Raw genomic sequence first — 144179 nt, 5'->3', positions numbered from 1 at the left:
AGAAACACAGATGTGACTTACACTGCCCTGAACAAATCCATGCACAGGCAGCTGTGGCCATGACTGCCCTGCCTGAGGGAGAAACTCATGGAAGAGAGTGAGAGCCACAGATTAATACGGCTTCTAAGACTGGGACACAGGACTGTTCATGTTACTGGGTACCTTTATAGCGCTGTCCTTGGAAGTGAAATGCATGGGTCTCAATTGCCAATCCTATTTGCTTGGGTTTTTCATTGCAATAGGCAGTCAAGTAGGGAAAAAATAAAACTTCAACCAAAAAAAAACCCCAACCCCCCCCCCCCCAAAAAAAAAAAACAAAACAACCAACCCCAAAACACCCAAACAAAAAACAAAAAGCAACATCATAGCTTAAAATTACAAGCCAAAGCTAGTAAATTTAATTTAGACAAACTCTTCACTTGATCCAGGCACTACTTGCCCCTTTATCTCAGCTGTCATCTTTATTCTCCTTTTCCTCTATTTCCACCAGCCTCCAGAGTCTTTTTCTTCTCCTGTCCCTGCAAGGCACAAGGTATTTTTTCTATTAACCCCTTCTCTGTAACTGGTAGCAACCTGAATACCAGTTATCGATTATCTTTGAATCCTCTCTGTTTGAAGAAGAAATAAAGTGACTTTCATGCTTCATGTTTGCAAACTCTAACCTAGAGGCAACTGCGCAAAATGAGTCAGACCTTTCTAGGTGGGCACCTCACTTCAGGAAGGTGTCTGTGAGCAAGACCTAAAGCATTTGCAACTGCTTGGGTAAGACAGCTGAAGGAGGAAAGGGATTGAGACTCACACCATGCTTAGCACATTCTGTGGTAGCTCTTTGTCAAGAACGTGAGATCCTTACTGGATCCCAATGCTCATCAGGGACTGCTGACAAGTACTAGACATTTAAAGTCAGTTGTAGGATCCTGCTGCACTCTAAAATTTAGCTACTGGGTCCAGAGGTGTACAGAATATGCACATGTCACCTGTGCATATAAGAAGAAAGAAGTATCACTGAGGAGAGAAAGACAAAAGCAGAAATATGAACTGGGGCCAGGAAAAGTAGAGGTGGAAACCTTCAGTTGATCCAGTGTGAGTGGAATAATGACTGGTATTGGTTGAAGGTGCAAATTAAAGTGAAAATACAAAGGTAAGAGAAGATATTTTCTTTAATGATAGCGATAGGGGATTTTGGACTTTGAAGGTAATTTTTTTTTTCTGAAAAGGGATGATTTTCAAATAAAGCTGGCTGAATGGCAAGGCTTTCTTGTAAGAGACTGGATGAACCACAGAGTTACAGGAGAACATGCAAAGAAAAAGCTTCTCATATGAAATCTTGTCCAATATAATCAAATCATGGGGAGTGAAAAACATATGCTCTCTGTAGCTGTGCAATCATCTGTTCTATTGTCTAAGGCCAAGAAGTTCTGCTATCTATAGGCCATTGGCAAACACCTATGTAATTACCTACAACCATCATCCAACTGAGAATCCACTCTTATAATTAACTCAGTGTGGTATTTCGGCTGCATCTGTTTATGTCCAAAAGAGATTCTCATTTGTTGTTAGTTGCTACAAAAATATTACTCTGCTGTAGGAAAATTATTGCACTTGAATGATTGTGTTCAGTTCTCTTCTAAGTGAGAAATACAAATTAGAGTTAAAATTTAAGGCATCTGAGGATGCGTAAGAGTAAACATAATGTTTTTCCTGATAAAAACAAACTGAGATTTGCCTCTTACTGTCTAAGTCCAAACTCCCAGGACCACTCATGCCTTAGAAGTATTCCTGAGAGGAGTAATTTTCACAAGCTTTTGCCAGATTTCTCTCAGTTGACAGCATGTTGAAAAGAGCTTTGTTAAGGAGTTCAGTAAGTAAAGCCCAAGGCATTTACAGTGCGATGCATTTAAGCAGGTGTAAAATTCTGGTATCTCCACCTGGGTTTGTTCAGTCTATTGTTGTTTTCAGCTGTGCACGTATGGAAATGTGCAGAAGGGACTGGTTCTGTTCTAGTTTGGCCTTTCTGTTATTGCAGAATTAAGCAGCTGGAAAACAAATCTTGAATGTGATGAGGTGTGGATGGCTCAGGGCTGTGGGGGCCAAAGAGGATTGAAAACGCTAGAAAGGCTGGAAAGTGACAGAAGCTGCTGGTGGGGAAGGTAAGTCTTGCCCAAGTCTTGCTCCTCCTGAGGTCAGGAAGACTGGATAGTACCTGTGACCTGTGGTAGGATCACCTCTGACTAATCACACTGACGTCTTTACAAACACCTACAGCCTTAGAAAAGCAGAAGTCACAAAAAGAAGTGAGTACTTAATTACAAAAACCAAATTGTATTTTCTTCCACCAAAGCTTCAGCCTGCTTTCTTTTTCACCTTGTTTATCCTTAGCACTGTCTGGCAGAGCAGAATATTTCTGCTGTCTCCAGAAACATCACCTTAGGGACAGTGCCAAGGAACAACCTTTCAAGCCTTATTTTATCCATATTACATATTGGTTTGAAAGCATTTCTTAATTTTACTGATAAAAACATTAGTGTATCCAATTATTATTGGCAACACAAATCACTCTGTTATGTAAAACTTACATCAATATTTATTATCAAGTTACCAACACTTCTATACTTATTATTACAATTTAACCTTGTATTCTAATTAATAAAAAAAAATTGCAGCAAAAAACCACAACCACTCTAGCTCAACATTTTTTTGTTTTCCTTTCTCATTAAGAAAAAAAAAAGTCAGTGTTCATCTTTTGGGTAACAAAACTGCATTTATATATCCATTACATCTGAAGTCCATTTTTCTATTTAAAGCAAACTTCTCAGACCTATATTTCTGCAAGGAATTGTTCAAATTAAACTGTTCAAAATTAATTGTCAAAACAGAATTTCCAAAGTTGGAAAACATCTTTGTGATTATACTGACAAGCACTGACAATGAAAATTTCTTTTAATTAATGCTAATATCATGTTCTGTTGACATTTTCTCATTCAGCTTGTTCCCCTTCTTGCGTGTAAAGTTCAATAATAAAATATATCCCTAAATCTGAATTACTTCTTAAGAAAGAAAGGAAAGGGGAAAGAGAGAAGGGGAAGGAGAAGGGGAGAAGGAGAAGGGGAGAAGGAGAAGGGGAGAAGGAGAAGGGGAAGGAGAAGGAGAAGGAGAAGGAGAAGGAGAAGGAGAAGGAGAAGGAGAAGGAGAAGGAGAAGGAGAAGGAGAAGGAGAAGGAGAAGGAGAAGGAGAAGGAGAAGGAGAAGGAGAAGGAGAAGGAAGGAGAAGGAGAGAAAAGAGAGGGAGAGAGAGAGAGAAAGAGAAAGAGAAAGAGAAAAAGAGAAAGAGAAAGAGAAAGAGAAAGAGAAAGAGAAAGAGAAAGAGAAAGAGAAAGGAGATTCTTGTAGTAAGAGGCCCAGAACTGGACACAGGATTTGAGATGTGCTGAGTACAGGGGACAATCCCTGCCCTGGTCCTTCTGGCCATACTATTTCTGACACAGGCCAGGGTGCCATTGGCATCTGGGCACACCCTGACTCATGTTCAGCCACTCTCAACCAACACCCCCAGGTGTCTTTCCACAGGGCAGCTTTCCAGACACTATTCCCCAAGCCTGGAGCATTGCCTGCAGTGCAAGATCCAGCACTTGGCCTTGTTGAATCCATGCCATTGGCCTCAGCCATCCATCCAGCCTGCCCAGATCCCTCTGTGGATCCTTCCTGCTGGCCAGCAGATCAACACTCCCTTCTTCCCAATTTGGTCTCAGCTGCAAACTGACTGAGGGTGCCCTCAACTCCCTCCTCCAGATCATTGATAAAGGTATGGAACAGGACTGGCCCCAACACAGAGCCCTGGGAAACATCACCTATGCCCAGCCACCAGCTGGATGTAACTCCAGTCACCACGACTCCCTGGACCTGGTCATCAGACAGTTTTTTATCCAGTGAACAGTACATCCATCTCAGCCATGAGCAGCCAGTTTCTGCAGGAAGCTGGAAAAAACCCCAGTCATTTAGAAGTTTCCGCTTGCATTGTTGGGCACTTAAGGTTTCTGAAAAGTTCCTTCATAGATCAAATTTGTATTTCATTTGGTGAATATCTGAGACTCAAAGAGTTTCATTCCACATTTACTATCTGCTATAATGGGTTTTAGCTTAGAGGATCTCATACTGTGCATGTAGCACTGACTAAATTTCAGTAGAATGGTAATCCCAGTATCCTGTGCTCCATAGATAAGAAAGACTATCAACGGATGGATATAATTAATTTACAGGATTACATATTTTCCTTTCTTGTTTAATTATTACATAATTACTCTTTATTTTACGTATTTTAAATAGCAAATAATAGCATTGTGCCAGTACTAAGATAACAATGTCTTAGCAGCTTTTTAATGTATGTCCAAAGCTTTGTGGCTTACTAGAGAGAAAATAAAAGAATATTAAAATTTTTCCTATGTCTATGAATAAAGAAACTAGATCCAGGATAGCTGTAATATACTCTGAATCACACTCCAGCTGGAATACAAGAACTGATTACTATTCCCCTTACTTGGTGTACAAGTTAAAAGTTTGGTCTTGTCTCTCCTTTTTCTTCTGCATTGTCTCCTTGTTGCTCCCCAGCTATACATTTTAAATTTATGTTTCTGAACTTTATTAAAATGCTCTGAAGTGGTCCTTACATAACTTGCATCTTAAAAATAAAATGCAAGAAAGGCAGAGTCATTGTGCCTGTAATTTAAATACATCTTTTGAGTTAGAATGATAGTATTTCATATTAGCATTTTAACAGAAATGGAAACATGTAAGGTAGTGAAGTGATATATCTAAATAAATTGATTTCTTTCCCTCATAAGAGAACATCAGTCACACATTAAATGCATCCATGTGGAGCAGGAACAGAGCACAAGGAAAAGCCAGTCATGCAGCATCCATTTCCAGATGACTGTGAGGGAGGGAAGCTGCCCCATGCTGGCAGCCCCCAAACTGCTGTGCTGCTGCTTCGCTGTCCTGAGAGGATGCTGTGGCTGGGGAAAGGAAGGGAGCAGCCAGGGCAGGGATGCAGCAACGAGAGGGTACCACAAACCCAGCAGAGCAAGCTGATAGCTTGGAAGAGCTTGTGCCCAATGTGATGTACCACTTTTGCTTATCCAGATTTGGAGGTTGCCTGGTCAGCTGGATCTTGGTGGGTAGGAAGGGCCTTGACAGGACCCCTGCATCTGTGAGACATGACAGGAAACTCTGGCTGAGACAATCACGTAGGAGAGAAATCTGTCCTTACAAACCTCCATGTGGAAAACCACAAATTACCTTGTGAGCAGGTAGGAGCACAGGCTGTTTTATATCAATAAGTGAGGTATGTATTCTCTAAATTCTATTCTCCTAAACACTGTTTTGCTCTAAGGAAGCTCTTCAGTCACCAATTACAACTTTTCTTGTAGCCAGAGAGAACAAAATTACCAAATGGGAACCTAAATCAGATTCAGCAAGATAACCATGTTTTACCCCAGGGAACAGCACACTCCATCCAGCCCTCAGAGTGGCAGAATCAAGTAATGCTGTTCTCAGAAAAAATGCAGTAGCTGAGGGGTGAAGACCAGCAGGATACGCCAGAGAAGAGGAAGCATCGGAAACAATCACCTGGTGATTATAACAATTGGGTTTGAGGATATGAAGAAAACCTACATTTGGGTTGTTTCCCTTGTAATTACAATTGCATTTTGGTGGCAGAAGATGGGCAAACGGCAGTGCCCAGCATTGCCCTGCTGCACGGAGCCCCAGGGGCCACAGCTGCGACTAACAGTTGGCAGAGGAGATTAAAAGGGCTGCTTCCCAAGGGAAAGGAGGTGCATCAGCTTTGCTCCTCCTGGCCAAACAACCACAGCAGCGTAAGGTTATTGGCTCAAATGGATGCCAAGGCTCAAATGAAAGCCTGTGTAGGTCCCTCCTTTTTAAGGCATTGCTAGAGCCTCCAAGTCTGACCAGCCAAAGTAATTGGGATAAACATTCAGCTCCTTTCACCCAAAGCAGGAGCAGGGAGGGTGTTGTGTTGGGAGTCTGCAGGATGTTACTCTCTGTCACTTCTTCCTGGATCTCCCTATTCCTAGCCCCAGTTTAGGCCTAAACACTGAACCATACATTAAAAATGCCTTTCCTCTCCCCCTCTCCCTCTTCAGCCTGCCTGTGAAAGAGCTGCAGATGCTATTTAAGTGCCTGTAATGTCATATTGCCAAGCCTCCAAACACTGCCAGGTTTCTCAGCGGGAAGCTGAGATGTGACATGGCATTTGGAATGATTAAGTTGCCTTTATGCACCACAAAGGGCACAAATGCCACTACGAACATGAGTGATGTGATGCATTTACAAACCGTTTTTTAAAGCAATATTCATGGAGCAGAGCGTTAACAGAGCTGCTTCAAAATGTGTGAAAATGAGTCAAAGTGAAAGTGTTGTGGGTGGATACAGTGTATGTTACCACTCAGAAGCTAAGCCCTTCTTAGGCCCATAAACAGCAGACAGGCTTAAGCAAAACAGTAATTTATCTTAGTTTTTATAGCCTTGGCACTTCATCTTAGCTGCTGATGTCCAGTGTGTCTGCAGCCCTTTCTGGGAGAGATTAATAGTCCTCATCAGATGCAAAGCATTAAATTTTTCTTTCAGGACCTAATTATTTTGTTTAATTGTAAGTTATTTATGGAAGTTACTCTTAAAATAATAGATAAATATATAAAGTTCAGAGCATAAGAATTACAGCTGGGGAAAGGAAAAAACAAAAGCAAGACTGCCATCCTGCAGATATGAAGAGCTCTTTCTTGGTGACATTCAACTGCAGGAAATATATGGTTCTGAAGCTTTAAAGGTACTTCTAAACCTCACACATTCAAGGGACACTGGTTTGCTCAGCAGTGCACGAAAGGTGCTCCCCAGCCAGCAGATGTGTTGCTCTTGAACATCCTGTTAATGAAGCCCTTTATGAATAAATCATAGAGAAGAAATCTCAAGCTAGAAGCAGGATAAGCAAACTGATCTAGCTCACTCCACACCTAAATTTATAGAACACCTAAATGATGTAGTCTTCCTACACACTGATAATCAATTTAAGTTTCCCTTGAGTTTTCTCTCTGGGATCATGGCTTTCCATTTGTATGCAAGATAAAGTTCCCTGCTGAAATGAATAGGGGTATTTTCAGAGCTTTTCTTTTTAAATGAAAAAACCCAAAGCAAACACTAAAAGTTTGCTAAAAATCATCAACCATTAAGAATTTGTTAAAAGCCCCGCTTGGTAGCAATGTGACCATGCCCAGTAAGAGGTCACTTAAGTAATTGCTGCTCTATGAACACCACTTGCTGCAGTGAAAGTAGAAAGGGTTAAAGCAATCTAGGAAGACAATCAATATTTCATTTCTTTGTAGCTAAGTAGCAGCAAAGATAAACACTTCTGGTGAAGATGTCTGTTAGACCAGTGCTTTCCAGTTTTACAAGGACATCCTGATGAATCCTCCCAAAATCCTATGGGAATGCTTAAATTTATTCTCATCATTTTATAGGAAGTAGCATTGAACCACAGGCAGAAAGGCTGATATTTCAAATGTGCCTACCTTAAATTAGGATTTAATTCATCTTTTGATATGGAAACAAAGGTCTGGATAGGGATTTTCTGAAGCCATTTAAGTTTTCAGTGAGTATTTGACCGGGTCAAAAATAATTTCAGATTGGTCATATGGCAAATGGGACATGCAAAATTCATAAACCTTATATGAAAACAGGCAGAGGCTTTGTAGAAATGCTGGAGTTAGAATTCAGATGTTTCTTGTTTATGTTTCCTATTTCGTATTTCTGGCATAGACAACACAATCAAATAATGCTTCTACACATTCACTTTTATTCTGAATAGCTACAGGAATTTGCAGCAAGCCCCAAACTGGTTTTGGAAGAGGGTCAATAATGTTAATTGCAAATTCCATTATGTTTGGTTAGAAATATTTATTTCTTCATTTATTTACTATTCAACCAGTTCTAAATGATTCACATTAAGGGAATTTCTGCAGAGAAAACTAACAAATTATTTTTCAAGACACATTTGCAGAAAAGAGTGCTGTGTTATTTAAACCCCTGAATTCTGACTACAGGGTTCTGCTGCCTCATCTGGTAAATCTGATCCTATTTCTACCAAACAGTGGAATTTAATTACAAAGGTTTGTGAGTACATCATACGTAATGATATACTCACAGATGTTGAGTCCATAAACAGCTTTCTCTAAAAATTAACAAGACATAGCAATGCACTCAGGGGAAAATAGCAGCCTCACCAGTTTAGTGATGTGTATTTGGGTTTTTCTAAGGCAACAAAAGGCTTTTTTATATTTTAAGCAGTAAAAAAAAAATTGAAGTCTGTGTAAATAATAATAGGTTATAATTTCTGATTTCACTTATCTAGTTGATCACATTTTCAAAGAGTTTTTGAGCACTTGAATGTATAACCTTCAGAAAAAATACTGAAAACCTTGTAATTAAAATGCCGTATAAGAATAAACTTCATGCATTTTTATAATATTTAACTGTACATAAACTGACAATTAATCTAGACAATCCTTTCTGAGATAGACAGATAGATAGATAGATAGATAGATATGAAGAAACACTGCTCCAGTATAAAGGCAAATAATAGAAAAGCTGAAGTGCTTATTTTTCCGCATTGTCATATGCACATTGGAGTTCAGTGATAGATTCTTGTGATAGTTTAATTCTATTGTTACAAGATACTTCAGAATCTGTATTTTGGAATAGTACCATCATCTCAAGGTAAAAAATCCTTCCTGATATAAGGACAGGAGGTAAAACTCCAGTTTTAGCATCTCAAGGAAGCCTTTGCAAATAAGCCCCATAAAGCATATTGTAAATAAAAATGTACCCTTCAAGCCCAGAAAAAAGAGAGTTCAACTGAGACATTATGAACTCCATAAAATCACAATGGTGTAGAGGAAGTGAAGAGGAAAATGACATAATTTAAGAACTAGCAAGAATTCTAAAACAATCAAACAAACAGAAACACTTACCCCAAGTCATGGAACATTAAACTGGAAAGTTTAATGATAGAGGTAACTTTGCAGGCAAAAAACTTCAGTGAATTCAAAAATTATTCAGATGAAGAAAGAAAAAAAATCTGTCATCAGTGTCTCAGCATGACAGTGCAGCTGGAACCTGTGCTTCAGGAGGACTTTGAACTGCTGTGAAGCTGGGAGATTATATCAAGGATATGTTGTTCCATTCTTAAAATGTAGCCCTTTTTTTCTGTTTCAGACCATTACACAAATAAGGCTAGAAGGACCACTGGTTTGACTCCACAGGGTGACTCATTATTACTGTTCAGCAAAAGTTGCACCACTGTTCAACAGAACAACTCCAGGTCACAGACCAGTATTTTGAGCAGTTCATCCCTGCTCTATTTTCTTGCTAGCAGTTTTGGAAGATCTACCTTCTCTGTTATAAATTGCACTTGCAGAGGTGTTTTTTTAGACAACAGAGCTAAACAAATGGACATACAACAAATCATTCCAAGGAGCAAGTCCGTCAGGGGCAGGAGGTCAAGTTATTATGTTGACTTACCCAGAGTGGCCACAGAAAGGGAATCCCTGGTGCAGCTCTAGGATCATCAGAAAGATCTCCAGAGCCTTCGGGCTGGGCAAAGACAAACCTTCATACATGGACTAGAGGGCTCCGAGGGTGCCCAGGCTGCAAGCTGAGGTGAATGATACCCTGGGGGACAGGATAGGGTGGGTATAAACACTCAGTTTTGTTTTCCATCTGAGGTCAATAGTTATATCATTCACCTGAGGGAGAAACTGATAACAATGTGGAACCACCTATGCTATTTCATATCAAGGGATAGAAGTGGGTGCAGTACAATAATAATAACAACAGCAGAAGACTGAAGCATTGCTTGAGGTTTGGCACAGCTCTCTGCCTCTTTTCCTGGTTGACACCTGTGGCATGGCACCTCCCACGGGAAAAGGTTGTAGTAAACCTGGAGCAAACAGCTGGAAAGTGGAGCTTAGTTGCATCGGACAGTGTAAAATCCTGATTCAAACACTGCAATACCTAAAGCAATACAGCTGTGGCTCAAACAACTGAGATCTTTCTTGATGAGCATCTACTTTTGTGTAATTTTCACCATGTTGAACCAAAGATACCAGCAGGGCATGGAAAGGAAAGTTTCCAAAGTAACAATGGATGTTCCAGATCACACTTATCTAAAAATGGGCATTGTGCAGAAGGACAGCAACAAAAAGGGACAGCTGTCTCATTTATGGAATTAACTGAAGTCTGACTGTAAAAGTGACTCACTGTTCCAAAAACTGTCTGAGAAGAAAATATTTCAAGGAGATTCACTGCTGACTTATGTCCAGGAAGGGCAATGGACAGAAAGAAATTACTGTACATATGTAGAGGGTACCTCAGAGATTGTTTGGCAGAGATTTCCTGTTTTTTCCTGTCCCTGCAAGTGTACCATGGTGCAAGGGGCAATGGGAATGGCTGTAGTGACTGACTGAAAAGACCTTGTGAAAGTTTCAGGTCCAACAACAGTAATCTCCCTTAGAAGTAAGTGATGGCAATTATCTTAACACTATGAAATGCACAATACAAAGAAACATTGACAAGGGAAATTACAGCACTTGAAGTGTAAATTAGGCACTATACCAGCAGATGTGTAAGAAGCCAGCCAAAAAAAAATCAGAAGTGGATTTTCATGCTCTTTGTTTCTGTCCACCTGCAGTGGCTTAAACACTCCCTGTATGTCAAAGCATGGAGGGGTGTCACTTGTTAATCTTTCTCCTGTTGCAAATCTCTGTGGTTACCTGTGTCTGCCAAAAATTTCTCACCTCTAGTAATGGGACCAGTCTTGGACTAGGGGGTCACCTTTCCCTTTCCCTTTCCCTTTCCCTTTCCCTTTCCCTTTCCCTTTCCCTTTCCCTTTCCCTTTCCCTTTCCCTTTCCCTTTCCCTTTCCCTTTCCCTTTCCCTTTCCCTTTCCCTTTCCCTTTCCCTTGACTTGCATAGATGGAGTTTGTAGCCATTCCTAGAGCTGAGGTAAATCTTTCCAAAAGGCTGTGGACCAGGTTCTCAACAGTCAAACAAACCCACCAGCAACTGCACTGGTTTAATTTAGTTTCTCTGTCAGCCTTTTCTAGGCAAAATATTTTGTTTCAAGGGAGAAGATTTGTTTTTAGAGCTCTAAAAGAACCCAAATATCTTACTCAGAAGCTATGAGGAGCAATCATTGCATAAAAACTAGGCTTGTAAAGCAGGGAAAGTTCTCAAGATACTTGAAAGGCATACTGCTGTTAAGATTGGTGTAAGTAATATTCAGTAAATACACTTAAACCCAAACCAATATTTTTTCTTATGTCACTTCTGTTTTCTCTCAGGTGTGAGATCATCCAATAAGCACAACTGTTTATTTGCCTGCACATGGACTTCTTTACATCTCTCTTCCTGCTTAAAACCGATAGCTGGAATTCTCTAGGTGCACTAATTCCCAAACAAGAGCGGGTACCAGGTACTTTGGGTCTCTGACCAGAATACTTTGTAATTTTTAATTGATTATGGGAAGTAAATATTAGACTGATGTTGTAGAGGTATTTTATTTTTTTTTTAATAGTACATCTTAAATATCATGAACTCATGCCTATGTCTCACAGGTAAAAGCCAGAATTTTTGAAGTATCATCTCAGTTAGTAATACTCTTAAGTTAGTAACACTCAGTACCAGGCAAATCCCTAAACAATTTGTGATTTTAATATGGTATGTGAATTTATAATACCAGGGTGGCAAAATACAGTGCTTATAAACACCACAATAGAATTCTACTTAAATAGAATGACAGGAAAATTATAATGAAATTTGCAACAAATAAATGCAAATATGGAATCATTGTTCTCATCTTGTGAACTCTAATTACATGTTTACACGAGAAAACATGAGCAAACAATATTGAATTCCATTCGTGGAGGTGGTTAAATCAACCTTTAGCTGAAGCTGTGGCCTATAGAACATTTTTTGATTCTGCTTAGTCCGTGGCTACAAAAAAGGAAGAAAGGCTACCTTTGTTATTAAACCCAATGTATTTTTAAAACTATATTTAAAATTATTAACAGCATTGAAATGCTGAGAAATGCATGAAGAACATTACTCTGCAGCCAAATTTGTTGATTTTAGATGAAAAAAAATACACTACATGTTTTTAATAGGTCTGTGGGTATTTAAAATCTGATTTAAAGGTATCTTAATGTATTACTTATTTTATTATTGCAAAATTTTAATAAGAAATCTGAGAAATACACAATTCCCTGAAAGTGCATAAAACCAAATTCAGACAAAAGAGTCCAGAAGGCAAACTGTCATTTTCCAGACTTCATCCAAAGCCAGCCTAAACATTTCACTTGATCTGTTCTCATTATGTTACCTTTCCTGGGAAAATACCATAATTTATTCTCTCTTGGAAGAAGATGTTCCAGGAACACAGGAAACAGCTCCTCAGGCAGGTCTGAGATCAGCATCTGCTGGCACCTTTCTGATGCTACTGATTGCACTGCGGTCAGCCAGTGACCATCCACCTGCCTTCACATCAAGTGTGAGGCTGATAAGACCCAAAATGTCTGGTTTTTACCCTTCTTTCTCCTTCCTGTCCTTTATGTAATTATCTCCTTATCTGATTCCAAATTATTATTGAATGTAGCAGGCTTGCCATTCCTGCAGAAGTGGCGTTGGCAGTGAGCTCTAGGACACACTTGGCAAGCATAGCTAGTGATCTGACTGCTGTCCATAGCAATATGTGGTTGTTAGACTTGTTTTGATTTATTGTTGACAACATAAAAATGTATTATGACTGTTATGTGTTGCAGAGGAATTTTTGATACAAGTTGTTTCGAAATGAACAGTGAAAATGCATCAATCTTTGCAGACTTGGGGTAAAATCATCATCATTCACTTTCAGTTTTTGAGACAAATTGATAACAGATATAGGCCTTGTCCATTAAGCCCTCACCCTGCAAACACTGATGTGACACACGATTCAGTGGAAGTTTAGGTGACTACTTCCATGTGCACAAGGACTCTCAGGATGGGCATCCAGAGGTGAAGAAAGGAAACAAATAGTATTACTTCACCTCTTCTTGCTCAGTATACCCCTCCAAGGCAGGTATTTTTGCTTGGTTCATGCCAAAAGCTCATTTTATTTGCAAAATAGGGCTCAGCAAAAGCAGATATCTCCTTGCTGTACATGTATTCCAGTAATTTTAGGTGACTGCTGCAGTGTCAAGACTGCAGTGAGTAGAACCATTTCACTGTCTTAACTTCTCTTTCCCTACATGCTGCTGAACAGCCCCCCTTTCAAACTCTGTCCTTGACTTAAGGGCACAAGCGCTTGTAACCCATCTGTGGTTCCCCAGCTAAGTTGAAAAGTGTTGAAAGCAGTGCCAAGAGTTATTTGTGTTGTTGATACCTAAAGAGGCATCAGTCCCATATCTTTCTCAACATAACTACTAACACCAAAAAAAACCCTCCCTGTCCTAAGACAGCTCACAGTCAGTGTAAGGTCGTGTGGGCAAAACCTGATTACACTAAACTCTGAGTGTGGTGCTGGGCAGGGGTGGTCCTCTCATACAAACATCCTGATGCAGTGCTGGCCTTTAATTGCATACATATCTTCTAACAGACACTTCATGAAAAGTTTTCATGGTTGTTTTGATGTAACTAAGGTACTCAAGAGGTCCTGGTGTATGCATTTTGTTTTCTCAAAGTGTTCTCACAGTCAAATAAAACGATCTGTTTGAAAGAAGAAGCCTTGTTCCATTCCTTTATGTTCTTTCAATTGGTAATATTTTCCTTGACTTATACCATGGAAAAGTAAAAACAGTTCTGAGTTGTTCTTGCAGCCCTTACCACACTATTTTTCAATCTCAGTAATTAGTACCTCTGAGAGATTTCATTTTTATTTTTCAAGCTTAGGACTTTAGATACTCACATTTTATTTCCAGAGTTGTAGTGCTTTTGTTCATCAATAATGCATTAGACACACAGAAGCACAATAAAGCATATTTAAAGTATATAAGTTGGGGGCAAAAAAAAAAATTGACAATTACTTTTTTGAGATAATATGAATTTTGTTCTCCAAATCATCATGCTTTCATTGCTCATGAGTGACATACTCTGAAGGCAGAAATATTTCTAAAGGCATCAGAGGTAACAGTGAGTTAAAATTTTGCAATGCTGAGGGTCAGCAAACTTATTAGGGAAATACTCCTCAAACTCAGGAGAAAATATATTTGGTAGTGAGTTTTATCATGGGTTTCTAGTCAATCAAGAAAGAATTGGATATACTGAGTGGATAAAGACTTAAGAAAAAATTTCCATTCAATTCTATTTGTAATCAGTGTAAAACTTCCTCTCACTTTAAATAAAGCTGGGTAGAGCATTAGAAAATATGGCAAGGGAAATGCACTAGTGAAGCAGCTTCATTTTAAAGTCCCTAAACCAGCAGAAATTTGATTATAGTTTCAAAGATATACACCAAGAAAGGACTGAGCACAGGTTTGATAAGAACAACAGAAAAAATATCAGAGAATTTAAAATGAGATGAATGGTAAATTTATGCATAAATACACGTAATTTTCCTCCGTGAATGTATTTACTCCACAGGATCTTCAGTTCTTTATATTATAATCCTGATATTTTTTTCAATGACTCTAAATTAATCTCTGAAACTATGAAAAGGTATTAAACTTCAGTTGTCAGGCATTAAAACTTAGTGTGCTGAATACAAATCTTTCTCACTAAAGGAGTGAGGCAAAAAGAGCCCACCTTAGTTAATCAGAAATTTAATGTATTAAAGTATCATTAACATTCTGGACTCCACCTCAAGGTAATTAAAATGCATGAAGACTTAGAGTGGAGGTCATTTGGAAAAACACCCATACAGGGGCATGAAGAAGGAGGCTGGCAAGAAAAGAGAAGCAAGACATTTTAAGGAGGAAGACAAATGTTGACTCAGAGACCCAAAAACACCCCCAGAGAGCCTTGATTGAGGAGACATACAACATCTACACAGTTTTATAAAGCATATTTTATTTGAGTTCTTTGGACATAAGCTCCTTGACACATGACCAGCACTTGGAGGCCAGTTTTCAGTAAAGTGGTTTTTATACAAACACTTCTGCTGAGTTCTCTTGTGCTTTGTTTAAACGTTAACTGTGCTTAAGAAAGCTGTGCATCCAGTGCAGTCCACAAGCAATTCAGTATCAGGGCCTTCTGAAAGGGAAGTTGGCCGGTCAGTCTGGTTGAAAACTGGAACAAGTTTGCTTCTGCAGCAGTTAAAAAACACATGCCGTCTCCTTCCTTCCTTCAAATGATGACCATTTTTAATTTTTTTTTTTTAATACCTGGATCTCAAATTCAGTTTACTCAGGTCTAAAATTTTCATTTATGTCCCTCTGACTCTCATCACTTGAAATCAATACTTAGATAAATGAGAAATTATTTTCCTGCAGGACTATTTCCCTGAGATTAGAATAATTAAAATTTCTTTGGCTAAAAAAAATTAAGTACCTTATGAGACAGTGGCAGATTTCACAGGCACATTTGACTCAGTGATGTAGTGGGCCATCTGAAGGAACAACAATAACCAACATGGTCAGTAAGTGAAAAGGACAGTGATGACAGTCCTACATAATCTTCTGTAGTTTTTCTTCTACACTCAGCTTGTTTTTTTCAAAAAAGCATTGAAATTGTTTAAGTCCTGAGTATGAATATAAAGGCCAGCCTTGTGATTAAGACAATTAACTTGCATTTCAATTTGAGTCCTGTTTCTGTCTCTTTCTGGCATCCCAATGCCCTCCTTAATTTGCTTGCATCTCATTTTTCTCTTCCAGAAAGTAAAAATCTTGGTATTGCCTATTTAGACTGGGTGTCCTTGGGTTTGCTTATTTATACTTGGTGTTTCTGAAGCAGAAACATGAACTGGAGGCTCGTAGGACTTTTTGTTCTGAAAATCACCACAGAACCTCAGCTGCTGAAAAGTGAAGTTTTCCTGTTCAGCCATCAGAGCCTCCACAGTTTTGGGGCTAATTGTTTCTTCATTTTTCAAACCCATCTATACATTTTGCTATTCAAAGAGTTGAAGTAAACTAAATAACAGCGTTGGGTTTAAGTGTTATGCTCTGCATTTGTTGCACGAGATCAGGGGAGAAAACACTTGAAATAAACTTTATTGGTTTAATTCAGGTGTAGGAGAAGTTGCAGATTTGGGTAGCAGGATGTAGATTGCCAGGTAAAATGAAGTGCAGTGACAGAAACTGTTTCAAGTTGCTGAAGAGAGTTTTAAGTACTAGAATTGGAAAAGACAGGGTGCTGGTGACTGAAGGACTACCCAAGCAGGGGAATGATTTATAGTTCAGAGATTAGCCCCAAAGCATTCCTGAGAGGCAGAAATTTGCCCATGCCACCATCATGGAGCTGCTAGGGAGAATACTTCTTCCATCCTCCCACAGGAGAGATGGAACCACAGATTCCTCAGAGCCCAGAGAGCTCCTGAGTTACTGTGCACCAGCAGAGCAGATCTAAGCTGTGGTGTTGTTAAGGCTTCCTGGGTGCCAAAGAGGAATGTCCTCTATTTGCAGCTTATATTCAGGCCATGGCCACCCAAAACCACGTGATGGCAAATTTACACCACTTGGGAGTGTGTGTGTGATCCAAGGGCAGATCTGGCGATGATGGTAGCTAATCTGGGGTCCCAGAGGGAGCATGCCTTTCAGAGAGCTGGCATCTGCCTATCCATGTTCTTCTGGACTTTTTTTTTTTTTTTTTTTTTTTGCCACTGTCAGCATTTCATAGTAAGGTATTCACTAAGCCTGTATTTTCTAGATAAAATGCCAAAATAAGATACAAAGGTAAACTGCACCACCATCCCTGGTCTGCTTGCTCTCTTGGAACGTCACAGGGACATGATGGCTTTCTGCTATTTTGTCACTGTCTGTACTTGAACTGTAAATTCAAATGGTCATAAAACATTGACTCCAGTACTAGACTAAGTGTGAAGTACAGATTTCATATCAGCACATACAGAAGCAACACACACCTCTCCCTTTCCTTTCCTTTCAGCACCACTGGCTCTGAAGAGATTGAGCTCACAGAAGACAATCAACTGTTCTACACAAATGGGCAAAACTGAGGTGATGCTCTTCACTCCAGGACTTGTAGTCATGTGGACATAAAGCTTGTCTAATCTAATAAATCCCAAATAATAACCCATACAGCAACCTGTCTTAGAGGACAGGGCTTCATGGCACCACTGGTTTCATGTACCATAAAAACTCATCACATAACAATCACTGTGCACAGATCTCTAATCTCACCACATCCAGGCAGTTCCCCAGGTGTTGCATTGCTCTGTTCAGGGTACCTTCTTGGACACTGAAGCAACACATCTGGAAATTGCTGGGCAGGTTTCTCTGGCTCAGCCCAGCAGTGCAGCACAGCTGTACTGCTTCTGGCACCAGCTGGCTCCCTGCAGGAGCAGTTCAAGGTGCTCCTGCACTGTGTGTTGCCAGTGCTCCACTTTTCAAGTTTACCTCATCTGGTATTTGGAGAAGTATTTGCCGCTACTTTGTTTTCTGTTACTGTGATGTTAAGCATGGTTCAAAAAACATTTAGAATAGAATCCAAAATAATTGCTTTTCAGACATCAGTAATCTTAAGTATCTAAACCCTGTGAAATGTTTGCGCTGGTTATTTTAGGTTTATGTTCTTTCCTAAAGTCCTTCACAATTCTGTGCAGGAAAAGCCTTTTTGCTAGCAACTTCTTTTGCCAACTCTACTGCAAGCAGGAACACGACCTTTACAAAAGATAAACAGAAGTGGAGCAAGACCTGCTGAGCAGTCCAAGAGTGTTAATACCTCTCTCTAAAAACCAAACTGTAATGCTAATTTACAGAGTTGAAGAGGAAAAGGAGATGCATCCACACTTAGACCATTCAAGTCTAAGCAATTACCTTCAGATCTTAAAAGTGGGGCTTTCTCTTGAAGCAGCTATCTCTTCTCCCCCACTGTGAGAAAGCTTTGGCTTGTTTTTCAGAAAATGCGTACTTTTAGAAAGTGAAATCTGAGTTTAAATCTCATATTCCTGCATACAGGGACTAATATTTCATTTTAGAGGTGGCTTCATAACTGATTGAGGTCACTGGAAGTGTGCCAGCCACTGTTGTTAATAATAGTATTATTGTATTTGGTGGGAGACCAGTTCTGCACATCAGAGTATGCTGCAAAGGTACACAAGTTACCAGAAGTCATCTTTGTGGCAAACAGTAGGAAACATTACTAGGTGTGTATCAGCTTTGGAATAAATTGTGTGGTTTCCTCTGGGTCCATGGCAGCTAAAAGATCTGCTTTCTAATGCCAGCATTAAGAGTCTAATACTTTTCCTTTCTCACATAAAAGTGGACGGTTATTTCAGTGGGGAGCATGATGAATTTCACTATCTCTCTGGCTGTTATAACTGTTTTACATTTCCAACATCCACACCACAGGGCAATCAAATTGATTAGTGATTGTAAAGTTCCTTACAATAGAAACAGCTAAATGCAAGCTATTAGTGCATTCTTATTATAATTTTGCTATCATTAATCATTATGCTTTTTAGGGGGAGGACAGCTGACAACCTCTGTAAAATCTGAATAATTTGTATTAATCAGAATTATTATCTAAACCTTTCCTGGAGCAAATACATTAAATACTGCCAAAACCTAGTTTTTACACTATTCATATTATTATTCCTTTTTGACCTGGTTGGTTAACAGGAGTTTGGAGTCTTCTAGGTTATTTCTTGTCAGCAAAGCCATGGATGGTGGAATCACAAGCCCCAGAAGCAGTGTGTACACTGTTCTCTTGCCCACAAGGGCAGCCCTTACCACTAAGAGAAGATGGCTATTTACTATCATGCTCTTTCCTCCTCCACACTGTTCCGGTCTGTGGTTTAGTTCAGGCCCATGCCTGGTTTTCACCTGTGGTCCATACTTGGCTTGTATTGCATTAATGCTAGTTGGACAAGAGCAGAGACTGCTGAGGGGCAGAGAAAGCAGACAGGTCTCTCATATGGAATAGTAAGAAGACTCTTGGTAAGGACTCAAATGACACTGTCTGACTTTTATTACTGGAAGATGCTGGACTAACAACACAAATATGTGATCAGACCCCCCTTTTCAAGAATGGAGCAGAAAGGCAAAAATTGTTGACAAGTCCTTTTACTTCTGGTTTTCTAAGTTTTTGCCTTTTTGTTTGTTTAAGGGTTTTGTTTTCATAAATTTAGTTTTCCCATTTGATTTCTTCCCCTCCTCCCAGAGTTCTTTACTTTAGGGAAAAGATTCGCGCAGATCCACATCAAAGTTCTGGGTTGTCTCACCACAGGGGAGTATTTATAGTGTGGTCTGGGGATTAATTTTGCAAGAAATTTGTATTCAGAAAAATAGAGCAGGCACAGCACAAGAGTTGGCCAGGATTTAATAACTTTTCACTGTAATTAGCTTAATGTCTGTGCTCAATTGCCCTAGATGACTGACTCTGAAAGGACTTCCATGAAAGAAATGAAACCGCCCTTTCTGGCAAAGCAGGCTATAAACAGAAGCTGATGGAAAGGTAGGAGTGAGCTTTTGGTGTGGGAGAAAAATGGATGTTCTTGCCGTTTTTGCAGACTGCATCCAAAACTTTCCTGTCAGCCTGCCAGCTTGTCTGTCATCTGTCACTTTTCCAATTTGCCTGTCAGAAACACAGAAGGGAATTGCTTTGGATGAAAGTTATTGACTGTGTCTTGAGAAATCTGAATTCAATCCACAGCTCTGTCCCAGGATCTCAGGATAATGCCCTGATAATTTTAAAATAGCTCCTGTAAAGGCATCTCAGGCTGCCCTCTGCCAGCCCACTCACTGAAAGGAAAGAGAACATCACTTTTGTTGCTGCTTTCATCTGCTGTCACTTCAGAGAACACAGTTCATGCTGTGCAGTCACCTCTTAACAAATGGAGCAGAACCTAATATCCATAGGAGACTTTAGGTGTTTCTGTATTGCAAATAATTGTGTCACAAAGCTATGGAAAGTATATATTTTCTCTCCATTTTACATGTGGACTCTGGATGGGGAATCTTTAATCTGGAGGTTTTGGCAGCATGGTCTAAGAGTGTTGAAAAGTTTGGACGTGTGCTGCATGCGACCCCACAGCCATGGAGGCAACCTGTCCCATCTGTGAGGGAGAATATCTCTTGTCCGGGGGTGTAGTCAACCCCAGAGGTGTAAACGGAGATTTAAAATGAAAAAAAATCAAAACATATGAAAGCATTAGTAGTGTCATAAAAAAAGCTACAGTAGGACTCAGAAAGCACTCGCTACATTCATGGTCCTGAAACTAAAGCCATGTGTGCCAAGTGTTCAGGAGCTCTGTGAGCCAGGGCACCTGTCCATGCAGGGGTGAGTTAAGATGGTGGCAAGCATAAATTTAAATGGTCATTTCAGCCTTTGTAGCAGTCAGGGTAAAGCCTGACACCAACATATAATTAATTGTGACTGGAAAGAGGTAGGTTTCCCTCTATCTCTTCACTTTCTCAAGATTAGAAAAAAGTCCTGTTGTTGAACTAGTAGGACAGATGGATGCCAGTATCAGTCTGCCTTGCACCATATTAAACGTGGTGCTACCAAACAGCATTAAAGATAGACTCGTGGCAATGCCTGTCATTCCTGAACCTCTTGGAGACATAACATCTTTGGGGACTTCAGCTTACCAGGTGTCTACTGAAAGTATAACACAGCAGAGACAAAACAGTCCAGGAGGTTCCTGGACTGTGTGAAAGATGAACTTCTGGCATAGCTGGTGAGGGAACCAACCAGAGGAGGTGCCCTGTAGTGCTGCTGTTTGTGAACAGAGGACTGCTAGTGTTGCCTTTTTCTGAACCTGGAAATGAAACTCGAGGCAATTTTAGTGAGGTAATATAAAAGAGGATCTTCATTTGAAGGCCTTCAGAGGCAGTTATGGAAAGATATCCACAAAATCCCTCCCCTCCCCCCGCCCCCCATGGATGAGTAGATTTTTAGAGGTTTTATGAAATTAGCATAATTGATAAAAAGCACCAATTAGGAGGACAAGTGGTGATGCAATTCCCTCTCAGGTCAAGCCCCTTCTCTGGAGCCCCCCCTTCAGCACTGGCTGTACTTGATCCATGAAAATGTATCTCGAGGAACTGTTCTCAACCTTGGTAGCCTGGAAAAACAAGATAGCCCTGGGGCCTTGTACCCCTTGGGGCTGGGAGCTCTGGAATTTGTTTTGTCTTTCTGCTTAAGGAAGGGCCACAGAAAATTACTGGGAAAACTGGCTACCAATACAGTAGGCTACAGAGCTACAACTATACATGTGACAAATGCAGAGAACATATAAAAGAAAAAAAGGCAAAACCTAAATGGCATCAGTAACAAAGAACAAAACAACAAAACAACAGAGCTTTCAATTCTCAGAGAAGTAAGGAGGGGGGTCAGCAGAGCTGCCACCTTGTAATTCCAGAGGGTAGACTTTGCCCTGTTTAGGAGGCTTGTTGACAGTAACAGGAGGCTTGTTGACATCCCTTTGGAAGGAGTCCTAAAGGGCAAAGAGGTCCAGGAAGGATGGACTGTTTTAAGACGGAAGTCTTAAAGGTGTAGGAGCAGGCCATGCCCATGTGCCAAATTATTAGCTGGTGAGGAAGAACACTGGCCTGGCTGAACAGAGAGCCTTGTCAGGAGAAAAAGAGAGTTTATCACCTCTGGAAAAAGGGGCAGACATCTCATGAGGGCTACAAGGATGTTGTGAGGCTATGCAGGGAGAAAATTAGAAGGGATGAGGCCCAGCTACATTTTATCTGGCCACTGCTGTAAAACACAAGAGAAAGTGTTTCTACAAATACACATTTCCTACCTCCTCTTCATACGCAGAATAATAACGTTCTGACTCACTGTTATTATATTCCAATCTCCAAAATCATATTGTCAGGCTAGATGATCTGTCTGCACATTTTCTTTAGTCTCACAAAACTTTGTTTCTTAACACATAAAAGAAAAAATTGAAGAGCTCTGAAAATTCCTTCCATTAGCTTTTTTCCCCCCCCTGGTTTCAATTATGACAATCTTATTCTAGTGGCTTTCCTGACTGCACATTATTGCAGTGCTTATTGTAAGTACGTAAGTGCATATATAATTTTAAAGTAAAGTGGCACCTTTAGATCACTAATTTCTTTTGATTGAGTCAAAAGATGCAACTTTGTGAGTTCTTAGCTTCTTTCTGGACTATCTGAACAGTATCTGAGTGATAAGATACTGCTACATACAATACCTGAAAATCCCTAGATCCCAGGTCTGTGAAAGATGAGGTTATGGATGACGAGAGGACTGTGCCAGGAGGAGGGGAAGGAAGCATTTTAATATCCTCTTCTTTGTCTTTCATGAACTGCCTGGGTTCTTGTGGGAGACAGCTGGTGCAGCCCACCTTTGATACAACCGCTGACCATGGTTCCAGTCTGATTACAGTGTGGCAGGTTGTGTCTATATATCTGTATAGCCCTTGTTGAAATGGTATCAAAATATTTCATGGGCAAATTAGGTCTATAGTGTTTCCTGGTGGACATCAGGATCTTTTGAGGCTTTTCTGGAGAAGAGAACATTATTTGGCACATTGTTTTCTCCTGTTCCCTTTCCACTGCATTAACCTACAGTAACACATATCTCTTAGTAAAGAGAATGGTTTTGCAAGATGGTCTGAAAAGAAGGTTAACGCAGTGCCTGAAACATCCTTGAAAAGTTTAGCTTGTGGGTCAAGAACAGTGCCTATAAGCCACACTCCTTGTACTGGGCTGTGGGAACTGGCCTGGTAAAGTCATGAACAACTCATGAAAGACAATGAGACCAGTAATGCAACTATACCCAGAAAAGTGACCAACAGTCTTGAAAACTGGAATGAGGATTTTGAAATTACTGTGAGCATGGATGAGAAAAATTGAGTCCAAGAATAAAGCAATAAGAGAAGGCCATGCCACTGGGAAGGTAAACTACTACATTCTCCTTTATAGTGCAATAATTACCTATAGTTGAACTTCTTGCCTGTATACGTAGTATCTGTCCTATGGACCATCCTATCTTATTAGTATGAAAGGAATTTTGGCACTTGAAAGGCCTAATAAAGTAAGGCCTTGTTAGGGTATGCAGTGGGAAGAGACACTTATACTTGATGTGGATAGTGTTTATTTTTTTCCTGATTTGGAGATGAGGCAATAAGCCTTGTGATGTTAATTTTTAGAGCTGGCATGTGGTTATTTGACTAAGTGGAAAAGAAAAGTAGCTTAATTCTTAAAATGGGTAAGACACATAATGAGAAAAGTTTCATTTTAAAATACTTGATGTATGTCTGTAATATGTTGTCATGAGATAAATGCAAATGAAATGAAACCAAAACAAGACAGGACACTAAGTTCATTGCCAGGTGATATATATCATCTTTAGCTGATAAGCATGTCAATTAGCAGGCTGAGGATAAAGAATTTGTCAAATAATCACTTTTTTGGAAAGATTTCTCAAGATGACGTCATCATGGCAACCATTTATCTTGTTTCTACCCTACTGGGTGAAAGTATGGAGAAAAGCCTCTGGTTTGATAACATTATTTCAGATTATAGCAGTAAATATGGTTATTTCAGACATCATTTCACTGCTAAAGAAGCAAATCTCACACAAGCTGCAAATATCAGAAGTCAGAAACTTCACTAAACAACAGGATTGGTATATGGGAACCTCAAAGAAGATATACCAAATGCAGGAGTAAAATATTAGAAGCAGTATTTTTTACATCTGAGTCATAAGTTAAATGCAGTGCTCACCATATTGAGAAAGAAGCAGCAAGTGAAGCTGTCTTCTTGTGGGAGAAAATAGCAGTCCCCCAAAATATTGCTCCCTGCTTATCAGATTTATCTCAGTGCTTCTGGAACTGAGGGTGTCCACATTTCAGTGCCAGTCTCCCCTCAGAATGAGAATGAATTTGTACAGTAACACACTAAAATGGAAACAGTGCTTCCAGTGATAGAACCGTCACTATCTGCTCAACCATTTGAGTAGTCTCATAGGGACACTGAGGTGCCAGGGTTCAAGGTGTGGATGGGCGGGCTCTCTGAGTAGCTTTTCCTGCATTTGAGACCCCAAATTCGAGATTTTCCTGCTTTTTCTGCATTTATGACCCCACCTGCACAAGCCCACCTTGACTAAGGCAAGGCTTTCAGCAGAGATTTTTCACCAGGGATCTCTTTATGAGGGGCTTGCCCAAGGAAAACCCTGTGTAAGGCACATGGTTATGGACCCTCAGTAGCTCAGTTCTGCTCTGCCTCAGCACTGACCTGGCATGACTGGTGTGGGAGCAGCATGGAAAAGAGACCAAATATGTTTATTAACGTGATTGCTGGATAAAAATAATAGCAGCTCTCCAACTCAGTAATATGAGAAGGCACTGAGAGGGCATTATGTGTACCTGTGAGCATGAAGAGAAGCATGAAAGCCTGAGACTCTCCACTTGTTAGAGTGGAGTGCAACACATACCTACCAACTCCAGCCAGCTCACAAAGAAACACTAGATCCATACTTATCCTGCCGGTGCTTAAAATTAGGTTAGAGGAGCATGTGCCCATGTGGGCTGCCCACACTCCTTAAGAAGGGCTGCAGCACTGCAGGCTGCCTGTGCTTGTGCCAGGCACATCCACCCTTTACCACGTGTGGAAACACCTTGCAGCGCTTGTGTGAGGCATGAACCTCCCCTAAGTGCCCTACATAAGCAGCCTTTCAGCAGGTAGTGATTTATCTCCTACTCGGTCCTTTTAAAGGATTTTTCTCTCACTTAGGGCATGTTCAGCATTCAGGATAGACTGGAATAGGTAGTTCCTTTGCTAACCTGTCTTAATCCTAATTGAGAAAAACTTGTTAGCAAAGGGGCTACCTATGGCTGGGCTACCTGCTCTAATGGAGCAGGAGGTACGGGCTGCGTCCACTTGGTCGCAGGGACATCTGGAGTTGACATGAGGGAACCTATGGCTTGTGGGACATTTATCAGAGAGAGGCTGCCAAGAGGAAAGGCAAGGATTCCCTGCACTTTTTATGGCATTTTCCATGACCTTTTTTTAAATTATTATTTTTAATTCTGTTTCCTAAACTTAACATCTGCAGCAGATGTTAAGGAACGTCTCTCTTCTATCCCTCTGTTCCATGGCAACGTGAAACTGTTCCGCTGCGGTCAGGCGCCTACGAACTCCGACACCTTTGCATTTAAGCTTTTACAGAGCTTGTTTGGCAGGAGAGCAGGGCGCGGTGGCACTGCCAGGGCTGGGTGGCCCTCTCCTGGCCACACCTGGCCCGTGCGCTTGTCACACACCCGGCCGCAGCCCCCACCCAGCCCCGGCCCTGCGCCTCGCCTGGCAGTGGCTCACAGTGCACATATAGTATATAAAGCAAGAAGTTCCATCTATTTGCCTTGGATTAAACAGGACGCCTTCGTGTTTTATGTAAAAGCATTTTGTCTAGCGGCACGCTAAATACAACCTGGAAGGTGAGGCACTCTTTGTCACAAATCAATTTATAGAAGTATGTTGAACATCACAAGTAAGATCCAACACACGTAACTTTGGTCCCTCAGGAATTTTAACACCTGTTCGATGTCAGCATCCCTTATAGTCATTCACTTGGCCTCCTTCAGGTTGATATGCTTTCTAAGGGTGACTGTCTCAGCATCAGAATATAGTCAGGTGACTTCACTCCTTCCTTGTGAAAGCCTGGTTGTCCTCTGATTTTCCACAAAACAGCTATTCCAGAGAAGGTCACACTGCTTTAGTGTGGAAAAATGGTGTAGGTAATAGCAGAAGTAGGCCTCAAATCTATTTAAGGATAAAAGAGATTTTCCCCACTGTTAGAATTCTTTCCCTTCCTTCCTCTCTCCCTTTTCTCCTCCTGTCCTTCCACCATCTCACTGAGTCTGAACTCAGGGCTTGTAAGCTTTCTCTCTTTTCTGGAAGCATAGCAAATTCTTCCTGCCTTAATTTTAAATATTTAAGATGAAAATACTTTTAAGATGAAAATAAATACAGTACTCTGTCACCATAACTTTCATAAAGCCTGATGAATCACATAGCAGAAAAAAAGAAATCAAACCACTCATCAGTGATAAATTGCTGATAGAGTTTGGAGGTAACAGAAAAGATTGTGCAGTGCTAAATAATGGAAAGTGTAGGTCACTATAGTGGTATAATCAAGATTGGTTGGTGAAATGATGAAATTCAGAGGTTTCTGTTTTTATAGCACTATATGTCGTGTGTGTAAAAACACAGGAATTGTCACAGCATCAGGAGCTGAGAAATTGTGACTGTTCCCTGTGTATCTTCTTTAACCAGGTGCACTTATTCAGTGCAACTGTAGAGCCAAAAGCACCAACATGGCCCCAGGAGAAACAAACCACCAACTATGAGATGAAACCATTGTCCCTTCTCTGGCCTGAGAAGGGGTCTTTGTCCAATTCCACACCCAGTCTTGCTGCCCCTGTCTCCATAGGTGGCTGGAAAAACAGAACAGTTATTAAAAAGGAAAAAAAAAAAAATCAGAGAAGTGGAAAGTGTGCTTTCCTCATGAAAAAGAGATATCAGTTCATATCTTTTCTACAACAGAGGGTTAAGGTTGTGAACAAAATTTCTAAGAACCTATATGAGAACAAAACTTTAGGAGATCTCAGACCCATAGGATATAATAAGCTGCAAGGATTGGAAGGGGAAGTTAAAAACATTCATATTAAAATAAAAAGATAAATGACATGCCTGGAAAAAAGAGGAGCTATGAAGGTATACAGTAACACCCTACCATGAGATCATTAAAGGCTGGTTGATACCTAGGAGCAAGAAGCAGCCTTTCTTGAGCATTTCAGAAGTGTGTGATGCCAAGCTCTCACTAATTTGTCACTGACATTTTTACACTTGAAGTTAACTATGAATACGCAGCACAAACGTATCCGTATGCTGATGTGAACCTTTGTTAGCATTGCAATTGCTTGGAAAGCCTAGGACAGAAAGAGCTTTGGGAGCACTAATGAGCTGAATGTATCACTCTTATTCTCAGCAAGGTGATTACTTCCCACAGAGTCGGCTCACGGTATGAAAAGACTGACAGTATAAACAGACTAGACTTGATCTTGATCAAGAGCCAAGCCCTTAATCCTGGTTTAAAAAACACATGTATATGCTCCCTATGAAAGGCAATTCCAGACTGCCTTGGCAGCAGCCACCACTACTCAGCTGCAGGGCTGCCCCAGGCTGTGCCATCACATCTCCGTAGCTGCTCGCTGGCTGCTACAGCTCTTGGCTGTAACAGGGCACCCCTGAGAAGAACCACATCAGCTAACAGCATGTTAAAATGACTCCACAGCCCTCTGCAGCCTTGGAAAAACAGGCTGGCTGGTGGTGGCTAGGGCCTGGCAGAGGAATATGATTACATTTTCAAGTTAGAACAATATTCTGCTGTAAATATTTAATCGTGCTGGATTCTAATAGCCACTGCTACAATGAGAAACAAATTATAAAACTTGAATATTTATCACAATGCTTTTCTTGAAAAATGTGCTAGTATCTGTGGAATTCTTTTGAGATTAGTACAGGTATAAGAGGTTCCTTTATACTTCTTCATAGTTACCTTCAGGAGAGGGCCACGAAACTCCCAAGATGAGGAGACCTTCCCAATACTGCCTCGTGTTCCTTACATGTTGGTTTGCTCCAGATTGAATCAGTTTCACCCAGGCAGAGCTATCCTGCTGCTGACTTCTCTAGACTCCTGCTGCTGGAGGAAAAGCAAATTCCTACACATCCTAAATTTTGGAAGTCCTGAATTCTCTACTCAGTGAAAGACCTGTAGTTGCTTCACAGACTCTCTTGTTTTTCTGCTTCTCCCATCACCTCTTCAGTAAAACAAAGCTTTGTTTCTCTCTGGGAAAAAGAATGAAGAGAGCTGTCAAACGCCAAACCATAAGAAATCTTTGGATTGTGAGGACAAAGAAAGAAGCTGCCAAAATATGCATTACCTACCTATAGGCAAAGAATCTGAGGCCCAAGAAGAATGAAAAAAAAATCATTTAATTGCCATGGTAATCATTTTAGCCATTTCAAAATTACATTTTGGTGAAATCTAAAACAAAACTCCTCCTTAAAATAAAAAATCAGTATTTTGTTAAGGGTTCAAAAGTGTTTATAGTGTTTCTAGTTTTCATTTTTCCAATACTCTGAATGATTTTGTCAAGTTGACTAGAACTCAGAAGTAATTTCAGCCAGTTATCAAATGTCCTTTTTTGTTTGATTTTTTTTTTTTGGTTGGTTTTGTGGCTTTGGGTTATTTTGCAAGTGATGTGGCTTCTTTTTCTCTTTAAAGCAAGAGCTGAAATAGTTCTATCTTGGTGAGACCTCATTCCCTGCATGTGTATGTGCATGATCCTTTGGAGAGGGAAGGCCAATACTTCCTTCATCTTCAGAAAGAGAGAGATGAATACTAATAAGCTGCTAGGACATTCTTTCCCTGACTCTCTCACTTCTTGTAACCCATTGGGATGTATACAAACTTGGTTGCTACGAAGAAAATAACTTTCCTACTTCACCCTAAGCAACTGTTTTTGTTACAGGTAAATCTATCATACTCTGTATTTTTAGACATAGAGAGAATTAGTTGGCTATTTCTAGCTTGAAAACACTGGATTAGACAGACTAAGGGTTCAACTGGATACAACCCCTCTGCTACAGTACTTAGTAATAACTTTGGCAAAACATGAATCCCACTGCTAGTGCTAACAAAGAGAACTGCAGATTATTTTTTCCTAACATACACACATCTTTAATTTCCCACAGTCTGACTCCCTATGGAATTTCATTTCACCGTCAAAAGAAGATTCAATAAAGCTGTTCAGACACAGCTGCTGGATCTATAGGTACTGTCAGAATACAGATTTTTGAAATAAAATGCATAATGAAAACATCAGTTTTAGGATGACAATAGAGAAAGGATGAGGTGTAATGGGTAGAAGTGCTCCCGGGGAGATTCCAATTGCACCCAAGATGAAAATTTTTCACAACACAGTCACTGAAATAATCTCCCCAGGAAAGTCATGGATTCCCCAAAAGTTTCCCCATTGGAAACTTTTAGGATCCACCTGGACAAGGTACTAGGCATCTGGACTGGTTTTTTGCCAAGAAAAGTTGGACCAGATGTTCCTTGAGGTCACTTCCAACCCAGAATTCTATGATTTTCATGAGGTACACTTACAGCAGAATTATTTTGCTGTAACTTCACATCTTTAAATACCAGCCTTGGGTCTGATTTGCATTATGTGAGTTGGAATTAGCCACAGGGGTTGCATGGACCAGAGTGTTTGCAAGGCTTCCTAGATTAACAAATCTGCCTTAAAATATCCTTAAAACAGAAAAATTAGAGCATCCCCTTTGATGGTGGATGAAACATTTGGTCTTAACTATCTTTAAATAATTTTAAGCGGTGAAAAGTTTGGTGATGCTGAGTAGGCCTAAAGCACTTGATTATGTAAATAAGATTCCAAGGGAACTCCAATAGTGTTTTCTGCCTCATTAGGATAGAAATGTGATTTTCTTCTATTTCAGCAAACGCCTCCTCGACAACGAATAAAATGTGCAAGCTGGAAGTTAAAGACTGGTTAATGGTCCCTTGACATGATCCTACTAAAGTAAAAGCGTAAAACCAGCATATACTGTGTACACAAAAGAAATATTTCAGCTTAGAAGTTTTATTTTAAAGAAAACATACTGAAGGCCACAAAAAGCTCTGTATGTCCATGGATGGAAATTACAAAATTTTTTTCAGCATCCATTTTTTGTTTGTGATGGAGTTTCTAAAACTGTATTTCCTATCATTGAAAGGCAAAGGAGATGCTGTAAATCAAATTAATACAAAGCTTTTCTTGAGCTGTAGATGAAACACATTACTGCATATGCACATACCAGCTGCATGAATTTCTTCACCCAAGCATGCCATGGTTCATGGTTCCAGTTATTCACTATTGTTTATAGTCTTTATTATGGCTGGTTAAGAAAACTTACCAAGCACTTTTTTAAAAAAGACTGTGGAACAACTAAACAGACTTTGTAAAGGAATGTCTCTTTTGACTTTTGTTTTTTAATTTATTGAAAGTATCTAAGATTGCTCTCCAGAAATGGTGGACACCAGGTCTTGAGTTCCCAGCCTCCACATTGCAGGAGAGCTGGGTACCAGGGACAGTGTCTATTTATTGCCCTCTGCTGGTATCATCCCTAAATTTGATGTTTCAAAACTGACTTCTCTACCATTTGTCTCATTAATTATTTCCAATTTGCTGTCAGTGCAAACAGTATTCTATAGGAAAGATCATTATTGGTAGGATGAAATGCAATGTGCTTAATTGTAAACAAACGAGGATTTTCACAAATGAAGTCCTGAAAACCCGAATCTCCCAGGATGTTTCTTTAAAAATGTCTTGAAACATGAGAAAGAATATGAAGATAAGGCAAGGGGGACCTTATCGTTCTCTACAACTCCCTGAAAGGAGCTTGTAGCAAGGTGGGAGTCTGCCTCTTCTCCCAGCTACCAAGTGACAGGACATGAGGCAATGGCCTCAAGTTGCACCAGAGGAGGTTTAAATTGGCTATTAGGGAAAATTTTTCACTGAAATCATTGTCAAGCATCAGAACAGACTGCCCAGGAGAGTGGTGCATTCACCACCCCTGGAGATATTTAAATAACATAGATGTGGCACTTAGGGATACAGTTTAGTGGTGGAATGGACAGGCAGTGCTGGGTTAATGATAGAACTCGATGATCTTAACAACATTTTCCAAACTAAACTGAGTCTATGAAAACATCTTCACAGAAATAGACGCCTGAGAAAGGGATTCATAATTTGAAGAAACTGAAGAAACTCCTGCTGATTTTCTTTTACTAGAAAGCTTGAAGTAGTAAAACTGAAGTCAAGGTTCATTATTTTTAAGTATTTATTGCTTCACTACATCATAAAAAGAATGTTTTAGATAAGAGAAAAACTTAGCAAATGGACTGAAAATGTAACATTTGCTTTATCATTTGTGCAGATGATATTTCTGTTCTTTTTTACATCACATAAATAAGCTTATGTAGTGATGATTTCTGGGAAATCCTAAAGCATGCAGTCTACCTGGGTCCTCTCTGGTTCATGATCTAATAATTGAACTGCACAGCTGAGATCCAGGTACCTCTTTCCCATATTGTTCTTGTCCTTCATCGTTCATCTCCTTCATACATTCCTTTTTCTCCTCATCCTTTCCTCTTTCTCAGCGCATATCTTCATCTGTCCCTATCACTTCTCCACTTGGTACATTCGAAGGCTTCAAGAATAAAAGGCACCTATTCTTAATGTATAAAACTAGCTCTAGGCTGTCACCTGAAAAAATACAGGAAGACCAAGATACTGTAGTGATTTCACATCCTTTCTCAACATCTCTGCCTAATTTCTTATTTGAATCCAGTTTTATCATATGTTGTTATAGTACACCACTGAATCTTTCTCTCAAGAAACAAAGACTGCTTTATTACCTAGTATTTTCCTCTTGTTAAAATAATCAGAGAAATCACATCACCCACGAACTTGTTTTTAGATAAGATAAACAGGTTGACTTAAGCTTCTCATTATACCACATTTTCTCCAGACCATCTTTTTACCCTTCTCTTCTGTCCTCCAGCCTCTTTTACTACATATTCTTGCTCCTAAATTTCTTTTTCTATTGGGTGAATTGAGGATGACTGCCCCTGTGACACCAGGCCATTTTCAGCTCTGAGAGGCAGGAACACACTTGAGCTGGATAGATCTCAGATGGTACAGCTGAAAAATCTTCAGCATTTGCAAATTTATACCAGTTTAAATGTTGCAATTCCACAATTGTAGGTGATTTTTCAATGAAAGAAAAAGGTATGCCACCACTTCCAGGGTGAGTTCTCTGCTCTTGGAAAAGTCCAAGTTCCTGCTCCGAAGCAGAAAGATGCCTGCTGACAGTGCTGAAAGCAACCACTTCTAAAACCTTTTTGACTCAGTAAACAATCCATTCTTTTCTAATTTCAGCACTGAAAACGGCCAGACTACTTTTCTTGAAACTCTCTCCTGGAGTCGCCAGCCTGCCACTCCCCCAAAATGCCAAGCCTGAACACCTAAATGGCCTGCAAACATTCAGCAAGTACACTGAAATAACATGTAAAGAGCAGCAGGGTAGCAACATAATATCCATGCCAGTCCTAAAGATGGGTTAGACCCTGCTTTTGGCACCATCCATTTCCCTTTTTCTAGAACTACTCTTCCACCAGACTTCTGTATGTTTCCTTTTATTTCAATACTGAACATCTCAGTATTAGTGAGTGAAGTTAAGGTGATGTACTTAAAAAACCAAACAACAACCCATCTTGTATTTCTTTAAATATGAGCCCCAGTTTGCATGATCTATCTGTGCAGGTGTTCTTCTGTCACAATTAGGCAGTTCCCTTCAGTCCTTGCTTTTCACAAGTATCAGTAACTCAAAAACTGTACAGAGAAATACCTTTGATGGTATCTTAAAGGTATTTCTAAAAAAATCATAAAAATTCTTGCAAAAAACATTATGTGTATTACTACAATCTTATATTTCAATGGTTCTTGTAAAATCTTTTTACATCAGTGAATATTGCATAGCACTGAATAACAAGAAATTGCTGAGCGCAGTGGAAATTCTCTATGACTTCCTTTGTTGTTCTAAAGCTCCTCTTTTGCTTGGCAATGGCAGCAAGTTATTGAGGTCTGCAAGCAGATGGTTCACTTTGTGCCGCAGAGGAATACATTAGTCCTGACTGGCAAAGCAGAAGATGGACTGTGCTGGATAAGGAAGGCTGGAATTGAGCTAAGTCATGTTAAATTAATGGATAAAGCTTTCAGAAATACCATCTTATACATGGAGCACTGCTACTTTCACAAGTTGCCCAAAGCAAAACTCCTTAGTTGAATTATTTACTGAGGGCAGAGTGAACTTTTTCTCCCCTGAGAATGGATTTCTAACTTCCATCAAGGATGCACAATCTTCAGCTATGGCACTCTATGGTGTATGAGATTGCATTGATGCTCTGCAGCCACTCTGCTCCCTGATAAATTTTGCCAGGACAATTCTGACAGCAATGAGGCCAACTATATTTTTTAGCTGCTTGGTTGATCTTGATTTTCCAGGAGATACCAGATTTGCACAGCCTGTCAGCTTTTCACAGGCTGGTGCTAGACACAGCATCATTTCCTGCCCATTAATCTTTGTCAACCAAACAAATTCAAACAGGAAGCAGGTGCCAACCTCTCCCAGAGCATCAGTTAGCACAGAACACAAGAAATATGGATGATGCCCAGTGACACAGTGAGAAAGACTCAAGGCACCTAGCATGTGTTGGCTGTAAGCTCTAACCTGAATGAACAAGATCCATAGCCCCACTTATGTTTACCATAATGACACCTCTAGTATTCAAGAAGCCCCCAGGAACTCTGTTGGCTAGCCTGACTTCTTGGAAGTGTCATGGAGCAAAACTGGTCAAAAAGGCTCTGCTTCTCATGGCAGCAGGATATCACCAGCATAAGAATCCCTGGTACCTCGTCTCTGTTTGAGTTTGGGTCTTGCACAGAGCTCTGCAAGGTGCAAAACCTCCCCACACAGGGCCACGATTAATAGCAGGATTTGGCCTGGGAAGGTGCATGAATCTTTCCCCCAGAACCAGCAGGACTTGACATCTGCAGGATTTGGCATTCCTGACTCCCTGCTCTTGTGAAGCTCTTGCCTGGAATCACCACACCCCCCCTTCCCACAACTCTGTACCTTCAAGAAGCGGCTGCTCAGAAGCCGTTTTGCCAGCAATATCAGTGCCTAAACAGATCTCCAGTCCTCCAGAGCCTGAGTCCTGCTCTGTGCAGCCACTGAAGCTGAGCTGGCATTGTCCAATTACAAAACATAAGAAGAATTTTTAAAACCAGTAAAAGGTGAAGAGAGAAAAGGGACATGCTGGAAAAGCTGGACAGTTCCATTTGAGTTCTGAGTCCATAGCCCCAGTAACTAATTTTTCAACTGTACCCTTGGCAATGTGTTAGCACTGAGCCAACAGTTGTGGAAAGAATCAGGCATCAGCACTGTGAAATAGCACTTTTCTCATAGCACAGGCTTCATAAAGTGCTGTACCAATCCTGAAAATTATATGAGAAGCAGAGAGGCTCTTTAAGCAGAAATGATCTGCTGGGTAATGGCTGCAGCATCAGTGCAAGTGCAGAGGAGCTGCCAGGATTGGAACATATCCCATTTAAAGCCTTTGTAACTTGAGTATCCAAACCCAATTCCAGGGCAGGGGAGAGGATGAGTCTCTCTGCTCAGGAAGGAAGATCTATAAAAGATCACAGGCAGGTGGGATAGAAGGGCTCAGTGATGTTAAAATTGTGTTGAAGAATGGAAGAAAAGGTAGGAAGGGCATCCTGCAGGCTGACAAGATGGGTAGGGAGAAGACTGTGTGTTGAACAAAGACAGAAAATCCAGTCACAAAGGACACTCCTTGGTGTGAGGGTAGACAAGAGCCAGGCCCTCACATTACCTGAGATGTGGGAGCAGCTCAATTTGATAAACATTTCTGCACTTCTTTTTCATTTTCATGCATTTTAATACCAATTTCTGTAATTAAATGTCATAACACTTTTATGGCATAAATTCCCTTTTTCTTCTGAAGTTTATCTCTTATCAAGGTGAAGTCCCTCTTGACATAGATTAGTTAGTGACCAACCAGTAAGCTATGGGACAGGAACCCCAGATGGTATAAAGGGAGTTATACCAAAACTAAAAAAAAAAAACCCACCAAAAACCCCTTCATTCTGTTCCTTAGGGGAAGAGGCAGAAATACAACTGCACATGTATCTACAGAGGAGCAGAGCTCTTAGAAGCTTTGATGACCTCTAACTATAATTGCTGCCATTTACAGTAAGACTTCTACACAAATATAATTTGATCAATAGGCCTTTATCTGTACAAAACCTTTCTAGAAAATCCTTTACTTGTGTCATTTTTCATATCATCCCAATTTTAGTTCCAGCTGTGCTGACAAGATGTAAGCTTGCCTGATTTTCAGGAAGTCGATGGGGAAATATTTCAAGCCTGATTTCCACATCAAACAGATTTAATAATAATAAAAAAAATAAAGGAAATAAATAGCTTTAGTCAACTAGGCAAGTTCATCACTGTAACAGACACCTTTTCTTTTACCTCAGTTCGTAATTATAGCATGTGGAATTGTCCATTGGGAGATACTTTAAAATAACTGGATTTTATGCCTTCAACAATTTCACTGAGTAACTCAGGAAGATGCCACGCAGAGGGTATCCTTTGAGAAACAGTAATTATTTCCTGAGGTCTCTCTGATAACCTTTAAAGCTTCATCCAGGGGTTTAGAAGCATACAGAAAAGCCCCAAGAAAAAAATAGTTCAGACTTGGCAAGATTTCCCCAACAGCAGCTTGTGGAAGAACCTATTACAGAATTCCAAGATGATGAACAAGAGTTCATCAACCACAAATTATATCAATCCAAAAGCTGGCAGAGGTTCCACTTAATCTATTAAAATACTTTTACCCTCATGAATGGATCATGGGGCCAGGCCACAGAAGAAAAATGAGGAATATAATACCTACTCTTACTGAGCAACCTTTGCACAGCTATTGAGCTTCAAGAGTCAGTTGCCAATAGTGTTTGTATTTTTCCTAAATTGACTGACTTGACCTCAAAAAACTCCTAATAATTGGACTAAATGAGAGAAAGGAGGCTGATGTGAAAAGGTGTCTTGGAAGTACATTACAGCTTCTTGTCAGGCTGACAGGAAAAAGCTGTTTCTGCAAACTCAGTAACACTAAGGTGATGATTGCCCTTCCCCAGTATTGAGCCGTTCTTTCCCGTGTTCAGGGCAACATGCTGCACGCTCAGTCCTGCCAGACAAGCAGTTCAGCTCAAGACAAAATATAACCCATGTTCTCAGCCTCAACCCAGGCTCTCTCAGTGATCCAGTCAAAGTTCAGACCTTGACTGGCAGGGACAGCAAGGGCTGGGGTGGCAGGCAGGAGGCCGAGGCACTCTTCCATTAGGTTTTTGTATCAGTATTGTGGATCAGTGGGCACAGGTGTCTAGATTGAAATATTTATGCTGAGGACCTGGTGCCTATACTACATCCATCATGCCATATTTCCAGCCCTAGCCCACCTTTGTAAACTGAAAGCACACCTATGGCTGTGACACATTTACTCACTCCTGAAGCAGCACCAACCTTCCAGTTTTTCCAAGGAAATCCAGACTCTGCAACCCAAAAGTACTTTGTGATCTCAGAAGTGCTGTGCTGAAGGGGTGTCTGGGCTGGGATATTTGCCGTCACATCTCCCCCCTGAGCTGAAGTAATGCAGGTGCACGCTGCAGTGCAGCTACAGCCCTGTCCAGCCTCAGCTGCTGCCAGCAGGGTGAACGTCCTCGCTGACGGAGACTCTCAGCCCAGTTGCAACACTCCTGATCCACACTAGTGACCTCCTGGGCATGGGTCCAGGGCCACCAGTGGCCTCTAAGACTCCCTTAGCTGCACCAGCAGTAGAACAAGGTAGACATTGATCAATTTATACTTTTCACTACCATTTTCCTCTCCTTGATTTTATCACACACCTTCCAGAGGGCTCCTCAGACCTCCCCCGTCTTCCTTGGTCAAACGCAGTCAGCCCTCCAACCCAATCTCCAAGTGAGACAGGGCTGCCTATGGCAGCATCTGGCAGCAGTGAGGAGGAGTGGGCCAGGAAGGCTCCACAAATGAAGCTATCCAAGGCACCTTTTTCTCTTCCCCAAACATCCTACAGTGGGAACTCCACTTCTCCCATCTAGACATCACATGGGGTCCATAAACTGTGGGTGGAAGAAAGAAGGATACATCACTACTCTTTGTCCTCCACCACAAGGGCTAGAGTGAAAACTCATCCCCCCCACTAGCAGCAGGGAGGTAAATGCACCTTTGTTTGTCCTATTACTTTTAGGCAATAACCTGTTCACATCATTCACTTCCAAGAGCAGAGAAAGAGAAAGGACAAAGAAAAAGAAAGGACATATTCAGGGACTGGATTTCCCAGCTGCAGGTTCCATAAAAAGCCTGAAGACAGATGTTTGGCAGTTTGGCATAGGTAATTTGCCTTTTTTTTTTTTTTTTTTTTTTTTTTTTTTTTTTTTTTTTTTTTGGACACATAAATGGCAACTAGATAAACTGAAATGCCTTTTGTTTTTGTGAAAATGCCATGAAGAATAGAGGGATTCTCTTTTCACTGTCATTTTGGATGCTGTGCAATTCCTATGATACAGCTACTTGGGAGCTTCTGCAGTATTACCAAGCAAATTTACTGAGATTATAATTTTTACAATAGAAAACCAAAGAATGCATTTAAATTATGAGCCTGAAATGAATATAGTATTGAAGTATATTTAAAATTGGAAAAGTAGTCTGAGACTCTCTTTACCTCAGTTTTAGTTCTATTGCAAGAAATAAATTCTAATGTTTAACTATTATTTAAAGTCCTAATGGGGTTACTTGCCATTAATTGTTGAATACAGATAATATTTTATTTATAGATAAAAATGTCTTATGTTTGTTCAGGAGTGGTAGAAAATAATAATTAAAAAAACAAAATATTCAAATAAAAGTAAAATAAATAAATTAATAATAACTGAATAATAAAATTATGTCTATATTAGTAGAAGAATTATTTGTGAATAAATTCTGCCAATAAAATATTAGTACTGTCTTCATATTTTACACTGCAAAATTAACTTGCCACTTCTGCAGTAATTCTTTACGAAAGATGTATTAAAGTCATGACAGAGTTTCTAACTAATCAAAAATATTTCACAATGGCAATGATTAAGCATTAGAAACTAAAAAAAAAATCCACCTACAGGATGACTTTACAAGAGCCAGTTTTGGTCATTGAATACACAGTGTTGGAGCCTGTAAAATATTAATAGACAACTGCTATGAAAGGATTAGCTCAGACTGTGAGCAGGTACAGTGAGAGACAAGCCCTTCATGGTGGGTCTGGGTACAACTGACAGTGTTTGTTATACTTCTGAGGTGAAATCAGAGAAGTGGTTGCCTATTTGACATTCAAAATGGTCAGGCTTTTTGTCAGAACATAAAATAAGTGGGAATAACAGGAAATTTTCCAGTTTGTAAACAGTGTCCCACATTTGACACTTTTAACACTGTAGACAAACATTATTGAATAATTCTTTTAAAATATACTTTAAAAAAAAGTAATAAAAAATCTGAAAACTAGTTTGTGATGCCTTTTTTACCCAAGAAATCTAACTAGTGTGAACAAAAAGTCTGTTCCAGCATGTGGGAGGATGGTAATAGCTTCATGAGTTTTCAATTAATGGTTGTCTGTTTTGATCTTTCCAGAGTGTCACTTCAGACAGAGTTACTGAGATGCAACAGTGGTGTCTTGTTAGTGTCGTCTTGTTATCATGCTGTTAGAGTTGCAAAATAATCCTGACCAGCTTCTACGAACTAAACTGTAAGGAGGGAAGCAGGGCTGGGTCTTGTACAAACTCTGTGACTATACTCACACAGGTTATTTTGCCACAGGAATCTCCCCTGAGAGCTGTGGTGGGTGTCTGGGTGCAAGAGGCTGTGGGTTCTCCAGGCTGCTGTGTGCTGGTGGCACGCAGATGAAGTATTTCTCTCCATTTTTGGACTGCAAAAAGTTTCTTAGGTCACTTAATATGGCTCATGCAACTTTTCATACGTCATAGAATCCGAGAATGGTTTGGGCTGGAAGGGATCTTTAAAGGTCATCTAATCCAACCCTCTTGCCCTTGGTAATAACAACTTTCACTAAATCAGGTTACTCCCAGCTCCATCCAGCCTGGCCTTGAACACTTCCAGGGATGGGGCATCCACAGCCTTTCTGAACAGCTTGTTCTAGTGCCTTACCACCCTCACAGTTAAGAATTTCTTCCTAATATCAATGTGTAAGTGTGAACTCATAATCAGTGACCTCGTATTGGGATTCAGAGAGAAGCAGAAATGCAAACTTCAGCAGAAACATCTGAGAGGCTTAACCTGCTAGAGACCACCAGGGACCAAGGCCTGCACTCACAGCTCTGCATGACCAGCCAGGGAAGGACTGAAGATGTCACGGTATGAGGAGAACTCCAGGCCTGGCCTGGGGACAACGACCCTGCTGCAAGGCAGCTCTGTCTTTGGAGAGACTTTGCATCCACCCTGTTAGAGATATGTCCATGTATCTGTGTCAGCTGAGGGAAAAGACTGCTTCTCACAAAAAGCAGTGAGTTGGGGAAGGGCTTGGTGCTGGCTGTAACACAGAAAAATCAACATGAAACGAAATGTCAGGCTAGGGCTGGAAGGTAATATTGGTTCTGTATGTGGCAATTGTAAGACTGCTGCTAGAATAGTGTGCTGCCAAGGAGGATGTTGGAGAGGGGAGATTCAAAGAAAGGACACAAAAAAAGGATCCAGAATGAGGAAGGGATTCATAGAACTGAGTTATTCAGCTTGTTTGACAAAGGGTAAGAGATCTTACAATCTTTTTAGAATGATATCTACATGTGAAAAAGTGATGGTTTGGGGGTTACTTTTACAGGCATGAATTAATGGGAAAAAGAGAGAAGGAAAACTTTAATAAGGTTTCAGTCTGCTATCAGCACTGTCTGGTGTTGCCCATTTGCTTTTTTAGTGATACAGGAGCAACACCCACACATTTCCCCTTCTTCCCTGGGAAAACGGCACAGCTCCTCCAGCCTGGCTCTTCAATTCTGCAGACAGCAGGTTACCAGGATTAAGTAGCTAGAAGCTGAACTCTGCCAGTTAAACTCAGACTTGAAATAGGACAGAATTTCCCTGAAATAAGGTAATTAACAGCTGGAATGATTTGTCAGGGGAAATGCACAGGCTCCTAAAATGAAATTAAGTGTCTTTCGAAACAGGCTGTAATCCAGTTGGAGAGAACAGCTTTATGCCCTGTTTATGCAGGAGACCAGAGTGAAAAAATACTGAAGGTGCTTTCACCTCTACAGTCTATGAAAAATACACCTGATGTTTATAGACACTTCAGTTCCTGATCATGCTGACTTAGCAGTAGTGCGCGTTCCCGAGCTGACTCGAGGCAGGATGTGGTGCTTCTCTATTTGCTACTTGTCAAATTTGACAGTTATAGGGAGGAGGGGAATGGATCACTTGCAAAAAAAAAAAAACTAAAAATGCATTTAATGCATTTCTTCACTTCTCTTTTCTAATACCAATCAGTGTAGCAGCTAGTTAAAAAAAAAAAAACAAAAAACAAAAAAAACCAACAACAACAACAAAAAACCAGCATCCAGTACAAAATTACATGCCTGTTTGGTAAAATTTTTCAAATATATGTGTGGATGTAGAGAAATTCTACAGAAGAAAGAGGTCAGTCAGATCTCAAAAACCCAGCTCTGGCAGTTTGCATTTCCTTTGGTTTCATCCCTTCTCATGTGGTGTATATGAGCAAAGCCCAGAGATCTGATGTCTGTGCCTTGGCTGACAACATGGATGAGGATGCACCCAGGAGAAATGGAACTGACATCGTGTCCTCCACTTTCTTCTCTGATCCTGATGCCTGCTGACTATGAAATGGTGCTGTAGCACTTCTGCTTTACACGTACACTGGCCAAGCCTTAATGTGCATTCAGAGCAAGCTGTTTTCCTTGGTCATGCCAGCTGCAATGCAGAGTAAAAGGAAAGGCAAACAGGCACTTAAATGGGCTTTGAAGCCCTCATTGCAATGCAGTGAGAATAAAAGCCTCTTTGCTGCCAAAAAAAAAATATATATTTTGCAGTACTATAGAGGCTCTTTCTTCACTGTATCCTCAGCTTACACTCACACTTTTACTTGTTATGTTCCCCCACAAACTGATACCAGTTAAGATGTGGCAGCATGTGTTGTCTGGTACTATTTATTACATGTCTGGCCTGGGAGAGCATCCCACTCCTCCACTCTCCTAACTCGCCTTGATCACCCATCTTCCAGCATGGAGATGGATATGACATCGAAGTGGCAAGACCTTCCTGCATCCCTCTGCTCAGCTGGGGCATGAGGCCAGATGCTGATTGGGTCAGGGGCACCAGCAGGAGCTGACTGCAGGTTCCACTTTGCACAGGTGGGTTTTGGTCACAGCACTGGCAAAGGCTGTCTCAGCAGCTTTGGCCAGGCATTTCCATCACTGGGCCTTTGCCTTTCTCCCCTCATCCTGTAAGCTCCTCAGGTGTGGGGGTCTTTTCCTGTGCAATGCACAGAATTACACCAAATAACAAATAAACAGTCTATAACAATCCATGTTGCTCTATTCGTCCCCTGGCTGCACACATAGCTCCTCTACTACTTGATGTTTGTCCACGTAGTCAATCCAAGCAGGTTCCTGAGCACAGGACCACAGATGTCTACCCTAACCTGCCTGGCTCCCATTGCAGCTGAGTGAGCGCTCCCCAGAGCTGCTTCAGTTAGTCTGGCAGTGAAAGCAGCAGGGTGGCCCTGGCTAGCAGGCAGTGTGCCTACAGCCACCTCCATCTGCCAGCCAGATGGTGAACTGGCACAAACATGGGCTGTCCCACAGCAGGCAGCCCTGTCTCCCAGGGAAGTTCCTGGGCATGCTTCATTTTTGAGTAGAGACATGTGTCCATGGTCAGCATGCCCCTGAATCCATAGCTCCAACACAGGCAGTGTCTGTCCACAGACTGTGCATAGCTGCACCCAGGTCCAAATGATGTAAACTGTTTTTTAGAACCAAGCTGGGTTGAACTTGAAGCCCAAAAGGAGTGGGAGGTAAAGCAGCATCATATCCATGTTATTGCTTTCACTCCTCAGCTGTTCCAGAGACCAGAGTTGTTTCTGACATAATTAGGGCTCTACTGCTCTGCCTACAGAGCTCGTGGTACAGTCCTTGTGAAGAAACCTTGACAGCAGTTATCCTCTATTGCCAGTAGATTTCTGCAATCATACCCTTGGCTTTTCCTTCATTTACTGAAGAGGATGGAATAAGAAAGTGGATCTTTATACTGCACAAAATATATCAGAGCACTGGGAGTAGCAGCTCAAAAGCAATCGATTTTAACTTTATGGGCAACATTTGAATAACCAACTGGACAAAAATCTGTATTTAAGTAAGTATTCCCAAAGTCTATAAGCTTTATATTCCTGGAAGATTTTGCTTTTTGGAATTCTTATTACTCAGCTTTGTACCTGAGGCTGAGAAGCTAGATGGAAAATATAAGGTAGTCCTAACTTTTTTTTATATAATTCTAAATTATGGAAAACATAAGCTTTCTCTTGAATAATGCTTGCACCACCTTTTTCCAAGCAGCTGCACAAAATCATTAGACTTCCCAAAATTAATATGTTTGCTCAACTTTGGAAAAAAAAAGAATTTGCCCATATCAGCATTTTGTTGCAGTAACTTAAAAATTATCTCCAAATGTCAGATTCTACATGTTGATTAATAGCAAGCAATTTTACCTCGAAACTGTCCAGTTTTTATTGTAAAAGTACGTAGGTCTTAGTGGAGGACTTGAGTTCATAATGAAATCCAAAAATGCAGATTTAGTTATTTTGCATTCTCAAGCTGTCTAGGCAGTTGAACTAGTTTCTCGGAAAAGCAAGCTCAGGTTTGGGAGATGAAAATCCAACCACAAGATGGCATCTCGTTCTCACAGGAACACCCAGCAATGGACAGGAATATTGCTGAAAACAAAATGAAGCAGTGAAAGGCATTTCAATAATACAAAACCATTTTAGACAGAACATTTGCTCATAGTGCTGCCCAGAATAGGGCTGGCATGAGAATGGAGTAAAATATGGAGCAACAAGCATATCTTCCTCTCACCCCACCCAAACTGTAGTTGTGATCTAATGTTTTTAATTGCTGTAATTGAAACAGAAAAAAAGAGTCTGAATCCACCATGAACATAATGCAGGCACTTCGGGGCTTTTAAAGGGAAGGTGGATAACTAAAACTGGTTTGAGAACCTTTTGAGTGTGAATTACTCCAAAAGATAGTCTGTGGTTGATGTTCTTAAGAGGAAAAACTTTGTCTCTCTCATGGATGAGACAACCCTTTCCTATAAATCTTCATTTCCAGTACATGCATAATATCTGTGGTTTGTTTCCAGTTATCAAAGAGTGATGAGACACAAAGCTATGGGCTCAGCTGAGAATTACTTCTGTAATATCACCACAGGGAAAATGTGACTGGCTCTGGAATTGATATAGTATGAAAGCTAAATTTAAAAACACACACATTGTAGCTGACACTGCAGTTTAAAACAGAAGGCTCTAAAACATAAATGTCTTTTATTTCTTATGTGTCCTATTAAGTAGAACCTTTGCAGTCTCAAAGCACTGTATTAATTAAAGACGTGTGTGGGTCCTCTCTGGCCTCAGACATTTGTTTTTCCCTGAGTTTTTCCATCTGCACCAGAAGCTGTACCCCAGGGACACCGGAGCCTTGAGGAATGTGCCCCCAAGAGCAGAGGGAGAGAAAAGGCAGCAAGGTTCCCTCCAGACTGCCCTCTGCTTCAAGGCAGCAGCAGCAGCACATTCACCACCATCTGGTTTCAACTAGGGTTTAAACAGGAGCCATGAGATGAGGGGCATGGTAGAGAAGAAGCACTTGCCTGCTTAGCCAGAAGCTGCCTGAAATCTCCCTCTTGGCCTGGGTCATGCCTCTGTGTGCTGGTGGTGGATGAGGTTACAGGTAGCCCCAAGAGCAGGGGAGTGGGGCTAAGCGGACAAAAAGCAGATGAGCTGAGAGGTGGATGGAGTGACCTGTGATATCCCCAAAACCAGCAGCCTCGGGCAAGAGAGCGTCTTGTAAATCATGGTCCTTCCAAAGGCAGTTCCTCTAAGGGTGCATGTATATAAGACCTTGCTCAGGCATGCTGCCCTACTTGCTGCTGCTGTTCTGCTTGCTGTGAAGTGAAATATCTTGCAAATGTCCTGTAAATCATAATCTAAGTCAATACTGCATCTGGCTGAAACTGCAGTGAGAGTTTCAAGAGTCAGGCTGCTGTCATGCGTATTGGATTGACAGCACCTCTTCACAAAATTTTACATGGGCCCTCTAATGACCATGAGAGGTCACGAACCCACCACAATGGCTCATCAGGCAGACAGCACCATGCTCCCCAGTAAAATACTGAGACTTCAGCTCATCTGCTCAACCGTGAATATTGACTGCTGAAGCACATTTGTCCTGCTGAAGGCTTTCACTAATGCATTGGACAAGTATCCTGCTGCAATTTTCTGGATCTAAGAATCCAAAAGTCTGAAATCTAAGAAATAAAAGTGCAGTCTCTTCAGCTGTGGCGTGGAGAAATGCCTCATCAAAGTTCTCCCAAGCTCTGCCCCTTCTGTAGCTGTGTATGGGACAAAATATTAAATGAATGATTGTGTATTTTTCCCATGTTTATTAATGGGAGGAAACAGTTTCCAAAGCTTTGCCTGTTCTTGAATAGAAAGAACCATGCAATAAAAAAATTTAAAAACAATTATGACAAGAGTTCAGGAAATATCAGGCAAAATATAATTGAAATTGTCCTTTTTTTTCCCCCCACATGGTATTCTGTGTCATTTTTATCCAGCCTGTTTAAAAATGGATCTGTTCTGTTTGCAGTGGGAAAACAATAGCGTAGACAATTTACTCAGAACAATCACTTATTTGAGATCTGTTATACTCAGAGAGCTCCAACAAAACCTGTGTCATCACAGAAGCTAATGAATGCTATAACAGATCTTCACACACAGAATGTGACCTTACTGACACTCCACTGCCATCTGAATAGATGAAAAAATACTTTAGGACACACTTCAGAGCTGAGAGCATCTTGCAAGAGCTTCCACAACTTAAAACACCGAATCAAAGGGGATTTTTTATTAATTATGAAAATTGTACTCAGAATTATTAATATTTTTGTTTCTGGTACTGTGGCTTAATTTCAGCTTTCTCCTCAGCACTGCTTTCTCCCAGGAGAGTTATGTTCCATCTTGTGCTGCACCAAACCCCTGACATTTGGAGAAAAGCCCACACTGAATGCCACTATGCTGGCAGAGCTCCCCAGAACTGAATCTTGCGCAGGTAGACATGGCTGTTTTGCCTACATACCATGAGTCTGAGCTTCCCAAGCCAGAGAGGAAGCAAAAATGAGCCAGATTTGAAATCCTTGCACATGGTCTTGCCAGCAGCTCCTCCATTTACTAACACTTGAGAGCTGGGACTTCTCAATAAAACTGTTTAGCCCTGAAGATTACCCCTGCTTCCACCTCTGTTACCAAATCTGGGAGCACACTGGAGTTCTGGTGACTGATCTAGAGCAAGCACCAGCAATGAATTGGAGTCCCTTCTCCACCCTAATTCCCACTGACAGAATGTTCCAATAACAGCTGCAATATGTCTGCAGGTAAATACAGGTGCAACTTCAGCTTACATAGCTTACATGGAATGTTTTCCCAGATGTTCAGTATGAGCCCATGTTCTAAAAGACATGTTACATACATAGAATATAATATATGCAGGCTTCTCAGACTCCAAAATGAGTGGATCTTCACTAAGTTTATCCAAATAATTCAAAGAGATGAATTAAATAAGAAACACAACCTTAGTAGGTCTTCAAGTTTAAACTGGGTCATCTAAGATAATTCACACAAGTCCCAATGCTCCTTTTCTGACCATTATGCTTTTGCTATTGAACATCAGCCTTCCTGGTGAGTTCTGTGGTTAAAAGATCTTCCCATTCATCATAAGTCCTGTCAAGAGAGCCCTCTTGACTTTCCCGTTATGCCCAAATTCTCATGTGGCTCCACATGCTGCAATATTCCACAGACTTGTGACAAGCACACAACCAATACTATGCACAGTGAGAATTCCCAGGGCCCAATGCAGTCATGACATCCAGCCTTTACCTTGGGCTAGAGTTAGGTGTGATTTAGAAGTTGTCAGAGGGGAGGGGAGGGGAGGGGAAGGGAGGGGAAGGGAGGGGAAGGGAGGGGAAGGGAGGGGAAGGGAAGGGAGGGGAGGGATGCACAGTACAATCTTGGTAATTCTGCCTGTTTAACTCCACATTTCATATTGGTATCACATCAGTATGTTACAGATTATAGTGAAAATCTGAGAAGCTCCAGACCAGAAGACCACATTTCCTGCCCATGGCAGTAGCCTGTAAACATATACTTATTTAATGGGACCTCAGCTTCTCACCTAAAAAGCCACCCTCCAGACACATTTTCCTTTACAGATGTTTTATCCAGACACTTCTTCCTAGAGAGAGCTTGTATTTTCCCCTCCTTATGCATCTGTCCATTTGTCGTACAAGACTTGCAAAGGTTTTAATATTTGTTCTGTTTTTACATGGTCCATAAGCACATTATTGTGACATAGAATAAGTGTTTCAGTTCCAATTGCGTATAGCCTGGGGACAGATCTGGACACAGATGCATCTCAGAAATATTCCAGAGGCTGACAACACTTACTGTGTAGTTAGCAAGAAAATTTTCTACTTACAGTAGATCCTTCCCAACTTAGCTGCAAAAATTATTAGAAGAATGGGATTTAGGAGATGGTACAAATGCTATTGTAATGATCAAAGAACATTTTAAGCCGTAAGGTGCTTGAGGATTGCTCTGGTTCCACAATGAGTGGATCTAATTAATTAGTAAAATCAGTAACATCTCTTCAAAAGGATGTAAGGAACCCTTATCAAATGAGTACTGGTGGCATCAGACTGTACTACAGATCAATTGGCCTTCTTAATCTTCTGTTTTTTCCTACGGAACAAGGAAAGGGAGCACCACACTGCCAGTAACAGAAAAATAAATCCAGTGCTGAGACTGTTTTGCCACATCCACAACAAACAGTTAAGGAGATAAAATTATGTCAAAAGACCACTGTAGATGGAAAAGAAGAGAGCTTCTCTCTGTTTCATTTCCAGCTGCCACTCCTATGAATTCATTTCAGTGTTCAGAATGCAGTTTTCAGTGCAAGGTGCAGGTGCTGCACCGAAGTGGTGGTGAGGATCTCCTGTATGATGCCCAAGGGATGGATGCATGGACAGCTAACTGTGCAGACATCTGCACTCACAAAACCAGCCTGGGTCTACTGAACACCACTGGACACAAAAGGAAGAAGGAGACCAAGAAGCCCAGTGCTCTCATATCTGAAAACAAAGTATGAAGTAATTTCATTGAAACCCTGATTCAGCCTCTAAGCATCCAGATTGTATTTGCACAGTGCCTAACACACCAGGTTTTGGAAGGTTTAGGGACCAGAAAATAACACTATTTTTTTTTCTAGGTAGGATTTAAATAAGCATTATAGAACTCTTTAGCAAATTAATTTATTTATTTACTCAGCATTAATATGCTGGGTAGCTTCCTTGACTAAATTAATATGACCTAATAAAAACATCCAAATGTTTCAGATGACTCTGTGAGCCTTAAAAGAGGATTATCATGTGACCATACTATTTAAGCATTTTTCAGGCACAATTAAGAAAACAGTGATTGGAAAAGCATCCCACTTGGGACAGATAACATTTATATGGTGTGTGGGCTGATGGAAGATTTAAAAGTGCTGTTTGTTATGCTACAGACAGTTATGAAACAAATGATCTGGCTCTACCATAAACTGTTAAACTGAAAACATGCCAGAGGGAGACAGCTGCCAGTACATTAAAAAGTCATTTTCTCAGACAACAAAGACTTAAACCAATCATTTTATAAACATATTTCTTTACCCAACCAGATTTTGGTAATTCTAATGGTTCGCCTACTGCATGGAGAAATAAAGTAAGCCTTTCCTCAGATGATTTGTCAGGAATTTCCAATTCGGAAGAACAGATGGTTTTAAAAAACTCAGCAAGGATAACAGAATTATCAGGCTTTCAACTACAAAATCCATTCTTTCTACACATGTTTAAAATGGAAGCAATGCATATCACAAACCTCTGACCACAGCCAATCCACAGTTTGCATTTACATGATAACAATTCCCAGTGTTGAGGATCAAACTTTGGAGTAATTTTCTCCAGATTTGTGACAAAGATTTTGGATTATAAATTAAAGACATGGCCAAACTTGCCATTGGTTCAAATTTGGACAACCCTATTAAACTGCTGAATGTAGGGATTTACATAGCATAAGGACTCAAAGCCACACTTTCCAAACAATCTGTGACATATTTCATCCTGACTCTGGTGACTGCCTGGACAAGTCTTAGGGAAATTGGGCATCCAGACAAAGGTGAGAGCACTGTCTTTTCCCAAAAAATTTTTGTACTTTCATACCATCACCCAAACAATTATTCCTGGATTCCCCACTTCACTTCTGATATCACGTCTGTGACCCTCAGCCAGCTAGGGAAACCAGAGATCCTGAACAACTCTGTCCTTCTGCAGACGCATGTTCAGTAGCCAAGAAAGTAAAAGTAGAACTTAAGTGTAAAAATCTGAATTCCCAGCTCTCATTTCATTTCATTTCATAAAATAAAATAAAATAAAATAAATTCAACACCAATGTGACCCATTACCTAGACTGCTGTGAGTCCCAAGAATCATGAGTACTGAGGAGACAAGAAATCTCAAGTTCACTAATTCAAGCCATGGAATTAATGACAAGAGAATGTGATGGCTCTACAACCCTGTTAATGTCCATAATTCGCTAGATAACATATATTCATTCACTTTGCCTTTCACATTTGTTCAGTGAGCCATGTTCTGACAGAACTATTGTCTCTGGTTTTGTGCGAAAATTATTTTGCCAGTTACTTTTCTAAAAGGTACAGTTCCCGGCATTGTTTTATAGAAATTATTTTTCTTTTCTTTTTCTTTCTTGCTGTTCTTCTCTTTCTCTCTTTCCTTCTCATCTTCTTTCCCTTCTTCCATCCTTTTTTTAATTTCTTCTATTTTTTCCCCCCCTTCTTCTCCCCTTCCTTCCCTTCTCCCTGTAACTAAAATCTTAGCCTACTGTGGAAAAAAAATGAAAAATTGCCTGCATGGATTATAAAGACCTAGAAGCCAAACCATAAGGCAAAACTCTTTTGTATTTATTTCTAAATATCATAATTTGGGTCCAGGTTTCTGTGGGTTTTGAAAACATGGAACTGATAACAAGGTCACCACTAGGATTTAAATCCATGGCTCTCTTTACAGCACAGAACTGAGAGTGGCAGGTGGCAGCCATGCACAGACACAATCTGTTAAAGCAATAATAATGATCACCACTCAGCATTCCTCTCTCTCTGGAAGTTGCAACACTAATGAAAATGTAATCTGATGTATTTTAAATATGTCATTACTAGGAATTTCTAAGACAAGTCTAACAGCAGTGGCTGCATCCACCAGCAGCAAGGCCCACAGCTTCTGCTTCCCAAGAGATGGCAAGGCACTGGCTCCACTCTGCAGCAAAGGGAGAAGAGGGAAACCACATTCTGCCTGCCTGGTGAATCTGCCTTTTTCTGATATGGACCCTGCATGTCTGGCTCTGCCTAGTTCTGGAGGCATCAGCCCTGCACAGGTGGGAGAGTGTCTGTGCTCCCATCCAGGAACAAAGAGTGTCCCAAACCCCAAAATTCACCCTGAACCTCAAAGCTCACCCTGAGCCCCAGTCAGGCACAGCCCCTTAGCACAGTGGTGTCCCTGACATTCCTCCCCTAGCCAGGTGCTGCTCATCCCAGCTGAGCAGGATGATTCAGCACTCAGTAGAAGGTAAGTGGAGATGCTGCCAAAGTCTCCAAAGTGCCAATATCTACACTGGAGAGTTATTCAGGGCTCCCAGCCAGTTTTAAGCCTGCACACATCCATCATCCCCTCCTCAGTCCGGCAATTTCAGTCTGGAGCTGCTTTAAGATCCAAAACTAACGTAGTGCCTGTCTGTACCTAGGACTGGCTGGATCTGCAGTGAGGGTTCAGGCAAGTCAGTGTCAGTAGTCCTGCATCCCTGACCTACAGCCCTGTCATTCCCAGGCATGCCAGGGCTCCCATGGGTGGCACAATGGCAGGTCCTGGCACACAGAGAGCTACTGGCTCAATGCTCCAGTACACACAAATGAGTACAGCAATAACGAGTCAATGGGAGCATCAGTCACACTGTGACATGGAAATGTTCCCACGTTGGGCTAATGTGTAAGCTCAGAGCTCCTCAGCTCTAAGGGGGGACCTCAGCAAAGTGTACAGTGGGGAAGCATCAGATCTAAACATGCACACCTTGGTCTTAAATGAAACTTGCTGTGGAATGTGCCAAGTCACACAGAAAGGATCTTTTAAAGCACGTCAATCTTAAATTAGGAGATTTTCTCATGAAAGTTGTTTTGAGCACACATATAAATGAAAGATAGGAAAGGAAAAAAATCTTTTATTCTCAGTTTCTTAGTAATTTCAACCTAATCAATTAAATCAGCATAAATTACAACAATTTCCAGTTCAGACTCCACCTGGTTTGTGTGATGTTGTACATTGTCAGTGTAGATAGAATTTTCCCAGGAAGGAACAAATGAGTGCACTGTACAGTCAATAACAATCTCTCAGACACTGATGTGTGCACACACTTTAAGCTCTTGCTGAGCATGGGTTTGTGACACCAGGCAGCCCCTGAGGCCAAGTCAGACAGTGAAATGATGGTTGCACACGCTACTCTGAGCCATCTGCAGTGGCATTCTCCTCAACCAGTGACTACCCTTTTCCTGACGACTTTCTAGAAAAGAAACAGGAAGGTTAGCCTCACAATAAATGTTTACAAAGCAAGCATTCCTGTTCTCATTTTTAAATCACTGTTTACTCATACTGTCCATCCTTCTCATGGTGATAAAATTGATGTTTTTCTTCTATCTGCACTGGCATCACAAGTAGTTTCATCCAGCTGCCTATGAAGAGATAATCTTTATTCTTGATTGTGAACAAATAAGGTATCTAAGAGAGAGCAGCCCAGCTCTCTGTTTCCTTCGGAGGTATACAAAACTGTATATTCTGTATGACAGTTCTAAATGCAATATTCTTAGGTGCAAGGCCTTCTTTGGGGAAAATTAAGCTGAGACCTTCATTTCCATCTCTTTTCTTCAGACAGTATTTTTTAACCAATATATATAATAGACACCCATTTGAGTAGCCACCTTCACCTGTCAGCCATCACCTCATCCAAGCCACCTCGGCTGCTGTATGAAATGAGGGCAATGTGGGGAAAGAGCAGACTAGCTTAGTTCATCTGTTAAATGTGCTCTCTTAAAGAGAAAATGGTGAGGCAAATTATACCTAAATAGCACCTAAGGTAGTCTCTGCAAGCCACAGTAACCCAGGTACACTGTGCACATAGGAGAGTGAGAAATCTTCTGAAAACTTGTGCACAGAAGTATCTCTCAAAGCAGGCATCTGTGATGGGGAAACCACTGATCTCTAGCTTTGGACAACCATGCTGCTTTCCTGGTTTTGCACTATTTGCATTTTCAGCTACTTAGCTGTGATGAATTGTAATGGGAGCCATTCTGGGTAACGCAAGTGAGAGTGGGCTGAAGCAGGCAAGCTGCTACATAAATTGGGCTGTTTGTTACAGCTTTTAAGTTTCTTAAACAGCCACACTGATGAAATGTTGGTAACCATCTGCTACAAACATTCCTAAATAAATAAAAACCAGCCTAAATATTTCCTGGCTTGTTGCTCTGTTTCAGGCATGGGTCTCTTGTCTGAGGAACCTTTTTAAATTTACCTGTAGTTTATGCACAGGCCTGATTTTTTCAGACTGTTTAGCTACCTGGAGGTGATTTCACTACACTGTTCTTTGGTACCCGTCCATGCAAATTACTCATGACTGAATGGAGAGGGAATATGCGTAATTCTGAAGATGATGATGATTATTGATATTATTTATCAGTGTCAAAGCAAACTGTTAAACTTTGAATTCTTCATGGAAGACCGGTTAGAGAGATTAATTTTAAGCTTTCTTTACATCAATTTATTCTGCAAATCTGAGCAAGTGGGACAAACTTGATCTCCTTACAGAAGGAAGAGATTTTAAAGCATTTAGAAGCTCTGTCCAAATTTCAGCTGTGTTTGGCTTTATAGAAATAAGAGACAGAATTTTGAAAGTCTGAATCTTTAGTTTTGGCCTTACATCAAGATAGACTGTGTTTTACACAACACTTCTCATTTCAATGCATCCTATTTAATGCTTCCTCTCTGGCTTGTGATCACATAATATCTCTTTCATTTCTATAACAGATGTGTGATGGAAAAAATATTATTATGAAAACTGTACTAGAAATAAGCTATTGGATACTTCTTCAAGCATCTACCACAATAAATGTTACTTGTTGACTGTCACTATCATTTTGCACCAGACTGCCCCAAGGAAAAATACTGCTCACTTTCAGATCCACTTTCCTTTCTGATACCTCTGTCTCTGCAACAAAAACTGCGTCCAAGCTAAGAGTGCTCTAAGCAAAAGCCACAATTTGGGGAGAGTGTTTGAAGATATGAAGAAGATATTATGAAGATATTCATATTATGAAGATATGAAAGGACTTCTTGAAAGCTAGATTTTTCTGTTAGAACATTACTTTCTGGCAAGGGGTAGTTAAGGTTTCAACATGATTTTATAACTCCTCCAACACACCAAAAACCGTGCTTTTTTCAGACATCTTTTCTCTTTTATTGATGATCTATATTGAGTTATCTCTTATGTGAACAAGACTTCTAAATCAACTGGTGAGATGTAATGTAGTAGAAATGTCTTTTAATTCTTTTTTTTAGATTTCAGTTATTCCTTTTCCACTAGAAAACTAGATCAAATATGAGCATAGCTGTACTCTTTTGCACAAACATCTTTTTATTTCTTTTCTTACTTCCACATGATTGCAATGCTTCTGAAAGCTGCCAGGATGCATTAAAATCATTTATGAATTTGTAATAAGGGTCTTGGGCTCCACACAGCAAGTATTTTGCAGTAGAAAGGATACATTGCCAAAGGATTCATCCTTGTTAATAGCATACTCTGTACTTGTGAAACACTGGCCTTTCAGACTTGAGCAAATAATTGAATGTCCTTTTGGCTCAGTTCCACTAATGACCCTCTGGAATAGCACAGAATCCTAAAGTCAGAGTAAATGGGGTCCTTTCTTACTGGGACAGTCTTCTAAGGGCATTTGATATCCTGCTGCATTAAATAAATCCTGATTAAATAAAAAGTGAGGCTTGCACTTGAACAAAGTGTTCAGGGAGGCAGGAGAAGATACACGTTTCTTTTACAGTGATTTGAAAAAAGTATTAAGATTGGCATTAACGGAGTGAGAGTGGAAGTGTCTCTGTCTGTGTGTGAAAGTACCGGAAGAAGCAGTTGGATGTGTTAAAAAGTTATGTGGAGAGAGAGGAAGAACAAACTTACCTAAAGATAAGGCATCAAACAAGACAAAGAACAAGTCCAGGGACAAAAAATACACAAAGGCAACACACATTAATGAAATTCATTGATTTGTGAAGAGTGAAACAATATAGTGAGGCAAAGTATCCCAAACACCACTCCCTCCTAGAGAATATAAAAATCAAGTTCAAAATTAGTTCACTTGCCAACCAAGAAACCCAGAGGCACAATGAAGAATAACAGACAGCATCCTTAACACATGATCTTGGCCAGACCAATTAAACACACACATTTTGGTATTTTCCAGTATGTGGATGTGAAAGCATGAAAAGAAAACAGTCAACAGTTTACAGAGATTTTGTTTATAAAATCACATTCCCGTTCCATGAGACACTATGCTGAGCTTTATCACACTCATTCCATATGCACTCTAGTTCTTCAAAATCTGTCAAAACCTTGAGTTCCTGGGTAAATGATGCACATATTCCCCTGGCAGAGATGTTTTCTATCACTGCTGTTCTGCAGCTTTGTGGAAGGCCGAGGGTTGCACTGCAAAGATTGGCTTCAAAAAGCCATGGCAATACAGGTGGTCTAGGCAGCTTGAATGAGAATTCACATGGATAAAATTGTCGCAAGTGGACACAGCCAGCACAATATCTACTCATCATTTAAATCCTTCTTGAGCCTTTAAAACTAGACAGTAAATGGATTACAGGCCTTGACTGTTCTAGTTTCATCATCTTAAAACACTTCAGCCAAAGAAGAAAATGGCAGTAAATGAAGACCTTACAGATTGTGTAATCCCTTTATGGTGGCAGAACATGCAGTACATTTTGTTTAAAACAACAGAGGAAGTTATACTGAGTCTTCCACAATGATTTGAAATGAAAGCTTAGTGTAATACTATAGAATCAGTGTGGAAGTTTCGGAGATATAGGAGTTTGACTGTAACACAAAAAATTCTGGTTTCAGGTTGCCATCTCAGAGTCAGAGCAGTTTCCAAATCTTCATGAAAAGTTTCTGTGTGCTGAAAATTAAGACTCTTGCTATGGAAGTCCATATCTCTTGGCTACACAAAGCAATGTGCCAGTTTGGGAAAGTCAGAAGTTTGAAACTGGATTATCTCCTTGGTGCAAAAGGCAGTACTTCCTAAGATATGTTAGACCAGTCTCCACACACAGATCAAGAGGTCTTACAGATCACCAGTTGGGCCTGTCTCAAAGCAAGGATAGAAGTAGACATAGATTCCCAAACAAGAACTTCAGTGGATTTGGGATGACCAAACCGTGTACCAGAAAACCCGTTGCAGTGTCTTCCTCTGAATGTGTCTGACTTCCCAGGTGTCCTATCCAAAGTCATGCCCCAGTATATCTAAAAAAAATTCTTCATCCTGGGAAATATTGAGTAGTTCTGCACAAGTCTGTCCAGATACTCCTTGATGTGAGGGGATGGATACAGCAAGCACATTAACCTGCAGCATCAGCCCCTTCAGAAACGGCAGTGGGAGCAGCTGCTTTCTTAGGATTGCCAAAGGATGAGCAAGATATACGTGAGATGTGGTACTGAACAACTCTTTAAAGCATTGATGCAGTCTCAGAAATCTCAGCCTCCTCTCCTTTCCTCTCTCCATTTCTCCCAGCCACTTTTTTGTGAGGCTAAAAATTCAGGTTTCCTCACACACTTCCTTCAGAAACTGTTCAGTTCTTTGCTGCACTACAGCAGAGTTTGTAGCAGTGGACCTGGAAGAAGCATTAGCAGTCATAACAACTTCTTCATAAATGTCTGCAGTGCAGTTTTTTTCTTCACTTCTGGGGCCTCTGAGCACTACTCCAATACAAACATGGAAAAGCAAAAGATAAGAACATGACCTAAATAAGAGAGAAATCTGCTCACTAGCCCAACACAGCCAATGCTGCCAGCTGGTTCGTGCATGTCCTATTCAAATGGCTCCTGTGTCTTGCACCAGGCTGAGGCCAATAAATACAGTAGCTAAGAGGAAGCCCCCACTGACTGGCATGTATCATACTCCCTTGCCTCATTTCTACATATCCAGATACTTTCAAAAGCATGTTTCTATTTTCCAAAGCAAAGGAGATGTGTAAGGCATGGTTTAGACTGTAATTCTCATAATCAGGCTGCACACTTCAGCCTCAAACTATTCCTTCAACTCTGAAAACTCAGCTTCAGGGATAAACCTCCATGATGATCATTTTGGAGCTGTGCCTATCACACATGTGACCTGACATCTGTGTTCCTGAGAGCCATATGTGCCTGTTGAGAACCAACTGTGTTTAAAGGAAGAAGACAGGCAAACCTGTAACCCCTACAAAGAAAAGACAGAGGAGTAAGGATATCAGCCATGATCTGATGATTCAATAGCACCTAGCAATTAGGCTACTAGATTGCACATAACAGTATTTCATCAAGAAGGATTGCTCTGTGTTAAAGAAAAAAGGAGCATAGCAATGAAAACTGTCATTTGTGGTCTCATTTATGCTTCCATTGGTTCCACTGGGATCAGTGCTCTGCGTGAATCATAATGGGACACTGATAGCTTGGCCAATGCTCAGACAGCACATCAGGGAAGGGAATTGCATACAGTAACGTAACATCCTGTTTGGAGGCTTAAGAGGCAAAAATCCAGCAGTAATCACTTCCAAGGGTAGTAACTCAGTTCTTATTGCCTTCATAATGACTCCACAGTTATTCAGTCAATGAAAATGTAGCCTGATATTGAGCATCAAGAAGATAAATTAACAGTAAAACGAGTCCTACTCACACATCCATGCCCTACTTGAGTAGAGGACTGCAAAAACACAGCATATACTCTTAAAGTATGTTGCCCTCCTCTGCAGGGTGCTGAGGTGGCTGAAAAGGAAGCAGCAGCAAACCCTTTCTTTACTAAATACAGTGTGAAGAAAAAAAACCTGCTAAAATTTAGTAAGCAAAATTTCCATTGGAATTAATGAATAGTTCATGTTATAAAGTTCATGTTACCCATCATTTTGGCTGAGAGTGAAAACACAACAAAATTATTTTAAGAGCTTCAGATTTGGCAATAACAACATGCATGAAGTGCCAAATGCCAAGAGGTTGGTCTTATTAATTTTTGTATAAGACCCAATATTCCAGACAAAACAACTATAATCTGATTAACTAAAAGCAAACAAACAAACACATTAAAATCAACACAAACCATACCAGTCAAACCCAAGAATATTTAATCTTGTTTGATGTAAGCTTCCTTCCTGCCTCTCTCCCCAGCTCCAGGCAGTTCTCTTCTGTGTCTCAAGTCATGTTGGAAATAACTTACAAAGCAAACTCTTGGCTGAGGACCCCAAATGTCTTATGGTCAATGAACATATCCCCCAAAGACCTGCCTTACATCTAAAATGGAATACAAAGGATTCTACAGCTACACAAAGGATTCTACTACTATAGCAGCTAAAAAAAAAAAAAAAATCCATCCAAAATAAATCAGGGGATTATCATCAAGCTGGACATAAGACAATGAACAAAAGCTAATGAACAGAAGACTCACTGTGTCATGTCTAATATTAGACTGCATTGGCATTTGCACTGTCATGGGTTTTTGGAATACTCAAAGACATATTATTGTTGCGAGCAGCATATATATCTTTATCAATTTGATAATTAGAGCTAGTTTAGTACGTTGCTAATTCAATGGGTAAGTGACAGAATAATTTCATACAGGAACAAACGATGGAGTCGGTATTAAGAGGAACAATTAGTGCAAATTGTAACCCTGAAAAAAAAAGGGAACAGCAAGCCTTCTGAAGTTCCTGAAAGAAACAGCACAAACAGAAGGGACAGCGTTACCTGTGTCACTGTCCCCCAACACAGGTGCTCAGTCCTGAAGCCAACTCCCTCAGTCACCCGTACAGCCACAACCAGCCTTGTTGGCAATATGAGATGCAGCAAAGCGCCAGCCTTGGAAAAGAGATGGGAACACAGAAACCACAGAATGGAAGGAGAGGGTGGGAGAAGTTGGTGTTTAGATTATCTGGAACTGAGATGGAATCATGCCTTAAACTGCTTAAAATAAGCAGGGTCATTTTGAGAGAAATGTGTTAAGGAATGATTATATGAGTGACAATCCTGGCAGGCTTGAGAACATTGCATCCTCAGTCTGAAACAGGGATGAGGAGGCAGGCTGTGGAAGACAGAGAGCTCCTGCCAAGTTGGACCTGGCTAGAGTTTCCACCAGTGCTTCCACCATGTACCACCGGTCTCACACACCTTATCACCTGAAACTGCACATAGCAGAATGATTCTGCCCAGGAGACATAAGGAAGAAACTTTAGGTTACAGTCTGAAGAAATCCAGACAAGTAAAAGAGAGAAGGGAGAAAAGTAGTGGAACAATTGCCCTTGTATCACTGTATGAAATTATACACTGTAAATGAGCAGTAAAATCTGGCAAAAAAAAAAAAAAAAAAGAAAAGAAAAAAAAAAGAAAAGAAAAAAAAAAGAAATACAGAATTGAAAAAAGAAAAAAAGCTGAAGCTTCAAGACATTAAGCCACCAAAACACAGAAATTTCTTGAACCATCTGGGTAGTTTGATTTCAATCAATTATGTCTTTGCAAAATGGGTGGTTTGATCCATGTGCAGAAATATTTCACTGAGCTGGGAAGTGACAAATCATAACACAGGTCTGATGTAACTCCTTCAGAAATTCATTTTGGAGCTCCCATTACCATAATGATGCTAATAAACTGGAAGTTGCACAGAGGAAGAGAAATAAAAGTTGGTTGTTGGCTTAAATTATGATTTAGAAGGTCTCAAAGCCCCTGAAGTGTACATGCACTCAGAGAATCATCAAATCCATGAGACTGAATTCAAAGATGAGCAAAACGCTGATTAGGAGAGAGATTGTTTATGAAAGTTTTCTGAAAAACAGGTTTTTTTAGTCCATGGAACAACCTCACAGAAAACAAGCAGAAATGCAAAGCCTGGCAACTGCTGAGGACAAAGTAACACCCAGGTGTAAGGGTAGACTCTCTGAGACAACAGATACACCCACAACTGTTCCCGTGCTTGATGAAAGGCAGGTTAACATGAGAACGGGACAGCTGCTCAACGAACATTAAATGTGACAGGAACAAGCCCCTACAACAGCAGCCCTCATTTTCTACATGACCTCTAATACTGCAATTGCCTGATCCATTCAACTTGGCTTCACACATGCCTCCTTGTCCTCATGCCACTTCACTCGTAAAATTATAACCTCTTCTATAAAATCAGGAATATATCTGCCGTTTTCTCAAGTACAATTGACTATAGCATTCCTTGAAACGCCAGAAAATTGGCTTTTCTTTCAGACCATGAACATTTTTACACAAAAGCATTTCCAGACCCCGTTTTAGCTGCCATAGCCGTTTCGTTGCCAGAAGAATGAGCGCTTATTTAAAGTGTCAATAATAGAAAGTAATAAAAGCGTGACACATCCTGAGGCGCAGTGAGCTGCTCCTGACGGAGAGCTGCTTTGGGAGCACGACCCTTTCCCGGGTTCTGTCGGTCATTGTCACACCATTATCGGATCAGAGTGGTCAGGGCAGCTTTGCTGTTCATTCAGTGCTGGGGGGTGGTGGTGAGCAGCGACGATTCTGAGAGCTTTAGGGTGTTTGAAACACTTTTTTTTTTTTTTTTTTTTTTTTTTTTTTTTTTTTAAACAATAAGGTGCTTCGGCTTCGGCTTGCAGAGACACTGCTCTGTTTCTTCCAACTAATATGTTTTCAGTCTATGAGAATTTTGACAGCAAACCAATCCACACCACCAAAACCAGCCAACAAACCAACCCCCCCAAACTGAGCTGTTTCAGCAGGCAGAGCCTCTGTATATACACATGAACGATAATTTTAAAACCAAGTATTAATGAAACACAACACCGCTAAACCCATGTCGGCGGCTGGTCCTGCCAATCTAATTGCGGCTCGCAATCAAGGTGACTTTAGGGGAAAAACTTCCCCTTGCAGGGAGAATTCCCCCTCGCAGGGTCGGTCCCCTCAGAAGGCCAACCCCCTCACAGGGTCCGTTCCCTCCGAAGGACAATCCCCTCACAGGGTCCGTCCCCTGACAACGACAAACCCCACACAGGCTCGGTCCCCTCAGGAGGACAATCACCTCACAAACACAACCCCCGCACGAGCAGCCCCGCCCACCCCGCCCGGCGCGCGCCCCTTCAGCCTCCGCCCCCTCCCTCCCCGCCCCCCGGGCGCGCACGTGCTGGAAGCAAACACCGAGCGGCGCATGCGCGACTCGGCCGCCCCTCCCTTGCCCCCCCTCCGTCTCGGGGCTGGCGGGGCTGGGGGAGGAGCCTCAGTCTCCGGGCGCCTGATTGACTGATGTCATTTCCCCGGCTCCGTGCCGCGCCAGCCCATTGGCTGCTCAGGGACCGCTATCTGCACCGCGCCACCTGGTTGGCTGTTGCCGCGTCGGCCGTTGCCCTATCGCAATTCGGGCCACGCGGATTAGGGCATCTAAACCCCGCCTCGCCCCTCCTTGCTCCAGCCCCTCCTGCCGCCAGGAGCAGCTCCGCCTTCCCCGCCCTTCCCTGGCTCTCATTGGTCCAGAACTGCGTCGCTCCTCCTTCCCGCCCGCGCGCTGAGCTCTCCGATTGGGTGACGGCCGAGCTCGCTCCGGTCCCCCCTCCGCGGCATCTGATAAAGTTTTGTTCGGAGGCGCTCGGGCCCCGCCCCCTTCCATCCAGGCCCCGCCCCCTGCGATCCCGGCCCCGCCCCTGACCTGCCCGAGGGGGGCGGCCGTTGAGGCGCGCGCGCGTTCGCGGCGGCGGCATCTCCCGTCCCTTCCCGACCCTTCCCTCAGTCCCGCTCGGCGGCCGCGGCGGCAGCACCGGGGGTGCCGGTCTGGGCAGAGGTTCCTCCTTCTCCTCCGCCTCAGCTCCGCTATCCCCTGGGCACGGTGAGCACAGCCGCTCGGAGCCGGGCTCGCCTCCCGAGCCGCCCGCTCCGCTAGGGGGGAGCCGGGGCGGTGCTGGGGCTGGCGGGGAGGCGAGGCGGGATGTTGGGAGGCTGCGGGGGCTGCGGGGCTCTGCCCCCGCCCTGGCACCGCGGAGCCGCTGCGGGCGCGGCCGCCGCTCGTCGCGGCTGGCGCTGCTCATGCTTGTCACCCGGGACCAGGCTGGGCTTTCGCATCGTATTTCATGTTTGTCATATTGCCTGGGAAACTTCCCCAGCCCGATACAACTTCGAGCAAATAGGTAAAAGAAAAAAGCCCAAGCCATTTCATTTAATGTTACGGCTGGTGGAAAACACAGCCCGGCAAGTTCCTCTTAAAATATAATTGCAACATCACTCCTGTAGAGGAAGCGAGACCTGGAACATAGGACCGCAGGGAAAGCACTTAATCTCTCCTTTTGTGTAACGAGGGAAAAGACTGGGCTTTTCTGTGCCATAGGACTCTCCGCTGGGAGGTTTGATGTCTTTTAAAGTATTCCGAGGCTTTTCAGGAAGATTTTAAGTGCAAATTGCTCCTGTAAGGCTCTGATCCGGTGAATTGGAAATGAGGTTGGGTATTGGAAGAGTCTGCCGTGCTGTTTTTCTGTCGTTTTGGGTAGAAAACGTAAATGAAACGATGCTGGTGCTGGACGTGGCTGGTCTGAAATTGGGGTATATTCACTCGCCAGCCGATGGTTCTGACACCCCTTTCTGAGACTTGTGTGCGCTTTGGCTTGTCTGACCTTGTTCAGCAGAATCCTTTGTATCATTGCTACTACCAAATCTTGTATAACATCTGCCAGCGCTATAGAAATACATAATGTAATTAGGGTTTTGGATGTCCGTCTTGCTTCCTGTTTGGTTTTTCTCAGGGAGATCTTTCCGAAACTCGGACACTGAGATTAATGTTTTTCTTTTTTCCCCTCCTTCCAATTCAACAGATGCAGTTTATGTTGCTTTTCAGTCGCCAGGGGAAACTGAGACTCCAGAAGTGGTATGTCCCATTATCTGACAAAGAAAAGAAGAAAATCACCAGAGAACTTGTTCAAACTGTATTAGCCCGCAAACCGAAAATGTGCAGCTTTCTGGAATGGAGAGACCTGAAGATTGTCTACAAAAGGTGGTTTTGTCTCACTAACCTCGTAATTGCCATACATTACAAACTGTGTATTAAGTAGCAAGAAAATAATGAAGGTTGTTTTTGTTTTGTTGTTTGGTTTTTTTTTCTTCCCTCTGCTGGTTACAGAGAAGACTGACTTTTCCCTTGAATCTAATTTGATAACCAAGCAGGAATCATTCATGTGTGGAAAATCACTCATGCATTTAGAAATGTACTGAAGAAATGAGCTTTCCTCTTGTTTTCATGAGGAGTGGCAGTTCTTCTTGGTACTTTGTTTAGGTTCACACAGTACATACGTGCTTCATATTTGTACACATTTCAGATTTAATAAGTGATAAAAATTTTATAAATATTTACCTCAAGCAGTGGCTTCATAAGTCACCTGAAAATGCAACTTGCTTTTAAAGGCTCATAGAAATAAGGAAATAATTTTTCAAAGTACTTGTTGGTTTTGTGGGTTGTTGTTGTTGTTTTTTCCTTTTTCCTCTAAGTACAAAAAGGGATTTTTCATAATTGAAAAAATCATGGCTAGCTTTCTTTTGGTGGAAGTACTGTATAATTTTCTTTGCAATAATTTCATTTTTCAGTTGTTCCCTAACCTTTCTAGGAGTATTTGGAAAACATATTTTAGCTGTGTGTTGATCTTCAGAATGTATCACAGTGTAGTGATGTGACCATAATTTTTCTCTGGAAATAATAGTAATCCTCCTCCTGATGTTGTAGGCTGTGTCTCTTCCAGCTAAAGATAGTGCTACAAAGCCTTGAGTTATCTCTCTTCCCTAGTTAGTTGTAAACCTGAGAAGGTTTATGCATTACTGTTTTCTCATGGAGATGATAGATATTTTGTGCCCCACAGTAAATATTGTTGTATTCCCTGTAGATAGGACAGAAAGGACTGGACCAGAAATGAGGAGTTTGTAACTCTTTTCCAGGATAACAAATGGGTAGTATCAAATATGTTTAGATGTTGTAAGTGCTGCTCTCATATATACCTGGGTTTGTGTAAAGACATGCGTGTGAGTATTGGTGATCTGCCTAATGCCCGTATTTCTTCACCATGAGGAGGAGTGAGGAGAAACAATGCATGAGGCTGTGCTGATAGCATCCACAGTTTCTTCTGCCCCTTGATTCCTCACAAAACTCCTTGAACATGTATGTAGGCGAGCTTGCTCAAACACTTGCTGTGCTTCCTTGCGTATTAATGCCTGCACGTGCCTTTTCAGCTGGGCATTCGTGGGACTAAATCAGAAAAACGAGGCTTTAGTAGGCCCATCTGTTTCGTTTCTTGCCCAGCCTTGAACAACCATGGCTGTTCTGGGGATGATTCCACACAGCTGCTTGCCCTCCCTGTTTGTTGCTGTTAACAGCTACTTGCCATGTCCTTCTGTGCCTAGGGAGCTGGTGGAAATTTGGGTCGGATTGTTTGAGTATCTCAGTGGTGTGTTATGGGTCCCATGGTCAAGGAGAATGAAGAAATTTGCTGGGAGATGTCTATGTCTGGCTAAAAATGGTCTAAATACTGCAGTCTGCTGGACTGCTGGTGTGCACAGCTGACTGCAGTAGCTTATTTCACTCTCTGCAGACCAGTCTGGCACAGGGAGTCTATAAAACTGCTAAAGATGAGCTTGTACCAAGCCGTTGAAATCTCAACTCTGTTTTTTTTGATTGAAACATCACCAGAAGGACTAGGTATAACAGGTGATAGTTTAAATGTCTGTATCAGGTAACACTAACAGCTCTTAGGTTTGTGGGACTTGTTCCCATTACTGCACCATAATTAAAGTACCAGCCAGTATGATTTCTTTGTAAAGGGTGACTTTTTGTAGCTGAAAAGGTGGTGTCTAAAAGAGAAACACACCAGAAGGAACTTTGGCTTGTGAAATTGCAAAAGCTGCTCTCAGTTCCTCTTGAGCATCTCTGGAGGATCTCTGCTAAGATTTGTTCTTGTCTAATCTATTGCTGGGAAGGCTCTGAACCTGCTGGTGCAAATGTTTTTCAATACAAGTTATGAAAGTATGTGCTTATTTCTATTTTGACTCTTAAATTATTGAGAATTTAATGAGTGCTCTTTTTGTTTTTAGAGTGTGTTTATTGTTCACATGTAGGAGAATTGAACCTAGATATTGTAGCTCGAAGAATGATTGGCAGTATCAGAAGTTTATTCAAGGGTCTTATCACACCTTTTTGCAGGAACAAAATGAACTCAAATGCAGAAGTTGGTGAGACAGTAGCTTTAGCTTCCTTATGATAGTTAACATTTATTGACTGCTGGACTGTTTTGATTAGCCTCCTGTAGCATTTCATCGTTATAGGATGTTTTCTGAATCTTCAAGGAAATAAATCTTAAAATTCATCTAAATGTAAGTGATGCAGCTTTTATTTCCCTCTGGTTTCATACTTGTAGCATATGTTTATAATGGTTTCAACACAGGCTCAGTCATTGCCTTAAATTTTTTTCCTTCAGCACTACAAAACAGACAGAAAGGTGCCTAGGTTTTGTCATGGTGTGTGAATTGGCTTATATGTATTCTGTAGCTGGTTTGGAAGATAGTTTTTCAGGCTGATAGACACCAGAAGATTAAAAAGAGGATGTGAGCTTCTAACTTCAAGAAGCGTAGAGATTTGAAGTGACTTGCTGGGAGAACAAAAAATTAAATATGGCAAGCCAACAACAATTACACTTTATGAAAATAGAGAGGGAGTCATCTGCAGACAGCTGATTAGAAACTTAACAAACACAACTGATGTGTTTGCTCTTCTCATTTTGTCATTTAAAAAGTAACATAGTGGTTTTGGAGCATATGGGGCAGAAGTTCATGCAGCTTTCCCCCTGCGGCAGAAAAAATGTGTTAAATGTTAAAATTTCTAATTTTGGTAAAGAAGGAACTTAAGATGTGAATTTTTTTTTTCTTTGAAGACTTCTGTTCACTGTTTTAGCTTCTGGCAATATGAGTTATTTTCATTGTGTAGTATATTGCAGTCAAAATTTTAACTTGGAGAAAAACTTATTTTATGTAAATTTTGCTTTGTTAGCATTTGGTTAACTGCATTCATGAGACTTAGTTATTGTTGATTAGTTATTTGATTAAAGATTGTGGCTTTGCATTTATGTGTCAGTTTGGAACTGTATTTGGAATATGATAGTATGAAACTACCATAGCTTTTGCTGTTCTTGATGTGGCAGTTGTCTTTTACTTTTGCACAACGTAACCATAATCAGAGGTTATGTTAAAAACTTTGAATAAGTTTTAAAACTTTCTCTCTACCCTCCCTCCACTGAAAGGAGCCATTGTGCCTCTTAAAGTATTGTAAACTGAAGGTATAACAGTCATGTCGCCACTGGTATGGGCTCTGCTTGGTGTGATCCCTCTTGTTCCTTACATACAATTTAGCAGCCAGTTGTACCTCTTAAAAGTATTACTGTGGTGTTGATTAGGTAGCCTTGTAAAACTGGTAGAATGCAATGATTATTGTGAATTAGATACTTGGGCTTGATAACTTTAATTAGATGAGGTCTTCTTTGTACAGGGTTCTGGTTTGTGTGGCACTGGGAGGACCTCAGTATCAAGAAGCAACAACTTTTTCATAGAGAATTAGCAGTATCAAATTCTTGTTCATTTTGAAACTGCTGGGGGCTATAGCCTTGCTGAAATAAGAAACTGGAAAAGGGCTTCACTTCAGTGGACTCTGTCCTGGAGCCTTGGAAGTTCATGTTTTATTAAAGAAATGTGTCAAGTTGTGGGGCAAGAAAAAAACTTTTGTCAAGCACAGCTTATTAGTGGTCCCAATTTTCATTGGGTCAGCTATCAGCAAACCACAGATTCTTGGACTCATTAGGCACTTGTCTGCCTTCTCCTTGTCATTTAGAGTTCTGTTCTGTTCCTACCAAACTTGGTAAGCTTTAAACTGACACAGTTAGGATCTACATGCAGTGACTTAGATGCTGACAGACTTACCTGGTGACAAACTTCCAGGGGTGACTTCAAGCAGGTGTTTTCTCATCTAGAAGGAGCACCCCGCTGAGCTGGTAGGATTTGCAAGTTGTGCTCTGCCCACATTGACCTCAGCAGAGTTACTGAACCTGGCTGGGAGGACAGAAGAAGAGAACTCTGCTGGAACATTGCCTGCCTGTTTTGAGGCTTCCTACTGCTGAATTATTGCAGCTGTTGAGGAGAAGATGCCTGAATTTGTTTCCTATTTAAAAAAAAAAAAAAAATCCTGAGGCCATCTGTCTGAAGGCAGGAATTTGCATGAGTATTTATACCCACTGTGTTACCTTCTTGTTCTTTAATCCTGTATTACGTTTTCAGGTGATTTTGTCCAAACAGTTTTTGGTCTCTCTAGTTTTGGTCCCCTTTCTGATAAGTGGAGGGTATTTATCATAAAATATTTTCCTAAGTGAGGGTAAGCAGCTGGGTTGACTCTGAAGATTATTTTAATAATGTTTAGTGAGATAAAAAAAGGCCAGAACTGCAATAGGAATAGAAAAGGCAGAATGTTTCTTACAGACTGTACTTTATTTACTTCTGGCTATGTACTTTTCTATCAGGGTTTGCCTTTTCATTGGGTGCATATGAAAGGTTTCTGTCAGGCTCATTAGGAAGAAGCTGTTTCTGCAGAGCAGAAATCTTTTTGAGCCCGAGTAATCTACTTGTCTTTGTGAGGATACTGTCCATGTAAACCTCTGCACTTGCTGAAACTTCCAGTGTCTGCTATGGATTATAAGGGAACACTTTTTTTCTGAAGACCTTCCTGCACCGGAAAAACATTAAAATAATGTCTCTGAGAATTTGTATCTGAAGCATTCCTTTGTAGTATGGTCATGCACTTTGGTATGACTTGTTTATACCCTTCTGCCATTTGCCATTCAGGCTTATTAAATTTGCATTTGTTTTCTTTTGTTGAGTAGTGATCCATTTGTCACGGTTGCTTCTCAAAAAATAAATACCAAAATATTCTCTGCATATAATAATAGATACCCAGGCCACCATTTTATGTTGATACCCACTGAGTGGTTTTTGTTTCTTGGTCTTAGTTTTCCAGAACTGCAGTTGGCAGAGCTTGAATGTGCAGTCTACTCACTAGCTGCCAAATATGGTCTTTAGAAAGTATGTTATGTTCTCTTTTAAATGAGGACACTGAGAGCAGGCCATTTTCTGTGAAAGTATTTTATGTTGGTCTCCCTCTCTCCCCTTCCCCCCCTTCTTTTTCCATAAAATAGTTCTGTGCATTAAGAGAGACTCTAAAGTACTAAGGGAGCAGAGAGGGACTGTCCCATGTAGATAAACTTAAAATATTTGAGAAAAATTTGATTTGATAAGGTCTGCTGGTACATGATTCAACTTGTGTTTAAGCACTGTAAGGGAGCAGTTTAACTGTACTTCATCATAATCAGTGCTGCTCATCTGAAGGTGATGAAAGGCTTTGTTTAGATGGACTTGGCCTGAGTGTTGGTGATTAGTGTAAATGTCAGATAATGTGTTGATGTTCTTTTTCCTACAATGAAATATGATAACGTGGAGCCTGACTTACAAATTCCTCAGTAGGTTTGAAAGCATGTTTTTTCTTTATAATATTTCTTTCCAAACTTTTTAAAATAGTTTAGGTTCCTTATACATCTTGAATATTGCAAGCTACTACAATGAGTGTAAATGTCCTTGAAAAATTAGTGAGGCATAAGCCGAACAATGTAACATCAAAAGAACTGTGCTCAGATAGGACTTCTGATGAGCTGGTGAATCCCTGTGGTGAAGAGATGAGAGACAGGGAATGAAGGTGTCCTTCAATGGAGGTGTCTTCCTCTCTTCTCCCATCGTGTTTTGTGGTAGGATAGGCAGTAATATTTTATAGTATATATAGTATAGTTTAAAGATTTTGTATAAAACCTTGTATAAAAGCTATTCTGATTAATTTTTCGTGTTGAAGCCATAGCAATTTGATTTGGAGCAGGGCGGGAGAAGGGGGGACATTTTCAGACCATAAATGGTACTGGATAGGTGTCTAGGAGACAAATTTCAACATAACTGAAAATACAGTGGGGTTTTTTCAGAACTTCTAGCCTGTCAAGTCCCAGCTGATAGAATATGTAGTGTTTAAAAGAAGCATGGATTTCTCTCTATGGGAAACAACTATGCACCTTAAACTAGGCATTCACATCTGAATGACTTCTTTTTCAGTAGGGCTGTCTACTTGAGAGTGCTTAGTGTGGCCAGTTGTCCCCCCTAAAGAGGCAAACAAAAGCTGTTTGTGGTTTATGTAAATTAGAACAGGTGGTACTTGAAATCTGGTTTGTGCCATGTGTTACTGAAAGGCATATGGTTTTGGCATGTTTGAAAAGACTAGATGGGGTTTTCAGCTTCCATTCCTGCTTTTTTTTTATCAGTTTTCTTTAAACATGACTTGAACACATGTATGGTAGAGCAGTAGAATTGGATGGTCTTTTTTGTTAAAGTGGAACTCAGTCGTATTTGAAGTTAGGACTTCCCTGTCTTCCAAGATGGAAGTGGATTGCTTGAAACTATTTGATGGCCTCTCATGCCAGTCTCATCAGTCTGATGCCAGGACAGTTAGTAGGGTTTGTGTTGTTGACTGAGTAGTAATTGGGGTAGATGACATTGGTGTTGGTTTTGGAGTTTTTTGAAATTTCTAAATTTTCTATAAAGACCAAAACCTAATTGGTAATTCAGTTTATCTGTCTTGAGGCATTTTCTATGGTTTTTAATATCTGTGTATGGCTTAATGATGGAAGTTTAACATTGGATCAGTTAGTATACTGGTGTATGGATGTTACAGAGAGAAGAGAAAGTATCTCACCTCAGAACCCTTCCATGATACCACAAAATCAAATCTGTTTAGTTTTCTAGCCACCTCTTTGGCTATTTTAGTTCTGTCCGCTAAAGGATGGCGAAGAGTGAAGTCAGGCTCGACTCAGAGACATACTTCCCTTGTACATCTGTGTGTGTTCTGGTCTATCAGCCATTTTTTGGTAGGACTTGGTTGTGATTTGGAGTACCAATATGCTGAACTTGAGTATGAAGGACTGCTGAGAATGTGATACTCCTCAAGTGCATTCATTTTGCTTATGCTGTTACGCTAACATCAGGATTATTTTGTTGTTACAGATATGCAAGCCTCTATTTCTGCTGTGCTATTGAAGATCAGGACAATGAACTAATAACTCTGGAAATAATTCATCGCTACGTAGAACTTCTTGACAAGTATTTTGGCAGTGTGAGTTAGTTTCTTTATATTTTGTCATTTTGTTTCATGCCCACAGCACTTTTATAAGAATGTAACCAAGTAGTAATTGGAAAGGTGTATTTAATACATTTTGTGTGGCTTGCTTGGCCAAACTAAACAAATGGTTGCCTCTGTTGAATACAAAATTAAATTATTGATTTGGAGAGGAACTGTTATTAATCTGATGTTAATTGCCTGTATTTGTTTCATTTCATAGTAGTCTCACTTGGGGTCAGATAAAATCTTAGTCCTAGCAGGAAGCTTTTCTTCTCCCTGGCACTGCTCTCTTGTGAGCACTTCTTACATCTGCTTCCAAAGGAGGCAGTTGGTTGTGAAGTGGCAGGAATGGTAAGGAAGGATGAGAGAGACATCTGCTTACCCAGACAGCAAACACAAACACTGTAGTAATGTACATGAGCACTCCTGGGAAAACTGGTGCTCATTCTGCCTTCCTTCCTAGTCCTGACTATGAAATGCACAGACTGAGCAAGAAATTTGAGATATTTGTTATCATATCTTTCTGTAAGATTGCACGAGCTGCCTTTACGTACTGCAGGCAACAGGAGCACTTTTCTAGGCAATATTCTCTTGCGTCTTGAAGAGCTGTGTCTTACAGACTGCTGTGAATTGAAGCCTTTTTACAGTGAAGCTTTTTTCAGAGGTTGCTGTAGCTGTTTTTAACTCAAGCAAAAAATATGGTGGGTTTTTCTTTTCCTTCAGGGTGTGATTTTTTTATTGTTACCTCAGTCCTTACAAGGTTACAGCCTTGGGCTAACGACTTGGTTTGGGAAAGTTTGGTGAAGCTGTGAATAAGTTAAGTTTTGTGAGAGGATGTATCTCAAGTGAGAATATCCTCCCACTTTGCAATAATGCTTGATGTTCTTTTTAGGTATGTGAACTTGATATCATCTTCAATTTTGAAAAAGCCTATTTCATTCTGGATGAGTTCCTTTTAGGAGGGGAAGTTCAGGAGACTTCCAAGAAAAATGTTCTTAAAGCCATTGAACAAGCAGATCTTTTACAGGAGGTAAGCAAATCCAGCTTCTCTGGCCAAAGTGTCAGCATGGTAGGCTCAAAAACCTACTGTTCCTGTAACCTTCTAGAAGGTATTTTTTAGCATGCTTAGCATGTAGTTTTAGCTAGTTGTCCTAAGTGTGCAATAGGATGATGTTAGCTGCTCTTTTCATTTGGTTTGGCATGTATACCTGTTGTAACGTACTGTGACTTTTGTGTTCTGCTAGTAAATGCAAGTGGCTGTTTTGTGTTTTATACCTAGATAATTGTAGATCATACTGATTTAACTTAGTGTTGTTCATGTGTCGTTCATTCCTTCTTTTTATTTATTAACCATTAGTTTTTTTGTCATACCTGATGCATGTTCACTTCTTTACTGTTTCGTTGCTGAAATCCAGAAGCTAGACTCTCTTCTTTGAGACTCGTTCAGGTATAGTTCTAATTAGTTCTTAGACCTGCTTTTCTGCTGTAGCCTGCTTACTGTGGAACATTTCCAAGCTGACAAAGCAGTAATAGTAGTGCCATAGAAACATAAAGAATAAAGTATAAGAGCATTGTTTTGTCACTTTGAATGCTTTTGTTATTTGCTGTTATCACTGAAGAGTGACGGATTGCACATCTACCACTTTTTTAAAAAAACATTTGATGTGAAGGGGTTCACTGGTATAGAAAAACTTAATATCATTTCTCCATTTTTCTCCATCCTTTGCTGGTTATTTTGGGTTTATTTGATTTTGTTTGGCTTTTTTTCTTGCTGAAATGTACACTGTTAAGGTCCTTGAATGTCTAAATGGGAATGAAAAATTCTGGTGTACTGGGGGAATCATCAGTCTTGTGTGCAAGTCAGTGGAACGTACAGTTTAAGAGAGGGATGGTTCACCTTTATTTTTTAAAGTTACTGCCCAGATTCCATATAGATCCAAGTTGCTTTATTTTCCCCCCTGTATGAACCTTCAATTTGTTATTTTCTCCTATGAATTAATTGCTTTATTCTCTTAAAAGCCTTCTGTCTTCCACTTGGTAGTCTTCTGTTGGACATAGTATTAGTAGGATGGGGAAACACATGGTGTTCTTTACCCTGGAAGCTGTTTGTAATCTCTTCAGAGTACAGGCAGATCCACTGCACATTAAAGTTCTTGTCATGAACAAGGCCAGCCATTACACACAGATTTGCTACCCTATTTTTCTAGAAAGGAAATATATGCACTTACTTACTTCTTGTGTTCTGATTCAATTTAAGTCATTCTTTACTCTTTGTAGGAATTATCTTAACCAGAAGTTTGGAGTTTACAAAGAGGGGAGAAAAATAATCTGTTTATTCTGTTAAAATCATTTGCTCTTTATATGAAAGCAGATATAACAGATTAGTTATATATTCCATATTGTCTCCTGCAGTTGCAGTTAATTGTACGTGTGAAGTAGAATAACTGTATTCTTTCTCATTATTACTGTTTTTGAACTTTATTTTCACTATTTTTGTAGGGCTGTTCTAAGGAAAAAATGTATTCTATTTCTAGGAATTCCTTACTATTTTTCTTTCCAAGCAACAAACATTCTCTTTCTACAGAGAATATAATTTCATATTAATATAACTTCAAGTTAAAAATCTTACGCGAAGGGAGATACCACTTTTTCAGTGTGAGACTTTTCCCTAACCCTGGTGGCTTTACTCTGATTACCCTTCCTTTCTTTCAGTTGTCAGTGTTTATTAAATAATTCTGATTAACTCGAAATGTAGCAGTTTATCACAGCACCACTGGAGGCTTATGTTTGGCCTCTCTGTTTTTCACTCTTTGTTATATTGACTGTTGGTTAAGTATAAAACTACTCCCTCTATCTGCATTTTAGTTTATAAACCCTGTAAAAGTCTAAGTTCGTATTTAAATTGAGCTTCCAATAAATTTGGACTCTCTTCAGTAGAAGTTTGGTTTTGTATCAGCTGCTGCTATGTAAATGGTGGGTTTGATGAAGAGAGCTGTTAAAATAACAGTTTCTCACATATGGAGATTTTTTTATACTTTGAGTTAATATCTGTTTCCCAGAATACTTCAAAACTACCAGCCTGAAGCATGGTGTGATTCCAAATGCAAAACATATCTAGCAGGGTTGTCATGTGATTGTTTTTGACCGTGTCAGATTTTAATTATGTGCAACAAAGTGATTTTTATTTGGCCCTGAATACTCATATTGCCAAACATATATATGTACATACACACATACATATATATAGTTGAATGCACTATATTATTAACTGAATACACAACATTATTAATAATGCTACATGTATTGCTATTTTAAGTGCCTTAAAGATGAAGAGCTGTATGGAATACTTACACAAAAGAAAATCATTACAGATACATTAAGTGACTGTTTGTGTAATGTTAAGAGGAAATATGCTAAGGCACAAATTGCTGAGTAGTGAATTAGTTCTTAATAGCCTTGCCTACTTGTATTTTCTGTGGAAGATTTCCAGGATGTACTTCTGTGTCTGAGCACTTCAGTTTGTCCTAAAGTTCTTACTGCCGTGAGGTCCCTCTACTAACTGCTACAGTTTGTGTGATTGAAACACGCCAACTTGTTAAAACTTCACATTCTTGTTAGTTCTTCAGGAATGTACTTAGTTCAAGTATTCATTCCCTACCCCCTCCCCCATTTTTATTGCCACCTGATAACTTATCAACAGTCATCAATACTGGCAGTGGTACCCAGACGAACAGTAGTAAAAGGTAATTAACTCCAGTGCTTCCATTCTTCCTTGTCACATTTGTAGAAATGCTTCTGTTGAAAAGAATGCTGTTACATGTTGCTGATAATTTTATATCTTGTTTGCTAGAGAGATTTTAATCCTTAACTAGTGATTACAAAGGCATGCAGTGCTGAAAAGGTGGTTTTTGCTTGTGTGAACAGCTCAGTTATACTGAAAGAAATTGGTAGATGATTGTGTTGTTGCATGAATTAAATATATCCATGAGACATGTGGAACAGCTAAGAGATAAGCCTGTGCATCATTTTGTGACACTTGAGTTTTTTAAGGCATGATGCTACCAATGATAGATGCTCTATACAAAAGAGAGGTTTTGATTTATTTCTCTCAAAAGTCTAATTGCTCTGGGGTTTTTTTTGATGGCTTGAGAAATTCAGTATGGTGCTTGGAAGTTTGTGGTCATTCACTGTGCTAAAATGCTAAAATCAAGAAGTTAATAATTCTAATATTTAAACTGAGCAGTTGTATATATTTTAAAGCAAATCAGTACAGATTTGCTTATCTTCATTTGAAGTAGGAAAAATTTTCTAAACATTGGCTATGAATGAAAATGAGTTCTGTTGATTATCTTATGTAAATTTTAGAAAAGTAGTGTGGAATTTATCTCCATTTTGTCCATCAGTATTCTTTTGTAGGATTTTTGTGTATATTTTTTTAGTATTTGATTGCAGAACACCTAAATACTTAAAAATATACACATTTTTAAGAGGTATCTAAATAAAAAGGCCAATGAGTCTGTTCACAAATCACTTGTGTTCCTACTTCAGAATGATCAAAAACCTAAAAGTTATGTGAATGTTTTATTTAGACTCTTGCAATTTGGCCTCAGGCAGTATTTACTAGTCCTTCCATCTGATGAATAAGAGATAAGCAATCAATTAACCTTATTTTCTTTGCTGTTTCAAACCCTTGCCTCATCCTGTATTCAGAAGGGTGCTGGCAGTGTTCATGTTGGCTGACTTGCCTTAGATGCTTAGGGTTGCTGCATAGATTTAAGCGTTTGGTTTTAGAATGAGCGTCTTTGGAAATGAAACTCTGGTGAATTTCCTGCATATGCCATGAGAATTTTCTTACTGGAGATGAAATGTGCCTATTGGAAACCGTATGTTTGAATGTCTGCATAGCAGCAGGTATTAGGTTTTTCTTGAGATATGCCAAAACTCCTTCATTTTGTCATTAGCACCGGCAAAAGAAAATTCTTATATTTAAGTCTCCAGTGGGTGGGAGTTTAAGGAATTTTGTCTGGTTCAGGAAACAGCCTTTGTAAGCACCTTTTTATTACCATTTGCCTGAGAAGCTTGCCACAATGAGTGCAATTAATTCAGTCTTCACCTAATGTTCTTTCTTAAATATGGACTGTTGAAATAGACTGCCTTCCTAAGTTGGCAGTGGCATTATTTGCCTTGGCTGTACCTGTGTTCCCCTGAATGTGAAACAAGAATGAATAATGGAGTCTTCATTATGATGTAGATCCAGCTGCCTTGAGTGCCATCTGCTCTTCACATATAACTTCCATCTCAGTTTCAGGTGGTCAGCTTTGTTGGTCACGGCAGTTTTAAGTCATGTATCTGCTTGATTTTAGGCACAGATAATGATCTACAATTACATTTTAGAAGATACGTATATGGGGACTTATGAGAGTTACTGTGAATGAGAAATGATAGATTGTTCATTATTTAGGGATTAGGAAATAGCTATGATTTTTATGGATTTGGAATCCCTCTCAACTCACAAAAAAAAAAGTTGTAGTGTGTTGGTAGCTGATGCTTTTGTAAAAGGTGTTTCAGAACTCAGTCTCTGGAGATGTATTTATAGAGGAAAGGGGTTATAGTGATATTAGAGTGTTTGCCACTCTCCATGATACTCAAAAAGTCATGGCAGTCAGATGCAGTCCCAGGTGACTGGGAAGAGGGAAGTTTTTACCCATTTTTAAAAAGGGTAGAAAGGAGGACCCTGGAAACTACCAACTTGTCATCCTGACTGCTATCTGTACCTGGAAAGACCATGGAACAGATTCTCCTAGTAGCTGTGCTAGGGCATGTGGAGGACAGGGAGGTGATTTGGGACAGCCAGCATGGCTCCACCAAGGGCAAGTCCTGCCAGCCCCTTCAATGGGATGGCCTTTTATAATGGAGCAACTACATCAGTGTGTCAGGGGAGGGCTACAGATGTCATTTATCTGGGCACAGTTCCCCATAACATTGCTCTCTCTAAATTCAAGAGGGGTGGATTTGATGGGTGGGCAGTTACATAGTTACATAGTGGTCAATGGCTTGGTGTCCCTATGAATTTCAGTGGTGTTCCTCAGGGGTCAGTAATGGGACCAGTGCTAGCTAATGTCTTAGTTAATGACATAGAGGGATGGAGTGCACCCTCAATAAATTCGCACGTGACACCAGGCTGAATGGCGCACTTGACACTCATGAAGGATGGGATGCCATCCAGAGGGACCAGGACAAAGCTGGAAAAGTGGGCGCATAGGAATCTCACAAAGTTCCACAAGATCAAGTACAAGGTGCTGCACCTGGGTCAAGGCAATCCCTGGTGTCTGTACAGGCTGGAGGGTGAACAGGTCAGGAGCAGCTGAGAAGGACTTGCGGGTGCTGGTGGATGAGAGGCTGGATGTGACCTGACAATGTCTGTCTGCAGCCCAGAAAGCCAGTTCTACCCAGGGCTGCATCCTTAAGCAGTGTCCCAGCAGGTCAGGGGAGGGGATACTGCCCTTCTACCCTGCTCTGGCGAGACTCCACCTGGAGTGCTGCATGCAGATCTTAGGAACAAGCCTCTAAAGATTGTGAATTTAATTGTAGCAGACAGCTCTGTAAACCTTGATATTTCTGTTTTTTTAATAGCTAATTTTAAACTGTCCTTCTTGCACTGAGGAGTAGGCTTTCCTGCAAATACTTAGCAAATCATACTGTCATGTTTAAAGCAATAGGATGTATTCCAGAAAATGAATAGTAGAACCTGCATCTCTTTTTCCCAAGTAGTAATGGAGGAAGAGGAGGTTAACACTTGCAGATTTAAATATCTTCTTGAAAAAGTGGCATTGAGTATCCAGGAAGTTAGCATATCAGGCTTTGACCTCTTTCCATGCTCAGTCTGATTTTTTTAGTTGTTGTTTCTTTGTTTAAGTCTGTATGCTTGTAAGATGTGATTAACTCTATTACATCAAAGAAATCAAAATTAGAAGATCTTAAGACTCAACAAGTTGAGGAAGGAGTCTTTCATAGAAGTTTTAAATATGCATTCATTAATCTGCATTTTAATAGAACAAATTCCCTGGATGTGGCAGAATGTCTAAAAGAGCAATGTTAATGTTTTGATATTGAGATTGTGAGGAGAAAATTCCATTTTTCCTGTGTTGTCTGAGATGGTGTGTCGTATTGCAGTGCTACTACCCTTTCCTAGAATTTTCAGTACTATGAAATGGTCTTAGAGTGCCTGAAAGTATTAGGTGAAAAGAATATGAATGTCCCCAGGAGGCATCCTGTTGTGTTTGGTTTTAGATTTTCATTTCTTTGTCGTCTTCTCTGTGTATTGTACAGATGTTGGGGCACATTGCTGGTATGTGTTTTAGGGCTTTTATTTATTTTTAAGGGAAATGCTATGTTTTTTGTTGCCAAGCTGTCTAGCAACAGTAGTAGTTCTAGTGATGGATATCACAATACAATAAAAGTCTGTATATTAAATTTTATAAAGGCTGAAAATTTGATATTAAAAGGCAAAAAAAAATTTGAGAAGACCTATTGTTCACAAGTCTTTGAGAATTCTAAGTATGTTTGATTAACAGATGGATTGATTAAAGTGAAAATGTTGAATTTTATGCACTAAGCAATATGACAGGGAAGTGGCTACTCAGCAAGTAAAAATGGTGACTTAATAAATATGAATTTTGAATTAAATTTTTAGAATTACTTCAAGGATGATAGGTTGAATGAAACTTACTTTTCTTCATGAAACAAGTCTTTATATTAATGTTTATAGTAATACTGTCTGACAGTGAATCACTGAATGAAATATATGTAAATTTGGTATCATCCTATTCTGTTCCACTCTCAATCTGTTCCAATAATGAACAACTTCTAAATCTCTTTAAAAAACGTAAAATCTTTGAATTAAAATTCCTTCATGAACAACTGAAGCTTTCTAAAGAACTCTGTACAACTTACTCTTTTAAGGTACCAATATCCTTTACCTGGTTAAGAAATTAAAAATAAACTTCGGGTTTTTTTTCATGCATCTACTTTAGGTCTTTGAACAGATGTTTTCTTCTGATGCATTTCTATTTGCCTTCTTAACAGTGCACTTTCAGGAAAACCTATTAAAATTGTATTAACCTAAAGAATAACAATAGCTGAAACAGATTTAAGTGCAATAACTGAATTTACTTTTGTATATAGTTTAGATTATTTTAAGTCTTATTTTAAATGTAAATAAACTGTACATGATTGGGGGGATGTTGGGTTTTTATTTGCTTTTCTTTATTTTAATTTAGTAGTTGATATTACATTTTCACTGGTGCTTGATTTTGTTTGTAGAGCCAGAATGAAGACTGGGGAGGTTTGTCTGAGGATATCTTATGATTAAGAGCAATCTAAGGCATTTGCCCTTTTGACCCCATCTAAATGATTGGTAACTACCAAGTTTACCATTTTGGTGGCATGGATTAAATGGGTGCTATGCAAAGAGTGCTGCACGTGTAATTAAGTCCTTGCAAGGGTAAACAGAAAATGGGTGACGGGCTTAACTTTCTGCAACACTTGCATGATGATCTTTGAAGAGTGCTTTGAGTGTTTCCTTTTATTTTCCTTTTATGTACTAACCGCATCAACTTAAAATGTCTGACTTCTATTGGCTTTCTTTGGTGTTGATAATTAAGTGAGATAATGCAAGTTAGAGAAATGGATACCAAAGCTAATAACTAAACAGATGTTTGGCTTTGTTTACTTACAATCAGCCTATATAAACATGTATTTATTGGAAAATGAGCTGTTTACATCTGCTATGCAAAGAAAATGGGCCCTAAAAAGACTGGGTGCTGCTGCAATTGACTGTATATCAAAATGCCGGATGCTGCATGACAGAACAAAGCTTATTTGCATATATAGTGCATTGCAACATATTTTTGTCCAAAGCATAAGTGGAATACGTTGTGGCAGTCCTACTAATAAAGGTAAGATTTTAATTTGCATAAAGCAAGTTTAAACCATACATGAAAATGATTTGCTGGAGAAAACTTAATTAGTCTGCTGCTTACTTGATGTAATGATAAATAAGTAGTTCAGGAAACAAATTGGCTTTTGTAATGTGGAACTGTGGTAACAGATCTAATTTCATATGCAGCTTTATAAATACCAGGATTTAGTTTCCAGATAAAAGAAAATAATTATAGTAGTCAAAAATATTTGTAACATGTTCAAAACCAAATTCATAGTTGGCGTATGGGTATTTTTACCATTTCAGAGTCTCCTAGGATATGATACAGCCATTGATCTGTGTTGGGAAGAGGGGAGCAGCCAATGATCTGCTTGCATATTAGACCTGAAGGACTAGGGCAGCCAACAAGTCATTTGTTGAAAGCATTTTTTTTATGAGCTTGGACATACTCTAAAACAACTGTAAGAAAAACCTAAGTGCTCAAGCTTGATACTTTCCACATTTCCCACCCCCCCCCAATTTTATTGCTTTTTCTATGCTCTTCGTGGTAACAAGTGCATGTACAAAGAGTGTGATTCTCATGGTGAGGTTAGAGTTGAAACTGTGCCTGTAAAACTTTCCTTGCAGTTAGAACTTTAAAAAGCTACCTATAGTGTTTGGGACCTATGCTATGAACAGAGCTTAGGAGTCCTAATCTTTGTTGTTGTTGTTGGTTGTGTCTCAGATGGCTACAACGACCAATTCTGGCAGCTACAAGCTCAGGCTTAGATAATTCTGTGTAACTCCAATTTATTTGCGTACAGTATGTCCCTGGGTGAATTCTGTGTATGGCCCTGGGTGAATTCTGTGTATGGCCGTAGCTTTAGTTGAAGAAACATGCTTTGTCCCCATTAAATTAAACACAATGGCATTGTCTGATGCCCATGGAATGCTCCTTCTTGGCCTGTACTGTTCTCTGGAAGGAGTGAAGGAATACGTGCTGTGTTCAGACCCTAATTTACAAGGTTGTCATGGTTCCTCAGAATATGGAGAAATAGAAATGGCAGCTGCTGGGCTGAGTGGAGAGGGACAGATAGATGGTTGCACATAATAAGAGATGGGGAATAGTTTGCCTGCCTAAGGAGCTGCAGCTTGTTTATAGGAGTGAGGATCATCTGGGTTAAAGAAAGATCTCCTGAGGTAAAGGAGGTTGCCTTCGGGCAAGGGGAGGAGTTTGACTCATAGCTTTAGTGTTTGGATTAACCTGATGTTTAACTAATTGGTTATACAACTTTAAATTACTTTAATCCTTGTTACTCTTTGAGGCATAACCAAGCCCAGAATGAGTAGAACTTGGTTTTTTGTTGGCTGTTTTAGAGAGATTTTCTTGCAAAAGAGGCTGCTGAGTACTACTTGTTCCATGTGGCAATTTTAATAAGCCACATATGCAGAACTAGTTGGTTCCATAGAGAATGTGGTGAAATTTATGGTAAGGCTTGCATGATGCTGAAAAACCAGGTGAAATCTTTATATGCATTCAAATTGTACTGTGTAGAAATTCTTCTTTCTACTGAGAGCGTTTTACAGTGGTAAAGACACGGCCTTGAGTCAGGACGCAGTTTGCTCATCACCCAAACTCCTGCTGACAGTGACTTTTGTTGAGAAAGCTGGATCCATTCCTACTGCCACCTTTATTGTGTTGGTCCGCTTGCCCTGTGGTTCTGGAGCTCCTAGTTTGTTAGCAAGAACTTGAGCTCATGCAGAGCTAGCACGAGGGAAGTGCCAGGAGGAAGAAAGTAGGGACATTGAAAATGGAAGTGAAAAGCAGCTGCTTTTGGCAAGCCACGACTTTTGCTAAAGCTGATAGTGCAGCTTAAATTGCATCCTGTTTTTAAAAAAGTCACTGTATCTAAGTGCTTTAAAAAGCTGGTGTTCCACACATCTTGTCCTGACTCACTGTCTGCTGTGAACCCCATAGTCAGCTTGCATAGCTAGGTTCTAATTTACTTGTCATGTGCTGCACCCCTGCTGTTGGCCTGAGTCATAGAAGTGTAGCAAGGAGCTTCAGCAGCAGTATTCACTTTGAGTTTTCAGCTGTCCTTTTTCTTCCTCTTTCCTTTGTGCCAGAAAAACTATACGACCATTCTGGAACTGTATTTCAGATCCATTTAAACCGATCCAATTCCAATTGCTCATTTTTAAAACCTATAGTCAGCAGCTTTTCTTTTCCATGTTTACAACTTATCCCGGCAAACATTTGTCCAAACAGCTGTAAGAACGCAGAGCGCTGCAGGACCAGGAAAGAAGGGGGATGCTTAAATGCCATTGCCATGGAAGCTGAATAATACTGGAAGTGACATGGCTTGATGCAGCAGTATATTCTGGTCATCCCTTCAAAGATAACAGCTCTGCAGTTTGAGAAATGCTTCCTTAAGCAAAGGAGAATAAGCAATGCAAATCTGCAGTGCTGGAAGAAAACATTAATGAATCCTTATGTGCATAGTTTGGCAGTTTTCCAAACATACAGACACTGTCGGATTATCTGATGGGGAACTCAGTGCTTTTTAATAATTTTGTCTCTAACTTCACCATACAAAGTATTCAGCTGTAATATATGCTTAAATCATTTGCGTTTTTGTGGTGGTGAGGTGGAGCCTCTGATGGATTCTTAGGACCATCCCTACTGCTGCTGAAGGCTGGGCTCTCGATTGTTCCTGGCTCGCTGCTGTAGCAACTGACTGGCACATGTGAAGCAGAGCCTCCCAGAGCGATTATCACCTCTGAGCTGGCAGATCAGAGCAGCAGCTAAGAGGCGAGAAGCACCTGCTATTATCCGGTTATAGTACACAAAGCTTCAGCTGATCTTTGTACTGCTTTTGGGAGAGAGGCAGGCAGGCCACTGCTCTCTTACCCTTCTGCTCTGGGCTGTTGAGGCGACGTTTTAGAGCCGAAGTCTATGCATATGCTCAGATGTTTTGGTGAATCGCATTTGCAGGACAACTTGCTGTTTCGTACTCTAGTTGAGAATTCTGCTGACTGGTTTGCATCGATTTTCAAGACTTTTTGTTTGTTTTCTCTACACTGAAAGCTGCAGACAAGATCTTGACTAGGAGTTGGCATTGATGAAGCATTCTTTTTTTTTGTTTGATTGTTGATTTTTGTTCTTTGTTTGTAAGAGCATTATAGTTAATACTTGTCTTCGAAGATGTTCAGGACCTTGTAAGTGTTTCTAGGTTCTCTGAGACAATACTTGGCTCTTCTTTGAAAGTACAAATAGAATTTTGTAATAAAAATACCCTAGTGGGAAATACCAAGACCAGGCTAGATGGGCCCTGAGCAACCTGCCCTTTGGAAGGTGTCTCTGCTCATGGCACAAGGGCTGGAACCAAATGACCTAAAATATCCCTTCCAACCCAAACTCATCTGTCTAAAAGGAGTTTCTGAACAGTTAGCTAACCAAAGATTGGGGAACAGTTTTGAAATCCTTGAAAAGGCAAGTGAACAGCAGCAATTTTCTAAAGCAGCCGTTCTTAAGAAATATTTCCTAATAACGATTCAGAAGTAGAGAGTGTAAAAGTAATTGCTTTTGAAGCATTGCTAAGGAAGTGCTTGTTAAATGTGAATCTCTTCCTACTGCAAAAACTTTGTTTCTAAACAGAAACCCTCATCCTCTGCTCTTGATTTTCCCAGAACCTGCTTCTGTAGAATTCTTCCCAAACTTGCCTACACTACATGGACCCACATCTTGTCTGTTGTTCGAGCTACGGTTTTGTTAGATGCTGAGTAAAAAAGCCAAGTCTTTATCAAAAGGTGGCAGTTGTAACTTTTGTGTGCAGTTGAAGATGACTTGCCTTCACAGGCTTTGTGCTGGTTTTGATAGAAAAGAAGTTAAAATAATAACCTAAGCAAAGTTTCCCTGAAGAAGTCATGCCAAGTATTGATAAAGTCTGTGTCACTGCCATTAGATGTCATCAGTAAAATGGCAGCCCTGCAACACGCTGAACTTGAGACAGTTTGGCATAGACATAAATAATTCCTTTTCTCTCTCTTGCCTGAGGAAATAACACAGTTTTCTTGTCCACTACAGACAAAAATTACTTTAAATTGCAGCAAGAAAATAATTGAAGGTAGATGTTAGGCAAATTTTCCAGTGGAGATGATATATGGAAATGTAGCATTTAAGTAGATTGCCTGGGGCATAATAAAAAGGCATCACTAGATGCCTTTAATAGATGAAATATCTCTCAGGAAAGTTATAGGTATGCTGTTTGGGTTAAATGAAGTTCCTTCTAATTTTATTTTGGTTATGATTTTTAATTAGTTTGGGTCATGACAGTGTTGGCTGAGAAAATGTCAGTTGGGTTGGACTGGCTAAATAGTTCTGTTTACTCAGATCAACTCTACCATTTTTCTAATTTAAAAAATTTCCAATTACTCAGACTGACAATTTCAGAGAGTATTATTAGCTTTTTAAAATGAGTTGTAAACACAGATGTCGTTTTGAAAAAGATTAATTCTAGTAACTTTAAAATATTGCAATTCCACAATGTGCAGCTTGTGTTGTAGAGCTATTACTTTCCTGGCAATATTAGCATCTAAGACCTGTGTGTTAAAGTCAGATAAATGGTTTACATCCAAAGTTTTAAGCGATGATTTTTCCAAGGTGGTATTTCTTGTTAGTTTGCCCTTACATTGTGCTGTAAGGATGCCATTGCCTCTTTCCTAGCTTCTAGATCAACTGATTTATAAAATTGTTAGATCTAGGTTATCTTAGACAACATCTGAGCCTATGAAGCATGTCCTTGAGATCTGCACATTCCCACCAAAGGGAAGGCAAGGTAGTGGTAGATATTGATTGTGGAATTTGACAACTGTCCCGTCTCCATATTGTCTTTTCTGGTGTTCAGGCCAGGTGCTCTGGAGACAGTGTAGTGGGGAGCACAAAAAAAGTCAGTCATAGTTGAGACTTGAGAGATGCTATAGTTCTGTGATGGCAAACAATTGGTCAAAACTTCATTTTCCTTTCAGTTGTTTGTCAGGCTGCCCACAGTGCCAGGTCCTCTGTGTGGGACGGACCTGGACGTCCTTGGTGGAGTAGAGAGACCTCACTGGAACACCACTGTTTTCCTTCTCAATACTGCTGTGTTATCACTTTGTATCTCCATTTCTGTTGTCTTCCATTTAATCCTTTAGTTTCACCTCTATAAGGTCAGTTTATTGCTAGTCTAGTTGCAGGTGGTGTTTACATATGTTCTTTAAACTAAAAAGCCACCAGGAGTGAAATTACCACTTTCTTCCTATTGTTACCTGACAATTTATCTTTTTATCAATAAACTATAATTCTCTGTGAAGATGAGGCACTAATCCCACAATAGTAATGTGAGTCAATCATCTAATTTTGTGTACTATGATTTTAACATCAAAAACAGTGAATTTCCTCAAGGTATAAAACATTGAAAATACAAACTGAGTGGGGACTGTGCAAGTTGTGAAAGTACATGAAATGAGCACTTCCATGGCCTTATTTGTTGATGTTTACAGTTAAAGGGGACATGGTCAGCGTTTCCAGGCCAAAAGAGGGTGCTTAAGAATGTATACACACAGAATCCTTGAATACAAGAGTGTGTCACAATCAGCTTGATAAGACTGCCAGAAAATGAGCTGCTCTCAGTCTTCTTTCTGTCCAGAGAGAGAGCTAATGTAAAATTAATGAGAAATCTATTAGGAGATTTGACAGGCATTTCAGTGAAGACACCAATTTTGATGGCTCCACATTTCCAATGGAGAACACTGGAACACATGAGGTTTTTTTTCCAAGGAAGACGGGAGTCATGTGTATGCATATATTTCCCAGGTAAAAATTGGGCATTTTAGATTACTGCAGTATGCCTGTTCTTCAGTTCTCTTCATGAACAGTCACCAGTGTAAGTAAAGCAGAACTTTTCCCTAGGGACCTTTCTGGGAATATTTGTCTGTGGAGGCTCCAGGAATTCTAAAGTTAGTACTTCCTTCTATTTAGTCAAAACCCCTACTCCCTAATAATGTGCACTATCATCATGCAATGCCTTTTCCAGTTAGGAACATGCCTCACCATTTTGTTTTTAATGTCGACCAATGCTTTTTGCTTATGCCACACAAGAGGTGTTAAGTATTGAAATTCACATTTGTAATTCTTTGTTATATACCAAATTCTTTTGAATCTAAAAATTGCAGCATGCATCATGCAACTTATTTGTAACTGTCACAGAGTTATATAGGTGCTATTATTTTGTGAAGTACTGGATTTGTAGTTAGCTTGTTCAGAATAATTTAAGCTACAGTGACATGATATTTGGATTACTGATACTTAAAAACAGTATAAAAACTGTACAGCTTCTAGAATATATTTGTTGTGCTATTTTTTTGTAATTTGAGACTGGAATTTAGAAACATGCAAGCCTGGACATGCAAAGGAACTGAGATGGCACAGAGGGAGAGAGTTTTAGAAGTCCATGGGAACTCTGTCAGTTCAGTTTTAAAACCTCTGTCATTCTGGGAAGTGGGATACTAAAATAGACTGAAGATTGTAATCAGTACAGGATCAAAGATGGAAACTGATGTGCAGAGAGTTGAGTTTTGTGTGTTTCCATCCCAGAAAAAGTTCAATTGGCATATATGGGGCTTAACGCTCCTAAATTACTGTTACTCCATTATTAAAATTGAGCATTGCTTTCTTTCTAGCTCATCTTTCAGCAAATTGAATACTAACATTAATGCCAATCATACAAGAGTGTATTGAGTTCAGCAGCATAATCCAAGAACAAAGAAAACTTTGCCTGCTTTGAGAGGTGTATCAGAGGCCTCCATTTTTCTAAACAGACCCTCTTTCTATGAATTGTAATATTTGTCAGCAGTAATGCCACCACTGTACTACCCTGGCCTACTGCCTGTCTCTAACAGAAGCCAACAGTTGATGCCTGATGTAGAGACAAGTAAATAGAGAGGGTGGTCCATTTCTGGGACTTCAAGCTTTTTTTGGCTAAGAAGAAACTCTGAGCTTATGTAATAAATTATTTTATGATGTGAAGTTGTTCTGTCTGTTATTGGACACAGCAGGCAAGTATGGGGGGGTAAAATCATGATTCTCCCCACTACCCTCACCCACTGGAAATCTAGAGTAGTCAAAAATACAATATTATATTTCTGTATGAAATGTCCTTTTAATGTCAGAGGTACAATAGAGAGATTTTTGTTTTCTTGCATATCTGTCCACCTTTCTATTATGTATAAGAATATGTACATTTCTTTTGTAGCCACGTCATGAATACTTTAATGTACCAGTGTACTAAATGGCTTCATTCATCATGCATGCAGAATTTCAGAGGAGATAGACCTGTGACTTACTCATGACAGAACATTATCATCAGCTTGCTGAATCCAGTCATCCTGAATCTAATAGAATGCCACAACCATTCTCTGCTGTTGTACTTTCCTCTTCCCCCTCTGTTTTATAGTGTTGTCTCTTCACATGTCTCATTTCAACAAAACTTGTGCTTGTTGGCATATGGTTTAACTTGTTTATTGTGTGTAAGCTTGAAGTCTTATGCTTAAAAGTTCTGTAGCTAAACATCTATATACTGCAACACCTATACTGTAACATTACTCAACCCACATTTGTCTTTTAAATAGGCTGTGGTGGTATTTAAACATATGCTTAAAGTCTGCAGGTGAAGTTAAGACTTACAGAGAAAGTAGTGAAGGAGAAGTATCATGTGAAATGTGTATACACACAAGTATTAAATGATGCTGAATGAAATTCTATGTAGACCACGCATCTTAATTAAAGGTGCAAATAACACTATCCCTTTCTGAAGACTGGCACAGTAGTGTGACTGACCTTACAAAAAGGAGGGAGGCAGAATTGATTAGGTCAAAGAGAATAATGGGTAAATCTGACATTAAAACCATTTGTATTTAAATGTGCAGAACGCTCTTGTGAGTAATTTTAACAGTTACTGCCACTGAAAGAGAGAACAATATCATTGCTTTATGAATGAATAATGGAATCATAGAATCATTAAGGTTGGAAAACGCCTCTAAGCTTATTGAGTCCAACCATTAATGGTTAGGGTTGGAAAGATATAAGTCCATTAACAGGATACTTGCAATATGCCTTCTTAAATTGGCATTTCCAGTTTTAAATGCAGGCTGCCTTGTGTACTGGAGTACTGCCACAAGGGTGAATATAAGTGCATTCAATTGAAAAGTGGGCAGAGTGAGAGGGCATGTAAAGCATCCTGTTTGTAACCTAAAACCAGTGCTGATTCTGAAAGTTGTTTCCGTGAATTATCAAGGAGGCAGTTACTAAAATGAACCACAAACAAGCTAGTTCCACGCACTATATGTGGTAATGCACTACCTTCCAAATGTTAAACTGACATAAAAATGGCAGATTTAGAGGATTAGACAAAAGATTTGGATTGGATTTGCAGCATTCTGAAATCTTAGAAAACAAGATGATAGGAGTGGTTTTCCATTTCCAAGTTTGCCTTTTTTTCTGTAAGCCATTAACAGTGTGTTTGGATGTCTGGTTAATGCCGCTTTAGCCTGCGTTATTTCATGCCTGTTGGCTTAAAATGCTGTGCATTGAGCTGTAATGAGATGCTGTTCTTCTTGTTATCTGTATACAGCTGCTTGCTTCTAAATGACTAGGTAATGAATTAGCTTTTCTGGCATGTTTGAAATAAAGTATTGCATGCACTTTTGTCTCATGTGAATGACTTTTTTCCTTATCTCTGTTTTGATATTTCAAATTTGTGTTGTTTGCCTTGGGTGATTCTGAGCTGCAGGTAGTATGTAACACTGCAGAATGTTTTACATAAGAATTGGATAAAATGTTTGACACTTAGTAAAACAAATAATGTGAACAAAACATAATTCATTCTATTTGTTTCTTAAAAGTAATAATTAATGAAGTTATTCCTCTAGCAAAAGACGTTAGCCTTTAGGTGTTCCTTGAGATTATATTGTTGTTGAGCACATAAGAAGGCACATCTGTCTCAAGTTTACTGCTTTAGTAATAAAAACAAAAAAAAAATTAAAAAATGGGCTGATGTATTGTGGGCAAGTAGCTAATGTCCTTGAAAGAGGTTGTTTTTAATGGTTAGCCAATGACCTTGATTTACTTGAAGAAATTCAGTGTGTAAGTTTATGCCTGTTGAAAATCGTTTCAGACTTTGAATTGGCAGTGAAAGGGACAATACTAAACTGTTCTAGAAACAGTAGCAGCACTGCTCTGTATTTCTTCATAGCTATAAGGAACTTTGTTTTCAGGTAACTTTGTAAATACCCTGTTGCACTCCTGAGTAACTCTTAAGTGCCCACTGCTGTCTAATCAATTTAAAAGTGAATTTATTTCAAATATTTTGAGGACCTTGAAATGCTTGAGAAGTTGTCTTCTTGTAGAATGCTCTTGAGTTCTGGTGCCATAGTTAGTTAACAGTACAGGATTTCTTGCCTTAACTTGGTGGATAGGGGAGGTGAGTGTCTTCTAAAATGAATGCAACAAAGTAATCTGGGAGTATAATACAAAAAGTTATATTAAAAATGCTACATAGACATATCTTTCGTCAGTGCCTCCTTTCAGGGATTTGTTAAAATACAAATGTAAATCTTTAATCCTGCCATCCTGTCTGGCTTTGTCAAGGTCACTGCAGTTCTATAAATATTGAGGAAAAAAAACCAAGCCAACACTACATCTTTAATACACCAAGTATCTTGTTTTCAGATTTAGCTTGCCTTTTTATTGCAATTTTTTAGTTACTGCTGGATTTTGGAAGCCATCACAAAATGCTGAGATGGCCTGTTCCAAGCTCTGACTGACTTTTGAATGAAGTTGCCCTGAAGTATCATAGCTTGTTCCTTCACTGCTGAATCACCTTATACATGAGCTGAATGATAGTAAACTTGATCATTTTATGCCACATAGTCAAGGTTGATAGAGACAAATGTTCTGAATGTTATTTGCAAGGTTTGAGGTGCTTTAATTTGTATTTTACCAACATTATCTTTCCACTAAATATTTGCTAAGCAGTTGAAATATACTTGGTTGGCTGCCTTAACTGTTATCTGCCTTTTTTTTTCTTCTGCATGACATGTCTTTTTTTAGGATGCTAAAGTAAGTTTATTCATACTCTTGATGTTAAAGCTTTTGTTTCGATATGGACACAGTATCCCCTTTTATTTACAATGGCATCATTAATAGTTACAGAAAAGCTCAGCCTAATGTTTCTAGTTTAAACCATTTCTTTTCAGATGCTACTGAAGTAATGAATACAAAACTGATGATAATTCTTTGTAATTTGGTATCAGACAACTTTCTCTGAATCTAAGGAACTCTTTCTAGGATTAGAATTAACCTAAAACTTTATGCCTGGTGCGGAATAATAAAATTCCTGTCCTGAAAACTCCTCCCTCTTTGAAAGGGATCAATTTGACACCAGGCATACCAAGGTACCTTGACCTGGTTTATGAATTAAGCATGGGTTCACTGATAAAAAAAAACCCAAACAAACTGAAACCCTTTAATAATGATCTTAAGGGATACTGTATCTTAGTTGCATCAGTAGTTTCATTCACATGTTTATTTGTTGTTCCCGAACAGATTTTTGAGACCCTTAAAACAATTCACCACAAAATTCACTGACTCCACTGCAAGATCCTTTCCCATCCCTCCCCAGTTCCTATCTCTGTTGCTTGGCTGTGATTTGTTCCCTGCTGGTACATCTTAATTGTTTTATTTTTATTATGCTTAAGGGCAATAAAATCTACCAGCTATTCCTGTGAACCATGGCAATCTAATTAACAACTCTATGAAAAGCGAAACTAATACCATGTTTGCAAACTGCAATGCTTCCATGTTTTCATGTCTTTTCAGCTTTCTTTTTCAATTCAGCATCTTCCATACTAACTCATGTACAGCGCTGCTGTAGAAACAGTGTTCATTTACTACTGTCTCAAATTTTCCCTCCGTAGGAAGCAGAGACCCCACGTAGTGTACTTGAAGAAATTGGATTGACATAAACCTTCTCTTCAGCTGATGCCATCTCAGTGTTTCATACTGTAAATGTTCACTGCCTTCATTGTAATGTTTAGCTAATGGTGTAAGATGCTGTTTGTCAGTATTACTGTTTTGCTAAGCTGCTTCATTCAGGCCTACAAGAAAAATACTTTTTTTTTTTTTAAAGGGAAGAAACCTAAGTTCAAAATTTATAAATGAAAGGGAATTAGATTTAAATTGACTCCGTTTCCCTTCACTGCATTTATAAGAAAATTGCATTTGACTTTGATAAGTCTACTTTTTTTTATAAATGAACTTGACTTCAGGAAATAAATGTATTATTATGACATAAGCATAGCCTACCTAAATGAAAAGAAACTACATGGACAACTCCAAATATGAAATGTTATGGTGTAGAATTGTGCTTAGGCAACCAAAGAATTTGTTCATCTGCATTTTTGTCACCACTTGTGATTATTCTGCTTATTTCAGTTGTTGCATAAATATTGGAAATATCTGTTTTCTACTGAATTTGTCATGATACCAAAGAATCCTGCCAAAATCTGCATATCAAACTGGTAAGAAACTGTTAAGGTGATAACTGCTTTTTTAAGAAAACTGATCAACTCACTAGACATGAAGGTGTAGCTACCTTGAGCAAAACTGTGCAAGTTACTATACTCCAAAGGGAATACATGTAGGAGAAAAGGAAAACCAATCCAGACTGAATAAGGAAACTGTTTTTAGGTCTGATATTAGCTTGCTTTGACCATGAACACAAGAAAGGAGGTCAGCTTTCTAACTGAGTAGAGAGATGCATAATGAAAACTAAATACTTTCAGAGATGGGAAAGAAGAAACTTTACAGAAGGGACCTTTTATTATTTTCTTTCAAAGTCTACCAATTAATTTGTATTTATTGGTGTTTTTCTAGTTATGCTTTATTGGGTGGTGTATAGGTACCTTTAGGACACACTAAGTGTCAAAGTCATTTAACTGCTTTTCTTGATCAACACGTTAAACATGTGACACTTCCCTTACAATACTCCTGCGTGATGTACAATTGAAACAACTAATTTACAGTGAGAGCTCTTAAACATTAGATTTGTATAGTATATTCACTACAAATCATGTTAACTGATATCCAGTAGTACTTTGACACATGGAGCAGACTCTCAGTAATTACAAACTGAGCCTGTTTCACTTGCAGAAATATGATCCATGGGTGGTTTTGAGGAGACAGTGGGAGTCCACACCTGGGACTAGCCAAGTTCTGTTGCCTGTCCTCATGGAGGGGGGTTGTCCCCTCCCTCTCCACCCAGACACCTTCCCCTAGGAGTTTTGGCTTGTTCCACCTGAGTAGTGCCATGTTTTCACAAAGCTTAGGTGTGGCAGTGCTGCTGGCAGCAGCACTTCTGTGCCAGCTGGAGAGTGGGTTCAGAAGTACCCAGCCCAAGGAAAAGTGCAGCGTTGCCACTTGGAAAGGCACCTGATCAGACCCCAGCATTGATATTTTGATACAGCCCAGTGCCGGGCTGTGTGTGTCACTCCTGTGGCTGTTTCAGGGTGGTGCCTGGGCACTCAAGCCATTAGAACTTGTGCACTGATTCCCATTCTAGGATTTACACACAGATTCCGGATGACCAGAGACTGTTTTTGTCCCAGGGCAATTAATTCCCCAGTGCACAGTGGGCAGGGATAGATGGGGGTAGGGGGGTAGTGAAAGGACCCTGTGTATGCGATTGAAGTGGCAAAATGGATTTAAGTCAAATCAGAAGAAATTTTATATGTATTAAACATATTTTTAAGGTTTACACTGTCACTTGTATGTGCTTGGCTGGATTAAGCTTCGTTGTGATTGTGACAAACTGTTTGACCTGTCTATCACATTGGTTTAGTTGTAATAAATGTCCATTTTTACATCATTGCTGTGTTTTTATGTAATTAGTGCCTGTATTCACAGAGGAAAGAAGAGGCCACTCAGTGCTGGCTTAAAAAAAAAGGGAAATTTTATTACAGTGCTTAACCTGTTCTTGAGCACTTCATTAAAAAATGTTGAGGATATTGTGTCCAAGTTTAGTTATTTACATCCATTTAAACTGTAGAGAAAGCAGTAAATTAGCAAGTTTTTGGAAAGCTTGCCACATTAAACATGAAAGTTATTTAAGTGGATGTTAAATTGATGGGGTAGTACCACTTCATTTGAAAATTAAACCACACGTTGAGAGAGATTTCTGGATAATACAGACTGAATATTCAGTTCTTTTCACAGAATTCTGAACAAGTCAATGCAATGTTTCCAGTCCTGGTCTCAACCAAGAATATGTCAGATGAATCCATTCTCCACCTTTCTGAAAGAACTGAACTGCTTGATGTTATCAGCAAAAGCATGGGGAAAAATTAACATCTTTGGGCATTTCTGAAATTAATTTGAAATGAAATTCTGGTTTTTGAATTTCCTGTTTTGGGGGAAAGGGTTGGGGGGAGCTAAAGGGTAAGTAGGAATTTCTGGATTGTTCAGGCAAGTTGATTGTTGTCTTGAGTGTCTTCTTCAACTTCACTCTGACTTAAGTCTTTAACTCGAAGAGGCCTTCCTAAACATCTGCTGTTCCTTCTGGGGTCAGGCCACAATAATTGTCACCTTGTGGCTGCTTCTGCCAAGTTCCCACGTACCATGGGTTACGCTTGTCCAGCTTGCTTTGCAGTCTGTCCCATGGCTCGACAGTGTTGCCTGTCCATGTCACATCAGTTTTGGTTCTCAGCCATAGATACTGGATTCACCTGATACATCAGTGCTGAGCAGGAATATATGTGGAATAATTGGGGTTTATTTTAATTACAAGCTTACAGTGAAAACAAAATGAGCTGCACTCTTTGGATGATGTAAGGAAGTAAATTAAGCTTTTAGGTTATTAACTACCATAAACCTCCATCTTTCATGTTTTGTAAGAAGTGCTGATCTAGGACAGGAAGCAAACGTAACTTTTAGCAGGCTCTTGCACGTCTTTAGAAAAAACCCAAGTTATTTAGCGCACAGGAATGTCACTGGTAAACCGGAGGGCAGTTTCCGATACACTGAACGTGCTAATGCCAGACTGGATGCAAAACAGCCATGCTGCCATCACAGGGCATGAAAGTGGGAGAGGAGTCACTTGGGATGCATTTTGGACAACGTGCCCTATACACAAGGACCAGGGGCAATGAGGGAAGGCCTTGCATTCAGCACACGACACAAACCACCTCTCCTCAACCCATGATGGGAGTTTGCTACTCTGGACAGGCAGACAGGGAATGAAATCCCACAGAAGTGGCCACCAGCTACAGTTGGAGGGAAGGCAGTCTGCTGCAAGGGTTAAGCCCAGTTCCCTGATGCCTTAATTCTGCTGGGCAGCAACAGTGCCCATGCCTACAGGGGTTCCCACTGGGCTGTTACTGTTCCCCTTGTGCTGCTGCCTGGCTGGGCTGTTACTCCTCCACTGAAGGGCAGGAACAGCACCTGCTCCCCATCCTGACTGAAGCAGGGCATCTGGCAGGCCCTGGCACTGCCACCCTGAACCTCTGTGTAAATGCCACAATTACTCAAAGCACCTCCATGATCCCTGCAGAATTCACAACTGAAAAAAAGTATTTTGAAAGCTGCTGCTTTTAAGTAGTTGATAAAACAAAACTTGGCCCATATTAATTCACTTTATAAGGTCCTTTTCTGTGGCAAATGCGGAATAACAAGCAGTGAGAATAGGATGTTCCTTACAAATTTAAATCCTTTCTGTGTTCTTCTGGGGCTTTTTCCTTTGGGGAAGGAAAATAATTAAGCTTAATATTAAAAAAACTTCTAGTCTGTCTCTCCAGAATAAAATAGCTCACTCAGATAATAAGGAAACACAAACCCATGCATATAACACTACTTAAAGTTATGAAGCAGAGAAACAATACTGAAAAATACGAACTCCAAAGTTAGAAAACTGGTGGAATCCCAGGTTTCATGCTAACAAATGCAAGCTAAATGTCAGATCTACAGCACTCAAATTCTGTGTAATAAACAGACGGTGTGTGAAAGTGAAGGGCAATCACAGCTACCAGTCCTACACTGCACAGGTACAGACAACACGTTTGGGTCCAGACCTCAAGAAAAGCAAGCTGAAGCTTCAGCCATTGTAGTAGCAGAAATAAAGTATATTTAAATTTTTACATGCATTTCTGAGCAAGTTTCATTTTTTGTTTTTTTGTTTTTTCTTAAATACAGCCACTCAGCCTTCGAAATCCTATTGCAAAACTGTGGGGACAAGGAGCCTAATGACCTATGGAATTCTCACATGGTTCTTAGTGGGCACTTAGTTTCTAATCCCATGGAGGCCTGGTTTGCTTATTTCACCTGACTGGTCACAGGTTCCCACCACCCACTCCAGCAATTTTACTTGAGCTGGACAGCTGATTTTGCTGGGATCGTGCTCCGTGACATCTGGCCGTGTGACGCAGGGTGCACAGTGTCTGCACAGGCACAAGCCAGCTCTCTCACAGGGAGATGTGGGAAGCAGGGCAGCCCAGGGAATGGAGGATGGAACTGGCTTGCTGGTGGCAAACTGAACCAGAGTTTGCCATATGCGGGTGCCAGTGACCCAGTGAGACAATTGAGCATCTATAAAAAAAATAGAAACCTCAGGGAAAATTTGTCTCTAAGGTGTGGAGAGAAAAAGGTACATTGTAAGAAACCAGCAGTAACAAATTTCTCAAATGGAATTAAAAACTTAGTGCTGTCTATTCTTTCGAAATACCCCTTTTTAAAAAGTTATTATTTCAAAAGTTATGCTAATTAATTACAATTCCTACCTCTGTTAAAAACTAAAACATTTAATCAAATTAACGAAGCTACAGCTCTGCCTACAGTTATGACAATATATAGTGAAAGTCGGGTTTGAACATCACTTTTGTTGTATTCCATATTGGACAAGTTACACATGAAGAAAGAAGGAAAAAATGTATAATCAGCATGCTAGGTGCACTATGCATTTAGAAAAGCAAAAATATATATATATCTCATGTCCTGAAGCAATGTTCACTTGATCTTAACTATCCTGGGGAAAAATGTTTTTGCTGTGAGGAATGCTGTTGGTAAAGTTCAGATACCCAAATTTCCTAAGGGAATTTATGTTACACTGCTGGGAGTTGTAATGAATTCCTATTTGGGAGCACTTCAAGCCTGCTTTAGGCTTCTTACTCATGGGGTCTAATCAGTTCTCTAAAGGCAGGAGCCCAGTCCTTGGGAGAGGCGAAAGACAGGGAGGTATCTATCTCTACAGGCACCTGCACCTTCGATGTCACAAGCTCTCTTCAAGAAGTGTCTGAGGTGCCCAAGTTAAAACCCAGATAAGCCACGTGAAATACAGTTCATCTAACAGCACAGATCTTTTAAATAAGTGAAAAAATATTGGTAAGCATTTATCTAAATGCAGGTACTTCGCTAATGTAGCTGTCAATTCAAGAAAGTTTTGTCTCAACAATTTAATTTTTATGTACCCTACTCTTCCCCTCGGCCATAGGAAAGCAAGGCAGTAGGGTAGCTTAAACAATTCGTAATATAAACCTAAAAAGGCTCTAAGTCAAGTCCTCCTCTCCCAAAACCGCAAAGTATTCTTTCATGTATAAACCCTTCAGTTTCTTCAGCCACTCTGCAGCCATCTTGATTGAACCTTCACCATCACGTCTTTGGTTCCCAGATGGACACTTTCCACCCTCCAGCACAAGTTAGGCAGGTTGTTTTCACCTACAAATGGTGTACAATCAAAAGGTATGCAAACTATTTCTAACCTCACTCGAGGATTACAGTTGCATGGTCTCCACTCTTATTTGGGGATTAAGGTACTGAATAAACTGATTGTTTCTCTCTGTACTTGCTACTTGGTTTTAGTCTACTGCAATCCCTACAAGCAATCAGCTCAGTAGCTCAGTCAGGGCAGAGAAAAATCCAACACTCATGACCAAAAAGCTCCTACTGGGCAAGTATCGTACAATCAAACAGTGATGTCTTTGAGATCCCTTTTCTCCAACTCATAAAACAATGATATTTTCTTTGTCTAGGAAGTGATTTCCAATAAACAGATGCAAAATACAAATGGCAGTCATCTACACAGACCTGGATCTGCAGTGTGCTGGAGCGTGAATTTACTGCACACTGGCTGTTCTGTACTAACTCCTTACAGGAACAGTAAACACTTAACATACACATAACAGAAATAAGCATATACCAAAGAGGCTTCACTTCTCTATTTATACTCAGTGTGAATCCAGGTGTTGCAGCAGTTCAGAGGGACAGAGTAGCTAGAGTACTTGACATTCACACCTCCTATAGGACTTAAAACTTTTAATTTCTCAAGCTTCGAACACAGTAAACTACGTTCCTTTATTAGGAAGAAACATTTTAATGTGCAAGAACACTTTATTTGAAATTCAAATATATCTGGTGCCCTATTGGGAAGATTTCTTTGTCAACTCTATTTTTATCAATTAGTGATTTCCGAAAGTAATTCTCACTTTGTTTTGGGAGTTTCACTATTTTTTCCTCTGCTGCTTGATCTCTTTTTACCCCTGCTCCTGGATCGAGAGGAACTCCTGCTCCTGCTCCTGCTGCGTGTCCGACTGTGACTCCTGCTGCGGCTGCGGCCCCTCCTCTTCCTGCCCCTGCTGTGAGACCTCCTCCTCTCCCGGCTTCTCGACCTCCCCGACCGGCGCCGCCTCTTGCTTTTGCGGCGGTTCTTTTTCCTCTCGGATTCTCCGTTCCTGCGGTAGGAATGGTCTGAGCTGGGGCTGCCCCTTCTCCTGGACCGGCTGTAATAGTCGTCACGGTGGCTCGATCTGTTCCTCCTCTCAGAGTTTTTAGATAACTGATGAGTCCGTTCAGGAGAAATACGTATGTCTCTATTGGCCTCCCAAAACTCATTGTTTGGGTTTTTGAATACGTGAAGAAAGTTGCAGTGTTTCCCTCTTGGACACTTCTGCCTTTCAAATAAACCTGCAACAGATTAGGGTTTGCTTTTTTATGAACCACACTGTTAAATCTCTTTCTTCATTATGTAGAAGAAACGTAATAAACTGAATTTTGCTTCTCCAAACAGAAGACCATGCATCTCACCACCTATCAACTTAACTCACCCAAGATTCATTTTCACTGTGTACTTTTCTTGGAATTAGCTTTTTAACAGCTATGAGGATATGGTTTTAGCTTAGAACAAACTCAACTTTTCATTTAATTTCATTAAACTTTATTTACCTTAATGTAAGAAGATAAATCTAGGTAAGTCACATGTTATATTTGCTGCTCAGAGCTGTTGATAGTCCAGAAACTGCTGTTGCTTCTCAAGAGATAAATTAGTACTTCCTGGAGTTTCATCTTAAGATTATTATTTCCAAAGATAGAATCCAAACCTTTTTTTCTAGACCATAGTAATTCCACTAGAACAATTCAGACACTTACGTGACATGGTGTAACACTCCCTTTCTTTTCCTGGATCTACACAAGCAAGTTGGCTTGTGTTAGCTTCCAAACAGAAATGAATACCACATTAGGCAGATGTGAAAGCTACAGCCTAATCCCTCTTTTTCACTTCCATGAGTGAGTACTCTTTCAGTAACATATATCCTCTTTTTCAAGACTCACCACATATGGCAGTTTTCCACCTCGTCACAGGACAGAATTCACAGTGAAGCTGTCTGCCTGCATACCATCGTCCACTGAACAGAGCCAGAGCTGCCTGACAGTCCTTCTCCCTTTAAAAAGAAAAAGTAACAGATGGCATTACCATCAAAAAATCATTTCAGACACCCCTTATCAATTCTGGGCTCCCACTACCATATGAGAATGAACTGCATGGATGATACAAACACTTCATATTCATTACTCAACTCTGGAGTTTAGTTCTAACACTTGGTAAGACTGTGAGTACTTACGACTGGTACTGGACATAGACATTTCCTCGCAGGTGAGGCTCATAGTTGCAACTGACCTGAGGGGATGGAAATATGAAGTTAGGGCAGTGGAAGGTTTATGCTGTACAGCAGCTCACACATTCTGAGATGGGCAATTCTCATTTGTGACAGTTTATCCATATCAACTTAGAGATTATGTTTTTCTGAACACTTAGTGTTAACAAAAAAAAAAAAACCCAAAAAGGAAAGAAAAAAAGCCTTTCTGGCATATGTTTAACTGTTTCCAGCATTATCCTTTAATTAACTCTGGGACCTTGGCTTCACTTAGTCCACAAGAAAACTTGTACTCCATTGTCTTGCACTTGTCAGGGCCAACCCTACTGTGCAACAGCCAAATCCTGCTCTGACAACAATTAATAGTATCCTCAAGTGGAGATGAGGGATTCGTTACAGTAAGAGACTCTAGAGCAATGTATCTTCACAGCATCCCTGTGAAATGGGTTTGAAAAGCTGGAGACACCATCTTTCATTGTACAGTTCTAAAAAACCTTTTCCTGTAATTATTTAGCATTCAAAATATATCTAAATCTCTCAAAAATACACAAATTACCTTTGAAAAAGCTTGCTGCTAGTTACAAAAGATTCTGAGGCAGGCAGGTCCAAGCAGGTGGAACCCAGTTCTCCAAGGCAAACTGTGATTCCAGCCTCTGCTGCCAGCAGGCCTCTTCCAATACCCGCAGCAAAGGAGGTTACGGCTCCTTTCATCCCTGAACCCTGACTGACCCCCAGGGAATACCTCCTTTTGTATACTGGATCAGCAAAGGGCTTCAGCCGCAATAACAAGCATTTGTATAATTAAGTATTACAGGATAAGGCATCAAACTATTTGAGATAAACAGTGTCAATACAAGAATAAGTGAGAATGATTTTGCCATAGACATTTTTGGGTAGGAAAAGAACCCTAGTGTTCTAGGGTACTGTTTTATCAGGATCTTCCAGATTATGGAGCAGCATCCCAGAAAAAAGACAGCCAGAATAAAACCTTGGGCTACACTGGAAAAGGAAGTCAGCTGAAAGAGGGGTGTGTATAATCTCATTCTAAATGGTCACGGAGTCCCAGCTCACTCAGTTAAGATCCCTGCAGCCAACATGTCATTTGAAGCATCTCTAATGTGGCAAAAATGTGCATAAGAATCATCTTTCTGTTCCACAATTGCCTCGGAAGTCAAGGAATGCCACACTAACAGTCACAGGCACCCAAGCAGGTGCAGCTTAGCACACCTGCACAGAACCATGGTACAATGCCAAGGACCTGACTTTGCTGATAAGGCTTTTTAAGCCATGCTCCATAGGGAATATGCATCCTGTCTTCTAGCAGAGGAAGTTATTATTATTATGTCTTCTGGTAACTGGCTATTATTCCATGAGTCAAAATACAGAGGGGATGCTCCACTCCTCCAAACAAGTGAAGGTTTCTTACCTATAAAGCTCATTATACAACTACCGAAAACTCACTCTTTCTACTTTCCTCTTGCTTGAAATGCTAATGCCATCTCAGTCCTGAGACAGCTGTCAGTAGATGAACACAAAAGAACAAAAGGCACTATGTGCCTCCTGGTGACTGCAGGAAAACACTCAGGGATGGCAAGCGGAAAGGGATGCTGCAATATTTTCTGATACAAGGAGTTTGCACCATCGAAGCTGCATATTTTGGGGCAACATGGGACTGTTAACACACATCATTCATCTGATGTCTCCATTTACAGATCCCTCTTTATCCCTGTAATAACCATGGGAAAAAAAAAACAGTACAAAACACTGAGCAAACCAAATGCACAAAGGATGGATGACAAATCTCAAGACCATTTATGTAAATTACCTTTCTGTAATTCTTCCTACTGAAATATCTGCTATCTTTTGAGTTCATTGCAATCTGCTTTTATTTTATTCAGTCAGTTCTAAAATGACAGTTTGGGTGTACACTCCAAATACATTTCATACCCCCACTACTTCGTTCCTTACGCCCAAATACAGTAGCTCAGATGTATTTATATTATGTAACAGTCTTAATGGACCCTCTGGGGCTTAGCACAGGATAAGAAAAGAAAGGACTATGAGATAAGTTGTGCAGCGTGAATAACTTGCAATACAGAAGCACAAGGTTTTTTAACGCTTCAGGGGAATGGGAGAGAAGATTCACCCAGAGTAAGATGGTGCTCTGTAAGAGCAATGACAAGTGTACAGGTGACATGAGAGATGCACAGTTTGTTGTAAGAACACTGCATAGTTCCCTAGTGCACACAGGATTTAGCTGGGGCGTGCTGGACAGAATTTCTCTTAAGGCTCATAAAGCCCACTTAGATGCATACCTTGAATTGAACCACCTTCCCCACATTCTGAAATTCGGGGAGCACATCCTCATAGAACTCCAGGAACTGCTGGTAGGTCTCCTCATCACTGTACTCCAGACTGGCATCTGTGTCATAGTCGTCTCTCCGGCACTGCTCCATGCCAAAGGTGATGAACATCCCTCGCACCAGCAGCGTCTTGCTGGATGTGGGGTAGTTATGCTTGCGAGAACACCTGCACAGGTGGAGTGAAGAAAGAAAAGTGGAAAGATTGGCACTTTCAGCAGAAGATACACTTGTTAAAGAGTCAAACATTTGCCATTTTCAGTTGCAGTTATTAGAAAAGAAAATCCATTAGTGGAACATCAAGATATTTCAATTACTAAACCAAATCTTTTGGAGTGAGTTTGTACATAACCTTAAGGCTTCCTTAATGCCATTAACAAACACATTCTTGCTTAAGAAAGCAGAACTACAAATGCTGTAGATACCAGTGTCACAAAGAGAGCTGAAGTGATTTCTTTTAGGCTACTAGGGTTAATGTGTTCTCATTTTCTGAAGGACTTTAAAGATTGTCAGAAGTCTTTCTAGAAAGAGATTTTAAAGCTAGTACCTGCTCTTCTTTTTGCAAACTGAACAACTTTTACCTAAGTTGATCTTATCATATGGGGGTGGAAAGCAGGAATAAGGGAAGAACAGCACATTTAGACCTGCACCTGGATGAGTACAAGACTGGTATTTTTCCATTTCTAACAAAAACAAACCCCAAAAACTGACCCCCCCCCCCCCCCCCAAAAAAAAAACCCAACCCAACAAAACCCAAACAAAAGAAGATTCTTTTAAATGAGTTGAATCTTAATCTGCATCGTCTTGGCAGCCATAAAATTAGATCTCCCTCACCATCCATCATATTCAGGCTACCTCGCTAACATGCTGAAATAACAGTTCTCCCCCAGACACTTTTAGATTCAGTAAGAACACAGATGTTCTCCATGTTTATTTCACTGTGCTTTATGATTCCCATTCAATACGTTCCCCAAGCAGCTGGGTCATGCACTCTCCAACACATTTCTCCTTTTCATGACATGATAGGAAAAACATCCAGACTAGTCCAGTCTCTTTATGTCACTGGACAGCACAGACGAACTGCAGGGAGGTCAGGTCTCAAAATGGACAATTACAACCCAGACTTCAGCTTGGAAGGTTTGCTGCCCCCAGTCAGTCAGAAATGGACCCTCACCTTCTGGCTGACCCCTTAGACTTCAAAAAGCAAACAACAAAATAAAAATCCAAACTCCAAACCCAAAACTAAACCAGGAGACAATTAATTTGATGATTATTGGTTTTTTTAGATTTTAGAAGCTGCCTACTTTTGCTGTTCAATTTCAGTAATAGAACACAAAACATTAAACCCACCTAATATTGTCCGTACACAAAATGATATATTCACATGACAGAAAAAAAGGAACCCCAAGGAAAATGAATGGCCCAAGACTCCCAATGTTACTGCAGAATGTCAGGGCGTGAATTACTGGGGAAACGGTAGTAGCAAACTCAGCCAGTTTTAGCTTCTTCAGGACATAGCAAGCTTTGACAATATTCAACAGTTATTTGTTGAAAACACTAGCTCCTAGTTTTTCACAACTGCTTCCAACCCATCCTTCCAGTCCTACCCTAGTTGTATCAGTCCTTCAGCTTACAGACAGATGTTAAAATGCCCAGATTATGAAGGAAGCAGGTATGTGAGGGAAAAAAAAGGAGAATGCAAGAGAGGTAGCTGAGATCAACATGGGTGAAAGAGGAAGGACAGAATATGATGTTTCACAGTATTTCTTTTCCAAGAGTTATTCATAGTTCAAATGCAAAGTTCAAAACAAAACTAAATTTTATGTAATCCATAAATAATCCATGGAGGTTACCTCCATGAAAGACCACTGAAACAAAAATACTGCAAATATTACAAAGACCCAGACATTTGAAAAAAAAAAAATGCTGTCTGCAGTGACATAGCTGGTGAAATTTTTATTATGGAATTCAACGCATATTTCAGAATAGAAAAAAAAAAAAAAAAGTGAACTTGAAGCTTCCACATAGTTGAATTATCGTATAATTACCCACAATACACATCACACTGGAACAAATTACTCCCAGGATAAAGAAAACTAAAATAGCTAGACCACATGTTTCAGTGGTACAAGTTAGTAAAATAACCTCTTATGTTTTTCCTGAAGATTCATGTAATAAATATCAGAGTCCTTCCCTGATAAGCTGTTGTCTCTCCTTAGCACAAAAAAAAAAAAACAAACCCCACCAAAAAAAAAAAACACCAACAAAAAACAAAAATAACCCTAAAACAAAACCAAAAACACCCCAGGATTTTCAAGCCAGAAGCTGCATTTGGGTCATCACTGTTGTTGGTCGCCCATGAACATGTTCTCCATAAACTCATTTATATTTCCGGCTTTCTCTACATCCTCTGTGAACAAATCTGCCATTTGTTTCATATGAGGAAGTCTTTACTTTTTCAAAGCTAGTAAACATTTTGAGACACCTGACTAAATAATCATTCCCACCTGCTTCTGAGTTTGCTGCTCATCTATCATAGTCCTCTTCCACCCCCCTCTTTGAAAGCTGAGTCTGGACTTGTAGGCCAGTTCTACAGAGGTGTTGCTCATCTCTCATCATCCTGATGAGCTTCTCTGTTCTTCCCTTTTACTACATTTCCCTCCTGAGATAGAGGAACCCTTTCAGTGTACCAGAATCACAACTGAATGTATCACACATTTAAATAGTGAGAGCTCTGGAAGCTACCTGACAGCTTTCCCAAGTGTGCAGATTTACCTTAACTTTCTTTAGTCCCCTTGGGATTTGAATATATGCAAATTAGAAAATATAAAAAGCTAGTATCTGACATATGAGACCTGTACTAGTAACACACTATATACATTCTGTCAGAATGTATCTATGTATGAGTCTAAGCTGAGGAAAACTCAAGTCTGATCAATGTAACCAGAATGTACCATCAATAATATGCCATAACAATAAATAGCTCAATTCCAGCCAGGCAATGCTCTGCTCTCAATCCACATCCAAATACACAGAAGTATTTTATGCAGCAATTTTTCCTCAGTTTGCTTATGATCTAATTGAAGTTGCCTCCGAACACACTTCTATCCTGGTAAATATTCAATGGATTACCTGTCTCCAAATCGGCAGGAACCTGTTTTAATATAAAATGGGCAATTCGCTCTATCCTTCTCTGTTCCCAGATTCTCTGGGGGCTCTGGGTTATGCCAACTCACACCATTCTCCAGCTGTGGAAGAAACATTAAAATAGACAAAAGTGAGAAAACAGTAAAGAAATGGGAGTGTCAAAAACAAAACTTAACAACTGAATGCACATGCAGTTATGAGCATGCAGTTACAAGCACTATGTTTCTACAAGGCAAGCTGAACCTATTTAAAGCATTGTTTTTCAAAGCTGCCCTGTGCCTTGGGTCTCACTTTTTACACCTGTGTCATGGTTTAACCCCAGCCAGCAGCCAAGCCCCACAGAGCCACTTGCTCACAGCCCCACCAAGCAGGATCAGGGAGAGAATGGAGGGGTAAAAGATACAAACTCCTGCACTGAAATAAAGACAGTTTAAGAAGGAAAGCAAAAGCCAGACACGCAAGCAAAGCAAACCCAGGAATTAATTCACTGCTTCCCATCGGCAGGCAGGTGTTGAGCCATCTCCAGGACAGCAGAGCCCCATCACATGTGACAGTGACTTGGGAAGACAAACTTCATCTCTCCAGATGTCCCCCCATTCCTCCTTCCCCCCACTTCATATATTGAATGTGTGAGATGGTCACAATATTCCAGACCATCTCATGATGTGAGATGGTCTGGAATATTCCCTTGGTCAGTTTGGGTGACCTGTCCTGGCTGTCTCCTCCCAGCCAACCATGCACCCTCTGCCGGTTCACCAGTGTGGCAGTATGAGAGGCAGAAAAGGCCTTGGGTCTGTGTAAGCCCTGCTCAGCAGTAACAAAAACATCTCCACATCTTCAACCCTATTTTAAGTATAAATCCAAAATGAAGCCCCATACTAGCCACTATGAAAAAAATTAACTCTACCCCAGCCAAAACCACCACAACGTGGCAGAGAGAAAGCCAGGACTATTTACTTATTTTTCTCTGCAACAGCCCAAAGCTCAGCAAGCTCATCATTATCATTGTTATGTGCATCTAGAAAATGCTAAAATAAAAGTAACCTGCCAAAGGCCAGAATTTTAAAAAATTAAATTCATAGTTAGCACTGGAAGTATAAGTGTCCATACTGATCATCTTGGGTCATTAAGATTTCTGTAATTCAGAATGGCCTCACCAAGTTGCAAGCCTTGAATGACTACAACCAAGACATATTTAAAAAGGAATTATCATTTTAACCAAACAATCTGTAAAGCTGACTGGCCCAAGTTCTCATTTTAAATCAACTGAAAATTCTTTTTATTCACAAGCAGCATTTGACCCAGCTACCCCAATTCTGTTCATGACTTGCAGCCATAATTTTCTATCACCAGAACAGCCCTGTTATGTCAGCAGTAACTGAACCCTGAACTGATACTCTAATGCAGTCACTAGCATATCACATTTCTGACTATTCCTTTGCAGATATGACTGCTAATGCATCTTGAGCTCTGGGCAGGCAGCAGCTCACAGCAGTTTCCTACCCATCTTATGAAAAAGATTTCCTACCTAAAGAACTGTTTAAACATTATTTGGAACCAAATGTAACTCAAATATAGCTATGGCAATCAATAAACAATGGATAACCAGGTTAAAACTTATTTTTCAGATTCATGCAGTGGTTTAAACAGAGCAAGAATCTTCAACAGTTTAACCATGTGACAGGGATAAAAAGCCAAATTATTCTTTAAGGCAATCTCTAAGATTCAAATGAAAACTGCAGTTTTCTACACACTGCCAGCTTGAGATCCATGCTCTTCCAGGCATCCAAGCAGTCAAGCTTCTCCCTCCCCCACCTTTTTTTTATTTTCTTTAAGGATCTGTGTCCTCCTCTACCACTGAATCCTCTTATTTAGAGCCTGACATCTGCTTAAAAAGACAAGTTTATCTTGCCACCCAGGACTGACAGATTTATTTAGAATTACAATTCACAAATAAACCATCATGCATAGTGTTTTTTAACAGCACACAGCAGTATTTCCAGGTTCATTTTGACTCAGACCCCCTAACAGTCATCAGCATGCACAACTGCACTGCCACCAACCAGCCAGAAATATGCTTAATTATGTTCCACCCAGTAAATAATTGTTTACAGCTCATGCAAGCCACTATATATTAAATTTATTCAGGCCATTAGGTTCTCAAGAGCAGATGGACAGCATGCTAGAAGGCAAACACCGGATGGAAATTAAATTACTTTTCAGTTCTTTCTTCAGAAAGTGTCTGAGCATACCTGGCTTTCAGCTTGATCCAGCATCCTCTGCACAGCTGCCTATAAATGGTGCAAACACAGGACTAGTGAAAACCCTGAGGATACGCAAAACATCTGGTTTCTTTAGTTAAGAACCTAATTTACAATGCTCAGTGATTACACATAATGGAAGTGTGATGAGGTTTGCTTTAAAAACAGGAGATTTACTTTGGCTCTGTAGCAATTCATATACTACAAAGCTGTTAAAGGATACATCAGACAAGACCCTCACATAGATGATTTTCTAAACTAAATGACAGACAACATAAAAGTTTAATTTTCTTTTTCAAAACTATCATTGAACTATTGATGCTTAAATCTATCTCCTGCTCTAGTACTCAGCCTGGTTACGTAATTGTTTAGCTGCACAAAATGTTTTAACTAATACATTTTATGGAGCACACAGAAAAACTCAATGCTCAGTGAGCCTCTGTTAAAGCAAGGGATGCAACTGGTAAGGAACTTAAACATCCTAGGTTAACCATATCTAGCCTTCCAAACACAGGAAAGCAATGAAGACATTCTTTCTAAGTGGGCTGAGCCTGACAATACCACTCTCCAAAACTGGCTGTATACTACTTGTAATAAATTGTTCTATGAAGTTCCTAGAAAAAAGACAGTTAAACATAATCAATACAAGAAAATATACTAGGACCGGTTTTATTTGGAAAAAAATAAATTAAATTTAAAAAGAGCAAATAAAAATTTAAAAATGCAATTCAAAAGATGAGGACCCAGACAGCATCTGGTACTGATCACCAAGGATGTCAGATAGTACCCACCCTAATAAAGAAAAATGAAACAGAACAAACAATGAAAACTCCCCAAACCTCACAAAAAAAAAACAACCAAAAAACAAAAAACAAAACACAAAAAAACCCAACAACAACAAAAAAACCCCACAAAGCCAAAATTACTCCTTTATTCTCTCCAAAAAAGCCTCACACTATCACCACCAAAAAAATCTATTTCTTTTTCTTCATTTTAGGGAAGGAAATTAGGGTCTTTTTTGTATCACTGTTAGAATTTGAATAAACCGCTGTTTCAAGACACAGGCAAAACCAATTAAACAACTTTCTGCTGCTAAAATGGGTGGCTGTGCTCCTGGCTGGGTAATCAGTTTCCCTTTTGGGTTCCTGTCATTGCCCTCTATGAGCCAATTTAACTCACTATCCCCATAAATAATCACCCAGAAAAACACAAAGCAAAGAATCCAATAACCAAACAAAAAAGAAAGCTTCCATCTGGTTCAGGGACACCAGTTATCCAGCTGAGGGCTTGGACAAAACCAGACACAAAGACAGAGGGGAGGAATAAAATCCTGCTGTTATCATGGTCCAACTCTCTCCAAACTGTATCTCAACCCTAAATAAAGGACACGAGCATCGTTTTCTCTCCCTACTCTGCAGAGAGAAATGGACACTTGAAAACCAAAGGAAGTCAGACAGGAAATACAGTAACTGCTGTTCTTTGGCATCCCTCACTCAAGTGTTACATAATCAGTGGCACAACCATTAACTACAGAGAGCCAGAACTGTCTGCTCATGGCTCTTCCCCTGCTGTGGCTATCAGACACAGCTGTGAGACACCTCCCAGTGAAATGACTGGAAACTTTGTGATTGTGGAGAATCTAAAATGACGAGATCCTAGAAAGCTGCAGTCACTCTTCAGTGGCAATAAGATGCCAGTCCTCACACTGGATTACTGTATAGGACATCTTACATCCAGGTCACTGAACTTCTAAAACTTAAGAAAAATCTATCATTAACAGAAATGTTATCAATGACTTTCATCTTCAATATAATTTTTTATTCCACCCAAGGAGCTCTGAAAAAAGATACGTCCTGTTGGATGAGTCAGGTAAAGAAGAGCTGTAACACATCTTTTGCTTAAGAACTGTGTTAAGGAACAGCAGCAATGTACTTCCATATTCCATATCCTCTTTGGGCATTTTCTTCAGCACTGACTGTGTTCAACTGGGACACTAAGGAAGGATTATCTTTAACACATGATGCAGAAAGTGCACTTATCAGAACCTGCATTGGCACAGTACCTTCGTATTTACCTGATGTAGGCAATTACATACTGTGAACAACCAGATGTGTTAACAAGAGTTACACTTCAGTATATGGACCCCCTGGATGCTCTTTAACACTGAATAATGGTTTAGTAACTTAGACAGAATGGGTTAACTAATGTATTTGCTAACTACAACAAAATCCCTCTTCAATGTCCGTAACTGTTGCACCTGATCATGTCACAGGATATATAACATGTATATCCTCCCACCACCAGGAATCACCTCTCTCTCTCTCTTCTCCTGTTGCTTCTGCTGTGCCACTTCTCTCTCTTTTCTTTGCTGCTCTTCCCATTCTTCTTTGATCTTCCTCTTTACAATAAAAAAAATAAATTAAGGAACAATGCTTTACAATCAATCAAAATCAAAACTACCATTTTTCATTACAACTCTTTGACCATTAAGTATTCATCCAGTCAGAAGCAACCATATCTCTGAAAAAACCCTTTTAAGAGTTGTTGTTTTCTTCTCTTTTCAATTTTGCTTTTCTATACAAGAGTGGAGAGTCTATGCTTTCAAACACATCAGCATCAAGAAAAATGGGTCCATCACAAAATAATAAAAGTTATTACACCAAGTCTACCTTGTTGCCAAGCACAACTGTAAGGTTTCACATCTCTATACCTCTTCTTCTTCTTGACGCTTTCTAGCAGCCTCTTCTTTTTCTTTCTTTAGCTTGAACTCTTCTTGGGCCTTTTCTTCTCTCAGCAACCACTGCTCATGTAGTTTTTGTCTACCAAAGAAACCAGACTCCACTTAGAGCACCAGCTTAAGGACCACCCATGGGTGATGCAACTGTCATAAATACAATTCAAATTTATTACCACAGTACTAACTGCAACTAATCTAATCTTACTTAAAAGAGAAAATTTCACAGGAATCATTCAGACTTTAGAGGAAAGGACGGTGGAGCCTGACATTCAATAAAGATTGTGTTGCACAGATTATATTCAGACTTTTCAAACTGCTAAAATAGAATTGATTACAGAAGCGTTTATAGCAAATATGCCATTTTCTAGGTTTCTCACCTTTCTGCCTCAAGTTTTTTTTCTTCCTCTTCTTCCTCCTCTTCTTCCTCTTCCTCCTCTTCCTCCTCAGACACAGAGTCATCTTTTTCTGCAGTTTCTGAGAAAAAACACAATTCAATGCATCTACATAACTGCATGCTGCAGCCAACACATATACACAAAACGGTATCTTTAAAAAGACCAAAAAAACCCAATCACTTCTAGTTCCACTGGCAGCACCAAATACTTCAGTTACCTGAGTCCCTTAGTTTGGCAAGTGCCTGCCGCTTTTTTTTCCTCTTCTCCTTCTTCAGAATAGCTCTGTACTTTTGATGGCTGAAGATGAGAGAACATTACTTATGTTAAAACAGCCAAACAAACAATTCTTCTTGTCATACATGCACTTCATTTCCTTCAGCAATACAAAATCCCACAAACCGCAAAATTAACAGGCATTTATATGAAACAGCAACTCCACAGCAGCATCTGATGTGACAATGAAATCTGTAAGTCTGTGGCTGTGCTGTTCAGACTTGCATGTGGGCAGCAGCAAGAAGATGCCACACATGGGGTCTCATCTTTTTTGAGCTCTGCAGTATTCATCACCAACTCCATGAAATCTCCTTCAGCTCCTGAAACTTGGTCACTAGATAAGATAAGGGGGAAAAACTTGGGGATCTCCTACCCTACAATTTTGGTACACCCTTCAGCACATTCTAGTCTTCCTTTTACAGGACATCCAATCTCAAGTCCTTTCTTTTCTCCTTTGATATTCTCCACAGGCAGCAGCTAACAAAACACACTCCACAGCCCCCACAGACAACACTCAGCACTGCTCTTCTACTACAGAAGCTTGGCCAGACTCTTCCTTGCTTGTCTGACTGCTTTGAACAGCTGCCTACAAGCAACACCATGTTTTCACTGTGGTTAAAATGCCTCTAATGTCTAAAAGACTTTTCACATCAAGCTCTTTTCTGTCGAGTTTCACTCTATCTTTCCTCTTCCTAGCCAGGTCATAATGGAGAAATCGGAAGCAGGGATGATCAGGGATGATTGTGCCACACCAAATGCTGATGGGAGATCAAAACCTTCCCCTTCGGAGGGTGTCATTTTAGAAGATTCCACAAGTGTAACTCAGCCAGACAGAACTTCACCCCCATCTCCAATCTTGTTCAAGATTGCTCACATCCTCACCACCTGCACAGCTGTGCGTGCCAAGGTGACACCACGGTGCCTGTCCCGACAGCAGCCCCTGCCCGCACAGACCAGTGTCCCCACCTGCCTCTGACCGGCCAGCCTGGCCGCTCCTCACCGCGTGTCCCTGCCTCAAACGGATCGCATCCCTCAGTACGTGCCTGGGGCTGACAAGCGAGAAGCTCCTGCCCAGTTCCCTGGGAACTTCCCTTTCTTGAAACCCAAGGAAGGAAGGAAGGAAGGGACGAAGGAACTCCCCTTGCACCCAGGCCAGCACACGAGAAGGTGGGCACACACCTGACGCGCAAGGAGCTGCAACACCCAAACCGCTCCAGGGCTGGGGTTCGCCTCTGCCCCCAGTCGCACGACACGGAGCAAGGCCTTGGCAAACGCCTGAAGACCCCGACCGCGGAATCCCGCTGTGAGCACGGCTGCCCCGGCACACAGCCCCCGCGCCGGGGCTGGACGGGGCTCAGCCCGGGCACGGACGTGCCGCTGCCTCTCCGCGCCCCGGCCTCCGCTGCTCCTCACACCCCGGGGCCGCCTTTCCCCGGGCGCGGAACGCTGTCCCGCCCCGCCACATCTCGGGCGGGCGGCACGGCGGCCCCGCTCCCCCCGGGGTCGGGAGCGGCAGCGCCCTCCGCCCGCGGCTCCGCCGCTCCCAGCGCGGCCGCGCTTCCGTCCCGCGAACCACCGAGCCCTGTTCCCCCCGTCCCGCCGGACCACGGCCTCCCGGAGCTGCGCCACTGCCGGGCCCGGCCACAGGGCGGCCTCAGCCGCGGCCGTCGCGCGCTCGGGCGGTCCCGGCCAGGACGGGACCGCGACTCTCCACAGCGACTCGCGGGCCCTTCCCCTCGCCCCGGGGGGTGCCGGCCCCAGCCCGGCCGCGGCCTCACCTCGGCTTCCCCAGGGGGGGCTCGGGCACCAACATGGGCGCCGCCATCTTGCGGTACCGACGGGATGTCACGTGACCCCGCGGCGGAAGGCCGCGCAATCGGTTCCGGCGGCCGCGCGCGGGGCCGGGCGCGCGTCGTGCTCCCGCGGCTGAGGGGCGGCGGGTCCGTGCGGCCGCGGGGGCCCCATTTACCGAACTCTCCCAAAGACCACAGGCGAGACAGTGCACAGAACGTCCCGTTGTCGCAGAATCACAGAATGGATCAGGTTGGAAGGGACCACAGTGGATCGTCTGTTCCAACCTCCTTGTCAAACTGGGCCGTCTCACAGGGCGCAGGGCTATGTCCAGACGGCTCCTGAACATCTCCAGTGAGAGAGACTTTACACCCTCTCTGAGCAATCTGTTCCAGTGCTTGGTCACACGCAGTAAAGAAGTTCTTATGTTCAGGTGGAATTTACTGTGCATTAGTTTCTGCCCTTTGCCTTTTGTCTTATTGCTCGACACCACTGAGAATATGGTCCATGCTGGACCCATCCTCTGACACCCCCCTTTTGACGTTAATATGTGTTGATGGGGTCTCCTCTCAGTTGTGTCCTCAAGGCTGAGCTGGCCCAGTTCCCTCAGCCTTTCCTGACTGCAATGCCCTCAGCCCTGGTGGGTAACTGGATGCCTGTGCCAGGGGTGTCTGAGCTTGCCTGGGCTGTTGCTGTCCATGGCAGTGCCTGGGTGACGCTCCGGGCGGTGACGCTGTCCCCAGCCTGTGCTCTGTGTGTGAGCTGCTCTTGGTTGTGTTGGGGTTTGTGTGGGGGCTGGCTTGGCTGTGTTCTTGCTGTGTTGGGAACTGTGTGTGGCAGCCGGGTGTTCGGTGCCTGCCATGAGGTGACCTTTCTGTGTGTGCCCTGGCTGCTGTGAGCATGGCTGCCCTGCCCCACAGCCTCAGAGCTGAGGGAAGTCACAGTTCCAGAGCAACAGCAGTACACCGAACTCGTACATTGATCAATTTAGCTCACACTGCTGATGTATTCCCATCATCGTCTCTGAGGCATAGTACCTGACCTGATTAAAAACGCATTTCATGGCAGGGAACTATTCCTCACAGACCCTCATGGGTATGATGGGTGGAAATATGCAAGTTGTCAGTAATCAATTCCTCTGTGACAGGAGTGATAGATTGCAGCCTTCAGAGGCAGTGTGTTTGTAGCTTTCATTTGGGCATGTTTTGCATAGCTATTAATAATGTACATTGTTGATTAAGGTCTAAATTATTCTCCTAAACCACAATGTAGGAGCTTATTTCCTGTATCCTGGAGGTAGTACAGTGCAGAAACAGCCAGAGCTGCTGACGGTGAAGCACACCACAGCAGGCTCTGTCAAAATCTGACTAATTGACTGTGCTGTTCATTAACAGCATAATGAGTATCCTCTTTCTTACTCTGAAGCTCAGTGGGTTTATTCAAAGCAAGCATGTGACTGCTATTGTCAGCAGTTACATTTGCCATTTGACCAATAAATATTCAGACCATGACCTCTCTGCTGTTACTTAATCATGTGTCAGATCCTAGACTCTTAAAATGAAGTTGTCATCAGTAGTACTTCCACTGTTCCTTGTGGAGAACATACATGTAAAATAACACGTAATTTGCTGTTTCTTGGATACAGAAGATGGCAGTATTGTGCATTTAACAACTAATGAACTATTGACACCCATGAAGGTTTTGGAAAAAACCAACCAGATGTGTTTCATAATCTTATTTCATTTGGAAATTATAATTACAACTTTCATCCTTCCATCAACAGAGGAAGTGCCATAATATTAACCTCCCTTTAAGCTATTTATGAGTCTAAATTGAGAAATTCTGTCATTTCTTTGTTTGGTATACTACATTTCATCATGGCATTTTTCCAAAGTTCTTGGGGGAAGGCACCATCTTAAACTTACATATTTCAGCAATTAAATGTAGGATCTCATTTTAAGAAAACACAAAACATAACAGCTATTACAGATACTCATGATGATTCTGGAAGAAGCTGTCATTCTCTTCAAAACAAGAATACAATGGTTGCATTTTTCTCCATTTTGTTTATTTTTATTAATTTATACACATATAGCAGCTTGATCTTCAAGTCCAGATGCTGACTTCAGTACAATTTAATTGATACAGTGTTAGAAAGAAAAAGATACGGCAATTCCAGGCAAGACCCATTCACATTTCCAAAGTAATACTGCATTCCAGTCAGTAGTTGTTATTCCTTACACTGGAATTATAGACCACAGGCCTTCACAAGCATAGTTTTTTTTTTTGTGGCAACCATCAGGTTGTGAAACTCACGCTTCCATATTTTCTAAAGAAAAATACTCCTTCATGGTCCAGTACCAAGTGAACCCCATCATGAGAAAGTCAATACTGGATGCACAGACTGCACTGTACAGAGTAGCCCAGAACAGAGAAACTTTTATCTTACAACTTGCAGTTACTTTCAACATGCAGTAACCACTGTGCATGTACCACATTCCACTATAAATCTCTGTGTGTCTTTCAAGATGCGTGCACAGAACTGAGCATACACATGAGAGAGCGTACACAGAGCAGCTCTCTGTTGAAGTGCAGTGACTCTGGCACATATCTGAACTTCTTTTCCCTGTGGCTCTTCTGGTTTCCATTTCTTTTATTTTCTGCCATGCTGACCCAAGCAGAAAAGAAGAGGTCACTCTCTTTGTTGTATGCCCAAGCCCTCTGTGGAAAAAAGAAAGATACATTTGATAAGCATACAGATTATGTAAAAGTTATCCTCACCATAATATTTGCCATATACTCCAGGAGAACAGTGGCACCTTTCCTGGTGGAATTGTGCATCTTTTTTTTTTTTTTTTTTTTTTCCTGGATGATGCAAATGGAAATAAGAGAACACGAGGGAAATGGCAGTCAAATCACTAGCTTGGATTTGTCGGGCCCAGAGAATATGTGCTAAGTAGGAGATATCCAGGAAATATGGATTTGGGATGGGCCAGTTTTCTTTTTACACTTTTTGGCATGTTGTTTGTAAAATAAATATGACAATGAAGTGGTGGCAGCAGCATCATCCTTCCATGCTGGAAGTCTCTGTTTACTTGCTGTGGGCTGTCCTTGGTGCTTCCCACTGCAAAGTGCCTTTTCCAGGGCGATATATGGGAATGCTGACAAGTGCATCCTTCCCCCACCTGCACGACCAGCCTCAAGAGCTAAATAATTTCTCACACACTGTCTGCTTCTTTGAGCACTGATAAAAACCTGGTGACAACCAAGTCACTTTTGCACTGCTACAGTGATGACTGTGGTGGCAGTCCTCATTCAACACCCTGTTCACCCCTGTCTTCTGGAAAAGACAGGCAGTGTTTGTCATTTCCACTGCACAGCATTGTGCACAGCTGCAGTTCGGGGCTGCAGTTCGCCAGGTACATTTCCATGAGGGACTAATGCTGACAGTCACACATTGACTCTTTCCTCATAAAAGTTGGACACAACTATTTGAGACTAAAGATTAACTTCCTCAGAGTTTAAAACTGTTAATTTGTCAAATTTGAAAACTGAGGGTAAGTTTAGCCGTAGCTGTTAATTAACTTATACAATAGCTATCAATATTTTACTTCCCTGGGATTTTCCATTTCAAAGACATTGAAAGGAGGGGAAAAAGTACATTGCTAATCACATGGAGAAGATGGAGGGGTTTTGTTTGTTTGTTTTACCAAATCATATGCTTTCTTGAAATTTCAATCACCTCCTGATTTGATTGGTAGTCCAAATTTTGGTGTAGGTTTAAGTATGTACACGCAGATTATACATGAACTTCTGTAGATCAAAAGCACTGAAAAAAAATTTACAGAGATACTCTTACTTTCATTTGGGCAGACAAATTCATTTGGTACAATAAGAGAAATAATTCTTTGCACTAGTTCAGTGATATTTCTGGAATGCAGATTGTGCATGAAATTCTTCATGGCTATGACCTGTAGCTCCACAATAGTTAGGAAAAACAACGATATTATAAAAGAGGAACTGCTTAGAAATCTAACACCTCACAAAGTAGTCAGTTAAAAACATACCTTGCATATGTGCATCAATATTGTAATTTATTCAAACAAAATGATGCCTGACTGATTAATCAGTGGCAAATAAATGCAGACATGCTTAAACAGTGCTGTGGGTCTGGCCAAAATGGGAGCAGAGAGGCTGGGCAGAAAGTTATCCATGCATGTAGATTTATTACAAAGATCGGAAATGGCAGAATGTCTGTCTTTTTAGATTATACAGATACTCCATTTGCAAACTGAAAAGTTGCAGTGCTTTTTAAGACAGTATTTAAAAAATATGATTAATTTGAAGCAAAGTTGTCTTCTTACTAACACCTAATATAGTCTTGCATGTCCACCTGGCTTACTTAAAAAATGTGCTGGCTTTGGGAAAAGATTTTTAGATGTGTAGCAATTGGTTGCTTATGTGCAGCACTCTGTGCATGTACAGCTGGATATGCACATGGGCCTTCAGCTGGATGCATTTGCACACATCCACATTGCTGTGCATGTATATATCAACTGCACCATGCTCTTCCTGTGAGCTCTGAGCTGGGGTGTTTATCACACTGCTGCTTCTTCTGGCCTCCTCCCCTCTCTGCTGGAAAAAAATCATTTGTCTTGCTTCTTGCCTGCAAGACAAATTGGGGAAAGTCAGCCGTCCAGGCTGGAATTCAGCAGCTCTGATCAGGGAATCCAGTCATGTCCTCTGAGTTTGTTCCTGCTGGGTGTCGTGTACCTTTGCTGTACTTTGACACTAGCCCTGTGCAATTCTGAGAGGACGAACTGATTTGTGGTGTTTTACAGCAGGGAGAAGCAGTGATGCTGTGTATCACACTCAGTTCCATTTGTCTTCTGGCAGCAGGGAAAGAGTGCTTAGCTTTTCTTCTCTGTTCTTCAGTGTTTCCCCAAAGGTACAAAAAAGTTCACGTATTCGCTATTGAAGCAATGCACATGAATTTACCATGAAATGGACTGCATTCACATTCTTTAAGATTTTTTTAAAGTTACAAATGTTACAGAAACCTGATAGTCCTTCATAAATCTGTACATTTTTTAGTGTGCTCCTTTTGATGTGCATATATACAGCATGTTAATTTAAGATGTCATTAGAAATGAATGCATCACTTTTTTTGTTTTCATAGGCATAGATTGAACACCTAAGCACATAATGTATCCAATAGTTTTGTACCCAGACTGGGTTGCCTAGTGAGAGTAAAGAGGTGCCTGGGAATCAGCTTGGTGAATGACTTTTAAAGATGGGCTATCAAGTCCTTTAACAGTGGCTTCTAAAAAAAATTACTAAAACAGTAAGTTATCTGTTACACAAAAATCCAAGTGTCTAATGCAGTAAATATTGGTTATTGTTTTTCATAAATTCAGCCCCACAGTTAAGTCAGATTTTCTCACTGTTTGTCATTCATGTAAAGCTCTTTGGGCTTGTGGTCTCAAGACACACTTCTTGGTTCTAAAGGACCAACTCAAAGTAATTCTGAAGTGATCTTCAAGGTAGGAAGTAACCATTAATCAGAATGGCTACAGGGGGAGTACAGCAACAGAATGAAATAAAGTAATCCTGTCTTGCTGCCTAGATTGCAGAGGGCGTTCAAATACCTGCAATACATTTCAGTTTCTGAATTGTTTTTCCTCCACATTTATTTATTTGTCTTGGTAAACATTGATTAATAGTGCAGAGTGCATTAAAATATTCCACACGTGTGTACATGTATACGTAGTGGGTCTACAAAACAAGAATATGTTCCTTTTCAACATGCTTTCTACTAAATCCTTTATTGCACCTCTGCTTATTCTAGTTGCTACCATAACAAGCCTCAAAAATGTATTTCTCCCTACACATAACAGTTCTTTTTGTGCAAAGCAATGCTTCAGGCATGGGGTGTTTTTGTGTAGAACAAGGCATTTGGTCTGCTGGGCTTGAGCCAGGACACAGGAGTGGGGCTGGGGGGACACAGCACTGTGCCCATCAGGCTGGCCCTTCCGAAGTGCTGTGAGTTCAAAAGCAAGTGAGGGGCAATGCCTGAGCCCTGTTTTTTGGGTCCAGGTATTCTGTATTCATCACACATTTCTTTTGGCAAAGTGAAAAGGTTGCCCAGTCTTCCTTTATCCTCAAGGACCCTCAGTGGGGCCAGACAGTTTCCCATGGAAGACAGGTGGCAGCTTCCTTTGGGATCTAGTGACAGCCAAGCTTCAGATTCGCCTGCTGTGGATAACAGTTGCCAGCTGCTCTGGTGTTACATCCCAGAGACACCTTGTGTGTCTGACATTACTCCTGTGAGAAAAAAAGATTGGCCTGGAACACTCTGTAAAATGTTGTATTTTTCTTAATAGGAAGAAGGAAAATTAAATACTTGTTGCAGCTTATTTTTTTTTCCACAGAGAAAGATAGTAAATAACTAACAGAAGACAGTTGTTTCTAGTGCCTGTTTTTAGCTAAAATAATGGGGGTTAATTATTAAACCTTTTACTTGGTTGTTCACTTGTGCTCCTGATGCTTTAATCCTGGGTCACACAAAGTTTAAGAGTGCTTTACAGGGGAGACTCACTTCTTTTTGCCTCAACCTTTCCATGCTGACGGGATGTTACGGGCTTTGCTGCTTACACTCTCTGTAGTTGCCATTGCTCATGCTGAGCTCTGCAAACCAGGTAAGAGTTGGAGCTGATTCCCATCCTTCTTTCGGTAAAGTAGCTATCAGTTTAGACTACGAAGTTGCCAGCTTCCAAGATTTTCATTTTAGCTGATTGTCTTCAGTTTGAAGATTGAAACACTGAGCATTCAGTTCTTTTATGAGTTTTCAAATGAGTATAGAAGTTGGGCTTGCTTAAAGAGGTCACGGTAAACCTCATTGAGACTCTGTAGGGCTTTTTTTCATGCAAGTAACTTCTATTCTTCTGGGTGATTTCTTAAGACACATTTAGAAACTGACATCTGTGAAATAATCAGAGAAGTAAATTATTTAAAATCCTATTTTGAGTGACTATTAATATGTTTGCTTTTTTTTCTCTTTGTGTCAGATGCACAGAATGCTTTCAAAGTACGGATTAGTATCAAAACAGCTTTGGGAGATAATGCAGTAAGTAAAATATCTTCACATATTCATCCTAAATCAATGTATGCCAAAATAAAAGTAATATATACTATAAAATTTCCGAATACAATTTGTTCTGCAGTGTTAATTGTAATGGTTTGCTCAAGTCATGATCCAGCCATCCATTCCTGGACATTTGACTAGTCTACTCCTTAAAATGGCATCCTTTAGGAGAAATATAAAGCTTGCTTGTTCATAAAGATAATTTTCTGTCAAAATTTTTTTTTGTCCCCTGGAAGAGTGATAGGGATGTTACACTTTATGCATGAGAAGTGCTGCATAAATATAAGTCTGTATTTTGGAAAAAGCACTTTTGCTCAAGAATGCTAATTGTAAAGTCAAACATATCTAGGAAGAGAAGCAGGAAAAGATTCTTAGGTCTTTATGAAATGGGACTTTATATCAGGCTCTCAGACAAGCGTTAATTGTAGAGATCATTCAAGCATGTCTCATCAATTCCCTGCTAATGGAGGGCTTCAGATTGTGGCCTTTCTTCTCTGCCTGTGGTGCACAGGCTTGTCTCATGAGGACTTAAATGCTTTGGCTTAATTCAGATCTTTGGGCTTAATGTAGAAATACTGGTGTGAGCAATGAGAGATGCGTAAGAGATTGGGACATTAGATGACTGAGTGGTCCTTTCTGATCTAAGGCACTATATAATATGTCAGAGCCCAGTACTTTGTTAGTAGTTTTGAATACTTAGAGCAAATCTGCAGCATGTTAACAAGGCTCAGCAGAAAATGAGGTATGAAACATCCTAGATGGTCATGTCCACTATAAGCCTGGTGTCTGATTATGTTACGAGCCCTGGGAAACAAAAAGCAGTAGGTTACATGTTTTAAAAGACTGGTGATATGAGGAACTCCCTATGACTGTAGAAGCTGTTCTAAAATTATCCTGAAAGATCAGGTGATTTAAACTAACATTAGCAGGGACCTAAATTTCACTGGTAATTTCATAAGCCAAAGTACAAAGAAATATTCAAGATACCTGCTCAAGTAAATGTCTCAAAATTCATAATGAAGTCAATTCTCTTGGGTGGGAGACTTTAATTAAACAGTAGTGCTAGCCTAGGGTTTTTTAAAATTATTAAAAATAGTGTAATACTGTGGCTGAAAATATGTCAAAATAATTAATAAAGCTCCTCCTGATGATAACTGCCAATGTTTTGATTTAATCTTGGTTCAACATAGTAGCGAAGAACAAAAATTGCAGTTCCCGTAATGTCCTTTTTTAGTGCCTTTTCCTTTTCCAGCTGTAGTAAAATAAAGGGAGGTTGTTTGGTAATTTATAAATTTCTTTTGTTTTTCATTCAAAAAGGGTATGAGACAAATAATTACCTTGAAGGCACTTCATATTGTTAGGAAAAAAAGCAGTTTCTGAGGAGTCTATATTTTTTGTAGTTGTTTATGTCATATAACAAAGTATGTGAAAGCTCAAAAGAATGGCACAGTCAGGAACAGCATTTTAGAACAACAGCTTGCTGAAAATGGTATGATTCCATAGAAAATCACCCACAAATAATAAACAATTTATTAAGTACACAGGTAGTAGTAGTTCCTTTCCATAGCCATTGCAGTCATCTCTGTGAATGGCTGAAATTGAAAACTGAACCTACTATGAAACTGAAATTAATTTCTGTTAAAGAATTTAGGACACTTCTTTGTGTTTTTTATTTATTTACTTTAGCAAAGAAAAGTGTTATACTGTCATTTTGTCACAGTAGGACACAGTCAGCTTGGTTCATTTCCAGGTCACTTCAAGCTCCATGATAACAGAAAGCCCTGATACTGTGGGAATTTTTCTCTAGGAGTGGCAGGATAACTCCAGTGTACATTCAGAGGCATAGAAAATAGGTTGGTGCAGCTTTTCACATGGTGTAGTGCATGCCATCCCCTGTGTGTGAGGCTGATAAAAACAGGGCACCATTTTTAAATTTGTTCACCAGGTAAGCTGTACTCTGAGGCAGGGAGTTCCATTTAGTGTATTTATTTAGTTCTTATCACAATGGAGTTGGAAAGAGCAGCCCTGATGCAGTAGGTATTCAGCCATTGCCATTTTATTTGCAAATAATGGGTGTACTTGTCAGAGTTGCTGTTTGCTGATCTGTGGGAGGAAACACGGTGCCTTTAGGCCTGAAAGGATGGTGATTTATGAGTCCCTCTGAGAATGGTTTTGGCTTTATGAGTGGCTTCTGGAATAGCTGCTAGCCACTAGTTGCTTTCGGTTCATGGAGCCAGCAGAGGGGTAGAGAGTTAATTCAAAAGGGACAGAGAGAACTAGAGAGTGAGAAGTGATGGGCGCAAGCAAGTCTGTGTAACTTGGTATCACCACTCATTTTAACCATAAGAGTCAAAGAGTTGGAACCTCAGGGGCTGCAGCCAGCTGAAGTAGACAGTGCACTTCCCTTCTGGCTCATGTATTCAGTCTGCTTCTGGGGTAGAGGATGAAGAGGAGGAAGGCTGGCATACATCTTGTGTTTTGCCACCAGATGGGATCCAGAAGCGTGCTTCTGTGTCTAGCTACTCTGCAGTCTGAATAGCTGTATAGTTAAGCACAGAACCATTCAGGAGGGAAGAGATCTTGGATGGTTCTTAGTCCTCTCCTGCTCAAAGCCAGGTCAACACTGAAATCCTCTCCTGCTCAGAGCCAGGTCAACACTGAAATCAGGTCAGGTTGCTCAGAGCAATCTTGAAATATTATATTCTCATATCTTAAATTCTGTCTTTTACAGCAGTATTACAGCATTTCACCCCATCAGCAACCTACACTCATAATCTTTCATGCATTATCTCATCATCTTCATTCACTAAGAGGCATTTGAGATTGCTTTTCACAGTTAGCTGTGTCCAATTCTGCTCCTCAATGTATAAAGGATGGCAAGTGCAACTGAGCCAAGGTCTTTGTGTTTGTTCCTTTGTAGTGCAGTGAAGATGGTAAATTTAACCATTCTGATACCATCATGTATGTAGTGTTTCATGGATAACAGTTATGTTTACAGTGTGTGGCTGCAAATGATATTTACATGTGGTTGCAAATGATATTTAATGGTGCCTTTAGAGCAGGTGCATCAATGGCTGCATAGGGACATCCTCAGTCATCAGCTGTCCTCCAGACCTTTGCATTTGGAGGATAAAGATGAAGCTGATAAAGCCCCAAAGTAGAATGAACCAGGTCTAGTGGAAGGTGTCCCTGCCCGTGGCAGGGGAGTTGGAACTAGATCATCTTTAGAGTCCGTTCCAATCTAAATCATTCAAGGTTTTCTTGCACCTCTGATTAGAGGAAGCTGCTGATTAGAAACTGTTCTGGAAATTCATGCCCGCCTGTCCTATGTTCATACAGTTTGTCAGCTTAAAGTTGTTCTTGCCTTACTTTTCCTCCTCATTATGTTGCCTCCTCCTTGTATATTCCTGTATGTCGTGTACGGATATTCTTGTTCACCTGGAGCTCACAGCTGTCTCCATCTCCTCTACTTCCTGTTTAGTTTCCATTTTCTTGGGGCCTCTTGCCCTTCTGCCCAGAAGGTTGTCTGCAACAACTTCTCCTGACTCAGGCAGACCCCCGATTTCTGTTGAGCTTTCTCTGCCAGTCTCCTCCCCCTCTTTCTTCAATTTTCTGTTTATTCTCTCTCTTTTTAAGTGCTTACTCTTTCAACTGGGCCTGGAATTCCTCACTACAAATTATCTTCTCAGATTTGAGATACCCTTTTTGTTACTCTGACTTAAAGAAGTGCTAGGCTTCTCCATTATTTATAAGAGCTGTGACAAATTGTGCATGTATATATGCATTGCACTAAACATAAGCATACCGAGCACATGTACTTGGTAGCGCTGCATTGTATTTGTGTCCATGTGAGCATGAAATGGAGTGTGCTTCATCATTATCCATTTTCAAGACAACTGATTAAATTATCTCTGCAGCTGGTTTAATCCACTGGCTAACAAATTGTTTTTCCTGTCCTTTTGGACCTGTTCTCAAAGGCTGCAGATGGCATGTAAGGATTGAGTCAATAGTGCCACACACAGAAAAAACAGATCTTTCCTTTTAGGACTGCAAATTGTGCGTCATGGTTTAAATACAGATATCTTTAAAATGATGAGAAATAGTTCTATGGCTCCAATCTGTATTAATTCCTTTACTACACGATCTCTTTTTCTTTCAGTACTAGTTGCTCTCATTACTGTCATGTTTTCATCAGTGCAGTGGCATCAAAACAAAGGCTTTTATAATTTTTTTTCAAAGAGTTTTTCTCTGGGTTTTTTTTGGGGTTTGTTTTTTTTTTTTCAGTTTAAGTTCCCAAGTTGGCAAGTGTTATCACAGTATGCTCACAAGCTCCTTCATTCATGAGGCAAGAGCGGTGAATCAGAACCCAGGTTCTCAGCAGTGCAGCTGCACTTTAATGCTGCTCAAGTTGTCGGCTGCCTCAGCTTTGTTGTCCCTGTCCTATCTCATCTCGGAGAGCCCATTTCACTCAACATTCATCTAGGGATGATCAACAAGATCACTTTCTGCCCTTTAAATGACTGCATCCTTCCTTGTTCAGTTTCCCAGGATGGCAGTACAACATGAGGGCTGCAGATACCTGAAAGTTGGATTCTCTCACTTTTTTTTTTTTTTTTTTTTTTTTTTTTTTTTTTTTTTTTTCCTCCATGCACCCAAAATCAGAATTTAAAAAACAGAATTAAGATTTGGAATTTTCAGTGCTATTTACTGCTTTTTGATGTACACTGCTGTTTTTTGAATGTGTTATATAGGACCATGAAAAAGTAGGTCCAAGTTGACAACAGAGTTAAGTGTCCACACCACTGGGTTTCTGGTTTGGATGATTACAGAGCAGATTTTTTTAATACGGAAAGTTAAAGATTAGATTTGTGTTCTGACTGACTGAAGAAAGCTGTTTCTAACCTCCCTTAATATAATTCCAAGAAGCTAATAATCTTTGTAATCTGCTGAAAGGGGAAGAAATTCAATCAGTGTGCCTCAGTCATGGCTCCTGTTATAAAAATGTAATAGATGCAGTTCTTACAGGTCATTAGAATTGCATATGTGAATGAAAGCCCAGGGGAACCCAGTGAAGCTGTCTTAGGGAACTTAAATTAAGAAAGCAGGATTTTTCATCAAGACAACAGAGAACAGTTTTTGGAGCCTATATTCTTCTTATTATTGAAGTAGTAAGGATCCTATTTTCTTTCTTTTATCTCACATGCAATATAATAATTTGTAATATCATTGTGTCTTCTTGAAATCAGGACAGTGTGCAGCAATGAGGCTGCAATCTCAGTTTATTTCCTGGTGTCCTAATGTCCAACTCCCAGAGACCACCTTAAACATTAGAGATTTTTCCATTATTATTTGTGGCCAGAGCCAAATAGTCTTTGAGGGTGGATTTAAACCCTCTGCTTTAACTGAGTTTCTCCAGCAAAAGAGGCAAGGCCATGAGTGCAGCTGTGTGGGGAGAATTCTAGTAATATGCCTAGTCTTTGGTATAATAAACTTTACATCCCCAGTTCGGCCAGCTTTCAGAAATATTGAGTTAATTCAATTTTTGGAAACACTATTTGCAGTTTATATTATTTATATTACAGTTTATATTGCATTTTTTTTCCATTAGAAAAAGTCCTTTGTCCATACTGAATAATGGGCATTTATTTTCTCAGCACAACCAGAGAATTTATTAATTTTCTTGATCAATACAACATTTCAAGTTCAGCAACTCTTTTCCCTCTCTGTACTGCCAGGACTGGTGCTGAAACTAATTATTTTCCATTTTCCTTTACAGTATGCCTGGGATGCTAATGAAGAGTACCTCTTCAAAGCAATGGTGGCTTTTGCAATGAGAAGATATTCCAGCAAGAGCACAACTCAGTAAGCATCTGCTTGGATTTGCCTTATACATATTAACAATGCTGCATGTAGTGACCTGTCCTCTGCTGTACCAAGCTGTAGAAATCATTATACAGAGATTCGAAAAGCAGGCTGTTCCAATATACTTCTGACACTCAGATACGTATTCAACATCACACTGTCTCCATCTTAAGCAATGTTCAATCTTTGAACCAATATCCCTGTGGATGTGAAGTGACACAGCTGTGGATCTCAGTGGGGTGGTGCCAGTTCACTTTCAGCAGAATGCAGCAGGAAGATTTGACACCTTCTGGAGACCATACTGGGAGGAGGTGAAGGGGCACACTGGGAGGTCAGGAAAGGCAGCACAGATCTTTGAGTGAGCAGCTCTGGTGCATGCTTCCTTACAGCTCAGCTTCAGCAGTGTGCTGAGGATGAGCTGACTCAGAGCCCTGGGAGGTGCACAGCTAAGCCAGTGCTGTGCTCTGCTGGGTGTTCCTATCCCTGATATCACAGCAGTTGAGTTACTTACCATCAAGAAGTTTCAGATGTTGCAGTGCAGATAGAAATCAGCCTTTAATTGGTTTTGGGATTAAATCTACCCTGAGGTATTGAATATTCTTTTCAGACTTCTGATCCTTGCTACTCTATGAAATTAGATACCAGATTAGAAAGAGCACTTAGTGAGCTGTATTTTCACGATGTTCGTATCTTTTTTAAATGAAAAACCTTGTCAGTGCATTTCCATGGGCCTGTTATTTTTTTCATTGTTTTTCAATCTGAAATGAAAGATTGATGGTTCTGGTAGGCTAACAAGGGTAAGGTTTTCAATTGACTTGAAAATAAAACTGCTTCAGGGTGTCATTGCATCAGGTGAAGCATATTCCACATTTGAAAAGATGCAAGTTAACTTTAGTCACGTGGTGATTATTGTGGCTGCTGCACTTCTCTTAAGTAAAAGAGGATTTCCCCCTCCATGAGGTAGGAGTGTTTGATTACTGCTGTCTCATTTTGATTCCTCAAAAGTGGTCTCCTTTGAGCAAAAGAGCTGTTACGTCAAGCTTAACAAAAACAGCCAAATGTGCTACTCAACCCAATTAAAATGGCACTTTAAAAAATGAGTTCAAGATACAAGCTAATTACAGATGATTGGGACTTCTTCTCAGGTTTTCAAGGCAGCAGAGTTTTCTTTCAGCATCTGATCCATAAAGGTTCACTTTTGTATACTTATTTTATTTCTGGGTCCTTTTTTAAAATGATTCTATTCCTTCAAAGTCATGCTGCTTTCACATAGCAAAAATCCTGTGTCAGAAGCAAGTGATCTTTTTCCTCTTCGAGTACAGTGGTTTTCTGCAGATTAAAATAAGGTGGCTGCAGGAATCGGAAAAAATCAAGCCAGCATGGAAGGAGTAGAAGTTTTAATGGCAGTTATCTGTACCCACTCTGGGCAATCATAGAATTTATACTCATTAATTCAGTTTCCTATCTAGAGAGTTTTCCCCATGGACAAATGCGATGATGCCAGTGTTACTCCAGTTTGGAGGTGGTGTTGCACACATCAATAATTCCCTGCTACTAAGTTGGTCAGAAAAGTCAGTGTAATATTTGGAATCAGCCGTCTGTGGATTTATCTCTTTTTAAGATGGTATCAGACTTTCTCTTGGGGTATAACTTGGGTACACCCCTCATGGGGTGTATATTGCAGGTATAACTGATTACTCATGTGGCACTTAAAGACACCTTTGGGGTCATTATAGACAGCATGTCACCTGAAGGACAGCTGTGTAGCTCTGAGATCTGGCACTACTTTCTGGGCAACAGGCTGAGGAGTTTCCTATGCATAGATCTCTCTGAAATCCAAAAGGACCTCAGAGTCCCTGTTTTGTGATGGAGAGGCTAAATGAACCTCCCAATACACCCCAAAAAATCTGCCTGTTACATGAAAGCAGGAATGCTGTGAAAGCCTCCATCCTGTTAGATGTCCTGGAAATAACACGCTCCTTTCCTCACCCCTGTGGCTGGCTGCTGGAAGGAAGGAGTGCAGTCCTCTTCCATCCCCTCTGCAGTGGTCATGGAGGTGTGGGAGCAGCCAGCATCCCAGAGGGAACAGCAGCATGCTGTGCATGGGAACAGCACCCTGGCAGAGCTGGTGAAGAGACTTCACTGTGGTGAAGAGGGAGGCACATGAAGGAGCTTGTAGCAAATAAATTACATTGCACTGCTGGCAAATGAATTGCATTTTACTACATGAGCTTTTGCAGGAAAATGTCAACAGATTTTCTTCAGGAGATGTGAAAGACCAAATATTCTGTCATATACAAACAAGCAAATTGCCTGTGACTGCATTCTGGTAGCATCTAAACTTACGGGAATTTTGCATCTGGTTAATTGAAGTTTTTTGTCAAAATAAAACCTATGAAAAAAAACACTATTATTTTACATAACTAAATACTGGTTCTACCAGGGTGTAAATTATGCATGTGGCCATAGCCAGGATGTGACAAACCTCCCCTTTAAAATCCCATGAATTTCTAACACGCCCAGCCTTGAAGTAACTCACAGCCACAACTAACTTCCACATGAGACACAAATGCCATTAACTTCAGCAAGCTGTATCAAGCCCCAAAACAATTTGTCTGGTGGATCAGGATAACTGTTGTTGCAGTATGCCCCATCATTTTTGATATTCCAAGTCACCTCTAATTAGGTTTCTGAAGCTGGATAAAAGCCGGCCGGTGATGACAAGCATTTCAATGTAGTGCTGCAAACAGCAGTTGATGCTGTTGTTGCTCTTGTGTAACCACTGAGTGATCCAACACAGAATGGGGAGGATTGCGTGTTACATCTCGAGTTCTCTAAAGTTAATTTCCAAACTGAAATTTAATACATCATGGAGCAGTGTTTAATGTTTGAAAGGCTTGTCAAATTTTCAAGTTTGCACAAAACAGAAGAAAGGTACAATCAATCAAATTAGTAAGTATTAATAGAGATTCAAATAAATATTTCTTTTTTAGTGGAGAATTAATACCCCATTATTTCCTGCTTTATATAGGGCCTTTCAATCGATTCTCAATACATATGGTCATGAACTACGGAAGCCAACCTTTGATCTCTCAATGTTAAAATATTATTGTTGTAGCCTGTGTTAGTAACCCTGGTTTCTCTAATCTGTGACTCATTTGAAATAATATGCATCTCTTTTAGGCCTGAGACTAGTTAATCTTTTGAGCAGAAAGAATGTCAACACATTTGTTTTCATTCAAACAGAATCTACTTTTGGTACATCTTCCCCATTTATAGATAAAGCTGAAATTTTCCTTACAAAGCAACCAGAAAAAAAATCATCAGTGTTATCCATCTTCCTAAGATGGGCTTTTTTGATACTAAAAATACCAAAATATCAGAATATGTGACCATTTAGAACAACAAAATAAGAGTCTGGAGTAAAGCTGTTAAATCAAGGTAATCCCATGGCTGCTGGGAAGAAAATAAATGTTCCTTTGCAGGAGCAGCTGCAGAGCCCTGTGTTGGAAGAGGCACAATGCTTTTGGGAGAGCTGGATATAGGCACCTGGGACTTGGCGACTGTGGTTCTTTCATGAGCTAACAGCCATTGTGGGCACTCAATGCTCACTTTGACTCTCTGACAGCTCTTTCTTACCCCTAAACAATCATGTAAATCTCCAAAAGAAGCAATGACGGTGTTTCAGGCCAAGGAATTGCCAGGGTTTCCTGAACTCTACTCACTGATATATTGAAGGAAATGCAATTTTGGACTTTTGCCATGGTGCCATAAGGCCAAAGCAGGATCTTGTCATTTTGATGATAACAGTCTCCTATAATCCCATGTCAAAAGTCCATCAACTGCTAAGGAAAGGAAAAAATGTCCACACATATATTTACAAATGCACTTCATTAGTGGCTGGAGAAGCCAGGTTTCTCCGATCTATACAGTGTGATGGCAGAGTGGTAACAGTTCTCTGTGTTGGGAACCAAACCTGCAAGCAAATGGCATGGGAGAAAAAAAAAGTGTAGCACTGCACAGAAATTGCCACATTGGTGCTTGTGGAACTGTTTTTGTGTTTACTCATCTCCTTTGAACTTCTCATGCGTGGGATTATTCTCTTTGGGGCCTGGAAGGGTTTAAGGCATTTGTTTTCCACTGATGAAAAAGTGGTGGCGGTGAAACCAGAGTTTGGATGCCTGTAATTGAGAAGGATTTTAGAAACAACAGGGAAGAGAAGCCAAACTTACATATCCTTGTGCAATCCTTGCTGCCCGTTGTTTTAGTACTGTTTGTTCTATGGAGAAATGCTACTCCCATGGTGACTGGTTGCCTTGTCTCATGCTAAAAATCTTGGCACTTTAGGGAAGACTCTAGCTTGAAGAGTTCTTTGAAAGAGGGTATGAAAGTCAGGGTGCTCTGCCAGTCCTTGTCTGGCTTTATCTTTCTCTTTGGAGATCTTTCTTACCCCATTTCAAGAACATCTGTGGGGCAACACCAACTCAGATTTTCTACCTGGTCCGGTTTTTGATTGCACCACAGAAGCTGCAGCTTTAGGAACTTTGGCGACATAAAGTTTTGGGTCCTACTGTTATAAACACCCAGACTGAAAACTTCCTCTGAAGTTACAGTTTTAGATATTCTGTGAAGTCAGCAAGAATTTTTCAGTCATCTGCCAAAAAGTAAGCATTTTCCCCCTCTCCTGTAAATTTTGTGCTTTCTTTTTCTTTTACAAAGAATAAATTTGCTTTCATCTTCTGACTGTTGCCAGCAATCTGATGTGAACATCTTTTCAAATTCCAGAGGATGGCTTTCCTCTTTTATCTATAAAAATTCTCTGTAAAATTGATAACTGTTCTAGAGAGGTAAAAGTGGTCATTTTGTCTCTGCAAAATCATTGCTTTCCATTTTTTACATATCTCTCTGGAATGGGTGCTTATAGCCCAGAAAGCCAACTGCATCCTGGGCTGCATCCAAAACAGTGTGGCCAGCAGGGCAAGAGAGGGGACTCTGCTTTGCTCTGCTCTGCTCTGGTGAGACCCCATCTCAAGTGTTGCATCCAGCATTGGGGTCCCCAGCACAGGAAGGACATGAACCTGTTGGAGCGAGCTCCAAAGAGCCAAAATGAAATCAGCTCAGTTGGTTGGAGCATGGTGCTAATGAGGCTAAGGTTGTGACTTTGATCCAAGTGTGCATCACGCCCATAAGAGTTGGACTTAGTGATCCTTGGTGGTCCTTTCCAACTCAGTATATTCTGTGATTCTGTGATTATCCTCTCTGTCCAGGAAAAGATGAGATAATTTGGTTTGCTTAGCCTGAAAAACAGAGAGTTCTGGCATGACCTTATAGCACCTTCCAGTAGCTGAAGGGAGCCTATGAGAAAGATGGAAAGAGACTTTTGACAAGGGCATGTGACAGGACAAATGGGAATGTCCTCAAACTGAAAGAGTAGGTTTCGATTAGATATTAGTAAGAAATTCTTTGCTGGTGGTGACTGACTGGCACAGGTTGCCCAGAGAAGCTGTGGATGACCCATCCATGGCAGTATGCAAAGTCAGGCTGGATGGGACTCTGGGCAGCCTGGTCTAGTGGAAGGTTCACTGCCCATGGCATGAGGGCTGGAACAAATCTCTAAGGTCCTTTCCAGCCCAAGCCATTCTATGATTCATGAGATACATAGATAGATAGATAGATAGATAGATAGATAGATAGATAGATAGATAGACCTCTGTAAAATTATATATTGCACTACCTTGGGCACCGAAAACATCATTCAAAAAAAGTTTTCATCAGGAAGTAAAACATTTCTACAAAATATTCATAATGAGGCATTGTGATCTGCCTTAAGAACAGATCCCTGGCTGGATGGGGAATGCCCAGGCACAGGTGTTCTCGCTCCCTCCTGTCCCTCTCACCCCCAATCCCACCAGTACCACCAGTCCCACTACTCGCACCAGTTCCCCCAGTTTCCCCAGCCCCTCCAGTCCCCCCAGTCCCACCAATCCCCCCAGTCCCCCCAGTTCCCCCACTCCCGGCTCCCGCGGGGCCGGGGCGGTGCTGCCGGCGGCCGGCAGGTGGCGCTGCCCAGCAGAGCGCGGGGCGCGCCCGGTCGCGGTCACGGCGCTGAAATGGATCGGCTTTCACTTCCGTTGCTTAAACACTCGTGATTGTGTCATTCTAGAAGAGTTTTCTGATGTTTCCACCATTTACTAGTAGAAATTAAAAAAAAAAAATAGTTTAAAAGGCATTTCGCACACTATGTACGTAGGATGCCATGAGAAGCCACCTGCCTGTGCCCTTCCGCATTTAACTTCACCAAAAACTGAACTATCTTCCTTTAAAATATATAATATAAATATTTGACACCGCATAAGCTAGAAGAAAGAGGCCAGTGCCAGTAGAATGAATAAATTTAGCTTGTTACCCTTACTCTGTGCCTGGCTCTGTGAACAAAGATGTCAAAAAGAATAACATCAATTCCACTGATCTTCTGTCCAACAAGTGTATCTTGCAGAAGAACTGCGTTCACTTGACAATCACGTGGGCAATTCTCAGTGACTGGTTCCTGTAGTAGTTGCTGTCAAAACCAGAATTCTTAGTTCACCAATGCACTTGTTCCATTGTATGGCCTTTGTCACAACCAATGATGATTGTTATTCACATATGGTTTTTTCCATTTGATTAAACTAAATGTATGTCCAAGACCACACAAGTCTGTAATAGATTTAGAAATTTGTTTGAAGACTCATTTGGTCTTCATAAGCTTGATTTCTTTAAAATCATATGGGAAATGAGAAATGCTGTGAGTTGTATTTCTTTCTTGAGTATTAAATGTTAACAGTTTTTAAAATAAGAAATTTTTCCCCCTTAGTTGAGTGCAATATTTTAAGAAAATCTAAAATATTTCAATAATTCCTTCCATGCTTTTTTAATGATGATTTTTGTTTTAACTCTCTGAAGGATTTCCAATGTGCTGCTCTGCAATGTGACAGACCGGGTGTCCTTTTGGTTTGTGGTCACAGATTCTTCCAAAAATGTGACAACTGTTCCTGGAAATGAGGTAGAGGCAGCCATCAGGTACAGTCACTGCTTTTGCAGTGTTTTCTTCCATGTTTACTGAGGATGTTTTCTCTCTCTGGGCCTTGTATGAATGAGCACTTTGCCTCTTTAAGGGTGAACTAATCCAAGTTGCTAAAACACTGAGGGTCAGTACTCTTTAATGAATGTGAGATTAGAGGATGTTTAACAGTCCCACAGAATGCAAAGAATGTTAGCCTTGGCATTATAACTTTGGAAATAGTCTTTGTTGATGCTGGAGACTCAGAAGAAGTCTAGTCCCTTTCTAGAGCCCTACCTGTGATGTGCTGTCCAGTGTGTGGCACACGTGCTGTCATCCAGCTGCTGCATTTCCCAGTGAGACAGCCTTGTTCCTCAGGTGATGGAAGGGCACACTTTCCAGGTGGGATTAATATAATTTAGTTTTCACTGCATGCTATAGGCACATCTACACCTGGGCTAATGACAGCAGGCTCCCTTTTAGGTCTTCTCATTAACAGTTCATCTGACTTAATTTAAAAGTCAGCTTTCACATGAGGAGAGCTCGTGTGAACTCCTCATGAACAGAGCTGGCTGTGTCCCAGCTTGGCTTAAGCAATCTTATGCTCACATTCTTTTCATACCAGCTCGTCCTAGAATGCCAGTCAATATCACAGTTGAGCATTGCTTGTACAAAGTACAGTGCACTACAAATCACTTTGCCTTCTACTATCACGTTCTGTAGCAAGTAAAAGGAAGAATGTGGAGCTGACAAGGGAAAAAGAAAAGGTGGGATAATCTGTCTTCAGTGGTCCAAAAAAACCTGCACCAGGGTTTTATAAGGATGAGTTCCTCAAGCAGCATAATGCACATGTATTTCTCAAGCATGGAGTGGAAAATGGATCTCTTTGTTTTCAGGCATTCTGTGTTCTGTCTTGAAAATTCATGTTATCTCTGTGGAGGTGTAATGCCTAATTCCTGATGAATGAGTATGCGTTCTTTTGGAAAGATTAATTTAAGCTTATGAGCAGATTAAACTGTTTCCTACAGAGACACCAAACAATAGCTTTATAGCATTAGCGGAGGAAGCAGATTATTTATTCACTGAAGCTCTCTGTAAGAGTGCTGGAATGCGGGGGTTTTGCATTTCTGTTATTCTTTGATACATTCAGTAGCATAAGCTGATTTATTTAAGTCTTTTATGTGCCCCGTTTGGCACAGAAATTGGATGCTGTTATTGTTTGGTTTTTAAATGTTGTCTGTCTCCTGATAAAGAATATGCTATTTATGAAAAGTTTTAATTCCTACCTAATTTAAAAACAAGAAATAAAATGGTCTATAAAACTACAATGCTTTTTGTTCAATTGCTTCTGATTGCAGGCTTCCACACAAAATCTTTATTATAATTCTTCATGCTAGGGTAGCACATAACACTAGTCATGGACTAGAATACTGTTGTATGAGATTCCTACAAACTAAGAATAAAGAGGAAGGTAAACCATGTCAGAGCTCTGTATGATACTCAAGATTTTGCAGAAATACACACAAGATACAGTTATGCATATACAAACATGAAATGCACTTGTAGCTGCCTGCATGTATTTCAGCACATAATTATGAAACTCAAGCCATTTGATAAGGGTACACAATGCTTATTTCAGCCATTCACAATGACCCTTTCATATCAGTAAGAAAATCTTTTCTAAATGGCAGACAGCTTATGGAATTATGAGTCTTAAAACATGCCATGGCTTTCAGTCCTGCCCAGGAATGCTGACTTTCCATTAAGGCTAAGAACTTCCTGTTTAAAGGACAGCCAAACATGATTTCCAAGAAGAGAAATTTGTTAAATCTTACTGTATTTCCCATAGATCTTTTCTTAGGAAACACTTGCTATGTGGTAAATAAATTGAATTGTATACAAAAAAGTGCTGCATTAATTCATACAATTGCTATCAGGAAGAGTATCTCAAGACCAATATATGGAATCCATTTGCTTAAAATTTTTTAACATTTTGAAAAACTAGTGAAAGATACTTCTAAAGCCTCTTAAGCCCGCTTAGATTTAGATCCAGATATATCTTACAGGCAATGAAACGCTTACAGGCAGTGAAAATGAGTGAAGATATCCACTAAAGGATAGCAGTTGTACTACTTCCATAAAAAAGCATAGTTCTCAGACTTCCAGTTTCTCATGTGGAAATGGAAAAAATGTAGAAAGTACAAGTCCCTTTAGTTGCATCCTGCAGGGAAGAAGTACGTATTGACAATAAATGTGGATTCTTCCAGACCAAATTGTATCCTGTGCCTCATTGATCTAAGAAAATCTACAGCAGCAGGGGTAGATGTAGCAGCCCATAACATGCAGGATGGTTCAGTTTGAGGGACTAGGGGGCGACTGTAAGTAAATCCTGCAAGCATTGAAGGGTAGATCTGCCACGCCTCTGCTGATCTTGAATGCTGCATGAGCAAGGCAACAGAGTCAGCCTTACAGCTTACAACCTGCTATGTCTTCAGGACATGGTTCAAACCAGAAATAAATAATAATACCATACTTCAGGCCTCATCTGTATTCCCCAGTTTTTCAGATAAATGCATACAGAAGTCTGGTGTTCGAAGTGTTCTCAATGTGTGAGTATCTATGGATTACTGAGGTCTCTGGTATAGCCAAGGTCTGTGTAATCCTGCCAACATCATAGAATCACAGAATCATAAAATCATAGAGTCACAGAATCATTTAGGTTGGAAAAGACCTCTAGGATCGTGAAGTTCGACCTTGGACTGAACCACCACTGTGTCAAGCAGACCATGGCACTAAGAGCCATGTACAGTTGTGTCTTGGACACCTGCATGGATGGTGACTCCACCACTCCCTGGGCAGCCTTTTCCAATGCTTAACCACCCTTTCAGTGAAGAAAATTCTTCCTTGTTGTCCAACCTGAACCTCCCCTGGTGCTGTTTGAGGCTATGTCCTCTTGTCCTGTTGCCTAAGAGAAGAGGTTGGTCCCCAGTTATGGTAGACAACATCCTTTTCTTCATCATGCTGGATGACATTCAGCCCTGCCTAACTTGCAGCACATTCTTGAAAAATCCTTTTACTTTCTACAACCTTTTTAACTTATAAAATATCTTTATAAAGAGTTGTTATGTTTTTCTGGTTTTGTTTTTTTTTTTTTTTTTTTCTGAAGGATGAACCGGAACAGAATCAACAATGCCTTCCTCCTGAGTGACAAAACACTGCAGTTCCTGAAGATAACCTCAACCTTATCACCTCCTGTTGAACCCTCTACACCTGTCTGGCTTATTGTATTTGGTGTTGTTCTTTGTCTCATTGTGGCTGGGATTGTTTTCCTCATTGTTTCAGGGATTCAGAAACACAAGAAGTAAGCAGCCTAGCCTTTCTTCTGTTTTAATGGAATACTGGTTAGTTAGGTCAGCTGAGCTCGTTTTGTGTTTCAGAGCAGCCTCAGACAGATTAATGCTGTGCATCCTTCCCTAGCCAGGTAAAGATAACCCATCTCTCCTTTTCTGAGGAAAAGCCTTAAAATTTTTAACTGTAAAGTATAGGTGCCTTAATAATTTTAGGATGTAATGAGGAAAAGGAGGGTGCAAGAATGTGATCCTGTAGGCCACCTAACTAGAGATGAGCTTTAAAAAGACAATTGATGTCATCATTCATGTGAAAGTTTGTTGTGGCACGGGTGAGTCTCCCCTCACAGACCACCCACATAGCTACCAAGAGGGGGATGGCCAACAGTGACTGTGTCCCTTCCAGGGCAGTAGTGTCAAAAGCTGGTAGGGCTAAAAAAACTGTGCTGCTGCAGCTTGAGAAGACTCAGTAGAGCACATAGTAATGATTAATGTCTGACTGAAAAGGGTCTGCTCACTGGAACAGAGCAGGGTTTCCCTTACCATTCATGACCTGCTGAGCCCAAAATACCCAGCCCATAAGTTCATGGGCAGATCTCCTCATGAGCTTAGGAGTTTTTCTGGTGGTAGGGTAGGAGAGAGATACTCTCTTTTCCTCTCTGTTTCTGCCCTGGTGGCGCTGGTGAAAAAGAGAAGAGTATTCACGCTTCCCTAATGTGAGCATGGGAGAGCAACACAGAGAGCAGGTGGGGTTTTGATCCTTCCATCTCTGCTGGCTCTGAGTTGAGCATAAGGAATAGAAATTTCTCAGTTGAGTTGAGATTCTGCCATAGAAGTTCAGCTTCTACCATGCTTTTGGCTGCCGCAGAGTTTAGGTTTACATAAAATTATGACTTCAGCAATAGATTCATACAGGAATAGCAGAAGAACTGAAAAGGGTAAATTCCTGCTGATAATCAGATAATATCAAAATTATTGACTGTATAATGGATTGTATCCCCAAATATATCAGAACAAGGAATTAATATATGAAAAGTGGTATGTTGCAGAGACAACTCCTTTCTGCCTTTTTGTTATCTTGAAGAATGTTAAAAGACCTCAGAAGAACAACACTTGTGAAGTTTAAGTGCTTCTCATAGAGAACCTTTAGTAGTGTAGTCAGAATCCCTTCAGTTATTTTTTGCAATTAGAGGAGTCGCATGAATTTCCAAAACCCCTTTCTGTTTTCAAAAAACCCCCACAAAATTCAGCAAACAAGAGATGAAATGCTGTTGGGGAAAGAGTCTGGGAAGGCATTTGGAATCTGTGGTAGTTAAAGCCCTATCACAGCCATGTTGTCTGGACTGAATTATTTCATGCCCTAAATATGGGTAACCTTTTTCTGTAAAACTGAATGATGTTGTTACCTGAAGCCCACACCTGCCCTCTGTGCCATCATGGCTCTGTTTCTTTATAGTGTCTAACTTAAAAGGGGGTCTTTAAACATTTCACATAGCTATAATATAAATAAACTATGATAAATAGCTGTGATTTTTCTAGCTAAAATAATCACTTGTGCTTCATATCATGCTGAAAGACAAGATCTCCCCCTGTGTTTTCAAAATAACTCATCTGAGCTTGAGCAGTTCCCCTCAATATGGTGTAAACTGCATGCTCTTATCATCATACTGCTATTAAAATGTCTTGTTGCTGCCTGCCTGTGCTCACTTGGCACCCTCTCTGTCTCATGCTCTTGTCCTTTTAGTTGCTATGCTTTTTTCGTTTCTCCCTCTGTTTCCCTACTCTACCATTACATATAACCTTTCCTCAGATCAGGTTCATCTGTGGCTGAACTGTAACCATCCTGTCACATCCATAACATCTGCAGGCGGGGGCAGGGAAGTGAGAGAGGGTAAACCAAGCATATATTTCTTCTACCTGCTGTTGCAAGGACTGGAGAGGTAAAAGCGATGGTCTGGGCCATTTGGCTTCTTGGGAAAAAAAAAGCCAGACATCAGAGAAAAGGATTTCAAAAGCACTGGTCTCTGTCAGGCACCAAAGTAAGTGACCAGGTTTTCAAAGACTTCAGCATGTTCAGTAATTAATTTTCTTATAAGTCTGTCCAGAGCTTACATAATGGGAACCCACTTACCTAGTATGCTGTGTTGGAACTCTGGTCCCAAGGATGGTATTGCCTTCTCATAAATCTGGCATTTTGTCTTTAAAGGCCTTTAAAGTACCATTTAAATACCTTAGTTCAGATAAGACCAAAAGCACGTGCTCCAGGCTGTCCGTGCTCAGGGTGTCAGGGAAGGGGAGTTGGCCTACAAAGGAGTTTCAGTGTTGAATTAGACTTCTGCATCACTTATTGAACTGAGGGATTTGCTGAATTCAGTGCCTACAGTGAGCTGGATCAGACACAGTGTCTCCCAGCCTTGTACTTGTTCTCCTGTCCTTGCAGCAATAGGACACCTCCCCCCACAGCAACAGATTTGCCACATGGGCAGAGCAGGATCATCCTGTACAGTCCGTCCTGAACTCGCCCAAAGTCTCCCCTTATCCCCCAAAATCCCATCTGCAGCAGGGGCCATAAACATTTGCCTTGGGAAGAGTGAAAACAGAGTAACTACACAGTCTTTCCCTGCATTAGTTCTCCCAGGAATTAATTTGCAGCTGTGGGCCTTACTGCACTGGATTTGGTCTTCTTGTATTGGGTAACTCACAATGTTTTCTCTTCCCTTAACTTTTTGAGTCACTCCTTGGATTCATGGAAATTTTTAGCTTCTCTGAATTCCTCTGGTAATGAGTTTCACACATCTACTACTCTTCTCATTTCTTTTGAACCTCCTTCTTAGTAACTTTTATGTTCTGTTCCCACAGCTTAGTATTAGAGAACACTCCTTTTTATCAATGTAAGAGCAGCCAGAGGTCAGAGGCTTCCGCTACTACACCCCAAGTTTATTTTAATGAGTCTGTAATGACAGGAATCTCCCAAAGGCCAATAAAGTTTTATTATTGTTAATATCTCTGTCATTAGTGGTTACAGTGAGTCAGATTTTTACAGTTGTCCTGAGTCAGATTGTTACAGTGCATGTTGTGAGATAGGAGGAAGCAGTGCAGCTGACCTTTGAGTTTCTTGTCCTCTGAAACCGCTGATGCTGCAGGCCATAAAGTACAGCAGGTTTTTCAACTATGAACTAGTTTTTCTCAAGGTCAGAATATACCTGGAATTAAAGGAACATCATGACCTGTTGACTGATACTTATTACATCTTCTCATGATCGTATTTTAGATGATTTTTTAGGTTTTTTTTTTAATGTAGATAGTTTTATTCAATCACTATTAAATATGTTTTTGGGACAACTGGAGTCTGGAAAAGTGAACGCCATGCAGTTGTTTGATCTGGAAAGCAAAAGCATAAAATACTGGGTAGGAAGGTTGCTGCTAGTGAAGTTGGAAGAAAAAAAATGCATATGTGCAGCATTGAGATTACCTAAGAAAATGGTCATGAATGTCCTGAAGAAGGTAATCATGGATGTGGGGGCACCCAAGTCTCCACATTTGGAGGCTATAATTAGTCTAAGACTGATCTGTTTCTAAAAAATATGTTTTATTTTGTACTGATTATGGGGTGAGATCTATGACATACGTTGCTGGGTCAGACCTACATGCTTAGTGTAGACCTTCCTGAGGCAAAAAAACCCAAACAGATTTAGAGATTTTTTTTCAAATTTTGTTTTGCCCCAGCTTTTCTTTTGCACCTTCTAGTCATGTTGCAGAATAAGAAGGTGAAATAATATTTAAAACATATTTACAACATGTCTACTTCAGGTTTTCTGGTCTCCAATTCTGAGCTCAAACTGCTAAACTAGGGCTTCCAATCTGTGGGTCCCCCAGCTATTTACTACAGCAAGGATGTACACCAGATTGTGCCTTTAGGAGCATAACCTATGATAAACTTCTAACTAAATATGCAGTTTTCTTTCTGTGGAATCATGGTGGAGTGCTACAGGTCAACAGAATAAGATGATCTTTTCTTTCTTGTTTCTAGAAAGAATAAAGATTCAACAGAGAGAGAAAATTTAGAAGAGAAAGTTGAAGTGACACTAGAAAATGGGATTCCTTGTGAAGCACTGGATTTAAAAGCAGGCCACATTAATGGAGTCTTTGCCGCAGATGATGAACGGTTCACATCCCTATGAAATGCTGCCACTGTGCTCTGGTGGTTTTCTGAAAGACTCCTGTGCCTGCCTTTTCTCATCACTACTCCTGAATGTCAAACATGAAGACAAGAAAAATGTCCTTTCACGTAATTTCCCTTGAGAGAACATTTTGCTGATAACACATACACTCGAACCTCCATTACAGTTCTTTTTTTCATGAGCAATGCAAATAAGAAGGCCTCAGATAATATCCAGAGAAGATTTCCAGAAGATGTGTGGCAGAACAGGTTTGAAACCTGCTTTGTGCTAGGCATCTCATTTTTAATGATTATGTAAATATGTCCATTGTTTGTTTTTCCCTGACATAAATGTAAAATTGCATTATTCCTGAATGTCACTGGGGAGATCATCCATCATTATCAACTCTTGATGGGTTTTCTTTCAAGCCATATGCAAAAGTTTCTCTGTAAAATTACTTCTATTTACTGCTATGTAGTATGCCTTTGGATGGAACAGTCATCAGTGTATGAAAATTTTCATTTATTGAGAAACAAAAAAGCTTTCACAGCCTCTGTAAGACAAGGTCAGAATACATGGATCACCTATAGCTCTGGGGCTAGAAAAAAATCTGGTACTAGAAGTGTTTTTTACTTAAGTCTCAAAGTTACTGATTATGTGAGCTGGAAATTAAGAGTTTTAAAACTCTGAAATTTGTTGAAATTAAAAGTTTTAACAAAGGGCAGATTTTCCACAAACGCAGTCAGTGTTTAGTGGCTCAGCTCTCATTAAATCATAGAATCACAGGCCAGCCTGGGTTGGAAGGGATCTTAAGATCATCTGGTTCCAATTTCCCTGTCATGTGCAGGGACACTTTCCACTAGACCAAGGTGCAGCTCAAAGCCCCATCCAGTCCAGCCTTGAACACTTTCAGGGATGGGGCATCCACAGCTTCTCTGGGCACTCTGTTCCAGCACTCTGTTCCAGTGCCTCAACAACCTCACAGTAAAGGTTTTTTTCCAAATACCTAATCTAAACCTTCACTCTTTCAGTTTGAAGCCATTCCCCCTTGTCCTGTCACTACATGCCCTTGTAAATAGTCTTTCACATCTCTCTGGAAAAGTCTTGCTTACAGTTTTTAATAATAAATCTAGAGTAGATTTCCAACACAGCCAGCCTGGGGTCAGATGAACCTTCATGTTCATGTGATAGGTGGATAACTTTTGAAAGGATTCAAGGTGTGAAACACCAACTGCTGGGGTTGGTGCACCTGACCTGGATAAGTGTTAAAATTCTGGCTGTCTTCAGAAGCACTGGTCCACAGAAAAGGGGAGTTTTTATGTGTGGGTAACTGTAAAAACAGAATGGAAATGTGTTGAAGCAAAATACGATATCTGCAGTCACCAAGCATTTGCCCACATCACTGGAGGCAGGATTTGACCATTAGCTATCCTGTTTCCAGTGTCATGTTTAGAGGCAAAAATAGAAAACCTTTTTGCTTATTAGGATTATTTAATCAGACTCCACACCAACAGGAACAGACTTACACAGAGTAAAAGCTGCTCAGGACCATCCAGTGTCCTGAAGGATACAAAGGTTTTTTGTTTCCCAGTGTGGAAATCCTCCAGCCTTTTGGCTGTATTGAGCACCTTTAACTTGTCTCAGTATTGGCTCTTAGGACCAGTGTCAGCAGAAAGGGAGGAATGGGAAGGAGAAGGGAAAGCAGCAGGGTGAAAGGGGAAAGGTGAGCAGGGGAAGCCCAAGGCCAGGGGAGGCAGGGGAGAAGGAAGGCTAAATACAAAAATAAACTGTGGAACCCACTAATCATTTGCGTCATGTGGTCTCATTTGTCACAGTTGTCTTTGATGTCCTGCTGGGGGGTCCCTCTGAGCAAGGACTGCATCATCTCTGTGTCCCAGTGTGTGCTGCTCCATTCTGAAAAGGATTAATAAAGTCGGTTATTAGTGATAATACCTCAGTGCTTCAAAATTACCATCCACAACATGTGGATGCATTTCTCACAAATGTCAAAGATGAAGCTTGCCAGTGTTGGAGGGGAAATATAGAGTACACTATTATTATTACTGCCTCAGTCTTTGCTCCAAGGTCTCTCATGCAGGCAAAGTTTTATTGAGGCAATTCAGATCCCATAATTTCTAAACCTTCACGCTTTTCCCATTATTTGCATGACAGATAGCTACACCTCAGTGTGACCACAATGGATTGCGTGACTGGAGCACCTCTGCAAGAACCTGTGAAAGATTTTGGTGAGAACAGCTTAGTGGTGCAAGAGCAACCTCAAGCTACAGATTAAGAATTGCTGTTATCCTGTATCATTCTATATGATACTGAAATGTAGTTCTCTTGAGATGAAAAAGAGCCAGGATTATCTGAACACACTTCTCAATGCCTGAGTGAAGGTTCAGCTCAGCCCATGGCAATGGCCACCAATTTGAAAACAGATTGAAATCCTCTAAACAAGACATTATGCAATGTGGACTGACTGTGGTGGTAAGTATTTAATCAGTGTCTTCCTTACAGCTCACCTTTTAGCTACATAATTACTCTATAGCAGTTTAGCTTAATTTTCTGCTAATGATGATATGAGAATCACTCAGAGCATACATCTACTGTGCCTCTCTGCTGACAGAAAATGGCTTGAGAGAAGCAAATGATACATGAGCAGCCATAAACCACATTTAGCAGCACTTTGAAGTCAGAGTAGGTGTTAGCTCTTTCACTGAAAGAGGTACCACAAATGAGGTTAATCAAGGTCACAGTGCTACAGAAGAAATAAATCTCTTTTCTGGTCTGTGCAGTAGGATCATATTAGAAAACAAAGAACACTTTGATTTGGTACAGCCTGTCCTCCAGAGCCTGCAAATGGTACAACAACAATTTATATCCCTTGAGGATCTGGCCCAGATGTTTTATGTAACTTCCACTTTTTTTTTTTTTTTTTCTCTAAACCACCTGCATCCAACCCCTGATAATAAAGAGGAAAGTGAGTAACAAGCTATATAGAGTATATGGTGAACTGCTTCCTAAAACAATGAGTTGATTCTGCTTTCAGTTACATTTGTACTGTGCCAATGAATTTTGAAAAAGGTACATGGTGTGCCTGAGACTGAACTGTTTCATTTTCAAGAGCTGTGTTTGAGAAAAGAGAGGAGAGAGGAAAATTCAATTAAATGAAGCAATAAACCCAGAGAAGCTCTGTTTGAAGAAAATCTGCAACGTTTATCAGTAGCTCCACATGCTCGGCAAGTCGACATTTCAGAAAGGACATTTACAGTTCTGTTCAGCTTACTTGAGAGAGTTCATTGATGTCTACACTAGAATGAGAACAAATCATGCACGAGTAAGTTGTTTTCACTGTCAGTCATTAGCTACGCATTTGGAATGCTGAAGAATGTCGGTATAAAGAGTCTGTCTGTGGTACTCAGCCCTAAACATCTCTATCAGCCCACCTTGCAGCCTGGTACTCCCAACTGGACCCGGTATTCCCCCAGGGCTCTGCCAGTGCTGAGGAGCCTTCAGAGATGAGCTCACAGGCCTTATGCACACTATATGCTCCTGTTTGTCTGTCCAGGTACAACATTTGCTTCTGTCATACTGATCTTCATGGAGAACTCTTTCCTGGCTGAGCCTTCATAAAGTAGTACCTTTATTCTACATGTAGAGGGAAGTCAGTCCATTGTTTCTGCTGTTGTTCACAAAAGAGATGTGTGAAGTAGGTTCAAGAAGTCTCAAGGCAGGATTCAAGTCCTGTTCCTTCATCACTGTGAGTATGAAATAATTCACATATTAATACAAATCGCAGTATTAGCTCAAGCGCTTTTGGTTTGATGATTTCTTTCAAGAACTGGGTGCCAGTTTTGACCAAGCAAGGAGAGTTATCACATCTTGACAGAAAGATATTTTTCATGTGTAAACTCCCACACTTGGGAAAGCAAAAGAAGTTACTTTCAAGCTCATGGAAGAAGTGCAACAAAGACATGAAACAACTCAGTGAAAAGTGGGAGTCTGTGATTCTAGATACTCTTGAAGCATGGTTCATGTGCCCTCAGAAATTTGGTCAGTGCAGTAATCTGTGACTCATGAAATGAGCTGCTTTAAATATTCCAAGTTTTTATGGAATATGCATTGACCAACTGTCCACTATCCATTAGCAATGAGCAATCTGTGGCTGGCTTTCTATGAGCAGCTCCTTTTGGCTGCTCCTTGTTTTTGTTTCCTTTTAATGTGGTGTGCAAGAGGGGATGTGTGCAATGGAGTGACACCACATCTTCCTACGCAAACAGACAATTGCTAATGAAAAATTTGCATGGCTAGATAAGCCTAATTTGATGGACTGCACTTGCTATTTTTCAAACCACATGAAACTAAAGTACATTGACGGTGATGAGTGGTTCACTCTTGCCAGCACAAATGTGTCAGTATGTTCAGTTTTGTGAATACATTAAGCACAGTGGATGCACTTTGCATAAAAGACTTGTGTTTTAACTGGATATTTTGTGTCTGCAGTGACATTTGCATCGGTCCAGAGTAATTTCTCCCTTTTAGCCCAGATCCATCTTTATTCCTTTATTCTGAATAAACTAAGCAGGTTCAGTAGGAACTGAATTTGACCTAAGATCAAAAAGTAAAGTTTGGTTTTGTTAATCTGTCCTCTTCCTTCCTACCATGTTTCCCTTTCCCTTGGAGGTGGCAATTTGAAGCTGTCAAAGCATCTTGCTACCTACAGCAATGGCTTAATGGAAAGCATTTAGTTTTGGAGAAACTGCAAGGGTGTTCTTGCATTATTTCTCTCTCACCATTGCTTTTCTCCTATAATTTGAATTATAATTACTACAAATTACAGTATGTAGCTTTTATCAGTTGTGGACCAACAGGAATTTTAGACTTTGGACTAACATTCTTGATGATACTGTATCTGAACAACTTTGCAGGTGCTGATGTGTGAACACATGGCCACCGTAAAATGTATTGGGACCACTCACTTAATAAAACTGAAGTGAGAAACACATGCTGCCTGGATGCAAAGCCATGTTTCAGGAGATCAATACCTTTCCCTTCATTGTTGGGGCGAGGTGGTTTTTTGCAGAGGGCAAAGTATAAGGGATACAGAATATTGTGCCCGAGTGGTTGCCTCTCCTCTGCCTTTAGACTATATGGTTTTGATTTTTACTGAAACCTTCAAAGTAACACTGGATGATACCCTAATTTAACCTGCCAGTTTGTACACTCATCTTCCTAAAAACCATTCAGCTTCTAAGCTTTCTCCTAAACTTTGCAAAAACACTTTCGTTTCCTGATGCTTCAGGAAACTCTCAGCATCTTTAGACAGCTCCTGATGTCCTCAGATCTGAGGCTGGCCCCTGAGCATGGGGCACTGTCCCCTTGGCAATGCTGAGCACTCTTTGACTTGGGAAACAGCCTGTGGCAACCTCAGAGTGCAATGGAGCTGTGTGAAGGTGACAGCATTTTGAGGTCTGAAGAAGAAAAACAGGGAACAAGTCAGCCTGTCTTGGGACAGAAGGTTATGGATATGGATTGGTTGGTCAAGGTATTGGTCCCAGGCTCGGACCAGTGAGGTACAAAGCCCTCTGTTCTCTGGGATGTCACTGGGCGCTGGCCAGGCAGTCGAACCAGCTGCAGGAGGTGGGTGCTCTCCAGGTCCCAGCCTCCCCTCTCTTCTTCCCCTCAGACCCAGGGGTCCTGAGTGTGGTGCAGCAGGTGGGGAGTCTCCCTTGCTGCCTTTACCTCCATTCCTGCTGGGCAACAGGGAATTAATCCAGCCAGCAGCTTATCTGCCCTTTCCTGCCGAGGAAGAGCCAGCTGAGCCCAAAATGCTGATGCTCCAGCTGAGACTTTGTGCTGGTGCCGCTGCTGGCTCAGATGTCGAGCTGGACAGGCCGTGTCTGCCTGCAGAGGAGAGATGCCACCCTCCTCGCTGTCACACAGCTCCGGTCCCCCGAGAGAGTGGATACGAGGGTCTGATGTAAGGCTCTTCTTGCAGACAGGGATGTGTCCCAGCGTGGGGAAAGGCCCTGCTGAACGGGCTGAGGCTCGCAGCGGGGGAGCCAGGGAGCCAACATCCCAGCGCCAGCACTGGCGGGAGGGCTTTCATCTGGGAAAAGGCGGATGTCACGCATGCAGAAGAGTTAGTCATGTGAGAAAAAGGCTGCTCAGGGGATTACAGGGGCGATTTGCCCAGCCCCCAGTTCGAAGCACGAGGAAGAGGAGAGGATGGGGGATTGCCCCCCAGCGATGCCCAGGTGCAGCCGAGGCAGCACGGCCCCTTTCCAGGCACTCCTGTGGGAAGATGTGCGGAGGGGCTGAAGCAGCCCCTCGGCTGTTCACTGCCTCCACAAAGCCACTTTACGGGAGTCCTCAGAGCAAGGATTTGCCAGGTATTTAACTGCAGCGAGCTGCTCTTTGGCAAAGGGCAGAGGAGTGGCAGAGAGCGGGGCGGCCGCAGCCCTGTGCCGGCGGTGAGGTGGCTCTGCCTCGTTATCCCTGGGGATGCTCCAGGACAGGCAATCCCGGCGCCGTGCAGCCACAGCCTTTCAGAGCCCTTCCTCACAAAGTGGCCACTGAGTAAGGCTTCTGTCCGTCTTTTATGCACTAGGCAGACTGACAAAGTGTAACAGAGAGCTTAAACAGCGCTGTTGTGTGGAAAAATTGTCCTGATAACGGTGTTTTAAGCCATTTTAAGGGTGTGTGGTGCCCAATACACAACACAGAGGGTTTTTATTGAGGCATGTCCTAACTGCAATTCTCTGTTATTGCAGTCCTAGTTTCATAGCACAGTTCAGCCAACAACATGAGTGATGAGGCAGAAAACTGCTTTAACAGA

General features: G+C 40.6%; 3 protein-coding genes across 9 annotated transcripts; 2 read left to right on the top strand and 1 right to left on the bottom strand.

The window, feature by feature from the left end:
* Positions 1–60334: 60334 nt before the first annotated feature.
* AP1S2 (adaptor related protein complex 1 subunit sigma 2) lies at positions 60335–90910 on the top strand. Of its 6 annotated transcripts, XR_010719487.1 has the most exons (7): positions 60335–60500; positions 61477–61655; positions 68777–68885; positions 69784–69921; positions 77214–77307; positions 77633–77848; positions 85104–86550. XR_010719487.1 is itself a non-coding variant. In XM_066176878.1 (6 exons), the coding sequence occupies exons 2-5, from the start codon at positions 61477–61479 to the stop codon at positions 77256–77258; spliced, it is 471 nt and encodes a 156-aa protein (XP_066032975.1). In that variant the 5' UTR covers positions 60335–60500; the 3' UTR covers positions 77259–77307; positions 88825–90910. The 6 variants fall into 6 exon arrangements, 5 of the variants coding, with proteins under 5 accessions (XP_066032975.1, XP_066032976.1, XP_066032972.1 ...); XM_066176878.1 differs by lacking the exons at positions 77633–77848; positions 85104–86550 and adding an exon at positions 88825–90910; XM_066176879.1 differs by lacking the exon at positions 77633–77848.
* On the bottom strand, positions 90840–109877 carry ZRSR2 (zinc finger CCCH-type, RNA binding motif and serine/arginine rich 2). The gene is made up of 11 exons (XM_066176872.1): positions 109774–109877; positions 107940–108019; positions 107705–107801; positions 107301–107409; positions 106902–106988; positions 104582–104620; positions 102315–102430; positions 99138–99351; positions 96790–96845; positions 96500–96609; positions 90840–95854 (listed from the first exon to the last, which is right to left on the bottom strand). Exons 1-11 carry the CDS (start codon positions 109818–109820, stop codon positions 95373–95375), a joined length of 1437 nt encoding a protein of 478 aa, XP_066032969.1. The 5' UTR covers positions 109821–109877; the 3' UTR covers positions 90840–95372.
* A 382-nt stretch (positions 109878–110259) lies between these two features.
* On the top strand, positions 110260–139141 carry CLTRN (collectrin, amino acid transport regulator). Of its 2 annotated transcripts, none has more exons than XM_066176873.1 (6): positions 110260–110426; positions 116862–116912; positions 122707–122792; positions 129735–129851; positions 132998–133192; positions 137209–139141. In XM_066176873.1, the coding sequence occupies exons 1-6, from the start codon at positions 110343–110345 to the stop codon at positions 137357–137359; spliced, it is 684 nt and encodes a 227-aa protein (XP_066032970.1). In that variant the 5' UTR covers positions 110260–110342; the 3' UTR covers positions 137360–139141. The 2 variants fall into 2 exon arrangements, with proteins under 2 accessions (XP_066032970.1, XP_066032971.1); XM_066176874.1 differs by lacking the exon at positions 110260–110426 and adding an exon at positions 116369–116484 and having other exon boundaries at positions 116854–116912.
* Positions 139142–144179: the final 5038 nt, after the last annotated feature.

This window comes from Chamaea fasciata, unplaced genomic scaffold, assembly GCF_029207755.1.
Source record: "Chamaea fasciata isolate MVZ Bird 193981 ecotype frontalis unplaced genomic scaffold, bChaFas1.0.hap1 SCAF_2, whole genome shotgun sequence".
In the NCBI taxonomy this organism is placed as follows: domain Eukaryota; kingdom Metazoa; phylum Chordata; class Aves; order Passeriformes; family Sylviidae; genus Chamaea; species Chamaea fasciata.
This window is presented reverse-complemented; position numbering and strand designations above follow the sequence as displayed.

What these genes read in the sequence shown, in the direction of transcription:
- CLTRN (XM_066176873.1), top strand. Translation starts at nt 110,343, where the DNA reads ATGGGGTCTCCTCTCAGTTGTGTCCTCAAGGCTGAGCTGGCCCAGTTC. An exon ending in TCCAGCAAGAGCACAACTCA is followed by an intron (nt 122,793 to 129,734) that starts GTAAGCATCTGC and finishes AACTCTCTGAAG; the next exon opens with GATTTCCAATGTGCTGCTCT. An exon ending in GAGGTAGAGGCAGCCATCAG is followed by an intron (nt 129,852 to 132,997) that starts GTACAGTCACTG and finishes TTTTTTCTGAAG; the next exon opens with GATGAACCGGAACAGAATCA.
- AP1S2 (XM_066176875.1), top strand. Translation starts at nt 61,477, where the DNA reads ATGCAGTTTATGTTGCTTTTCAGTCGCCAGGGGAAACTGAGACTCCAG. An exon ending in CTGAAGATTGTCTACAAAAG is followed by an intron (nt 61,656 to 68,776) that starts GTGGTTTTGTCT and finishes TTGTTGTTACAG; the next exon opens with ATATGCAAGCCTCTATTTCT. An exon ending in AAGCAGATCTTTTACAGGAG is followed by an intron (nt 69,922 to 88,824) that starts GTAAGCAAATCC and finishes TTCCCTCCGTAG; the next exon opens with GAAGCAGAGACCCCACGTAG.
- ZRSR2 (XM_066176872.1), bottom strand. Translation starts at nt 109,820, where the DNA reads ATGGCGGCGCCCATGTTGGTGCCCGAGCCCCCCCTGGGGAAGCCGAG. An exon ending in AGGAGAAGAGAGAGAGAGAG is followed by an intron (nt 104,621 to 106,901) that starts GTGATTCCTGGT and finishes CACCATTTATAG; the next exon opens with GCAGCTGTGCAGAGGATGCT. An exon ending in GGAAGGTGGTTCAATTCAAG is followed by an intron (nt 96,846 to 99,137) that starts GTATGCATCTAA and finishes CCATCCCCTCAG; the next exon opens with GTCAGTTGCAACTATGAGCC.